General features: G+C 48.4%; 3 protein-coding genes and 2 long non-coding RNA genes across 5 annotated transcripts; 2 read left to right on the top strand and 3 right to left on the bottom strand.

Moving 5' to 3' along the window:
* Positions 1 to 10,486: 10,486 nt before the first annotated feature.
* Positions 10,487 to 63,681, bottom strand: LOC310844041. The gene is made up of 2 exons (XR_014563908.1): positions 63,527 to 63,681; positions 10,487 to 10,804 (listed from the first exon to the last, which is right to left on the bottom strand). It is a non-coding gene; the product is annotated as an uncharacterized lncRNA (long non-coding RNA).
* On the top strand, positions 13,909 to 15,545 carry TPBGL (trophoblast glycoprotein like). Its single transcript, XM_083737131.1, has one exon. It carries the CDS (start codon positions 14,383 to 14,385, stop codon positions 15,499 to 15,501), a length of 1,119 nt encoding a protein of 372 aa, XP_083593257.1. The 5' UTR covers positions 13,909 to 14,382; the 3' UTR covers positions 15,502 to 15,545.
* A 5,791-nt stretch (positions 63,682 to 69,472) lies between the features above and the next one.
* LOC310842822 (zinc finger and SCAN domain-containing protein 31-like) lies at positions 69,473 to 96,663 on the bottom strand (the record flags this gene model as incomplete). The annotated part of the gene is made up of 3 exons (XM_083734960.1): positions 96,573 to 96,663; positions 94,908 to 95,400; positions 69,473 to 69,598 (listed from the first exon to the last, which is right to left on the bottom strand). Exons 2-3 carry the CDS (start codon positions 95,307 to 95,309, stop codon positions 69,473 to 69,475), a joined length of 528 nt encoding a protein of 175 aa, XP_083591086.1. The 5' UTR covers positions 95,310 to 95,400; positions 96,573 to 96,663.
* LOC310843916 lies at positions 81,520 to 84,410 on the top strand. Its single transcript, XR_014563778.1, has 3 exons — positions 81,520 to 81,732; positions 82,485 to 83,749; positions 83,920 to 84,410. It is a non-coding gene; the product is annotated as an uncharacterized lncRNA (long non-coding RNA).
* On the bottom strand, positions 91,115 to 94,728 carry LOC310842783 (zinc finger protein 552-like; the record flags this gene model as incomplete). The annotated part of the gene is made up of 4 exons (XM_083734922.1): positions 94,630 to 94,728; positions 94,261 to 94,343; positions 91,446 to 91,654; positions 91,115 to 91,121 (listed from the first exon to the last, which is right to left on the bottom strand). Exons 1-4 carry the CDS (start codon positions 94,688 to 94,690, stop codon positions 91,115 to 91,117), a joined length of 360 nt encoding a protein of 119 aa, XP_083591048.1. The 5' UTR covers positions 94,691 to 94,728.
* Positions 96,664 to 105,987: the final 9,324 nt, after the last annotated feature.

The following is a 105,987-nucleotide window of genomic DNA, read 5'->3' as shown; positions in this document are numbered from 1 at the left end:
TAAAGATGACATCCCCAAAGACATGAAGAGAATCTTTTTACATGCAACAGCTGCCGCAAGGTTATTGATTGCAAAAATTTGGAAGTCAGAAGAAGTACCAACATTGAAAGATTGGAAATATAAATTTTTTGAAATGATTGAATTAGCAAAAATGATGGCAACAATTAGAATGCAATCTAATCAAAATCTCAAACAGGAATGGAAATGTGTAGAAGAATACATGACCAAAAGATGCTCCAACAAGAATGCATTGATATGTATAGACTGATTTCACAAAGAAGTTAAGCAGATATATAAGATTGAATGTTTAATTATTAAGATACAAAATTACAATCTCAATAATAAAGTTACAAAATAATAGCAAGGAATTCGCGCGCGGGTGTAGGGAAGACATAGGGCAAGAAATAAGAAATGGATAAATGTTGGTACATAACGAAATGTGAAAATGTGAATTTACAAATATAATGTATATGTATCAATATGTAAAGATCTCATATATGTATTGCAAAGAAAGAAAGAAAGAAAGAAAGAAAGAAAGAAAGAAAGAAAGAAAGAAAGATGAGGTCCAGTGTACTCAATCATAAGACTCACTCACTTTGCGAGAGTATGGGAACTGCGAAGGCATGCTCCTCCAGGGTGGACCTGTTCCTATTGTGGGATGTGATTCACATGTTAAGATATTTATAATATGATAGAAAATAGAGAAAGATGGAAAGGATTTGCTGAAACAATTAATAGCAGTGGAATACAAAAAGGGAGGTGAGAGGAGGCCGAGGAAACAAGGGAATGAAAGATAGAGTATGGAAAAGGTGTGATGTATGTTTTTAAACTGTTTTTGTTTTGTTTTGTTTAGGGTTAGGGTTGGGGTTTTGTTTAGTTTAGTTTAATGTTTTTAGTTTAATGTGTTAAGGTTGTGTTTTGTATTGTTTATATATTGTATTGTTTTTGTTCTCTTTTGTTTTTTTCTCTTTTGTCTTTTTTTTAAAAGGAATAAATATTATTTTTTTAAAAAAATATATTGTAGGATGTGATTCATGAGAGGCAGTCAAGTCCAACATTCCTTGAAATGCTGGAGAAGACATGCGAGGGAATGTTTGATCCAGCCAGTCGAAACTTCCTGTTCCTCCTGGCTGGAGCATCCTTCCTTTCACATGTGATAGAAGGTGGGCGTGACCTAACCTGTCCAGGTAACAAAAGGACGAGTCACGCAGTACACCTCCTCCTCTTCCATCTTCCTTTCATCGTGTGAACTGCTGGACTGCTAGCCTGCAGTAACTGGGATTATTCCCCATATGGGGTAGATCCACATGTACATATTTGTAACTAAGTCTGCCTTCAGAAATCCAACTGTGAACTGATGTGAGTAAACCTCTTTTACTGACTTTGAATAAGATTGTGGTGTCTTTATTCTTTTAAGAGGGACTCAAGGGAACTTACCAGGAATGTACAATTCAATCTGAGACAGATTGAATTGTATAATAGTTGAGAGGCCCACACGAGCCTGCAACGAGCTATCTACTGTGCCTGTAAAAAGGGGGAATGTAAACTCTGCTAAGCAAAGGAACTTGTTAGTGCAAGTTAGGAAGGATATTAATAAACAACATATCCTCTCTTGCCACCCTGAACATTTGCACACCTATCAGTGGAGGTAGTAGCTAGCTCACCCAGGCCAAAAACTAAGTTGGGCACACACAGCTCACATGCATTTGTGTACACACACACACACACACACACACACACACACAGGCTGGGAGCCCTCAATGGAGGATTCACTTGGGGCAAAAAAATACCAAACCCAGCTAGACGCCCCCCCCCCCCCCAGTTATGGCACTGCCTGGTTCCCACCAATCAGAACCCCCATTTCTTCCTCCTTCTGTGTCGGGGCCTGCCAACCCAGTCCCAGTCCCAACAGGGCCACATGGCTTATGGCAATGCAGGTAGAACCATAGAATTGCAACCGCCTGCACGGCTAGAACAGCAGCTGAGAAACCCCTGACGGTGGCTAACGGTGCTGCTGTGTCTTCCAAAAGCAGGGGCCGGCCCTACCTTGAGGCAGAGTGAGGCAGCTGCCTCTGATGGCAAATGCTGGGAGACGGGAAGTCGGCAGAGTCGATTGCACCACAGGGGCCGGTCTCCACCCTGCAAGCTAGCCTGCCTATAGGTGCCGTGATGGACCTGATCCCATTGCTAGGGCCCAGGGGAGATTTGGCGGCCAGTCTGGTTTTGCTTTTCACAAGGAAACCGGTGCATCTTCAAAACCATTAGAAACAGGGCACTCAGTCACCTCAGCTAAGACAGCCACACAAATACACCCCCGACGTATTTGCTTTGGAAAGGGGGTGGCTGTTGTCGTTGTCAAGGGTCGTGAAGGAGAAAAACATCTCGGGGATGTAAATCCGTCAGCTCTGCCTGCTGGGGCAGGGAGGTGCCCTTCCAAAAGAGGCATCAATCGGCTAAATATATCACACTTTTGGGGGTGATGGAGAGACCTTATTGTTGTTGGAGCTAAGAAAAGTCTCCCTGCGAGTGGGCGGTTTGGATGCATTTGAATGCGACAAGGGCTGACTCGACTCCATGCCGCCTGCATCTTGCCAAGAGCTCCTGAGCCACTCCTGAGATTCTATTAGAGGCCGGCTGAATAATTCATGGCCCAGGAATATTTGGAGGCAGAGGAGGGGGCAGCAGAAACGGCATCTATTTTCAGGGACAGGGGCCTGCTGCGTGCCCCTGGCTCATAGGAAAAGGAGTTCTCTCTTGAACCCTAACAGATTTACGATGAATCATGAGATATTGGGGGGTGCTAAGGGAGGGAGGGGTCAAAGTTCCTCCCTTTGTCATCCCACAGGGACGTTTTTGACAGGGAGCCCTGAAGGTTAGCAATTCCAGAGGTTGAAAAGAAAACTGGCAATGTGTCAAGACTTTCAGGAAGAATTCCACATTATTAAAAATAAAAACAAACACCTGATTGCCAAGTCCCCAAGTACTGTATTGCCACAGGAAAGGAAGGAAGGATGAAGAAATCAAAATTTAATGTCCAGATCAAGGTATGGCATAGGACTAGTCCATTCTGCCTTGGTCAGACCTTCCCTAGAGTCCTGTGTCCAGTTCTGGGTGCCACAATCTAAGAAGGATGTTAACAAACTAAAACATGTGCAGATGGAAGGAGCCTGGGAAAGAGGAGATTGAGAGGAGATACAACAGCCATCTTCAAATATCTCAAGGGCTGTCACATGAAAGATGGAGCAAGCTTGTTTTCTGCTGCTCCAGAGGGGAAGAACTGAACCAATAGATTCAAATAATAATAATGATGATGTTTATTTTTTATACCCCACCCATCTGGCTGGGTTTCTCCCACCACTCTGGGTGGCTTACAGCATATAAAAAATTGTAAAAGCATCAAACATTAAAAACTTCTCTAAACAGGGTTGCCTTCAGATGTCTTCTAAAAGCCAGATAGTTGATTATTTCCTTGACATCTGATGGGAGGGTGTTCCACAGGTGCCACCACTGAGAAGGCCCTCTGCCTGGTTCCCTGTAACTTCACTTCTCACAGTGAGGGAACCGCCGGAAGGCCCTTGGCACTGGGGGCGGAGACGCTCCTTCAGGTATACTGGGCCGAGGCCATTTAGAGCTTTCAAGGTCAGCACCAACACTTTGAATTGCACTTGGAAACGTACTGGGAGCCAATGCAAGACTTTCAGGACCAGTGTTATATGGCCTCAGCGGCGCCTCCAAGTCACTAGTCTAGCTGTTCCTTCCAAGAAAGGAGATTCTAACTAAATAGGAAAGAACTTTCTGACGGTAAGAGCTGTTTGACAGTGGAACAGTCTCCATCATGAGCTTGTGACTCTCCTTCATTGAAGGTTTTTAAAACAGAGGTTGGATGGCCATCTGTCAGAAATTTTCTAGCTGAGATTCCTGCATTGCAGGGGGTTGGACTAAGTGAACCTTTGATACAAAATCAATAATAATAAATATAGATTTTAATACATACCATACCAAAGAACAAATAAGAGCAGATTAGTTGTCGCTCGACCTACAGAAACCAGCAGGTGGGGGCTTTCCATGAAAGGAGGGAGAATTAGCACCGTGAAATGTATACAAATAGAAGCTACTCTCAAAGGCAGAGAAGCACGGTCTATTTGAAAAGTTGGCAACCTGAAAGCTGACAGTGCAAAAATGAATTCTGTTTCCCAAGGCAGTGGCTTTCTGGGTTATTTTTTTCCTGAGCTCTTCCACTCCTTTGCCCAAGGTGGTGTCAGGATTTCCTTTAGAGCCAAAACAGGTCAGTGGCTTGATCAGTTAACAGTTAGGTTTTTCATACCTGCAATTAAAGCTTTAGCAGTTGTGTTGAATTGCCAGAGGCAGCTTGCAAAATTAAAGTGTGCCAGAAAACCTCCTGGGAGCTCAATGTCGTGGACGGTTCTGGAACGAAGCCCATTCATAGCAGGAGTCAGCCAGGACACAAGGCAGCCTAGACGCACATGGGCTTCCTCGAGAGGCAGGTATCTCTTGAACTGTGCCAGCCCTAGGCCCCTGACTGTACAGCCAAGCCAGCCCTAGACTGGCCCACCTTGCAAGGCCGTTGCAAAGATTAATGCAATATCCTACTGAAAGCGTTTTGAATGCTTGAAGTGCAAAAACACCCCAAAAACCATTCTAATTATTGGTTGCATTAGTTAATCATTTGCAGCCAAGGTCCTGCCCCCCAAGGCAACCACAAGACCAAAATCTAGGGGTCTTAGTGGATCACAAGGTTAACATGAGTCCACAGTGCGATGCAGCAGCAAAAAAAGCTAATGCTATTCTAGGCTGCATCAACAGAAGTCTAGCGTCCAGGTCAAGGGAAGTCATAGTTCCACTCTATTCTGCCTTGGTCAGACCACACTTGGAATACTGTGTCCAGTTCTGGGCACCACAATTTAAGAAGGGCTGTCACACAGAAGATGGAGTAAGTTTGTTTTCTACTGCTCCAGAAGGTAGGCCTTGAACCAATGAAGAGATTATTATTATTATTATTATTATTATTATTATTATTATTATTATTATTAGAAATTATATACCACCCTATATCCAGGGGTCCCAGGGCAGTTCACAGAATAAAATCAAGGTATAAAACCACAAAATACATAATAAAAATAGCAACCCAACAGCCGCCCCTCAAAAAAACACACACTTTAAAAGGGCATAGGATGTCAATGAGATCAACCAAAGTCCTGGTTAAAAAGGAACATTTTTGCCTGGCACCTAAAGGCAAACTTCCCTGGGGAGAGCATCACCACCCTCCGGACCTCTCGAGGAGGAGGTACATGAAGGAGGGCCTCAGAAGATGATCTCAGGGTCCGGGTAGGTTCATATGGGAAGAGGCAGTCCTTGAGGTATTGTGGTCTTGAGCCATTTAAGGCTTTATAGGTCAAAACCTATAAAGGTTTCAAATGAATTCAAATGATAGGAAAGGAGATTCTGAATAAACATCGTAAGAGCCATTCAACAGCGGAGTGGACTGCACTTGTGAAGTGGGGAATGTTAGAGCAGTGTTTCCCAACCTTTTTTGGGCAAAGGCACACTTGTTTCATGAAAAAAATCTCGAGGCACACCACCATTAGAAAATGTTTAAAAAATTAACTCTGTGCCTATATTGACTATATATAAAGTAACTCTCTTTAATAGGCATCAAATAAACACAAAGAAAGTACCGGTATTTTATAATTACTTTATTATGAAATAGTAAGTACCGTATTTTTAGGACGCTCCGTCCCATAGGACGCACCTACTTTTTTTTGGGGGGGGGAAATAAAGGAAAAAATTTTTTCCTTTATTTCCCCCCCCAAAACCAGGTCGGGGAACAGTGGGATGGCGGTGCTGCGCCTCCCCGCTGTCCCCCGAGCTTGTGGGGCTGGCCCATGTCTGCCTGGCGTGAGGGGCGCTCTGCTTCAGGGCGCCCCGCGCATCGGGCGGCAGGCTACAGTCCGCAGCATGGGGAACCCTCTGTTTCAGGGCGCCCCACGCGCCCCCACGGGTGCGCAAGGCTTGCCAACACGAGCGCGGAGCACGGGGCGTCCTCCGAAGGGCGCCCCGTGCTCTGCGCCGCCCGCAAGCCTTGCGCTCCTGGGGGGAGATCCCCCGGGTGCGCAAGGCTGGCCAACACCAGCGCGGAGCACGGGGCGTCCTCCGAAGGAACGCCGCCATCCCGCTGTCCCCCGACTTGGTTAGAAGGCTGGCGGGGGGGAGAAGCCTGCTTTTCCCCGTCGCCAGCCCCGCAAACTCGGGCGACAGCGGGAGAGGCGTAGCGCGCCCTTCCCGCTGTCCCCCGACTTGGCTAGAAGGCTGGCGGGGGGAGAAGCCTGCTCCTCCCCGTCGCCAGCCCCGCAAACTCGGGAGACAGCGGGAGAGGCGTAGCGCGCCCACCCGCTGTCTCCCGACATGGTTTGGAGGCTGGCGGAGGGCTTCCTCCTCCCCCAGCCCCGCAAGCTCCCAGAGCTCTGGGTCCCGTTCTGGGGGAGGGGGAAGCTCGGGCTTCCCCCGCCCCAGCCCCGAGTCTCCAGCCGGGAGACGGTCGCGCTTTAGCCCCGTGCGTGCTCTCCCAGCTGGAGAGGTGAGCGCGCCTATGGAGGCTCCTGCCATAGGCGCGCGTCACCTCTCCAGCCGGGAGAGGGTCGCGGGGGGCTGCTTTAGCCCCGTGCGTGCTCTCCCAGCTGGAGAGGTGACGCGCGCCTATGGAGGCTCCTGCCATAGGCGCGCGTCACCTCTCCAGCCGGGAGAGGGTCGCGGGGGGCTGCTTTAGCCCCGTGCGTGCTCTCCCAGCTGGAGAGGTGACGCGCGCCTATGGAGGCTCCTGCCATAGGCGCGCGTCACCTCTCCAGCCGGGAGAGGGTCGCGGGGGGCTGCTTTAGCCCCGTGCGTGCTCTCCCAGCTGGAGAGGTGACGCGCGCCTATGGAGGCTCCTGCCATAGGCGCGCGTCACCTCTCCAGCCGGGAGAGGGTCGCGGGGGGCTGCTTTAGCCCCGTGCGTGCTCTCCCAGCTGGAGAGGTGACGCGCGTCTATGGAGGCTCCTACCATAGGCGCGCGTCACCTCTCCAGCCGGGAGAGGGTCGCGGGGGGCTGCTTTAGCCCCGTGCGTGCTCTCCCAGCTGGAGAGGTGACGCGCGCCTATAGAGGCTCCTGCCATAGGCGCGCCTCACCTCTCCAGCGGGGAGAGGGTCGCGGGGCGCTGCTTTAGCCCCGTGCGTGCTCTCCCCGCTGGAGAGGTGACGCGCGCCTATGGAGGCTCCTGCCATAGGCGCGCGTCACCTCTCCAGCGGGGAGAGGGTCGCGGGGGGCTGCTTTAGCCCCGTGCGTGCTCTCCCAGCTGGAGAGGTGACGCGCGCCTATGGAGGCTCCTGCCATAGGCGCGCCTCACCTCTCCAGCGGGGAGAGGGTCGCGGGGGGCTGCTTTAGCCCCGTGCGTGCTCTCCCAGCTGGAGAGGTGACGCGCGCCTATGGAGGCTCCTGCCATAGGCGCGCCTCACCTCTCCAGCGGGGAGAGGGTCGCGGGGGGGCTGCTTTAGCCCCGTGCGTGCTCTCCCAGCTGGAGAGGTGACGCGCGCCTATGGAGACTCCTGCCATAGGCGCGCGTCACCTCTCCAGCGGGGAGAGGGTCGCGGGGGGCTGCTTTAGCCCCGTGAGTGCTCTCCCAGCTGGAGAGGTGACGCGCGCCTATGGAGGCTCCTGCCATAGGCGCGCGTCACCTCTCCAGCGGGGAGAGGGTCGCGGGGGGCTGCTTTAGCCCCGTGCGTGCTCTCCCAGCTGGAGAGGTGACGCGCGCCTATGGAGGCTCCTGCCATAAGCGCGTGTCACCTCTCCAGCGGGGAGAGGGTCGCGGGGGGCTGCTTTAGCCCCGTGCGTGCTAAAGCAGCCCCCCGCGACCCTCTCCCCGCTGGAGAGGTGACGCGCGCCTATGGCAGGAGCCTCCATAGGCGCGCGTCACCTCTCCAGCTGGGAGAGCAGGCACGGGGCTAAAGCAGCCCGACTCGCCCGCCTCCCTCCCACGGCACACCCGGCAACTTCTCGCGGCACACTAGTGTGCCGCGGAACACCGGTTGGGAAACACTGTGTTAGAGGACATTCGGCACAGAAACATGTGTGTATACCTTTAAGAAGTTTCTGGGATTAATTGGCTGCAGGTGACCATTGCTATAAAGGAAAAAAGCTGAGTTTTGTTGCTTGCCTGCAGGAATAACAACCACCAGAGCTTGTGTTTATTTGTTTAGTAATAAAGTCTTCGTTTTTTCCGTTTGGGTTTTTTACACCTATGCCTCCTGGAGTCACTCTGTCCTCTGTCCGGCTGGAATCCCCCTCCAATAGTGAACTGTCCTTCCTTGGAAGTTTTCAAACAGAGTTTGTGTGATTCATGCATTGCAGGGGGTTGGACTAGATGACCCCGGGCTCCTTTTCCAACTCTATTATATGAAAACACTCCTTTGTGTCTCCTGAATATGTTTGACTTTACCTTTTTAGCCAACGCAGCTCTTCTCCTTCCCCGGCTGTTACTCTCCAGCTGAGAGACAGAGTCTGGCCCCAAGGCCAGCAACTGAACATCAAGGGGGGGCAGAATTAGAGGTTCCCTGCCCCTCTCCACAATGGCACCCCATTGTTCTATTATGCCCCATTTATGCCTGTGCATTTCCTCATCTGTCTGAGGGCTGCACCATTTGGATCCTGCACAGGGGCTTGGGGAAAGGGATCCTCCCAGCGACTTAAATCAAAGAAGAATCCTGCAAGAAGAGGAGAAGATAAATAAATCAGGATAATGTGGGCGGGGGACGAGCGCTCACACAGAAGGGACTGTTTCAATACAACACCAGCTTCCCCCGTTACTTACTCCCTTGCCCTGTGCCAGCCAAGCTTTTTCTAGAAAGGCCACTGATGAAATCTTTATAAAGGTGCAACATTTCAGGCAGCTAAATAAAGAAAAGGGTTTGGGGGGAGGGAAGGCAAGCCTTGCGAGAGGAATAAGAGACACGCCGCTGCTGCGTTCATTAGAGGTCAGGGCTGCTTCCAGCTGGAGGACGTGGGCAGCAGGGCCTGGGCCCCTCTCAGACCTTTCTTTGATATTCCAGCTTTCCTTTTTTTAAAAAAATCACCCAGCACAGATGGGTGGTGCAATCCTATGCATCGGGGGGGGGGGAGGAACCTCAGCTATAGGGGCAAAATGTGGCCCCCCAATATTCCCTTGCTGGCCCCTGCTACACTCTCCAGACCACACACCTCTCCAGCTTTGCTTTGCACCCTCCCTGAATGCTTTCGCAGGGCTGGGATGTGTCACAGAATCATAAGAGTTGGAGGGGACATCTAGCCAACCCCCCGGCAATGCACCCATGTCCTTGAATTCTGATGATGCCTCTTGCATGCCCAGAAGGAGGGCAGAAGTGTGTGTGTGTGTGTGTGTGTGTGTGTGTGTAGAAATGAGCTTCTTGTACAAAGATAACATTCACATCCAATGCAAAAATACGTATACAGTGGTACCTCTGGTTGCGAATGGGATCCGTTCCGGAGCCCCGTTCGCAACCTGAAGAGAACACAACCCGTGTCTGCACGTCTGCGCACACGGGGGTCATGATTTGCCACTTCTGCGCATGCGCGTGACGTCATTTTGCGCGTCTGCGCATGCGCATGCGGTGAAACCCGGAAGTAACCCTTTCCGGTACTTCCAGGTCACCGTAAGACGCAACCTGAAAAGACATAACCTGAACTGAACGTAACAAGAGGTATGACTGTAGTTTGTTGGAATCCACGCAGAATGGCCACAGCCAACCCAGTCAAATGGCTGGGGAACAAATAAAATTATTATTATTATTATTATTATTATTATTATTATTATTGTTATTATTATTGCCTCTGGCCCCATTGACAGGCGCACCCACCCACCGCAGAAGGAAATGGGCTACTGGGTTCAAAAGATCTCACCCTCCCGCAATCAGGGCATTCCCACAGCTGCACAGCAGAGCATTAGCTTGGCCTGCAGAGGTTCCCAGGGTCAGTTTTCGGCATTCACCATCAAAGGATCAGCAGGCAGAGGAGGAGGAGGAGGAGGAGGAAGTAGTCATAGGAGAGCCTTCTGGATCAGGCCAATGGCTCATCTAGCCAGAGGAGGCTTTAGGGCAGTGCAACTGGTTCTGCCACACTGGGAGCCGAGCCCAGGGGGTGCTGCAGGACATCTCAACTATCACAGAATCATAGTGTTGGAAGGGACCCCAAGGTCCAATCCTGCGACTATGTTGCAGTGTCTTAAGCACTACAAGAGGTGGGGAGGGTGCCGAATTTTAACCTCTCTGCTGGAATTTGAAAGTGTGGGAATGTTCAGGGATGCAGGAGAGGATATATTGTCTGACAACAGCCTTTCCAACTTGCAGCAGATGTGTTTGCTCAGGCTTGCTAAAACCTCTATAGTAACTGTTCTGGTATTTTCCCCTTATTCCCTCATAAAAGATAAGACACTACACAGTCTTCTATAAAAGTATAAAAAGGTTTACTCACACATCATTCTGTTCACAATAGGATCCCAGAAGGCAGACTTAGCTTAGAAAAGTAACATATACCCGGAAACTATCTCATAAGGAGACAGTCCCTTTGTCCTCTCTTGGCTGGAGCCAAGAGAGCATTTTTGGCTAAGCAGATGTTGCTTCTTTGATGCATGTAGTCAAAGAAGAGAGATGGCTGCCCTGCCCTGTGCTTTTGTCGTTACCTGCACAGGTGAGGCCATGCCCACCTCTAGTCACATGCAGAGGAAGTCTGTCCCAGCCCAGAAGGAAACAGGAAGTTTACCTGCTGGCTGGACAAACATTCCTCCTCATGTGTAAACCCTCTCCTCCCTGAATTTATTGAATCCTCATTTAAAGCCATCCCATTGGTGGCCATCACTGCTTCCTGTGGCAAGGAGTTCCATAGTTTAAGTATGCACTGCATGAAGGACTTTCACTTTTCTGCACTGAGTCTTTCAACATTCAGCTTTCATGGAGATCCACAAGTTTCTGTGCCCTTTTCTCCATGCCATGCATAATTTCATAAAACTTTTATCCTGTCACCTCTTCCTTGCCTTTTCTCCAACGAAAAAGCCCCAAACTTTGCAGCCTTCCCTTTCTGCAACACAGCTTCCTAGGCTCCTGTAATCAGGCGAATGGTCCATCAGGTCCGGCATCCCGTTCCCACAGCAGCCCCCCAGGCATCCATGGGAACCCCACAAGCAGGACCCGAGTGCAACAGTTAGCATGTTGTTATTTCAGATTTATCACCCCCCCCCTTCCTCGCTGCAGGGAGCCCAGGGGAGCTCGCGATAAGTGAATCAAAACAGCCCTATGACATCCTGTGAAGACAGCACTGTAAAAACTCCATAAAAGCTGCCTGCCGAAAGCCCCGATAAATAAGGGAGTCTTTGCATGTTTCCTGAACGCAAGGAAAAGAGGGGGAATGCCTGCCCCGCCTCCCCTTGGAAGGGAGTTCCATGCTGAAGCTTTGCAGCTCTGTTCAGATCCCCATCACAAAACCAAGGAGCAAAACAACCACACGAGCGGCAGATTGCACCAGCTGCTGCTTTGGACTGTGAAGGAGCCGCTGGAAGCTGCAGGAGGGGACAGGGCTGCTGCACTCCAGGTCTGCTTGCAGGCTTCCCAGGAAAGGCATCTGGTCGGCCCCTGCGAGAACAGGATGCTGGGCTGGATTATCTGCCACTGGCCAGAGCCAGCAGGCTCAGCATATGCTCTGAGATGAGTGAAATCGCTGGTCCGTCCAGTATTGTTCACCCTGATTGACAGCTGCAGTTCAAGGTCTCTGGTTAAGAAAGGTATTCGTAGAATTTTAGAATCACAGAATTGGAAGGGGACCCCCAAGGGTCATCTAGTCCAACCCCGTGCAAGGCAAGGGCTCTCAGCTAAAGCATTTCCTCAGCTGCTTGGGTGAAATGCTTTGAATGGCAAGGGAGAAACAGGCCCCGCTGAGAGCCAGCATGGTGTAGTGGTTAGAGCGTCAGACCAGGACCTGGGAGAGCAGGGTTCAAATCTCAACTCGACCATGAAGCTCACAGGGTGACCCTGGGTGCCAGTCACTGCCTTTCAGCCTAACCTACCTCACAGGGCTGTTGTGAGGATAAAATGAGGAGGAGGAGAACTGTATATGCCACTCAGGTGGGATGTAAGTGCAACCATTCTCCATTCTGGCATGCATGTGTGAATAACCCTGTGTCAACTTGAATGCAACTTGGATCCGGACAGTTGGACGTGGAGGTAAACCATCACCATTGTAGCCAGTGAAGGCCCGCATCCTGCATCCGTCACCAACTACAACTTCGCTACCCAAACAGGGTGCCTGGCAGATGACAAAGTTTGCATCATGCAACTGGAGTCTTTAAGGTCAGGTTGCCTGTCCTAGAAACCAGTCACAAGAGAGAGAACGACTCTGACGATGTGCAGCGCACTTCCTCTCTCTCCCCACATGGGCCACTCAAGCTGCTTGAATGCCCTAGCCAAGGGCAGGCAGGCAGGCAGGCAACCCTAATGGTAAAGGGAAAGGACTCCAGGACGGTTAAGTCCAGTCAAAGGGAACTATGGGGTTGCGGCGCTCATCTTGCTTTCAGGCCGAGAGAGCCGGTGTTTGTCCATAGACAGCTTTCCGGGTCATGTGGCCAGCAGGACTAAACCGCTTCTGGCGCAACGGGACAATGTGACGGAAACCAGAGCGCACGGAAACGCCGTTTACCTTCCCCGCCACAGTGGTACCTATTTATCTACTTGCACTGGCGTGCTTTCAAACTGCTAGGTTGGCAGGAGCTGAGACAGAGCAATGGGAGCTCACCCTGTCGCGGGGATTCGAACTGCCGATCGATGGGCAAGCGCAAGAGGCTCAGTGGTTTAGACCACAGTGCCACAAGCGTCCCTAACACCAGCTGTCTGATGCTGCTCCAGGCCTGCTGGTCTGCCCCTGCCACAGCCAGTGGCGTAGCGTGGGGGGTGCAGGGGGTGCGGCCACACTGGGTGCAACATCTGGGGGTTAGGGTTAGGGGGCGCAAATCCACAGGTTAGGGGGCACAAATCCACGGGTTAGGGGGTGCAAATTACTTGCCTTGCCCCGGGTGCTCACAACCCACGCTAGGCCACTGGCCACAGCCACCCTGTAACCCCTCCCATCCACCCATCACCCACCTTGTCGACTTCTTATATTTTGATACTGTTTGCTGGGGTTTAGTTGGTGCCGTGTTTTTTAGACGTTGCTTGTAAGCCCCCTTGAGAGGACGTGCATCCTGAAAGGCAAGATAAAATTGCAGCAGATAAACCTCATGGCAGGGAAACACTGGGGATGGGGGATGCATTGCTTTGTGCATAACAGAGCATAGTGGAGTTGGCTCGCGAGAGGGGGGGGTGTTACTGGTGTCCTCCTCGCCACCGCCACCACCACACACACACACACACATACACACACACACCGACCGCGTTTTTGGCACGCAAGGCACGCAAGGCGCAAAAAAGTCTCCATCCACTCGTATGGAAGGCAGGAGGAAGGGGCTGCAGGGGAGACACTTAGACGGCTGGGGAACGCTCCGCCCCAGAGCTCCCAGGGTCTGGAGTGGGGAGGCGCTCCCTGTCCCCTTCTAGGCGCAGAGCCTCTCTTAGACGCACACCCGGCCCGGGAAAAGCAGCCCCCGCGATGGCTTCTTAACTTGGACGGAGCCACCCTCAGACAGGGGGAGCGCTTTCCTGCTCCTGGAGGGGGCTTCCAGGTCAGGTATCGCAGCTTCACCTCAGGGCGAGGGCGGGGGGGACGCCCCTGCGGGCGAGGGACGCCCTCTTCCCCGCCTCCCTCCAGCTGTCCCGGGCCTGCGCTCAGCCTCTGCCAGCCAATCTCAGGCAGCCGCTGCCCGCCCCTCCCTCGCCCCAACCTCGAGGCAGAAACCACCTGGCCGGCGGAGGGGCGAGTCTCTCCCCTAATCCTGCCGTCCGGGCGCTGCGCCACTAACCTGCCAGCCAAAGACGACGAGGGGAGAGAGGAGAGAGGAGATCGCCAGCCGCCTTCCTCCGACGCCCGCGATCCTCCGCTCCCCACCCTACCCAGGACCCCTCTCTCCTCCCCGCCCCCTCGGAACCGGCGTGGGGGAAGCCTCCGGTCCTGCTCTCTCGCCGCAGACGCCGCGCACCGCCATGAGTCACCGTCGCCACCGCCGGGTCTCCTCGGGCTCCGGGCAGCCCCGGCTGCTTCTCGCGGCGACAGGAGCTTCGGTGACCGTCTAACTCCGCCGCTGCACCGCCGAGGAAGGAGGAGGAGGAGCTGCAAGGCGGGCAGGAAGCAGGCGGCGGCGACGGGGGCTCCGTCCACCCGTCCCCTGCGCCCCGCAGAGATGCCCAAGCGGGGATAGCATGGCCCGGCGCCCCGGACGGCTCCTTCTGCGCCGCCGCCTCGTCGGGCTGCTGGCCGGCGTCGCCGCCATGCTTCTGCTGCCGCTACTGCAGGCGGGCCGGAGCTGCCCATCGTGCTTCTGCTTCGCCACGCCGGACACCGTGCAGTGCCGCTACGTGCGCCTCCTCGAGCCCCCCGACGAGCTGCCCCGGGCCGTGCACAACCTCTCCATCGTCGGCGGCAACCTGACGGTGCTGCGCACAGCCGCCTTCGCCGGAGGCTGGGCCCGCGGCGAGCCCCTTCGGCCGCTGGGCAACTTGACGCTGCTGGTACTGACGCACAACCACATCGAGACGCTGGAGGAGGCGACCTTCGCCGGCCTGCCCGCCCTGGCCACGCTGGACCTGAGCCACAACCCGCTGCGCTCCGTGGCGCCGGGCGCCTTTGCCTCTTGCGCGCGGTTGCGCACGCTGCGCCTCAACCAGGCTCTGCTGGCGCCCGGGGCGCCGCCCTTCGCCGAGCTGTTGGACGGCGCGCTCTTGAACCTAAGCCTGGTGCGCCTGGAGCTGGCCGGCAACCGGCTGCGGCAGCTGCCGGCCCCCTGGGCCCTGCCGCCGGGCTTGGAGGAGCTGGACTTGCGCAACAACTCCCTGCGGGCGCTGCGCTCCGAGCGCCTAGACGGCTTAGCGGCGCTGGGCCGCGTGCGGCTGCTGCTGGACTCGAACCCGCTGCACTGCGATTGCGCCTCGCTGCGGCCCCTGCTGCTCTGGCTGCGCAACGCCACGTGGCGTGCGCCCGGGGTGCGCCGGCTGCGCTGCGCCTCGCCGCCGCAGCTGCGCGACCGGCTGCTGTGGCGCCTTCGGCTCCTGCAGCTGGAATGCCTCGACGGCGCGGACTGGGCGCTGCTGGAGCCCGGCGGCGCCGAGGAAGAGGAGATGGAGACGGCCTCGTACGTCTTCTTCGGCATCGTCCTGGCGCTCATCGGCGTCGTCTTCCTCATGGTGCTCTACCTCAACCGAAAGGGCATCAAGCGGTGGCTCAGCAATCTCCGAGAAGCCTGCCGGGACCAGATGGAGGGGTATCACTACCGCTATGAGCAGGACAGCGACCCGCGACGGGTCAGCCCCGGAGACCTCTGAGGCAAGCTGGCAGCAGGCCTGGGGAGCTTCATTCCACACACCCCCCCAAAAAAAAAAAAACTTGAGAAGGGCGGTGATGACACCTTCCTTTCTGGTCTTCCAAACTGGGGGGGATGGACGGACAAGTGGAAACCCACTACCCAGCTCTGCAAACTTGTCCAAAACTCTACCTGTTGGGGGGGGGGGTTGCAGGGACATCGCCCCAGGCAAGGTGCAGAGGACCCCCTCAGCCCCAAGGGTGGCTCACGACTGACTCTCCAGGCACCCTAAAGCCAGCCTCCAGGGGACTGTGTGGGCAATCTCTCCCCCACCTCCCACAAACCAAAGGGACACGTTTTCCAGTTTCACCCTACTTGGGGGCACTCAGCTTTTTACCCACTAAGGTACGCCCAGCCCTCCCAACATGGGGTGGGTGGGTGTGCTTTGTCTAATTATGATTTAAAATGCCTCCCAAACCGTCACCCAGTAAGAAGGAATCTCCCCATTTTGGACACAGCACTATGCAGCGATAGGCTCCTACCTAGGGGGAGCTGGGAGTGTTAGGAATTATTTGGCCCCAATTCTAATCTGCCCCCAAATAGGGGGAAAGCTGGGATCCTGAGCAGACTTCCCTGGAAGTGAGTCCTGTTGAACTAAAATCGGACTTGCTGCCAAGTAAACATGTAAAAAAAAAACAACTGGTGCATGAAAACCCCACATTATTCTGCCTGCAGCTAACCCATTGACCCATTCTCAGCTCTAGGCGCAGGAGAAGGCTGACACAGCCGACACCTTGGCATGGTCAGGATTGATTCCTTACAGACCTCCAAGCTTCAGGGAACAACAGGTTTATAGCAGAATCATCTCCCCTTCTGCTCCCAAACACACACACTCGCCACCATGACATTGTCCTAGCAGAGAAAGGCCTTGCTGCCTTGCTTTTGAGTAGTCCCACTGAAATCGACAAATTACTCCAGAGTCAGTAGTTCGCCAAAGAAAGGCTGTTGAGCGGCCATCTTCAAACAGCTTCTTTCTGGAGTAAGCCCATGGATTTCAGTGTCGCTATTGTACAAGTAAGTGGATTTAGGGTGGCAGTTTAATTGCCTTTAGAACTGCATTGCAGGGGGCGGGGGGTGTCCCCTGGAATCACCGGGCAGTGAGAAAAAAGTTTAAAGCTGACCTTCCTCCTTCGCCTCTCTCCATCCCCCTGTGTTTAAGGAACAATGGGGCTGGGATCTTGCATCCAGTGCTAGCCTTACTCAGAGTAGACCTAATGGAATCAATGGGCATGACTAACTCAGGCTCATTGATTCCAGAGGGTCTATGCTGCTAGCTTTGGGTGCAACCTGCAGCCACAGTCTTCATGGTTGGAGAAAGAAATGGGGGGAAACCCTGGACATATAAAACTTGGATTTTCTTTGGGGGAGCAAGAAAACTCCTTTCTCCTTTGCACAGCCTGTTTCCTCCAGCAAAGCCAGTTTTCCCTGGCAAAAGTGAGGGATACCAAATCCTGCCTGGCTCTAAACGAATCGAGGCCGTCCCTCTGGGGTGAGTTTGTCCCCTGACAGCAACTGAGTTCCATTGGCTGGAACCCTGCAACCCCAACACGGCCCCTGCTTTTACTGTCGTCAGTTGAAGCTGACTCAGTTCTATTCAACTCACCCCCCCAAAAAAAACCCCCCAAAATACTATTTCTGTTTCCCAGCCACCAAAGAGCTACTACCCAACCGTTAGGAAGCTCAGCACAGAAACATTTGCGGAGGAAGGACCTGACCTGACCTGAGAGAGAGAGAGAGAGAGAGAGAGAGAGAGAGAGGATGTAATTTTCTCTTTGCTTTCCTTCGAAGAAATTAATGGTTGGCTGTGCTCCCCCCTGCCCTACAGAAGAGAATGCAAATGTTCAACAGTAGCAAACCCTCCCCACTTAGACTGGCTGGCTGGTTGCATGACTCCGAAGCACGCGTAAAATACGACGACTTAATTTCAGTAATGACAGATGACTTAGATTAGGGCCGTTTTCGCTGATCTTTGTATCAGGTGGGGGAGGGGGGTTTGAAACGCTCGTTCTAGTTCATTCTTCCACAAGTTTGCTTTAGAACAGTGCCTGTTAGCGTGGCTTTTGGGCACGGCAGGGTGAGCTCCCAGCCCGGTGCGCTACAGTTCCTCTGGCTGGTGGCGCTACCTCTCATGCCGAAAGCCGTTGTTAGTCTCTGCCTAGAGCAAAGAAATTGAAATTTGCATCTCTTAACTGTATTGTACTTTTTTCTATAAAGCTTATTGCAATAATTTCAGAATACCCTCTCGGCTGCTGCAAAGTTATTCCTTTTAGCTTTTTCTCTCTGGCGTGGCTGTTAATGGGGGGGGGGGCTGCCCTACAAACCATGGTTTGCAAATCACAAATGAGACGGGAATAGCTTCTCCTTCCAGAGCATAAAAGCAAAAAACAACCAATTATCATCTCGTTCTTCATTCCCTTCCTGACACCAACAGTTATTTCAAGGTAAGCTGATGCAAAGCAGATCTCCCTCGTAAAAGAAGGAGCAAAGCTGTGGTTTGTAATGGGTTTGCAAACCAGTGTTATGTCGGAACATGATGTGCATCGCTCATGCATTATGCTGATGCAAATACAACTGAAATCCACGGTTAACCCCCAGAAAGGAGAATGGAGAAGGTTGGCTGGCTCTCTGTTTGCCTTCCATACTTGGGGGATGTTCATATTTTTAGCCTCCGTGTGATTCTGGAGGCTGGAACGAGGGGCACAGGAATTGCAGCCCAGCAAAACATCCTGTTCTGTTTGTTGTATGGGGTTGTCCCATGCCCTTGATAGATCTTATTTTGCAGAGCTGGGAAGAAATCCCCTGGATGTAGAATTGTAGAGTTGGAAGGGGTACCATGAGGGTCATCTAGTCCAACCCCCTGCAATGCAGGAATCATTTGCCCAGTGTGGAACTTGAACCCACGACCCTGAGATTAAGAGTCTCGTGCTCTACCAACTGAGCTATCCCCGGTATATTGCACCACAGACAGACTTGTTTCTTTTAATGAGTGTTCGTGGAAGAGTTCTCCCAATCGCAACTGGTGTTGCAAATGTTCAGGCTACCTAGCTGGCTGTCAAATAAGTGGCTTGATTCCCGTGCCAAAGAGATGCCTCCGTCTTTTGTTTTCTCTCCCCATTGTACGTCAGTTGGACGTCTCCCTCCAATGGAAAGAGTATGCAATGTGTCCATCTCCTGCTAAAAACCAAGACAGTGTTGTTAGCAAGCCAGCAGTGGCCCTGCTCCAGGGTTGGCTTGCTGGTGTGTCGGTGATGCCATGGGCACAGGCCAACAGGTACTGACTTCAGCTGGCTTTTCCTTGACCCTTTCTGGACCATGCTGAAAACCTGACTAGCCATTTCCCCCTTTGGGGCACACAAGCAAAGAGTAAATTAGTGTGTTTTGAGCGCTGCCAGATCACAAAAATTCGTTATTAACCAATGAACCCGCGTTTCCATGTTGGTGGGCATGTGCATGCTGATTGTCTAGCCTAATTCATCTAGATTTGTTTCTTGCTCTTTGGGGAAGGCTGCTTCTCTTTGCTTAGGATACACCAGTCTGGATTGATGATCCATTGTGGATGAAAATAATAATAATAATAATAATAATAATAATAATAATAATAATAATAATAATATCCCACCCATCTGGCTGGGCTTCCCCAGCCACTCTGGGCACCTTCCAACAGAATATTAAAATATAGTAATGCATCAAACATTAAAAGCTTCCCTAAACAGGGCTGCCTTCAGATGTCTTCTAACTTTCCCAAAAATGTGGCTTCCCCAGCCTTTCTAATGCTGGATTCCCTCCTTCTGCTAGGAGGGGACCTTCGGCCTGCACCTCCCATGTTTGCTGGGGTTCATGGGAGGAGCTGTTCTGCAAAATCAGCACGGCACAGGTGCGCTACACCTAAGTGCCCGTCTCCCAAAGTCCTTAAAAGGTTTCCGAGGCACCTATGTCCCTTGTCCCAGGACTCCCAGCCAGGTGCTCTCCAGATGTTTCAGCCTGGGGCTGATGAGAACTGTCACCTGAAACATCTGGAGGAAGCCCAGTTGGGAAATTCATTAATTATGTTAGCATGCATGCTTCTAGAGCTTGCGCATAAAAACGAGCATTGCCATGAAGATAAAGAGGTGAAAGTCGGTCACTCTAAAAGTGTAGTAAGCTGATCTGGGGTCTGCTGGGATCTGCAGGGAACTCTCATCTCTGTGGTGGGGGTGTATATATATATATATAGCTCAGGGTTCAAGCCCCTGTTTTGCCTGCAGAAGATCCCACTTTGATCTCCAGATTACAAGATTGCAGGTGATGGGAAATGCCTGTCACTGCACTGGGTCTGCAGAGCCTCTGCCAGCCAGAACTGACAGTTCTGGGTTAGTTTTACCAATAGTCTGACACCGTATGGGCTCCATACGTTCAACTGGGGATAAAGACACTTCTGTAGAGCACCGGTGGCCCTCGAGGCAACACTGTCTGGCCCTGTGGGGTCTTCCCAAGTCCCTCCCCCTGCTTTCTGTTACTTTTGCCAGATGGACTGTGTTCTAGAACTGTGGCAATGCCTCTTCCTTGCCTGAGCGGAGAGATGGAGGGGTGTGTGTGTGTGTGGACTCCTCTGGCTTTTGTGTGGCTGAAATGCAGCCTCCATTGTATGCACCCTCTCTGAACGTTTGTGGTGGGAAAAGATTTGGGATTTCAGCTGGAAGTTACGGGTTAGGCACTGATTGGAAATGAAGCAGTATCTTTGCCCCAAAGCCTTTGCAGGCAAAAGCAGGATTGAAAGTGGGGTCACCTGTGGTGTGATGGTACATCACACCAGCAAAATTAGGAAAAATGTACAAAACAGGAAATAAGACCTGCTAGAAGTGTAAAATCAAAGAAGGCAATTTCTACCATATGTGGTGGACTTGCGAAGAAATGAAGAAATTCTGGGATTTGATTTATAACGAGTTAAAAGAAATATTTAAACACACTTTCCCTAAAAGACCAGAGGCCTTTTTATTAGGAATAATTGGGGACGAATTTAAAAAAGAAGATAAGACACTATTCCAATATTCGACAGCAGCAGCCAGAATATTAATTGCACAAAATTGGAAAAGTTCAAATACCCCAACTGTCAGAGATTGGCAAACAAAATTATTTGAATATTTTGAACTAGCAAAAATGACGCAAAAAATTAGAAACCAAAAAAATACAAAGTTTATTAGTGATTGGAATAAATTTATGGTATATATTGAAGGAAACTATAGAAATTTAAAAACTACAGCAGGTCTGATATAAACCTTACGATGCGCAAACCATCAATAATTATTAGCTGCAGAAAAAAGAAAAAAGAAATTATCAAGAAGCCCGAAATCGGGAGGGAAGGAGGTCAATTGGTGTGTAGAGGAAAGATCTAAATATCTAAAGATATAAAGGTTCAAGCAATAAGACAAAGAACTGTAACGGAAATTGATGTTATTTTTGTGTTATGTGTGGATATTTTTTCTTTTTTTTCTTTTTTCTGAAACTGTTGTTTTGTTTTTTCTTTTGGTTTTTTTGGTGATTTAAGTGAAACTCAATAAAAAGAAATTAAAAAAAGAAAGAAAGTGGGGTCACCTGTGACCTCCCCATAGCATCATGAGTACGAATCGTGAATGCACCAGGAAAAGGACGTCCAGACGTCCTCAGGAGGCAGTGATGAGCACCAACCTTTCAAAGCGGATTGGAAAAATTCACAGAGGAAAGGGCTGTTAGTGGCCGCTGGTCAGAAGCTGCAATGCTTCTGAATGCTTTTTGCTGGAAACCACAGGAGGGGAGAGGTGTTCGAATCCTGCATCTGGTTGGCCACTGTGAGGACAGGATGCTGGACTAATATGAGCCATTGTTCTGATCCAGCAGCTTCTTCTTATGTTCTCAATCCACTCTGCAGAAGAAGGATAGTCAGGAAGCAACCATTGTTGCATTTAGGAGAGATCCAGCCTGTCTGTGGTCCTGACAGCCATATGAAAATCTCCCTCTCTTTTCTCTCCAGCTTCCCTCATTGTTAGTGAGGAGCTTCTGTTCAGAGAAATTCAAGGTTGTTTTGTTTTCCGGCATCAGTTAAAAATCGGTTTTGAAGCACTGGAAAGAAACTAGGTTGCAGTATATATTTTTGATGTTGGCTATGTTCGTGAATGTTTTAGATTGAAAGCAGATCATCCACTGCCATTGATTCCTTCAGGACAGATCCACCCCATACATTTAAAGCACAGGACTACCCCCCAAAGAATCCTGGGAACTATAGGAAGAGTTGGAAGGGACCCCTAAGGGTCATCTAGTCCTACCCCCTGCAATGCAGGAATCTTAACTAAAGCATCCATGACAGATGGCCATCCGATCTCTGCTTAGAAACCTCCAAGGAAGGAGAGTCCACCACCTCCCGAGGGAGACTGTTGAACAGCTCTTACTGTCAGAATGTTCTTCCTGATGTTTAGTTGAATTCTCCTTTCTTGGAACTTGAAGCCATGGGTTCGAGTCCTACCCTCCAGAGCAGGAGAAAACAAGCTTGTTCCCTCTTCCATGTGACAGCCCTTGAGATATTTGAAGATGGCTAGCTTATCTCCTCTGAGTCTCCTCTTAATCACGCTAGACATACCCAACTCCCTCAGCTGTAACTTTTTTAAAAAAAGGTGCTGGGAATTATAGCTCTGGAAGGTAGAAACTACATTTCCCGGGATTCTCTGGGTGAAATTACATGCTTTCAAAGTGTGTTGGGTGTGCTTTAAATGTTTGTTGTGGGTGGCCATTTGCCAGGAAAGCATTTTCCACATCCCTGAGGTGCAGAAGTCCTGATTTTAGGTGCGAGATAAATTGCACTGGGGAGTCAGGCCATTTAGATTGGTGATCCACTTGTGATATCAGCCAGCTATATATGCTCCTGAAACATTTGCAGGAATGAGAATAGATGAGATGTGAAGCAATGTTGTGGCCTTGACCGTTCAGGGTGCCCAGTGCCCATTCCCCTGCCATCATCCTTAGAACATGACTGGCCACCAACTTGGCTGGCTTAAAAAGAGGATTAGGCCTGTCCATAGCAGTTAAGGCTATCAACTCCTGCTGGCCATCAGGGCTATGCTCCATCATAGTCTACTTCTGAATACCAGATCCTGGGGACTGTTGTGGGGAGAGTGTTGTTGCCTTCCATCCTGTTTGTGGGTTTCCCAGGGGCATCTAAGTTGGCCTCTCCGAGAGAACAGGATGCTAGAACAGATGGACTTTTGGCCTGATCCAGGCTCTGTTGATGTTCTTATGCCCACCCGGCAGCAGTGTTAGAAATTAGCCAGATGTGTTTGATACTGGCACTAATTGCAACCACGTGGAGATTTCTGAGTGCCAGGTAAGCGGCCACAGTTTAACAACCTCTGCCTTAGTTCATGGCACTTAATTCAATACCACTTCCACTCTCTGTTTTTCTCCTCCTTGCATACTGTAAGAGCAAACAATCGTACCTTGGATCCCAAATGCCTTGCAAGTCAAACATTTTGGCTCCCGAACGCCGCAAACCCGGAAGTGACTGTTGCGGTTTGCAAACTGTTTTTGGAAGCCGAGTGTCCGACGGGGCTTCCCCGGCTTCTAATTGGCTGTAAGAGCTTCCAATCAGAAGCTGCACTTTGGTTCCTGGATGTTTTGGAGGTCGAATGGACTTCTGGAACAGATTCCGTTTGACTTCCAAGGTGTGACTGTATGAATGTAGTTGAGATCATAGAATCACTGAATCACAGAATTGTGGCATTGGAAGATACCCAGGTCCAAACTCCAGTGGACAGACATTGCATGGTTGCAGCTGTGACCCAGGTTTAAGGTGCCATTATAAATCTGAGTTTCCAACACTCCATGGCAACTCTTTTGCATACACCATAAAAAATTACAATGCATTGAATAGATAGCCATTTTTTGCCATTGAGCAAATCCTCACTTGATATCCCCAGACCTGGTGCCTGAGTCAGGTCATCTCGGTCAGCTGACCCCACGTGGGAGGCCCACCTGAAATCACTCCCTGTGGTGCCCAAATAAATCACCTCACTTCCAGGGGATGGCTGTGCGGACTCTGTGCAATTGCTGAGTAACAACGGCGCATTTGCTTTCATGCCGAAAGAGCAATCAGACAGTGTGTTGTTTATAACCTATTGACAGTTCCAGCTATTCAAAAGGATGTCGGGGAGAAGAAAAGGGGAAAACAGCCTTGCCACCCAGGCTGCTGACGGCCTTCATCTTGGGGGAAATAACGCAGGTTGATGATTTCAGGGGGGGGGGGCGGGGTGTGCTAACGCTCACAATGGCCTTCGTCTCTGTTTTCTTATAATGCCTCACTCTGTCGTTTTGGCCCAAACACTTTGTATCAGCTGTGCCTCCGGTCCTGGAGCTGCCTACACGCCACATGCACTTAAACCACATTCCCCATCCCAAACGAATCCTGGGAACTGTAGTTTAAGGGTGCTGGGAATTGTAGTGTTGCGGTGGGTAAACTGTGGTTCCTGGGATTTTTCAGAGGGGGGCATGTGCTTAGAATGTATGGCTTGTATGCTGGTCAAGCCAAAGGCAGAAGCAGTCCTGCTGAGGTGGAGCCTAGGGTCCATGTGTACAGTGCCCTCTTTTCTATACTGTGGGGTGGGCTTGCCTCTAGGGCAGGGGTGTGGGACTCCCAAGCCCAGGCCTCTCTATCTGGTCCTCTAGATTCTGCCCAAACCACAATCCCCTGTCAAGCCAGTGGTCCTGTTTCTGTCCCCAGTATACCAAACATGGCGCCTGTTCCAGACTGCGCATGCATGCGACCCAGAATGATGAGCCTTTGCCTTCTCCCAAATGCAGCCATGTCAATGGGCCTTCTCAGGATTTAAATGGGGGCATTGAAACATACACACCCCACCCTTTCCAACAGAAATTTATCACCTGGACAGAAACTGAGTCCCCTCTGTGTATGTCTGTATGGCTAACTGCTCCATGTCAGCCCAATCTCTGAGCAGCGAGAGATTCCAGGGTACAGTTTTCTTGGAACGAAGGTCAGCACAGACTGCAGTGTCTCTAGGATTTATGGTTTAATTTAGGCATATATATAACTTGAACATAAGACGGAGGGGCCCAGCAGATCTTGCTTCTCCATTTGCCACAACTGTGGATCCAGCACAGAGCAAGCAGGTCTCTGTGTCTCCAGCTTCCAGTCTGTTTTCCAGCTCAGCTCACACTCCCTGCTTTGGGTCTTGTTCTCCTATCCAACAGATAGGTGAGGGGGCTGGAAGAAAGGCCCAGCCATTCACCCACAGTGCCCCCTCACTTAGTTGTCACCCTTGCAACCCAGTTCATCTTTTTGGGGTGCTGGCCAGCTGAGGTCTTGCAAAGAAACTTGTCTCACCAGTTCAGCAATAGAATGCTCTCTTAGATGATGATGATGATGATGATGATGATGATGATGATGATGATGATGATGAATTTATGCCCATCTGACTGAGTTGCCCCAAACACTCTGGGGGGCTTCCAACAAATTAAAAACATTAAGCACAAACTTTCGTGTGCATGCACACTTCTTCAGAAGTATCTGAAGAAGTGTGCATGCACACGAAAGCTCATACCAATAACTTACTTAGTTGGCCTCTAAGGTGCAACTGGAAGGATTTTTATTATTATTATTTTGTTTTGTTTCGACTACGGCAGACCAACACAGCTGTAAACCTGTAACATTTAGCACAGTAAAACTTCAAACATTTAAACCTCCCTATTCTAACCCGCACTGCATAAGGACCCCCAAGAATTGGAAGAATCTCAGGCATCATCCAGGCTGACACACACACACACACACACACACACACACACACACCGGCAAACCCACAAAATGCTTATCTAATTACTTTTCATAGGCTTTCTGGGCAGGTCAGAGGAAATGAGAGAATAAAATACAGTATTCAGAAACAAAAAAGAGAGAAGTAAATAGCATCAAAAGAACGACACTACTTTTCCAGAGACAGGGAGAATTGGCAAGGGACAGTCAGCAGGCAAGAAATGGCATTTCCCTGGTCCCCGATTCTTTTCTTTCACACACACACACACACACACACACACACACACACACACACTTAGACAGGCCCTTGTTGTTTTACCACCCCCACCCCTAGTCAGGCTTTAAAAAGTCTAAGTGAGTCTGCCTAGGAAGGTGATCTGGGAAGAGGGGGATATTTTTTGGGGGGGGGATCTGTGGCTGTGAGAGGGGTTAAGCACCATGACCCCCCTCTGGGGGTTAGGGTTAGGGGGCGCAAATCCACGGGTTGGGGGGCGCAAATCCATGGGTTAGGGGGCACAAATTACTTGCCTTGCCCCGGGTGCTGACAACCCACGCTCCGCCACTGACTAGGACTTCCACTCCTGATGAGACAATCTCTCACTCTGCCATTAAAGCAGCTGTTCCGTAATGAAAAAATAAATCCCGCTAGATATCTCTGGGGTGGCTTTGGGAAGCAGCGAGCGGCCGGTTCTGCTGTGATGGGGGAAGCAGAGTGCTTTGAAAGGCAGCTCAAGGAAAGGCGGTGATGATGGGGGGAGAGGAGGCTCAGTCTAAGCACTGGTCAAGAGCGGCCCTTCAAGCGGGAGGCGAGGGGCCCTCCAGGCTGAAAGCAGCAGGCAGAAGGGATTTAGGTGCACACCTGAGATTTAGACTCCAGCCGCTAAAGTGGGTTGAAGTGCTTGATCACCTCTGTGCAACATATCCCCTTTAATTAACACTCCACGCGCGCACACACACACACACACCATTTTGCAATTAGGAAAGTGAGAGGGGAAATCTCTAGGAAGTGAATGACGTAGTTCATAGGTAGGCAAACTAAGGCCCGGGGGCCGGATCCTGCCCAATCATCTTCTAAATCCGGCCCACGGGCGGTCCGGGAATCAGCGTGTTTTTACATGAGTAGAATCTGTCCTTTTATTTAAAATGCATGTCTGGGTTATTTGTGGGGCATAGGAGTTTGTTCATTTCCCCCCAAAAAATATAGTCCGGCCCCCCACAAGGTCTAAGGAACAGTGGACCAGCCCCTTGCTGAAAAAATTTGCTGACCCCCTGGCTTAGTTAGTTGAAAGACATATGGCCAATGGTTAAGAGTGTTGGACAAGGACTCAGGAGACCAGGGTTCGAATCCCCACTCAGCCATGAAGCTCACTGGGTGACTTTGGGTGCCAGTCGCTGCCTCTCCACCTATCCTACCTCACAGGGTCGTTGTGGGGGTTAAATTACAGGGTGAAGTTACAGGGAACCAGGCAGAGGGCCTTCTCGGTAGTGGCGCCCACCCTGTGGAATGCCTTCCCATCAGATGTCAAATAAATAAACAACTATCCAGTGTTTGGAAGACAACTGAAGGCTTCCTGTTTAGGGAAGTTTTTAATGACTGATGTTTTAATGTATTTTTAATCTTTTGTTGGAAGCCACCCAGAGTGGCTGGGGAAGCCCAGCCAGATGGGTTATTATTATTATTAAATGAGGAGAGGGGAGAACTATGTATGCAACATTGAGCTGCTTGGAGAAAAAGGTATAGCCTGTCAGGAGCTCGTCCTACTCTCGAGTAGGACCCTGGCAAAGACACACGCCCAACTGGCATGTTCTCTCCCTACTGGTCGATCGTTTGGGAGCTTCAAAAGTTTTCTTCAGCCCGAACATCACAGTGGCCGATGCCAACAGACATCGGCACACTTAGGGTTCCACAGAGTCTTCGCGGTTTGTGTGACAGACCTCAGCAACTCAGCATTTTGGCTAATCTACTTTATTTACATATAAATGCACATGGAACACTGCAACATGGCTCCCTCTCTCTTTAGCATCAGACAGCAAAGAGAAAAAGAACAAAGGACAATAGTCCACAGAACACAGTAACACAAACATCCTGTCTCCGACACTTCCCACTCCATGGAGTCAAAACATACACCGTCATGTGATAGACAACAATCCCATAACTGCAATCACGGAGCTGGAATCTTAACAGAGCCTGCATGCAATGAATAAATTTAAATAATAAATATGTAAGAACATAAAAACACGAGTCAGCTGGATCAGGCCAATGACCCATCTGGTTCAGCATCCTGTTCTCACAGTGGGAGATAAAAATAATACTGGGGGCATCTGAGCAGGTGCAGAGTGCCTGCCACGCACTGAGTGATGACAAACAGTCCCCTGTACCTTTTGGGTGAAATTGCACAGCTTCTATGTACATGAAATCACACCAGCCCATCCTTCTTCTGAGCGACGACACCCCATTCCTTTGGCCCGGAAAGTGTCGCCACAAAGCCTTGACATGCCGCTTGTGAAATGTGCCACGAAATGGGAATAATTGGTGCGTATTGTTTGGAGCGTTCCTGGGTTAAAACTGCACGGTGGTGCTCACTGTTCCTGAGAGACACCCTTGGAGACCAGCGGAGGAGAAAATCAGCTCTCTTCCCAAATTGGAGGGTTGGCCTGGGTGGGTGGGGGCAGCTGGGGAGAGATGCACAAGTTGACTTTGAAAGTTGGCGTGAAACAAATGCCTGCTCCCTCCCTCCATCTCCAAAACAAACGTGGAAAAAGAGAGAATTCTGCGATGACAGCGTAGCTGACATCATCTCTCCAGCAGCTGCTGGGCAGGGCATTCTGTTCTCTGCCTCCCCGTTCATCACCTTAATAAGCCATGCCAGGATTTTCTCCCACTCTGACTATTTATTTGACTGTCCCCCACCTGGCAAATTCAGAGCTGACAATTTGGATGACTTAATCTAAGGTTACCAGATTTTTTTCAAAGAATCTGGGGATACTTTTCTTTTTTTAAAAAAAAAAAAGAGAATAATAAATTTAATAATATTAATTTATTATTTGTACCCTGCCCATGTGGCTGGGTCTCCCCAGAGAAAAAAGAGTTATTAAAAAAAAAAGTTATTTAATTTTTTAAAAGAAGTCATATCTTCTCTTCTGTGGTCTCCTCTGTCGCATGGTCTTCCTCTGGGCCCCATCCTGCTCTCTTGGACTGCTAGCCACCATGGAGTAGGCTCGGGTTGGGCCTGGGCTCCGCCACATGTCCTTGCCCTCCCAGTGCTCTCCTATCTCTCCTCCTCAGCGGTGGCGCAGCAAGGTCAGGGCTCCACTTTTTTTTCTCCTTCCTCTATCTCTCGCTTTCCTTCTCCTTCTCCTTCTCCTCCTTCTCCCTGCATCGGCTCCAGGGTTTTCCTTGCGCCACTTAACAGAGCCTGCGCAAGGCAGAGCCACTGGGCAGTTGGCCAGGTGGCTGGATGCTCTTGCTCCTGGCTCAGTTTGGCTTGGGGGGAGGTCAGCAGTTTCCCCAGTTGATGTGCTGGGCATCCCCAGTTCCCCCTTGGCAGTGGCGGTGGCAGCAGCAGTCTCCGTAGCCCAGAGCCAGCCTGGCAGCACAGTTGGCTCTGGCTGGCTTCAGGAGCTGCCCGCTGCCGTGGCGCCTGCCATTTTGCCTCGCCAGAAGTCCCCATATGATGTGTCTTGTGTCGTTGAACCAATCACACAATATTCATTCCCTACTAATAAATCTACACCACTTAAAATATAAATCCGGGGATGTTAATGAAATCCAGGGACATATTTTGTCCAGGGACAGATTTGTAAATCCAGGGACTGTCCTTGGGAAACGGAGACGTCTGGTAACCATAACGTAATCCTTTTCTGTCCCTTGAGACATCCTGCCTTACTCCCAGGGTGGTGAAAGAGGGATTTCACTATCATTTGTTTGCTGGTTCATTGCATATGTATCTCCCTTCTCCCTTCAAGGAGCTCAGCACATATAGTTTTCCTTCTCATTTTTATTCTCACAACAACCCTGTGAGGTAGCTTAGGCTGAGAGGTAGCGACTGGTCCAAGGTCACCCGCTGAGCTACATGGCTGAGTGGGGATTTGAACCCAGGTCCTTGTGCAGTACTCTAACCACTGCACAAAACTACCCTTCCATGCTTAGGGACAAAGTAGGGATTTAAATAGCTGCGAGTATGGGAACATGGGGTGGGTTAACCAAGGAGGCACCATGTTCCTTGTTTAAACATTTGGCATGCAGTCATTACAAACAAAACAAACTGCTATTGTTTAAAAGCATTCTCTGTGAATTCAGCATCACTTATCCTGTCCTAACTTCTGTAGTTCAGATGCCCTCTCATGCAGCATTCCCCATAATCTTGAGTTCCCCTGGTTTCCCCTATAATTAACCAGAAAGCGATTTACCAGCTACATAAATAGATGCTTGCAAATGTTGTTGTTGTTTAGTCGTTTAGTCATGTCCGAATCTTCGTGACCCCATGGACCAGAGCATGCCAGGCCCTCCTGTCCTCCACTGCCTCCCACAGTTTGGTCAAACTCACGCTAGTAGCTTCAAGAACACTGTCCCACCATCTCGTCCTCTGTCGTCCCCTTCTCCTTGTGCCCTCCATCTTTCCCAACATCAGGGTCTTTTCCAGGGAGTCTTCTCTTCTCATGAGGTGGCCAAAGTCTTGGAGCCTCAGCTTCAGGATCTGTCCTTCCAGTGAGCACTCAGGGCTGATTTCCTTCAGAATGGAGAGGTTGGATCTTCTTGCAGTCCATGGGACTCTCAAGAGTCTCCTCCAGCACCAGAATTCAAAAGCATCCATTCTTCGGCGATCAGCCTTCTTTATGGTCCTGCTCTCACTTCCAGACATCACTACTGGGAAAACCATAGCTTTAACTAGACGGACCTTTGTTGGCAAGGTGAATAGGCACATGCTATTTGAGACTTAAAACCAGCCCGCAAAACGAAAAGCTCTAGGGGTGATGGGAATTTAGGACAGGAAACCAAGCCTTATGAAGGAGCTGGGTATGTTTAGCCTGGGGAAGAAGAGACTGGCAGAAGATATGAGCGCCATCTTCAAATATCTCAAGGGCTGTCACATGGAAGAGGGAGCAAGCTTGTTTTCTCCTGCTCCGGAGGGTAGGACTCGAACTCATGGCTGCAAGTGGCAGGAAAGGCTATTCCAACTAAACACGTGAAAAGAATTTATGACAGCAAGAGCTGTTCGACCGTGGAACAGGGTCTCCCTTGCGAGGTGGTAGACTCTGCTTCCTTGGAGGTTTTTAAGCAGAGCTTGGAAGGCCATCTGCCACGGATGCTTTAGCTGAGATTCCTGCACTGTAGGGGTTGGACTAGATGACCCCAGGATCCCTTCCAACTCAACAATTCTATGATTCTACGATTCTGGCCACCTCTCAAGCCCTTTGGAACCTCTGGATTTGAAGCTTCAGCCGAGACATAAAGAGGCAGGCAGACATTATAAATATCCCTCTGGTGTGATTCTGTGAGTGTCTGGCCTATCAGAAACACACTTTACCAGCAGAATTGGGGTATTATAAGGACATGGCGTAAGAAGAGCCTCGCTGGCAGATCAGGACAGAAGCTGGGTTAGCTCAGTCACTGCAGCATGAGATTCTTAATCTCAGAGTCGCAGGGTTGTGTGTTTGAGCCCCATGTTGGGGGGAAGAGATTGCTGCATTGCAGGAGATTGGACCACGTGACCCCCCCTCCCCCATGGTCCCTTCCGACTCTGATTCTACAACTAATCCAGCATCATGTTCTCAGAGTGGCCAACCAAATGCCTCTGGTAAGTCCACAAGCAGGATTTGAACTCAAGGGCACTCTGCCCACCTGCGATTCCCAGCCACTGCTATTTAGAAACATTGCTACCTCAAACTGTGGAGGCAGAGGCACGGCCACAGTGGCTAATAGCCAATAGGAGCCCTCTCCTCCATGGATTTTTGCTTAATTCTCATTTAATGTCATCTGGGCTGTCTTGCATTTTGGGTTGGCAGGCAAGCCTGCCTAAACACCAGCCAACTTGGAAAGAATTGATGGTGTTCAAAGGTTTACTGGCCTACTAAGCATGCCAGTTCTCTTTCGATGACTCAGTGCAAGATCATAATGGCCAGAAATGGGGACGCACAGCCCAGAGCCCCAGCTCAGAAGGTCTCATTGACTTGAGGAACGGGAGCTTGGTGATTTGTCACCTTGGGAATCGATGCAATGCTAGAGGTGGTTTATCGAAAGAAGGCACAGCTTGCAGTTCTCTTTTTCCAGCCAAGTTCCTGCCAAGGAGCCCAGGCCCAAGAGACCTCACTGAGAATGTTTAGCTCAAAATCTGGACAGGACATTCTCAGATCAGGAAGAAAAAATGGTAGTTAACAGCCGAACATGGCTGCAGTATATGGTCATTTTGGGAGTCATTTTGGACTCACCGGTGTCCATGGAGATGCAGGTCAATTCTGTGTCCAGGGCAGCTGTCTAACAGCTCCATCTGGTACGCCGGCTGAGACCCTACCTGCCCACATGCCAGAGTGGTGCATGCTCTGGTTATTTCCTGCTTGGACAACTGCCATGCGCTCTACGTGGGGCTACCTTTGAAGGTAACCCAGAAACTGCAACTAATCCAGAATGTGGCAGCCAGACTGGTGACTGGGAGCGGCCGCCAAGACCACATAACACTGGTCCTGAAAGACCTACATTGGCCAGTACGTTTCCAGGCACAATTCAAAGTGTTGGTGCTGACCTTGAAAGCCCTAAACGGCCTCGGTCCAGTATACCTGAAGGAGTGTCTCCACCCCCATCATTCAGCCCGGACACTGAGGTCCAGCTCCGAGGGCCTTCTGGCGGTTCCCTCCCTGTGAGAAGCGAAGGTACATGGAATCAGTCAGAGGGCCTTCTTGGTAGTGGCACCAGCCCTGTGGAATGTCTTCCTACCAGATGTCAAAGAAATAAACAACTATCTGACTTTTAGAAGACACCTGAAGGCAGCCTTGTTTTGGGAAGCTTTTAATATTTGATGAATTATTGTAGTTTAATATTTTGTTGGAAGCCGCACAGAGTGGCTGGGGAAACCCAGCCAGATATGTGGGGTAATAATAACAATAACAATAACATTAATAATAATAATAATAATAATAATAATAATAATAATAATAATAATAATAATGTTGTTGTGTTGTTGTTATATACAGTGGTACCTCGGGTTACATACACTTCAGGTTACAGACACTTCAGGTTACAAACTCCATTAACCCAGAAATAGTACCTTGGGTTAAGAACTTTGCTTCAGGATGAGAACAGAAATCATGCTCTGGCGGCACAGCGGCAGCAGGAGGCCCCATTAGCTAAAGTGGTACCTCAGGTTAAGAACAGTTTCAGGTTAAGAACGGACCTCCAGAACGAATTAAATTCCTAACCCAAGGTACCACTGTAGTGCCTGCAATAGTCATGTGATGGCCAACGGCCTAGATGTCTTTAGGATAATAGAACTGTCAAGTTGGTCACCTAGTCCTACTGCCTGCAATGCAGGAATCTCAGCCAAAGCATCCATGACAGATGGCCATCCTTTCAAAGAGGATTGGACCAAATTCATGGAAGACGTGAGGGCTATCGATGGCTACTAACCATGATGGTTATTATCTGCTTCCGCAGTTGGAGGCAGTGATGCTTCTGAACACCAATTGCTAAAAACTGCAGGAGGCAAAAGGACTGTTGTGTTCAGATCCTGATTGCAAGCTTCCCATAAAGGCAACTGGTTGGTCACTGAGACAGCAGGGTACTGCTCTAGATCGCCATCCCTATGTTCTAATGTGGGCTGGTGTCATGTATGAGAAGCCCAATGGAAGTGGGATTTTGGGTTGAGAATCTGCGAGGACTGATCAGCGAGCAACAAGCCCTGCTTTGAACATGCGAGTGGCGTGTATGCCTCTGTGTTTGCGATTCACTACCCTCTTTGGTTTTTTTGTTTTTTGTTTTTTAGAAAGGGGTGGAAATGAATGCATAAACTCCTGGCTCTGGATACTGGGAAACGCTTGGTCCAAATGCCTTGCAAATGGGTTTATTTCCTATCCCAGCAGAACTGATGAGATTCCAGGAGCACACAGCTGCGTGGCCAAATGAAAAACTGAATTTGAGTGCGCGGCAGCTCTGTTTTGCTGTTAAAAAGCTAGAACAAAGTGGATTTGGGAAGTGATCGCTCACCAAGGAGACAGTGACAATTCATCATCACTCTCTCGCTCTGTGAGCGCATCGGCTTTTTCCTCTCCCTGGGCTGCCAACCAAGGCAGCCAGCTGCAGTTGGCTCAATACAGGAGAAGGACACGCCGCTGCCCGTTCTTTCTTCTCGGCCTCAGAAGAAGAAGAAGAAGAAGAAGAAGAAGAAGAAGAAGAAGAAGAAGAAGAAGAAGAAGAAGAAGAAGAAACTAAAATAGCAACAGCTCTCTGCATCGCTCAGTTGCCAGCACTTCCCCAGACTTCCTTGTTGGGTCCACCCACAGAGCAAGACAAGACAGTGGGTGGTACCCCAGGAGAATCGTCACACAGGAGTCTTTTGTTGCTGGCAATTAAAGAGGCAATTTAGGACTCTGCTAAATCTGAGCTGAGCTCTTTTCAAGGCATCAGAGTGACTATTTAATTGTTTATTGCATTTGTATGGCACCATTTTTCTCACAGGAGCTGAAGGTGGCTCTCCTCCTTCCTCACAACGCCCTTGTGAGGTAGGTTAGGCCAGGCAGAGAGGTGGTGACTGACTTCAAGGTCACCCAGGAAGCCTTCATGGCATTTCAGGTCCAAAGATAGCAACCCACGCTGTGTGCCTTTCTCAACCCTGCACAATATAGTAATTGTTTGCTTCCTTCACATTCTGATATTCTTCCATGCAGCCAAGGATCTGCCCTGGAATAGAGCCAGGACACCTGGGACCATTATTTCCACTTCCCTGATGCTTATTATGGGACCCTGAATAAAAGACATATGGCCGGTAGCAGGATTTGGGGGGGGGGGGTCACCTTGCAAAAGTTGGCATTGCCTGAGATGCAAAGTGATGGAGAGATCTGCTCCAGATTAGGGATAGGCACAGCTCTCCATTTTGGTTTTCTAAGTTTCTCATTTTTCCAGTTTTAAATTCAGTGCATATTGCTGCAGCAGTTTGCAAAAATCCTGATGAAAATGTTGGTGCAAATTTCTCTTAGCAAACAAGTTTTAGTAGGCGGTACTGACTGATATAAGGCATTTATATATGTTATTTTCACAAATATATGAATTTTAGGCACATTCCCCTCTAATTTCTGCATTGCTGCACATGTAAATTTAAAATATGATTTACTTACTCATAGTCATGAATAAGCAGCAACAGCAGTAAAATAAACACAGACAAGAGACTTACATTTATAAGCATTTGCCTGAGGCTGGAGTACAGTAGCTGGATATACATACTTCTGCTCCCATCATTGGTTGAAGAGAAAAGGGTTGAGAGAAAGGAATAGGAATTACCATATTTTTCTGGGTATAAGACTATATTTTTTCCTAAATTTCTGAAGTTTAAAATAAGAAGCCGTCTTATACACAGACAGTGCATAGTGCATTTTCTTAATTTTGAGTCCCCCAAAATAGGGGGCATCTTATACACAGAAAAATACGGTACTATATGCTCCTTCCCCCTCAGGAGAGATGGGGAAATGACATCACACAGAGCCCTTTCTACCAGCTCCATTTCTATGGTCTGGGCCTGCCGATCAGCCTGTGGCTCTGTGGTCTTAACCCCTTCACATGCTAACTTGCAGGAATGTGCATTATTAGATAGGGCTGCAAATCTCCCACAAACACATAAATCCTAAATACACCGCAGTCTCTGCTGACCTTCATTCCAAGGAGACAGAACCTGGGTAAGTGCGTTTCTGAAATAACTGCGCATAACACAGCTTTCCAAGAGACACAGTAGAGAGAGATGTTCCAATGTAGAGCAAGAATTCATTCTGTCACCCAGCTGTTCCTGACCATCTTGGGTGCTTCACCCAAAGAGAAAATGGTGGTAGATTAGGGGCAGTCGGTTCCCAATTTTTGGTGCCCTCTGGAGCCATGTTCTCAGCGCCTCTGGCAACAGCAATGTGTACAAACCTTCACAAAGAAAAAGTTTAGCACATGCTGGTCCAATCCTTCACCCAGCAGAAGACAGCAGTAAAGAACAGCCAAGAGCCAGGAGCTGAAGGCAGGGAAATCTAAATTAGAAAAAAAAGAGACAGGTCTTATTTTAAGCACCGCCGCTTAAATCTTCATCAGAACAGACAGATTCTCCATTACCCGCAGCCATCAGAGCAAGGCCGGCTGACCTTCGCAGACAAACGTTTCAGCCAAGAACGATTTAAGCGGCGCTGGATATAGATATGGCTGGAGGCTGTTCAATTAGCAGAGGTCAGGCTGGATGGCATCGCTGGGACCCGCCGACCTTCCACGTTTGCAAAGGAGGCCAGGAAGAAGCAGACCAAATGGGGCAGAGGTAAGGAGAAAGAAACAGCTTCTCAACTTGATGTTTCCCACCCAGGATAATTTCACATATTTGAAGAAGTGGCTTTTGAATAACAATTAAAATTGAGAGAGTCCCAAATTGCAAGGGTTTATAATGTCATTCTGCAAAGAGACTGTCACAGGAACTTTCCAGGGAACGGCGAGTTCAGCCTTTTCCTGATGCAATGCTGCAAAGCTGGAACAGTTTCAGAAAAGGGCAACCAAAATGATTGAAGGGAGATTGCAGCATTTGAGACTTTTTAGTTCGGAGGAAAGGCGAGTGAAGAGGCGACTTGACACAAGTTTATACAATTATGCACAGCACGGAGAATGTGGAGAGAGAAATATTCTTCTTCCTCTCATAACACTGGAACTCATGAACATCCAGCGGAGATTCAGGACAGAGAAATGACTTCTTCATGCAGTGCGTAGTTAAACCATGGAACTCCTTGCCACCGGAGGCAGTGATGGCCAGCAACCTAGATAGCTTTCAGAGACGACTGGACAAATTGATAGAGGAGAGGGCTATTGATGGCTACTAGCCAGGATGACTCTTCTCTGCCTCCACATTCAGCACAGCAGTTGCTGGGAGTCACGGGAGGGGAGAGCTGCTCTTGTGTTCGAATCCTGATTGCAGGTTTCCCACAAGCATCTGTTGATGAGCCACTGGCCTGATCCCAGCACGCTCTCCTTAGGTTCTTATGCATCCAATGAAACTGAGATAACTGATTGATAGGCGCTGCTGGCTGGAAGTTGCTTACTTCAGCACAGTCTGTCTCCATTACTTAACTACTACTGTCTTAAGTTCTAAAACCCAGGGATGCAGATCCCCCCCCCCCCGCAATTTCAGCCAGATGGCAAGCAGCTAATTTCACGATGATGGAGCAGGCTGTGTTTTCAAAGTCAGATGTGCCCATATGAATTGGACAGGAAATCTGGCACCATAATGTATGGAAATGTCCCCTAGATCGAGCATTAAGAGGGAAATGGCTAAGCAAACAGTTAAGCAGCCTGTCTTCTGAAGAGAAACTGTTCTGGCTATTAATCACGCTTTTCTCTGTTGGTCCTGGACCCAGAAAGGATGTTTGTTTTAGAGGCTCCACAATTATCCTGCAGATTTTGTTGGTTTAATTATTACGGATTGCGCTGTATGATGCAGAACCTTCGTGCATTGTGTTTAATGTTTTGTTGTTGTGTGGCTTTCTTTTCTGGCAATGGCTGTCGATAAAAGGGAACAAGCAGCCTCTTCAGATCTCTCAGGGGCAAAAGCTTTGCCAACAGAACGGTGCGTCTCCTTCCACAGGCTTTTCCAAATGTCCACGCAGATTCCTGGCGAAAAGTTGCGGTAAAAACAAATGCATGATGAAAGTTGTGTAATCCAATTGAGCAATCCTGTCTTGCATGTTTCATTTAACAGCTGTCGATATCCGAGCTGAGAAATTAAGGTGCATCTGCCGTGAACAGAGATTTTCAGGACTCATCGTCACAGCAAATCTCCGGAACAGAATGTTGACAAACCAACTTCATGGCCCACTAGGTTTTGCACCAACGTGGTGCAGAGTTGACTTCTCTCCAATGGGGGGTGCAAAAAAAAGGGTGTAGTGCAAATTCTCTTTTGAGATCCCGTGTCTACATTTCAGCTCCACTCTTCCTAATCTGACAGAGATTCTCTCTTCTATGGATGTATACATTCTTAAATAAGTGCAAGGATAATAAATGTATATATTGACATTATTATTATTAATTAAACTTGTTAGGAAATGACAACCGAAATGATAAAGGGGAGGCAGTGACTCCTCTGTAAGGAAAGATTGCAGCATTTGGGACTTTTATTTTATTTTAAATAATATTTATTCAAAGTTTCAAAAATACATAGGTATAAAAAAAGAACAGAAAAATACAACAACAACAAAAAAAAAACAAAAGAAAAAAGAAAAATACAAATCTCATATTGTATCTTTTCATTAACTTGTTTCTTGTTTCTCAACCCTCCTCTCACCTCCCTTTTCGTATTCTAACTTAATTCATTGTTTCAGCAAATTCTTCCCATATTTCTCAATTTTTGTTTAAATGATTTATCTTAACAGTCTATCTTATTTGTTAACTCAGCCTATCCTTCCCATCTTTTACTACAGCATTTGGGACTTTTAAATTTAGGGGGAAAAGGTAAGAGGCAATATGAAGGAAATTTATAAAATTATACTTGGCACAGACCAAGTGGGTAGAGACAAAGTTTTCTCCTCCTCTAAGTTCTTTCTAATGCTTAGTCACAATCTCCTTTCTTGACATTTGAATGCACTGGTTTGGATCCACTCCTCTGGAGCAGGAGAAAACAAGCTTGCTCCATCTTCCATGGGACAGCCCTTCAGATATTGGGAGATGGCTGTCATATCTCCTCTCAGCCTCCTCTTTTCCAGGCTAAACATACCCAGCTCCTTCAACCGTTCCTCATCAGGCTTGGTTTCCAGACCCCTGATCATCTTGGTCGCCCTCCTCTGCCCACCACCTTCCAGCTTATCAAGATCCTTCTTAAATTGTGGCACCCAGAACTTGACACAGGACTCCAGGTGTGGGCTGACCAAGACAAAAGAAAGCAGGACTAAGAAGAAGAAGAAGAGGAGGAGGAGGAGGAGTTTGGATTTGATATCCCGCTTTATCACTACCCTAAGGAGTCCCCAAGTGGCTCACATTCTCCTTTCCCTTCCTCCCCCACAACAAACACTCTGTGAGGTGAGTGGGGCTGAGAGACTTCAAAGAAGTGTGACTGGCCCACGGTCACCCAGCAGCTGCATGTGAAGGAGCGGGGAAGCGAACCCGGTTCACCAGATTACGAGACTACCACTCTTAACCACTACACTACACTGGCTCTCCATATCTGCATTCCTAGATTTAGAGGCTAGATTCTCTCCAAATTCGCAACAGCTTTGATTTTTGCTATTATTACAGTGACACCCACACCCATACCTGTGTTCTATCCTTGCAATGAAAGCTACTGAATTGCCCAAGTGTTGTGTTGTGAATGGTAGTTTCCACTCTTCACAGCCTGGATGGCTTGGCCATAAATGAAGCCACCAGCAAACCCCAGCCAGCCCTCCTTCTGCGTCTGTGCTTTGGGTTCATCTGAAAAGCGTGTGCCGAGGATCCTGTTAATCTACAAAAAGAACATCTGTCCATATTTTCATGGGGAGATTAAACATCCCCAGCCAATAGGTCATTTTATTATATTAATGGAGGGCTTTCCAAAAGCAGGCTGTTTGACCCCAGAGAGGTGGGGCAGGTGATGCCGAGGAGGCAATGGTGGGGCAGGGACACACACTAACACACACACACACACACACACACACCTGGATCTGCATAGCTGACTTGCAGGAGGAGCTACCTTCTGGCTCCCCTGATGGAGAGCTGGATTAAAATGCCAACAGAATCAAATTTCTCACTCAGCTATAGATCATAGGACAGTGAGCATCCATCCTGTTTCCATGCCATAGAACCATTGAACTGAAGCCTTATTTACCTAGGGATCCATCAGCCTCGCCATCCCCTGGACCTTGGAGGGAACAAAAGTACCAGGAAAGCAAAATCTTCTTTGGAGAAAAAGAGTTTATTGAAATCTGTGCACAGAGACAATCTGTGCACAGAGACAACCAGCAGGATAGCTCCTGAAAGCTGGCTGTGAAGAAATACATTTCAGCAAGCCTTCTTATACCTTTTGAGCATTTCCCCCCCTCCCATTCCTTCCTCAAATTTTCCCCAATCAGCTGGCAAATGTTCAACTTATTCCCTTATATGGCACATCTATATTGCTTGCTAAACACATTTATACTGCTTGCTAAACATTCCTCATACGTGTCTTTCTGCTAGCTAAGCACTTCCCCCTCCCCTCTTGCTTGTACGTGCCTTTTCTTATCTTTTGCATGCAAAGCAGGAAACGTGAGGCAGGAAAGGCCTTCTTGGCAAGGCTGGTTAGATTTGCAAACAGCTGCATTTCTTGCTAACTGGACTCTTGACCTGCCAGAGTTAGTAAACAGCCATTGTTTGCTAACTGCCACAACTGCAAAAACAGGATTAGCACAGGAATTTACTGCAGATTATATTTGAGAGCAACCCTTCTTAGGTACAAGGTACAAGGTACAGAGAATACTGAGAGAAATCCTTCCCATCTTCCTTCAGAACCATTGAAGGGACCACAAGGGCAATCTAACCCTACGGCTGCCATGCAGGAATCTTTTCCCCAACATGGGACTCGAACCCTTGACCCTAATAATAATAATAATAATAATAATAATAAATTTTATTTATACCCAGCCCTCCCCAGCCAAGACCGGGCTCAGGGCGGCTAACAACCAATAATAAAAAACAAGTTGATTGAAATACAACTTAAAAAACAAGATTAAAATACAACATCAAAACATTAAAATGCAGCCTCATCACAGGAGGAGAAAGGAAAAAAGAAAGAGGGGGGCGGGAATCAAGTTGATTCCAAGCCAAAGGCCAGGAAGAACAACTCTGTCTTACAGGCCCTGTGGAAAGAAATCAGATCCTGCAGGATCTGTCATGAGGCAGAGCGTTCCACCAGGCCGGAGCCAGTGTTGAAAAGGCCCTGGCTCTGGTTGAAGCCAATCTAACTTTCTTAGGGCCCGGGACCTCTAGAGTGTTGCTATTTATGGACCTTGAGGCTCTCCGTGGGGCAGACCCGGAGAGGCGGTCCCGTAGGTACATGGGTCCTAGGCCATATAGGGCTTTAAAGGTCAAAACCAGCACTTTAAATCTGACCCTGTACTCCACCGGGAGCCAGTGCAGCTGGAAAAGCACTGGGTGAATATCTGTCTCATGCTCTCCCGATTGAGCTATCTGCTTCCCACTTCAATTACTTTTCCAAACCGGGGGGGTGGGGGTGGAGCACTTTTTATAAAATAAATAAATAAAAGTGGCATGCTTTGACACACTTTAACTGCACAAATCTAAATCTGCGCCCGCACCCCTCCAGCTGCACTGAAACTGACTGGTAGGAAAAGCAGCAAAGCATTTTGGGCAAAAGATAATCGCCATTTTTATCACCCAGCTAACCTTACCTTCGTGGGAATTTCCAGAAAAGTCTGTCATTCTCCATTTAGGGTGGGGTGGGGGAATGTCTGTCAGATGACAGAAGGCAGAAGTTTAGCCCCTTCTCTCCCTGGCCGCTGGCCCAGCCCTAACCCTTGGGGAGGCAAGAATACAGCCTATATTTAAGAGGGGAGAACATTCCTGATGCCAGCGGTGGGCAGGAGGTACACAGGACTCTACTGGCAGATCTCTAGATGACTTGAATTAGATTGACAAAAATTTATGCCTCCCAATTTTTTTTAAGCGTGGTGGCACACAAAAAAACACACACCCCACCCTGAATTGCATTGCTAAAATGATTGCATTCCTACTGCAAATGTACAGCACGTTCCATACCGCTCCCCAGGAAAGAATCCTGGGAGCTGTAGTTTCCTGGCACCCTTAACACACTACATTTCCCAGGATTCTCTGGGGAAAAGCTGAGAGCAAAGCTGAGAGCAAGGGGTAACCAGGAGTGGAGGTTCTGGGGCGGCCGGCCTGTGAGCTCTGTTCAGTTTTGGCATGCAGAACAAAACCTCCTTCCTTGGAAGATTTTAAGCAGAGGTTGGGTGGCCATCTGTCATGGATGCTTTAGCTGAGATTCCCACATTGCAGAGGGTCAGACTAGATGACCCTTAGGGGTCCCTTCCAACTCTAAGATTCTATGAAATTCTGAATTCTTGCATTCTAAGTGTATGGGGGGTTTTTTTGGGAGGGGGTTGCATCAGGACTCCATTTGATAGATCTTGGGGTACTAGTAAAAAATCTAATTGAAAATGCCTTTTCTCAGCACGTGAAGCGTTAATTGCTGCTGCTGCTGGCATGGGTCCAGTCCAAAAGCTAAGGCACGGCAGGGCTGGCAAAGGGAGGCCGTGGGCACGTTTGACACTGATGCCCACCCCAAAATGGCTCGAGACTTACAGGTGGGTGCCAGCCCAGTACTGGCCTCAGTCCAGCATACCCGAAAGAGCGTCTCCACCCCTATCATTCAGCCCAGACACTGAGGTCCAGCTCCGAGGGCCTTCTAACGGTTCCCTCCCTAAGAGAAGCCAAGTTACAGGGAACCAGGCAGAGGGCCTTCTCGGTGGTGGCGCCTGCCCTGTGGAACGCCCTCCCATCAGATGTCTTTTTTTAAATAAATATTTATTAAAGGTTTTTGAATACCAATACATAAATAATAAACAACATTACTTATGTCATAACATAATTTCATCACTTCTTTGGACTCCCTCACGTCTCCCGCTCCCACTTACATTGTTAAAAAGTTTTTTCAAGCAAATTACCATCTTGTTTACAATCTTATATCTGCTCATTTAAATAGAATCTAGCAGTTCTCCAAAAGGTTTATATTTTCCTTAATCTCACTTATCGTCAGATTCAGATCTAATTTAGTGGTGGACAATTATTTATGATCTAGCATCCTTCTTAACATTCAACCAAATTACAGTATTTTTGTAATTAATCTTAAATTTCTTCCAGTCTTCTTCAACCCTCTCTTCTCCAGGTCTCGGATTCTGCCAGTCATCTCGGCCAGTTGCATATAGTCCATCAGCTGCATCTGCCACTCTTCCAGTGTGGGTAGATCTTGAGTTTTCCAGTTCTTAGCGATGAGTATCCTTGCTGCCGTTGTTGCATACATAAAAAATGTTCGGTCCTTCTTTAGCACCTTCTGGCCGACAATACCCAGAAGGAAGGCCTCTGGTTTCTTAGTGAAGGTATACTTAAATACTTTTTTCAACTCATTATATATCATTTCCCAGAAGGCCTTCACTTTAGGGCAAGTCCACCAGAGGTGAAAGAATGTTCCTTCATTTTCTTTACATTTCCAATATTTATTATCAGACGAATGGTATATTTTGGCAAGTTTAACTGGGGTCATGTACCATCTATGTATCATTTTCATTACATTTTCCTTCAGAGCATTACATGCAGTGAAGTTCAGCCCAGTGGTCCACAACCTTTCCCAGTCCTCAAACATAATGTTATGCCCAATGTCCTGTGCCCACTTTATCATAGCCGATTTAACCATTTCGTCTTGTGTGTTCCATTTCAACAGCAAGTTATACATTCTTGAAAGTACCTTAGTCTTAGGTTCTAACAGTTCTGTTTCCAACTTCGATTTCTCCACCTGGAACCCTAATTTTTTATCATTTTTAAAGACTTCTTTAATCTGAGCGTAATGTAACCAGTCTCGCACTTTATCCTTCATTTTCTCCAAACTCTGCAATTCGCCCTCCCATCAGATGTCAAAGAGAAAAACAACTACCAGACTTTGAGAAGACATCTGAAGGCAGCCCTGTTTAGAGAAGCTTTTAATGTTTAATAGATTATTGTATTTTAATATTCTCTTGGAAGCCACCCAGAGTGGCTGGGGAAACCCAGGCAGATGGGTGGGGTAGAAATAATAAATTATTATTATTTTTATTATTATTACTGAGGAACACTGAAGTCTACAAAACGACATTGTGAAAAGGACTGACGAGAATAGACCTGCATTCTGCAGCTGCAGTTTCCCCCCCCTAAATGAACCAGATGTCACATTAAGGAAATGGTTAACGAGAGCTGAGGCTTGTTAGATAACCCTGCTCTGCCGTCCCTGTCCCCCCCCCCCCCCCGCATCTCAGTCCAGCCAAAATGCTGTCATCATCACGGCCTCTATCCCATTAGTTGGCCGAATTGTTATTTAACAAGCTGATGAGCATCGGAGGGGATTGTCAGGTCTCAGAGAGGATGGATGGGGATGCTTGCCTCTTGGGCAGCTGGAATCAGTTGGCAGCCGTGGGCCCATCACTCTGTCAACTCCATCCCTCTGACAAGGGGGCTGTCCCCAAGGCAAAGGGCACCACCTCATGCAGAAGGCAGGTGATCTGGATGCAGGCCCTCCAAGCAGCATCCTTCTGGGTTGTTCCTAACAGCAGCTCATCTGCCCAAACGCATTCCCCTCCGTCACTGTGAACGGAACAGATGCAGGGATTAGTTCATTAACTAAAGCGGGGCTGCAAGCATTCGCAAGGCGCCCACGTGACAGGGAGGCGGAGGGCAGTAGGATCACACAGAACTCTAAAAACCTGCCTCTTGGCCACTGTGATACGCCAGAGTCTGGGAGGGAGATTATGGAAGCCAGATCCCAAATGTCGCTGAGCACCGGATCAGGCATTTGAAAACCGGGAGGCTCACTGCTGGTATACACCATACCAAGCTACACATACTAACATGCACTCATAGAATCATAGGTTTGGAAGGGACTCCAAAGGACATCTAGTCCAACCCCCTGAAATGCAAGGATCTCATCCAGGACAGACGGCCATCCAACCTCTACTTAAAAACCTCCAAGGAAGGAGCATTGACAACCTCCCAGGGGAGTTTGTTCCACTGCCAAACAACCCTTGCTGTCAGAAAGTACTTCCTGATGTTGAGTTGAAATCTCCTTTCTTGTGACTTGAAACCATTCTTTTGGGTCCCAACCTCCAGAGCAGGAGCATTCTTTTGGGTCCCAACCTCCAGAGCAAACAGCATGCTCCCTCTTCTATGCAACAGCCCTTCAAATCTCCTCTCAATCTCCTCTTTTCCAGGCTCTTTTCTGCACTGCCTAAGTGCAGAACCTTACATTTGTCCCTGTTGAAATTCATTTTGTTCATTTTGGCCCTGTTCTCCAATCTGTTAAGGTCATCTTGATTCTGTCCTCTGGAGCATTAGCTACCTCTCCCAATTTTGTGTCATCTGCAAATTTGATGAGCATCCCTCCCAGTTTCTTCATCCAAGTAATTTATAAAGATTTTGAACAATAATACACCCAGGTCAGAAGCCTGTGGCACCCCACTTGTCACTTTTTCCAGGGTGATAAGGAACCATTAGTGGCACTCTTTGGGTTCAGTCAGTTTACCAGCTACAAATCCACCTAGCAGTTACCTTGTCCAGCCCACATTTTACCTGCTTCTTCACAAGAATATCACGGGGGACTTTGTCAAATGTACAATACTCTGAGCTGTGGGAGATTCCAGGTTGCATTTTCTCAGAAGGAAGGTCAGCAAAGACTGTGTTGCCTTTAGGTTATATGGATTTATTTACACACACACACACACACACACACACACACACACACACACACATTTACACATATATACAGCCCTGAGTGCTCACTGGAAGGACAGATCCTGAAGCTGAGGCTCCAATACTTTGGCTACCTCATGAGAAGAGAAGACTCCCTGGAAAAGACCCTGATGTTGGGAAAGATTGAGGGCACAAGGAGAAGGGGACGACAGAGGACGAGATGGTGGGACAGTGTTCTCGAAACTACAAACAGGAGTTTGACCAAGGAAACACAGCCCAGAATAACTAAGGAGATAGTACAAGAATACTTGGCTAGTTTAGATGTATTCAAGTCTCCAGGGCCAGATGAACTGCATCCAAGAGTATTAAAAGAACTGGCAGATGTGCTCTCAGAACCACTGGCAGTCATCTTTGAGAATTCCTGGAGAACAGGCAAAGTCCCGGCAGACTGGAGGAGGGCAAATGTTGTCCCTATTTTCAAAAAGGGGAAAAGAGAGGACCCAAATAATTACCGCCAAGTCAGTCAGACATCAATACCAGGGAAGATTCTGGAGCAGATCATTAAGCAAACAGTCTGTGAGCACCTAGAAAGGAATGCTGTGATCACCAATAGTCAGCATGGATTTCTGAAAAATAAGTCATGTCAGACGAACCTGATCTCGTTTTTTGACAGAATTACAAGCCTGGTAGATGAAGGGAACGCAGTGGATGTAGCCTACCTTGATTTCAGCAAGGCATTTGACAAGGTGCCCCATGATATTCTTGTAAAGAAGCTGGTAAAATGCTGTCTTGACTATGCTACCACTCAGTGGATTTGTAACTGGCTGACTGACCAAACCCAAAGGGTGCTCATCAATGGTTCCTCTTCATCCTGGAGAAGAGTGACTAGTGGGGTGTCACAGGGTTCTGTCTTGGGCCCAGTCTTATTCAACATCTTTATCAACGACTTGGATGATGGACTCAAGGGCATCCTGATCAAATTTGCAGATGACACCAAACTGGGAGGGGTGGCTAACACCCCAGAGGACAGGATCACACTTCAAAACGACCTTGATAGATTAGAGAACTGGGCCAAAACAAACAAGATGAATTTTAACAGGGAGAAATGTAAAGTATTGCACTTGGGCAAAAAAAAATGAGAGGCACAAATACAAGATGGGTGACACCTGGCTTGAGAGCAGTACATGTGAAAAGGATCTAGGAGTCTTGGTTGACCACAAACTTGACATGAGCCAACAGTGTGACGCGGCAGCTAAAAAAGCCAATGCAATTCTGGGCTGCATCAATAGGAGTATAGCATCTAGATCAAGGGAAGTAATAGTGCCACTGTATTCTGCTCTGGTCAGACCTCACCTGGAGTACTGTGTCCAGTTCTGGGCACCACAGTTCAAGAAGGACACTGACAAACTGGAACGTGTCCAGAGGAGGGCAACCAAAATGGTCAAAGGCCTGGAAATGATGCCTTATGAGGAACGGCTAAGGGACCTGGGCATGTTTAGCCTGGAGAAGAGGAGGTTAAGGGGTGATATGATAGCCATGTTCAAATATATAAAAGGATGCCACATAGAGGAGGGAGAAAGGTTGTTTTCTGCTGCTCCAGAGAAGCGGACACGGAGCAATGGTTCCAAACTACAAGAAAGAAAATTCCACCTAAACATTAGGAAGAACTTCCTGACAGTAAGAGCTGTTCAAGAGTGGAATTTGCTGCCAAGGAGTGTGGTGGAGTCTCCTTCTTTGGAGGTCTTTAAGCAGAGGCTTGACAACCATATGTCAGGAGTGCTCTGATGGTGTTTCCTGCTTGGCAGGGGGTTGGACTCGATGGCCCTTGTGGTCTCTTCCAACTCTATGATTCTATGATTCTATGATTCAAACTGCAGGAGGCAGTGGAAGACAGGAGTGCCTGGCGTGCTCTGGTCCAGGGGGTCACGAAGAGTGGGGCACGACTAAACGGCTAAACAACAACAACAAGAAATATACAACTGAAGCATAAAGCGGAGAGGCTCCCAGGCCCCATCCATACTGACCCTCCCAAACCCACAGCAATCCATTGATGCCCATCGCTGTCTCCTGTAGCCTCCTGAGTTTCTGCAGAAAGTCGTGACCTCACCTGCCCCACACCTGAAGTTGCTTTGGGTGTTAAGGAGGCAGGGCTTGAGGGGAACGGTCTTGCAGACTATGTGAGTTCCTCTTCAGGGAAAGCAGGAATGTGGTGGCAGTTTTAAGTCATGGCTCTTGTTGTTTTATTGTGGTGACCGCAGAGCCTTAGAAGGCTTCACTCCAACGCTTGCTAGCGAATGCTGGTTTTTTTGCGACATCAAGTGGGCAGGGCTGAGAACTGCAAGAGGCTTCGGCAAAGAGGAAATACACACAGACACACCCTGCTGGGGCCACCTTTGCCTTCAGGATAATAATGACCATAGAACTGCAGAGCTCTAAATGTGGACGCTGCTGTGCAAAAGGAATTTACATGCATGGAATCTGTGCTACTCTTTCATTATTATTTTTTTAAAGTTAGCTGACTCTGAGTCTGCTTTTGGGGGGGGCTGAACTGATTTGTATTGATTTTTGATGTTTGATTTTTGATGATTTTTGATAAGTTATAGAATTAAGGTCAAGCAACGATGGAAGTCAGATTTTAACTCACATTTCGAGTTATGTTGAACCAATGGTAGGGGGTGTGTGAGGGTTGTGTCATGCTTTGTGTTACTAACATGTACATATCTATTTCTATTTATTTGTTTTTATTGGAAGAGTTTCATAGATAACAAAGGTACATATAGTCAAGTTTATTAAATTTGTGAGGTCCATAAAACATTATTAAAAGATAAACAATAAAATTATAAAAATAAGCTAAGCTAAATGTACATATCTGTAAACCTTTATTTCTGTTATTTTGTAGACATAAAAACTTCAACAAAAATTAATAATAATAAAAAATAAAGGGTCTAAGTCTATTGACTGCTGTTTTGCTCCAAATTGCTTGGCTGGAATTTCCTTCTTTTACTGACCGCATGGACCCGCAGGCGACTGGTGCCCCAACCTCTCAACCCAGAATTTTCCTTAACACAATTGATCCTAAAGATACCCCAGTCTCTGCCGACATTTGTTCCAAAGAAATCCAAGATGGATCTGGAACCCTAGGAGTCTCTCACTGCTCAGAGACAGGCAGAGTGTCTAACTACAAAAACACAGGCAGAGTGTCTAACTACAAAAACACACACACACCCATTTGTGCCTGTGGTCCTAAGACGTAACCAAGTGTGAAGGGTGCGTTTTATCAACAGCCCTCCTGCAACCTCCATTGACTCAAAGAAGCAACAAGGGAATCAGTTCCGGTGTCCCATGAGGTCTGTGGGGCCCTTAAAGAAAGAGGAGCCATTTCTGTGCCCTGAGCCCCCGAAAGGTCAGCAGACCTCCCTGCGAATCCTGAGGGGTTGAGCTCCTCTCCCATCTTCCCCAGGGCCACTTGGCAGAAAGCCAAACCACTGCAATCAACCAGTCTGAAAAGATACTATTTTTCTTTCTCGTTTGTTGCTTCACTTAAAACACTGGTATAAAGTACATAAAAATAATTACACAAATGTAGAGGGGAAATCTAAAAGATTCTATCCTACGTTTTCTGCATTATTAAACCTCTCTGTGTAGCGATTTGTCTTCCCCAAAATTAAGATGAAACAGGCATGAAGATGACACAGGCCCACTTTGCATACAGTCTTGAATAGTTGCTTTATGAACAACAATTGCAGTTTAACGTGAACAAGCGGCATTTGTTGGAACTTCCCTTTCTGGAGAAATGAGCCTGGCTCCCACCTTGGGGTCTTTTGGCCGGCAGGTCAAGACTTCCTTGTCCCAAGAGGCTTTGGGGAAGTGACAGCTTTGCATGAAAGCGCTGGTAGCATGCTGCCTCTATGGGAATGTTCTGTATGCTTCCAAGATACCAGATATATCTATGAATTACATTAATATGTGATGGTTTCTTAAATTATTACACTTTTTCCATGGGGTTAGCTGTTTCAGTCTTAAGTGTAAGCTGCCTTGGTCCTTCTCTCAGGGAGAAAGCCAGGATATCAACATGTAATATGTTTAGAATGATTGTTTGAGTTAAAAATTAAGGCCCTTGGCCTGCAATCCAAAGGGCCCCTGGGGCAAATCGGATCAACTCCTCCTATACTGGAGACAAGAGATGTCAAAAACCACCTCCCAACATCTGGCTCCTCCCATGCCTCGATCCTCTCTTCATCGGAGATCCAACATCAGCAGGGCCAACCAAAATGGAGAGCATTTGAAGGTCCACCACCCCCCTGACACCCCCCCCAAACTGGAGATACCCACTCACGCTCCAGAGTAATACAACCACTTTCATATCTCCCCCCCAATCTTTGGCCAGGGCATCGGAGGAGCCAGAAGTTGGGAGGTTGCTTCTGACACCAAATCTCTTGTCTCCAGCAGAGAAGGAGTTGATCTGATTTGTCCTAGGGGGCCTTAGGATTGCATGCTAATTTTTACTCAGACAATCATTTTAAACATTTTACGGGTTAAGAGTTCCAGCCTACTGAATTTTAAGGTGTATCTTTGTTCTAGTTGAGAAAATATCAACAAATATACTACAAATAATAATAATTCTGGTGCGCCTTGTTGTATAAAAGCAGGGATTTTTCCAGATTGTCTCTTAAAGGAATTGATGGTCGGTCTGGTGCAGAAGTTATTTAGCTTGCTCCTCTTCGGCTCTATAACATAAGAGGAATATTCCTAGGAAGCTGCCTTGGACAGAGCCAGTCCTGTGACCCATCGACCTCAGCAGCACCTGCACTGACTGGCAGCAGCTTTCCTGGCTTTTGGACGGAGGGCAGACATTCCCAGCCCCCCCCTCCCCGGAGATGGTGGTGAAAGGAAGATGCAGGCCAGGGGCAGGCGGAACAGGAGGGGCCTCCGAGTTCTGAAGGAGGAGCATCACCTCTTGGGAGGGGCCAGGTGGGGGGGTTGCCACGGTGACAAGGACCCGCCCTCCTTTGTGACCTCTCTTGCTTCTCCCTTAAAAGCCACCGACTTGCAGGAGGCCATTGTGGGTTAGGAGTGAGGCGAGTGGAGGAGAGAGGAGTTGGTGGCGGTTGGCGGAGATTGGAGAAGGAGTTCGGTTTATTGTTATTTTTCCAGTTTCTTATTTTGCTTCCCATTTCATTTCATACTTTTATTTGATTTATTATTTTAGTTTTGTATTTTAACACTTTTATCTTATTGTTCTTTATTTTAATATTTTTCATTTTATTTTGTGCACATTTTGTATATATTTATTTTGTACACAGAGGGGTAGTTAGGGTTAGGCTTAGGCTTAGGGCTGGGGTTGGGGTCAGAGTTAGGCTTGGATGGGCATTTTAGACAGCTAGTTTAGAGAGGAAGGTGGGATTTCCTCCTGGACGAAATGGGCAGGCTGTAAGTGTTGGGATACTGCCAGGGAGACGAAGGCATCAGGCAGGCCTCCACGTCGTCTCCGGACGATCTCCGGTCTCCCGTTGGAACAGCATCAGTCAATTAGCGACACGAGCCTCAGACACATTCCAAGACTTGTGCACACCCTTTTCAGCAGTCTCCACAACGGAAGATTCAGACAGGAGAGCAAATTTACAGCTTTATTCAACGTAGATCAAAGGAAAAACATGACTGCTTGCATTTGTGTCCAGGAAAACAGCCAGAACAAAAACTATATACAAAACGGAAGTTCCCGGAGAGAACAGTGCTGGGAGTAAACAGGCATGTGACACACACCAATCATGCCTGACCATTTAAGGTGGAAAGGAACTATATCCTAACAGTAAGTAGGATTCTTTCCCTTGGTCTTGGTCTCCTGGGGGGGGGTGAGTCCTGGGGTCCCCTGCACAGCCTTGGCTCTCTGGAAATTGACCCGGCCCGTCTTCTCCAGAGAGCTCAGCTCCTCCACACTCTTTCCCTGCCTTCCCCATTTCTCTCCCCTCTCATCATCCACTTTTATTAGGACATTCCTAGCCCACTTTCCTCCCAGGAGCTCAAAGTGGCCTTCATGGTTCTTCCTGCCACCAATTTTTATCTTCCCAGCAGCCCTGCAAAGTAGGCCTGGCTGGCCCAAGGTTCACCAGGGAGTTCCATGGCTGAGTGGGGATCCGAACCCTGCTCTCCCAGGTCCTCCTAGTCCAGCCCTCCAACCACTACACCTCTGCCTGGCTTCATCTTGCATCTCTCCAGCTGCCCAACGCCATCAGCCTTCTCCCCCTTCATGGGGGTCTCTCTGGTTCCGAGGAAGACTCCACCACCTTCCTATCTCAGCCCCCCGCACAGATACAAACACACACACCCCATTGGGGCTCCTGAGTCGCTCTCCCCCCCCCCTGCTCCTCTCTTCTAGGTTCAGGTGGTTCAGGGTTCAGCTGCTGGCGGAGGAACAGGGTGGCCCCGCTGCAAGTCCCGGAGGAGCCCGTGGTGATAGGTGAGCAAGTGTGGACACCTCAGGGTGCAGTTCTCTGCCCCCCCCCCCCAGAAAGAGCTGGCTTTCCTCCTCTGCTCTCTTCCAGGACATCTTGGGGGACTTGGAGCGCTTCAGGGATCAATCCCTGAGCCTGGCCCTGGCCCTCCTCCAGCTGAGGTGAAGGGTTTGTTGGGGATGGATGAGGTTGTGGGGGTGGGGGGCAGAACTCCAGGGGGAGCTCTGGGTGAGGAAGAACAGGCAGGAGGGAGAAGGGGGCAAGGGAGACTCAGAGGAGGCAGCATCTAACCCTCTCCCCCCTTCATCTCTGGAGCATCATGAGGCCAAAGTTCAGCTCCGATATGCGCTGTGCTATTCTGCACATAGTTTTTAAATTTTAAATCTAAGGAAGCCATGTTGGGCCTTATCAATCTTAAACAGGACAAAAATGAGAATGAAGTGTGCAAATGTTTGTTATTTGAGAGAGGCTCCAAAGAGTCTTCCTCTGAGTGGGACAGAGGGGAGTTTGCAGTTTCCTGCCCCCAGAGGGAAGAGCTGATTATTGTCCTTTGTTCCAGACCATGCTGAATCCACTCCCATAAGCAAGTTATTTGTGATCTTGATGGTCTTCTGTCTAGGACCATCAGGGTTGGCATAGCAACTGGGCAGGGCTCCTGTGTATGTGCTGGTATGCTCAAGGGATTATGGCTGCCCTCTTTCAAACCTTCCCCATTTTGTAGTCCTTCCTTCATGGAGTAAAATAAAAGTGGAACAGTGTAAATCTGATGTATGGTTGATTTTCTATGAATTTATAACAGAAGTGTAGCGTATGTAGTGTGTGAGTGTGTGAAGTTTGTACAAACTGAATGTTTGGGGGGGGGGGTTCCTGCGACATTATCACAATATCATGGGCTTCATCCGTTGTACATATTCTAAGTAATGTAAATGAATATAATGTCATAATTCAACATATTTTAACAAATTAACAAACCTGTGTATGGATAAAGTTTGTTTTACATTTGTTGTTTTAAAAGGCTCACTTTAAGAAGAAAACCTTACAGCTGCAGATTGCTGTCACCTGTAACTAAAATCCATGCTGCGCCTGTCTATATACATTGTAAGACTTGTTGTTCACTGCAGAAACCACTATAAATTCCATTATCTGGATACTTCATATATGGTATGTACTTTTACAGCATGATTGTTTATATAATTTTAATTTGTTAGATGATCTTGTGGTCGATCCACAACTCTGGTCACTGCTCCCTGAGAAAAGCTCAAGAACTCTGGGCAAAGACAATGGGTAGATCACTGGCAGGATTGTTCTTACTGGGAGTAGATCTCAGTCCCTTGAAAGTTCTGTCATTGTGGCTAGTTCAAGGTACTAGCACAACTTTAATTGCCACTCATCTTGTTGATGTTAACTCATTTTCCAGTATTTTGCTATTAACATCCTAACCGCTATTGCCGTGTAAAGAACCAAAGCTTTCCTATTTAACATTCTAATGATAAGCATACCAAATGAAAAATCATTAGAATGTTAAATAGGAAAGCTTTGGTTTTCTTTAAAATAAATACTATTTCTTTTATTTTATTTTCCCTTTGGGGACATGTCCACCACATGTGGAATAAGGTTCCCTCATTTTGTCTGCATCTCCAACACTTATTGCTGATATTTATTTATTTTGACTGATTTGGATGGAGTCAGGTACCATCTAAAAATCAAATAGCATGTGGTGAATTTTAAGTGTATTCCCATAATTTTCCTCATTTTTCATCTTCATTGGATATCCACAATCGTGTGTCCATTTCACCATCACCTCCTTCACCTCCTAGTCCTTAAGGTTCCAGTCCAGTAACAATCTGTGTGGTTTTGATAATATCTTTGTATTATTTAATATATATATATATTTTAAAAATCCGCTGTTGTTCTGTCAAGTCCATTTATTTTTTATCTGGAAAAAATTGTTCAATTGGTAATATTTCTTTTTTACTTTTGTTTTCCTTTTATATTTTTACTTTTTTGTAATTTTAGCATATAATAATGAAGGAGTGGAGACCAGAGGTCCACTTTGGAGAGCCAGGCTGGAGCCATTTTATAAGCTGAAAGCCATCTTAGAAAGCAAACTAAAAGCTAAAAAGACATTTCTCTCTCCCCTGCTTGCCCCTGCTTGCAAAGACAATATTTTTGCAACACAGCAAGTTTGCAAGAGGATGCGGTCAGGGGATTTTGATGGTAGCTGAGCTGTTCTGAGAAACTGTCTGTTTGCCCAGGATGTCTAGCCCACCACAAAGTTCTAAAAGCAGACTTAAGCCGAGCAACTGCTAAAACCACAAACACAGGTGGGGGTCAAGTGGTTTTTAGTAGGAATTGTGAGTAGCTATCTTTACATGCATGCGGTCAGAAGTGGTTTTCCTAGGAATTAGTAAGAAGATCAAATAGTTTATAAGCTCGCAGCACCACCTAGTGGAGAGTGCAGCTTGGAACCGAAAGGCCACCATCAATTTTTTAATTGGTTGAGCTTCAATGAATATGCATAAAGGGGAATGCATAAAGGGGCTGAATTTTTGCTTTGCCTAAGGGTATAAAAACTGTCTGCCCCTGGTGTTCGGGGGCATTCTCTCATTTCGGCTGAATGCACCCCTTTGCTTTGCTTGTCTGACAAATAAACCAAAGTCAATAAAACTTCGTTTAAAGATATTGCTGCCTGGATTTTTCCATTCTGGTCTGGATTCTGAAGTCTCTAACATTTCTGGTGCCTGCGTGACTCGGATAAGGGACCTTAAGTCCTCAAAAGACCAGAAGGCAGCTCCCTTGTTCTTTTCTAGGCAGGGCACAGGGGAAGGGGCAACCGGCCGCTTGCTCCTGGCGCCACCGAGGCTTTTCTTCGGAAGAGGGCGAAGCCAATTTGACCCTTCTGCTGGATCCTGTGAGAGGAGACAACGGATTGAAGGACCGAGGTTGACAGGACAGGACAGAGTCCAGCCGGCTGGGTGAGTAGATGAAAACAAGTCCTGTGGGGAATAGGAAGCCTCCTTTTTTAAGGAGAAGGGACATCCTGATCACATGTCCAGCGTGCTTGGTGGCAGTAAGGGAAGGATTGGCCCCTGATACCCACCCACGCTTAAGGATTTAAAAGAAGGAAGAAGGAAATGGGGCAGAGGGAATTGGTGTTTGTGTTTTGTATGCTGTATGTCAGATACTCCAGTGCATGAATTGTGAATGAGCGGTCAGGGTTTAGCATCCCTTTGGCCAAGCGAGTGCAGGGTTGTGCATTTCTTGACAGCGAGAGCTCGTTCAAGTCACAACCTGAAGTGTGTGGAGAGTGGAAGGAATTTTGAAACCCGGTTAGGAGCGGAGTATCTGAAAAAATGGGATCTGAAGCAAGCCAATGTAGTCCTTTTGAATACTTTTGAAACATAGGGACCCTAGCTGGGACAGGGCAACAAGGAGTATCTCTTTGAGGCTGAGTACCTACTTAGAGAAGAGTTTCGGACTCAGATTCAGCTTTGGGAGCGATGGAGGGGATCGCTCCAGAGATCCCTTAGGTTATTCAAGTTGGTATATTGCACTAGAGTGCATACAAAGCTTTCAGATCTCTGGACCTCAATGAAGGCAAGAGTTCAGTCAGGCAAAACTGGAGGGTTCTCTGCTGAGCTGTGGCTTTGGTAGTAAGGCAAGCCTCCTAGTTTTTCCATAGCCCAGCACTGAACTGGGAAGCACATGAGCCTTGCAGACCTCCAATGGTTTTGATCCCTATAGTAACTACAGCTTGACCAGGGAGGCCAACCTAAATCCCAGAACTTAGTTAGGGAAGAGCTGGGTACCTCTGTGACCAGCGGCAGTTTGGAACACATCAGGGAAACCACCAGCAGCCCCCTAGCTTCTCTGATGACCAGTGAGAGGTGGTCTATGGCTAGGAACTACGAAATGTTTTCAGACCTATAGCAGTTACAGTTGAGACAGGGAGAGCAATTTAATTGGTGTCCTTAACCAGGCACCAGCTGGATGGCTCAGTGCTCAGGTGTGTCTCAGAGAACACTGCAGCAGACCCCTAGTTTGAGGCTCAGGCAGAGGAGCCTCAAGAGAAGACCTGCATCTTTGTGGCCACCACAGTTGACAAGTTAGTTGCCACAGAAAAGGATGAAGGAAGAGATGAAGAAACAAGCCAGACACCTGAAGCTGACACAGGGTGTGAGCAGCCAGTGGCAGGTGTCTGTTGGGAGAAATACTAGAAGTTAAAATAATAATAATAAAAAACTGCACAAAACCAAAAGAGGAAGAAGAGCTTTCTCCATTTAACTTGGATGAGTTTGTGAACATGGATGAAGTTCTAGAGGTTCACGTGATAATAGAGAACCCCACCCCCACCCCCATATGATCCAAGTGCCGTGATGGCCCCCTTGGGAGGACAGGGACAGCCCCATATCCCCAAAGCTCCACCGCTGCCCCGATATGCGGCCCCAAGAGCCAAAGCAGGAAAGGGGGGGCTGCCAGACACCCCAGAAGTAGATAAGGCAGAGCCCAGCGACCAGACCCTGGAGGAAATATAACCCAAAGTTAAAGAATTGAGGGAAAGGATGAACAAATACAGAAGTTTGACCACTATGTATTGAGAAGCTGAAAAAGCTTATCGCAATGCTTGAGCCAAAGCATTGGGGGAGTACATAAAGCGGTCCAGGTCCACCGCAGAGGCAGGAGAAGCAGAAGTCCTGACCCCCCCCCCCCTTCGTGTAGTTCGGGACAACCCGCCCAAAAGGTGTTTGAACAAAGGGGAGATGTTGAGAAGAGGGAGAAGAAGCAGTGGAGGAAAGAAAAGGCAGCAGTGTTAGGCACGGCAATGGCTCACAGCCCAGGGATCCGAGGGGTCCGCCGTAGCCATTCAGAGACCCGCGGCCGAGGGGGAGGAAGATGCCTGCTCAGCAACAGTAAGGCCAGGAGAGTTACCCCTGTGAAAGGCTGCATGGGGCTAATTGGGAAGCCTGGTCAAAACGCATGTATTATTGGCTGGCAGAAAAGCAGCTATGGGAAAATACACAGGCTGAAACAGGCTTTGCCCAGCCCATTGAGAGGTCTACAGGCGCAGTGGAAGCTTGTGAAACAGACGTGGCTGATGCTCTAGAGAAGCCCTGGGTTGCGTGGCAGGGACTGAAGACGGCATGTCAGGCTGCAGTAGAAGCCAGACCAGAGGGACCTGGAAGCCCAGAAGGGGCTGTGGGACGCCCAGAAAGCCCAGAGGGGCCTAGAGGATGCCCAGAAAGAGTACCAAGCCCAGAGGGGGCTGAGTACCAAGCCCAGAGGGGGCTGAGTACCAAGCCCAGAGGGGGCTGAGTACCAAGCCCAGAGGGGGCTGAGGCTGCTTTGGGAAGTTGTTTCTACGTTTCAACGCATCTGTGTGATGGACTGTGTGTTGGAGAAAGGCTGAGAAGGCAGTTGCAAGTTGTTCCTCAGGCAGCAGAGCACCCAAAAAGTGGGGGTGCAGGCCAGGCAAGCCGTTCCAAGAGTTCTGAGAAGGCCAAAGTCTCCAAGAGTTACTTGTCCTCTGAGGTGAAGTCCAACAGCGAAAGGCATTGCCCTGCAATTGGCAGCTGGATGCAAGGCTAACATCTATACTGATTCTAAATATGCCTTCTTAACCCTGCATGCGCATGGCGCCCTATGGAAAGAGCGGGGCTTGATTGGAGCCCACGGGAAAGCTCTGAAATACGGTCCAGAAGTTGAGACGTTACTAGAAGCTGTATGGGCCCCCGAAGAGATTGCTGTGATGCACTGCAAAGGCCATGGTAGAGGTCGGGACATGGTCACTAGAGGCAACCGGAAAGCAGATAATGCAGCTTGTGAGGCAGCTCTGAAACCTCCACCAGTAGTCACCGCAGCCCTCATCCCAGAACTCACCCCGGATGATGTGGAACCGCATTAAACCCTCGATGAACATCAGTGGGCACGTCAAGAAGGAGCAACGCTCCAGGAAGGACCAGACAGCCGTGTTTTTGGTGCCCCAGCATCTGGCCAGCGTGATTGTGAAGAATTGCTACGAATCCACCCATTTGGGAGGCCCAACTGCTAAAGCACACCTTGGGAGAATACTCTACATCCCCAACCTATCTCAACTAACTGCTGCTATAACTAACTGCTGCTATATCCCAAAACTGTGTCCTGTGCGCCAACCAAGAGACTGAGACTATCACCCTTTAAACTTTTGTATGGCAGGCCGCCCCCTTTCGTTCGAGACACCCCCGCCAGTTTGGGGCGGATGGGAGATCACATCACCCAAGGACAAGTGCAATCCCTGTGTTTGTCGTGTGTGTTTGCTTCCTTTCCAGGTATTCCCTCGAGCGTACACCGTGCAGTCCCGCGGCAGTCTCGCTGAGCCGGTTCACCAGTCCCAACCAGGTGACAGCGTCTGGCGACCCCCTCATCCTCAACTGCAGTGAAAGTAGCCGAGGTGATCCCCTGGGTACATCACACGCGTCTGAAGAAGTCGGAGGGTGTCTGGACTTGCAAAAGAAATCCTGCTGACCCTCTGAAGCTGATCCTCACCTTGTGTCTGACGCTACCGGAACGCGTTAGGCCACGGGCAACGAGATCCTGCGACTAATCATCACAAGGACAGTCACAAAGACTTTCTCCTTTCTCTCTTATTTTCTTTATTAACTTGCTCTATGTCTTATTGCCCTGACCCTACCGAGCCATACCAACCCTATTGGCCTGCTGACCTCTGCTATGACTGGTTCGTCTTGCCGGTGGTAAGAGACGGCGTGCTCATTGGCTATTGGAAACAGGGGTTTGATGAGGTTGCCGTATTGAAACATCCCACTACCCCACTGTGGCTCCTCTTCCACACCACTATCCAGCACGCGTGGGTAGTGCTCCTACGGGAAGTTGCAGAGACGGTCGAATTCTATCGAGTTCTGGACTGCTCTTGCTGTTGGGGGGGAGTAACCAACGGTCATTCGGGGGGTAGAGCACTGTACCAACCTCATCTGATGGACCAGGTTCTAATCTTAATCCAGGCGTTAGATGGGACGGAACCTATCTTAATGCAAGTGTTGCAGGGGAGGGAGCCTGAACCAGGTGTGCATTGAAATTGCTGAACAAGTGCCAGTAAATTTTGCAGCCCCACCTGTGGTTATCGTGGTGGCTCGAGTCTCCCAAGATCCCAGAATACTACCTGAACTACTGGGCCTGGTAACTCCACACCTAATACCCTTGAATGTGGCAGGGTATTCTTGTGGCTAGGGACGCAGGTGGCGCTGTGGGTTAAAGCCTCAGCGCCTAGGACTTGCCGATCGAAAGGTCGGCGGTTCGAATCCCTGCGGCGGGGTGCGCTCCCGCTGCTCGGTCCCAGCGCCTGCCAACCTAGCAGTTCGAAAGCACCTCCGGGTGCAAGTAGATAAATAGGGACCGCTTTCTAGCGGGAAGGTAAACGGTGTTTCCGTGTGCGGCTCTGGCTCGCCAGAGCAGCGATGTCACGCTGGCCACGTGACCCGGAAGTGTCTCCGGACAGCGCTGGCCCCTGGCCTCTTGAGTGAGATGGGCGCACAACCCCAGAGTCTGTCAAGACTGGCCCGTACGGGCAGGGGTACCTTTACCTTTACCTTTTATTCTTGTGGCTGCATAAGAGTTGCCACCCAGTAGACAGATAGGGCACCTAGTTCCGGAAGAATTGGATGGGAGGGGTGCCCGCGGGCAGCGTCCCCAACGTAGAGACTTGCTCTCCAGCAAATTTAGAGGCACCACTAGGACTTTTGGTATTGGGACCAGAACCCCTTGATATAGTCACCCCGTGTGTCAGGCCGTTGCAGGGGTGGATATATTCTTGTGGGTGCAACATCATTTACGTGGAAGAAGGGGCCCCTTTTGGATATAGTACTCTCCCAGGAAACCACAGGGGTCTCCACCCACCGGGAATAGCTGGGAAATTGATCCAAGTGGTAGGAGCTTCTGAAATAAGGTGGAGAGTCACCCCTGAGGCCCAGCGAATAATTGAATATGAATATCAGTGGGCCCTTCAGCGGTAAAAAAATATTAGAAATGGCCCTGAGTATTGGTGGGAGGAACTATGGAAATATTGGGGTTGGTGGGTAAGAGTGGTATGTACTGCCCTACTACTTTGGATGCTCCTGTATTTTTGCTGGCATGAACAATATCGTATCTGGTTGGAGAACCTACCTGTGTATTGGCCAAAGCAGGAAAGAGTCCCCTGGTCTCCCATGCCACCTTTTCCCGTCTAATGACTGAGTGGGGCACCCACAACCCCTACAATAGGTGGTTACAAATGGCTGAGATGATAGCCCATTCTGCCAATAAGTCAGAATGTCTGGTATGCACCTTGACCCCAACAGATGCCACGAGTGGACTACCACTTCTCCCACTACCACTTAACCGTTCCACCATTCACAAACGAGCACTAATCAATGTCCCAGCACGTACCCATATCCTGGCTCTCTATGATGTGGCACCTATAGATCCATCAAAACGAAAATGGAGACCGTAACCGGTCGGCATTTTCGTGATGGAAAGGGGGGAATGAAGGAGTGGAGACCAGAGGTCCACTTTGGAGAGCCAGGCTGGAGCCATTTTATAAGCTGAAAGCCATCTTAGAAAGCAAACTAAAAGCTAAAAAGACATTTCTCTCTCCCCTGCTTGCCCCTGCTTGCAAAGACAATATTTTTGCAACACAGCGAGTTTGCAAGAGGATGCGGTCAGGGGATTTTGATGGTAGCTGAGCTGTTCTGAGAAACTGTCTGTTTGCCCAGGATGTCTAGCCCACCACAAAGTTCTAAAAGCAGACTTAAGCCGAGCAACTGCTAAAACCACAAACACAGGTGGGGGTCAAGTGGTTTTTAGTAGGAATTGTGAGTAGCTATCTTTACATGCATGCGGTCAGAAGTGGTTTTCCTAGGAATTAGTAAGAAGATCAAATAGTTTATAAGCTCGCAGCACCACCTAGTGGAGAGTGCAGCTTGGAACCAAAAGGCCACCATCAATTTTTTAATTGGTTGAGCTTCAATGAATATGCATAAAGGGGAATGTTTAAGGGGCTGAATTTTTGCGTTGCCTAAGGGTATAAAAACTGTCTGCCCCTGGTGTTCGGGGGCATTCTCTCATTTCGGCTGAATGCACCCCTTTGCTTTGCTTGTCTGACAAATAAACCAAAGTCAATAAAACTTCTTTTAAAGATATTGCTGCCTGGATTTTTTCATTCTGGCCTGGATTCTGAAGTCTCTAACAATAACAGTAGTAATTATATGGAAATGGGATAATAATATTGTAATGAATAAAATGCTTAACTCGCCAAGATTTTTATTGTTTGCAGCTTCCCAAGAAAACTGAAGGAGATTCTCCCCTTTTTGGCTTTTATCTCTTCCCTTTATAACTGTCTCTTTAAGTCCCAACAGTCCTGCCCCGCCCTCCCATTTACAGGATATCCTTTCTACAGATGTCAACGCAGACCCAATGATGGAAAACCCTCCGCCCAATTCCTCGTGACCACAAGGCTATTTATTACCTGCAGCAACACCAACAAAAGCCACCAGAGTGGCCACAGCTATCTCTTTCCAAAGATATAGACTGACAGGGAGGGGGCTGACAGTCTTTTCTGTGATGTGGGTATGATGTATCTGGGGGGGGGTCCTTGGGCTACACCTCTTCTATGATGTATGTATGATGTTTCTGGGGGTGGTCTTGGACTCCAGGGTGGGCAATTAAAAATGTCTATAGAGGGGCTTTCATGCATTGCTCCGGGTCCTCCTCCTCTCTCCTGCGTGTGGGGGAGCACCCTGTTGCTAGTATGTCACATGCCCGTTTACTTTCCTAGGCTTGGGAAGTGTAAGAACAGAAGTCAGTCTTATCTCTTCCACTCTGCTGTGCTTTTGCACTGTTCTTTGTCTCCCTGTCTGTTGCTGAAGAAGGGAGAGGGTGCCATTATGATCCGTTTGGTGTCGTTGGCAGTCGTTTGGTGTCGTCTGCAGATGTGATGAGCATCCCCTCAGTTCCTTCATCCATGTCATTTATAAAGACGCTGAACAACAACGGGCCCAGGACAGAACCCTGCAGCACCCCTCTGGTCACTTTTCCCAGGATGAGGAGGAACCATGAAGGAGTCCTTTTTGGGTTCGGTCAGTCAAATCCACCTAACAGTTACCTCATTCAGTCTCATTTTACCACCTTCCTCTCATAAATATCACAGAGGACTCTGTCCAAAGCCTTACTGAAATCGAGATGCACTATTTCCACAACAGTCCACTGATCAACGAAGTTTGTAACTCCATCCAAGAAAAGAAAAAAAGAAAAGGAGAGATTTCTCTGGCTTGTCTTGTTTTTGACCCCTGGGCTCTCACTTGTGGGGTGCCTCAGGGTTCCGTCCTCTCCCCCATGCTTTTCAACATTTACATGCAGCCGCTGGGAGAGATCATCAGGAGGTTTGGGCTGGGTGTTCATCAGTATGCGGATGATACCCAGCTCTACCTCTCTTTCAAATCAGAACCAGTGAAGGCGGTGAAGGTCCTCTGTGAGTGCCTGGAGGCGGTTGGAGGATGGATGGCGGCTAACAGATTGAGGTTGAATCCTGACAAGACAGAAGTACTGTTTTTGGGGGACAGGAGGCGGGCAGGTGTGGAGGATTCCTTGGTCCTGAATGGGGTAACTGTGTCCCTGAAGGACCAGGTGCGCAGCCTGGGAGTCATTTTGGACTCATAGCTGTCCATGGAGGCACAGGTCAAATCTGGGTCCAGGGCAGCTGTTTACCAGCTCCATCTGGTACGTAGGCTGAGACCCTATCTGCCTGCGGACTGTCTCGCCAGAGTGGTGCATGCTCTGGTTATCTCCCGCTTGGACTACTGCAATGCACTCTACATGGGGCTACCTTTGAAGGTGACTCGGAAACTACAACTAATCCAGAATGCGGCAGCTAGACTGGTGACTGGGGGTGGCCGCCGAGACCATATACCACCGGTCTTGAAAGACCTACATTGGCTCCCAGTACGTTTCCGGGCACAATTCAAAGTGTTGGTGCTGACCTTTAAAGCCCTAAACAGCCTCGGTCCAGTATACCTGAAGGAGCGTCTCCACCCCCATCATTCTGCCCGGACACTGAGGTCCAGCACCGAGGACCTTCTGGTGGTTCCCTCATTGCGAGAAGCAAAGCTACAGGGAACCAGGCAGAGGGCCTTCTCGGTAGTGGCGCCCGCCCTGTGGAACGCCCTTCCAGCAGATGTCAAAGCAATAAACAACTACCTGACATTCAGAAGACATCTTAAGGCAGCCCTGTTCAGGGAAGTTTTTAACATGTGATTTTACTGTATTATTGGTTTTTATGGAAGCCGCCAAGAGTGGCTGGGGAGGCCCAGCCAGATGGGCGGGGTATAAATAATAAATTATTCTTATTCTTATTGAGAAAGCCATGCTTTCATCCTGTATGTTTATATTGTAAAAACTTCAGATGAAGGGCAAATAAATTTTTAAAAGCATAAATGAGGATATTGACAAGCTTGAACTTGTGCAAAGGAAGGAGATCTATGTCTTTAATTTGGAAACCACATGACCCAGTGGTGCTGACTTGGATAAAATATTGGTGGGGGGCCAGGTAAGTCCTGCCTTGCACAATCCATCATATGATGCATGTGTGGGAATGTTCAGGGATGCAGGAAAGGATATGTTGTCAGAGTATATCCTTATCCAACTTGTGTTAACAACTTCCACAATATCAGCAGAGTAACATTCCCTTTTATTTTAAATTTGCAGCGTCTGCCTTTGCTCAGGCTCGCTAAAGCCTCTATAATAACTGTTCTGGTATTTTCCCCTTATTCTCTCATAAAATAGAAGAGACGACACAGTCTTTTACAAAAATATAAAAAGAGTTTACTCACATTCTGTTCACAATCAGATCCCAGAAGGCAGACTTAGCTTAATGAAGTAACATACACTTGGAGTATATCCCTTAAGAAGACAGTCCCTTTTTCCTCTCTTGGCTGGAAGCCAAGAGGGCATCTCTGGCTTAGTAGATGTTGTGTCTTCGATGCATGTGGTGAAAGAGAGAGAGAGATGGCTGTCCTGCCCTGTGCTTTTGTCATTACCTGCACAGGTGAGGCCACACCCACCTCTAGTTACATGCAGAGGAAGTCTGTCTCGGCCCAGAAGGAAACAGGAAGTTTACCTGCTGGCTGGACAAACATCCCTCCCCATGTGTAAACATGTTCACTCTAGGAATGTTGTACTTGACTGCTCTTGTGTTTCACAGCATGCATGCCATTAGAATGGCAATGCCTATAATAGTAGCAACTTTTTAAAAAAGTAATACTTTGAGCCCATACTTCAATTTCCCAGCAGCTCCCCTTGCCCCAGAGACACTTCTAGCATTCCATCTCCTCTACCTGTGGCATTGTTCAGCAGTGGGGAAAGTGACCTCTTCACAACGGATGTCCATTTGGGATGGCCCTTTCCAGGTTTTTTCCTGCCCCTTGTGTTTGTCTTTCATTTGTTCTCCTATGTGTGTTGTCAGTAGAAGCCACAATTCTGTGGGTACTCTAGGTGGTGCAGAAAGCACCTAGAAGCTGACTAGAGGTTGAAGTGCCGATCAAACTTCAGTTTTGCGCTCTATTAATTCCAGTTAGCAGTACTGGGGGTGGTTCACATTCTGGGGCAGTGCTTTTGTCCAGCAGAGGGTGTCACAGGGCCAGCCTACTTTCCCTTTAAAGCAAACTTGGGTCTCCAGCTGTTTTTGGACTACAACGCCCATCATCCTAGCTACCAGGACCAGTGGGAAGGGATGATGGGAACTGTAGTCCAGGAGCTGCTTGGGACCCAAGTGTGGGAAAGCCTGCTTCAAAGCAGCTTTTCCATTTTGCCCACAAAGATGGGACCTGTCCACGTTTGTATCTTCTTGTATTTTGTTTTCCTCATGACCTTTCTGCGTTTGTTTTTTTATTTTTTAAGAGGGCAAATTGAAAGAGAAATTGTATGGCACATTGCAGAAGAATAAAAGGTTGTGTTTGAAAAAAACACACCAAAAACTGGGGGGTGGCATCCTTAAATATTTTATTGGGGGTGGGGCAAAGACCACTAGGCCTTTAAGAGTTGGCGCCTATTCCCTACACCCACAGGTCTCAGGATGGTTACAAAATTAAAAAAAACAAACGATAAAAAACACCACATATTAAAAGGGCATTAGATGTGAATTAGCCAAAAGCCTGGTTAAAAAGGTGCGGATTTTCCTGGCTCCTAAAGCAGTATAATGGTTTTTCCGACCATTGTATGAATTCTTTGATGGGAAGTGAGATTGTGGCTGCGACCGAAGCTCTTTCCACATTCCACACACTGATAGGGTTTCTCCCCTGTATGAATTCTTTGATGGGAAGTGAGATTGTGGCTGTGACTGAAGCTCTTTCCACATTTCATGCACTGATAAGGTTTCTCCCCTGTATGAATCCTTTGATGGGAGGTGAGAGAGGAGCTATCAGTGAAGCTCTTTCCACATTCCACACACTGATAGGGTTTCTCCCCTGTATGAATTCTTTGATGGAAAGTGAGAGAGGACCTACATGTGAAGCTCTTTCCACATTCCACGCACTGATAGGGTTTCTCCCCTGTATGAATTCTGTGATGGGCAGTGAGAGAGGAACTATGTTTGAAGCTCTTTCCACATTCCTCACACTGATAGGGTTTCTCCCCTGTATGAATTTTTTGATGGGAAGTGAGATGGGAGCTTTTTCTGAAGCTCTTTCCACATTCCACGCACTGATAGGGTTTCTCCCCTGTATGAATTATTTGATGGGAAGTGAGACTGGAGCTATCAGTGAAGCTCTTTCCACATTCCACGCACTGATAGGGTTTCTCCCGTGTATGAATTCTTTGATGGGAAGTGAGATTGGAGCTATCAGTGAAGCTCTTTCCACATTCCACACACTGATAGGGTTTCTCCCCTGTATGAATTCTTTGATGGGAAGTAAGGGAGGAACTCTTCCTGAAGCTCTTTCCACATTCCACGCACTGATAGGCTTTCTCACCTGTATGAATTCTGTGATGGGAAGTGAGAGAGGAGTTACATGTGAAGCTCTTTCCACATTCCTCACACTGATAGGGTTTCTCCCCTGTATGAATTCTTTGATGGGAAGTGAGAGAGGAGCTACATTTGAAGCTCTTTCCACATTCCACACACTGATAGGGTTTTCCCCCTGTATGAATTCTTTGATGGGAAGTAAGGCAGGAGCTCTTCCTGAAGCTCTTTCCACATTCCACGCACTGATAGGGTTTCTCCCCTGTATGAATTCTTTGATGGGAAGTTAGATTGGAGCTCTGACTGAAGCTCTTTCCACATTCCACACACTGATAGGGTTTCTCCCCTGTATGAATTCTTTGATGGAAAGTAAGATGGGAGCTACATGTGAAGCTCTTTCCACATTCCACGCACTTATAGGGTTTCTCCCCTGTATGAATTCTTTGATGGGAAGTGAGACCGGAGCTCTTCCTGAAGCTTTTTCCACATTCCATGCACTGATAGAGTTTTTTTCCAATGAGATTTTGTTGATGGGAAGTGGAATGGTAGCTCTGACTGCAGCTTTCTCCACACTCCAAATTTTTATGTGGCTTCTCCTCCCTGGGGATTTTATCGTGGACACCTTTGCTCTCAATTTCCAATTCATCAGAATCTGCAATGGAGACAAAAAGGGATTAGAGCCTCAGGAACAAATGGAGAAGAAATGAAACGAGTTGGGTGTGTGTTCATTACCAACATATTTATTATTAGATTCTGAAGAGTTGTTGAATGTTGTTTTCTCTGATATATAGTAGTGGTCAAAATTGTGGAAGGTTGAAGCTGACACTGAAGATGGCCTGGGAAGTTCTTCACACCAGCCCATTCGTGGTAGAAAAAGCAATATTTTGAAGAAGATTGTTCAAAGAAAAAACTGTAAGTTTCTGTTTATTGTGGGGGGGTTAGGTTCCCAGGTGTTATAGGGGGCAATGTTGAACTCTGTGAAAATATATGAGGTTGGCCCATAGACGTATTTTTTGAATTTCCAGGCAGATATGACGATCCCACAGGGAGCCTTACCAAGAGAGGCCAATATCCCACGATTCTCCTCCATGACGTCCTTATGCAGAGCTCTCTGGTCAGGATCCAGCAATGCCCACTCCTCGTCCGTGAAACGAACAGTGACATCTTCAAAGCACACTGGACCCTAAAAGAAAAAGGGAAATGTCCTCCTCTGAGACAGCAGAAATATGATCTGCTACACAATGCTCTGTTGTTTCCTTCATAATAATAATAAAAATAATATATTATTTATACCCCGCCCATCTGGCTGCGTTTCCCCAGCCACTTTGGGCGGCTTCCAAAAAACACTAAAAGACAATAATCTCTTAAACATTAAAAGTGTCCCTAAACAGGGCTGCCTTTAGATGTCTTCTAAAAGTTTGGTAGTTATTTTTCTCTTTGACATCTGGTGGGAGGACGTTCCACAGGGCAGGTGCCACTACCGAGAAGGCCCTCTGCCTGGTTCCCTGTAACTTGGCTTCTCGCAGCGAGGGAACCGCCAGAAGGCCCTCAGCACTAGATCTCAGTGTCTGGGAAGAACGATGGAGGTGGAGGCGCTCCTTCACGTATACTGGACCGAGGCCGTTTAGGGCTTTCAAGGTCAGCGGAAACACTTTGAATTGTGCTCAGAAACGTTCTGGGAGCCAGCGTAGGTCTTTCAAGACCGGTGTTATATGGTCTCGGCGGCCGCTCCCAGTCACCAGTCTTGCTGCCGCATTTTTGATTAGTTGTAGTTTCCGGGTCACTTTCAAAGGTAGCCCCACATAGAGCGCATTGCAGTAGTCCAAGCGAGAGATAACCAGAGCACGCACCACTCTGGAGAGACAGTCTGCGGGCAGGGAGGGTCTCAGCCTGCATACCAGATGGAGCTGATAAACAGCTGCCATGGACACACAATTGACCTGTGCCTCCATGGACAGCTGCGAGTCCAGAATGACTCCCAGGCTGCGCACCTGGTCCTTCAGGGGCACACTTACCCGATTCAGGACCAGGGAGTCCCCCACACCACGCCTCCTGTCTCCCCAAAATAGTACTTCTGTCTTGTCAGGATTCAACCTCAATCTGTTAGCCGCCATCCATCCTCCAACCGCCTCTAGACACACAGAAATTTCACCGCCTTCACTGGTTCCGATTTGAAAGAGAGGTACAGCTGGCTATCATCTTTATACTGATGAACACCCAGCCCAAACCCCCTGATGATCTCTCCCAGCAGCTGCATGTAGATGTTGAAAAGCATGGGGGAGAGGACGGAACCCTGAGGCACCCACAAGTGAGAGCCCAGGGGTCTGAACACTCATCCCCCACCACCACTTTTTGGACACGGCCCAGGAGGAAGGAGCGGAACCACTGTATGACAGTGCCCCCAGCTCCCAGCCCCTCACCACGGTCCAGATGGATGTTATGGTCAATGGTGTAAAGGCCGCTGAGAGATCCAGCAAAACTAGGAAACAGCTCTCACCTTTGTCCCTGGTCCACCGGAGATCATCGAACCAGTGCGACCAAGGCAGTTTCAGTCCCAATATGAGGCCTGAATCCCGACTGGAAGGGTTGCAAATGGTGCACTTCTTCCAGGCGTGCCTGGAGTTGTTCAGCAACCACTCGCTCCATCACCTTGCCCAAGAATGGAAGATTTGAGACTGGGCGATAGTTAGCCATATTGGCACCATCTAAAGATGGTTCTTTAATAAGCGGTTTGATAACCGCCTTTTTCAGCGGTTCTGGGAAGCCTCCCTCACAGAGAGAAGCATTCACAACCCTACGAAGCCCATCTCCCAGCCCTTCCCGGCTAGCTTTTATAAGCCAGGATGGGCAAGAATCAAGGAGACAGGTGGTTGGTTTCACTTGTCCATGCAGCCTGTCCACATCCTCGGAGGTAACAGATTGGAACTGATCCCACACAACTTGACTAGACAGGGCTCTAGCACTCTCCCGCCCCGGCCCTGCTCCCACGGTGGAGTCTACCTCTTCCTAAATCTGAGTGACTTTATCTGCAAAAAAACTTTGCAAAATCATTGCAGGAGATCATGTGGCCCATACTGGGCCCCGATGTAGCAGGTGGTTCCACTAAATTGCGAACCCCCTGAAAAAGTCTCCTGCTGCTGTTTTCTGCAGATGCAATAGAGGCGGTGAAGAAAGTCTTCTTTGCCGTCACTACCGCCACTTGGTAGGCTCGACATTGAGCTCTAACCCATGTCCGGTCAGCTTCAGAATGAGTTATCCGCCACCGGCACTCTAGCCATCTCAGCGATTGTTTCGTTGCCCTCAGTTATCAATCTAGAAATAAAGTAAGCCTCTTTTGGATGGCCATCTGTCTTGGATGATCTAGCAGATTCCTGCATTGCAGGGGGTCTCTTGACTCTGGGAGACAAGCAGAGAGGGTGGCTTCTGGCAGAAGGAACAAGGAGCCACCGGTGGCTCCTCCTTCTCCTGACTCACCTCAGCCTCTCGACTTTCCTCTCCAACTTGCCTCCTTCCTCTTCTGCCTCTGATTCTGCACTGCATTCTTCTACAGAGTCTCCCAGCTCACTAAGCCCTGTTTCCCCTTCAGCTTCTGACACCTCCTCTTCCCAGGCTTCTCCCTCTTCCCCCTCTGAACACCCATCCTTCATCTACCTCCACTCCTTCGGCTCTGAGCCATCTTCCCTTCCTGGTTCCCCGGCTTCTTCCTCCCACCATTCCTCTGTGCCCAACCAGTCCAAGATACTGCTCCATCCCTCGGCCTCTGTCCCCACAAGGCAGCTTCCCCTGACCTGATCTGGTTCCACAGCCGCTGCTTCCCTTCTGCCCCCATGAAAAGGCGGATCAGGAGGTCTTTCCGACATCCTTCTGCCATCTGCAAGAGAAAAAAGGTAAGCAGGACGCCTGGAGTGCCTGTTTCTCACAGGTGAAACAGGGCATCTCTAACTGCAGATGGGCCTTTGAGAAAGCCTTTCCTGCTGAGAGCATTTGGAGGTTTGTGCCCATTTCATGTTTGTTTGTGCAGAAATACATCTCTCCTCCTCTGGACCCTTCTTCCCAACTGTCTCCCCCCAAAACAAGATGAAAAGAACCCTCAGATGAGTTGGAAAACTACAGAACGAGACCATATGGAGAAGAGCCTCCTTCCTCCTTACCCAGTGACCTCTCTCTGGTGTCCAATGGAGGCCTCTCTGCCTCACAGGAATCCAGGTCCATTTCTGCAAAGAGATCCTTTCCCTGAAAAAGAAACAAGGATTCAAAACAGAGAATGGGGAGAAATACTAGAAAGAGAATGACAAAGACTTGAAGGGTGTGAGATCTCATTCCATGGATGCTTTCCCAGAAAAAAGATGGGCCATCAGCAGACCATTATGGGATGTTTTCTGTCCTGTTTGGAGCCCCTTGGGAGTATCCAGAGGAAAGTCTCTCTCACCTGCTTTCTCTCCTCTGCCTGACTCAGGAGGACACCTTCGGCCAGGGCCACCGCCTGGGAACTGGTCTCCGCTCCGCATTCCCTCACCCAGCTCTCCATCTCCAGGGGAAGGACAGCCAGGAACTGCTCCAAGATCACCAGGTCCAACATCTCAGCTTTCGTGTGCCTTTCTGGCTTCAGCCACTGCTGGTCAAGGTGGTAGAGTCGGCTGCAAACCTCTCGGGGTCCTTTGGCCTCCTGGCAGCAGAACTGCCTCAACTGCTGGCTCTGCACCTCTGAGCAGAGGGTGTCCTCCTCACCCAGGATCTTCTGCACCGGGTTTTCCCAGAATCCCCCACTGATCCCAGTTTGGTTGGCATGGCGTCTTCCTGCTTCAGGGCCAGCTGAGTCTCGCTCATCCATCTGTGCTCTCAGGAAGCCTCTGAGAGATCAGAAGAAATCCTTTGGTCTTCTGACAAGTTCTGTCTGTCTTAAGGAGAGGCTCTAGCAAATCCTACAAAGCAAATACATTGTTCTGTTACAGAATTTGTAGGACAGGGGGGGAAATGGTTCCCTGAGCAAGCATGGATGAGTCTTGCTGGGAACCAGGGCTGGACTGCACCAGATCCCAGACCATGAGCTATCTTTTTGAAAAGAAAGAGCAGGAAGAGGACAAGAACTAAGTCTCTAGCCTTCTAGCAATGCAAAATGTGGAGGCAACGGAAGGGATTTCTGTCAGATTAATCAACCTGGTTTCTCCATCCTTCCAGTCAATGCATGAAGTCAGAACCGAATGACAAGGGAGTCATTTGTATCTTGTGAGAAATGGATGCTTTTCTCTGGTGGGGGTCCTGACCTGGGGGTCCTCAGGAGTTGCTCCCCAGCCCCAGCCCCACCCCACCCCCACCCCCTGCTTCTGTCTCCTTTTCTGCAATCTCTGCCGCTGTCCAGACAGATTTGTGGGGTGAGATCTCTTTTTCTCTCTTCTGAGGGCCAGGAATGTATCTGGCCAACCCCCAGAGGGCCAAGTGGGCGGGGCCAAAGACATCTCCCTTGATTTTGTTGTTGTTCTATTAGATAGCTTAACACAAACTGGTTTGCAATGCAGCAGCCAGACTATGACCTGGGATCCCTCTCTTTATTCCTGGCCTCTCTTTCCTACTTTTCCTTCCTTCCTGCCCGTTGTTTTTTTTTTTGGGGGGGGGGGCTAGTCCACCTCCTCCTCCAGCTTTGGAAAACCATTTGCACATGTTTCCTCTGTTGTGCTATGAGGCTGAGCGATGTCACACAGAGTTAAAGAGCCAGGGACTTCTTTGTTTTAAAAAGGGAGATTTTGTGGGAGTCAGGGATCCTCTGATCTGCAGGAAGGAGAGCGTGGCAGACCTGGCCCCTCCCTGGCAGGACCCTCTCCTCCTCCCTGACTTGGGGTCCCCTCCTGCAGGAGCAGATCCGGCCCCCCAGGCACCCTCTCCTGCTGCAGCCCTGGGACCCCCGTCTCCCCACTGCACCCTTTGGGGGGAGAGAGAGGAGACTCGCCCATAGCTGGCAACCTTTCCTTTTTTTGCGGGGAATTCCCTTATTGCAGCGCCGTTTCCCGCTGCTTCCTGCTGCTATCCCGGATTGGTAGATACGTGAGGCTGCTGATCCCTTATTTTCACATCTTAAAGTTGACAGCTATGGACTCACCAGATCCCAGGAGGGGGCAGCGATTCGGCCCTTGCAGGAGAGACACCAAAGTAACACCCCCCCCCTTCCTTGCAGGAAAGGACTGGGGAGGGAGGGGCCTTGGCTCTGGAGGACCAGCCCCCTCTTGCTTCCTGGCCTCTCTAGGAAGGCAGCTCACTTCCCTTTAACCCTTGCCAAGCCGGGTCCCTCCAGCTCAGCCCTCTCTCGCTTGGCAGAACCTCAGATTCTTATTATTTTTTATGGATTTAGGGGGGCAGTTGCCACCCTGGCTAGGCCCATGCCCAGATATCCTTTGGGGGGGGTGAGGCTCTTGGCTGGACTCTGAGCATCTCCCTCCCTTGGCCAGAAACCAGAGGAAGAGCCTGCAGGGAAAAGGGCTTTGCAGGAGGCAAGGAAGCTCCTCCTAGAATTCCGGAGTGGAGAGATAGGAGGGGATCCCAGGGTCATCTAGTCCAACCCCCAGCAATGCAGGAATCTCAGCTAAAGCATCCATGGCAGATGGCCGTCCGGTTTCTGCTTATCAGGTGAGTTTCTCACTCATCAGGTGAGTGTTCTCCTTTCAAAAGAGGCAGGTGGAATCTCCACGGTTGCTAATAGTATAACGTTGTAAGTGCAGGGAAATATGGGGAACCCTAGATTATCTGCTTGGCATGCAGAATGTCCCAGGGTCAGCCCCTGACATCTCCTGCCAGGGCTGGACAAAATCGCTGCCTGAAACTCTGGGGAGCTGCTGCCAGTCAGTGTAGACCAGGGGTCCTCAAACTATGTTCCGCGGGCCGAATCCAGCCCTCCAGGCTCGTGAATCTGGCCTGCACGACCATTTCAGAACCCACCAAGTGTTCGAGGCTGAAAGCATCTCGCCACCCGCTCAGTCAGTCCCTGCGCCGTGCTGAGGTATAACACCGGTCTTGAAAGACCTACATTGGCTCCCACTACGTTTCCGAGCACAATTCAAAGTGTTGGTGCTGACCTTGAAAGCCCTAAACGGCCTTGGCCCAGCATACCCAAAAGAGCGTCTCCACCCCCATTGTTCTGCCCGGACACTGAGGTCCAGCTCCAAGGGCCTTTAGGCGGTTCCCTCATTGCGAGAAGCAAAGCTACAGGGAACCAGGCAGAGGGCCTTCTCGGTAGTGGCCCCCGCCCTGTGGAACGCCCTCCCTTCAGATGTCAAAGTGATAAACAACTACCTGACATTCAGAAGACATCTTGAGGCAGCCCTGTTAAGGGAAGTTTTTAATGTGTGACATTTTTGTGTATTTTTGGTTGCTGTGGAAGCCGCTTAGAGTGGCTGGGGAAACCCAGCCAGATGGGCGGGGTACAAATAAATTATTATTATTATTATTATTATTATTATTATTATTATTATTTGCTTTTGTTGTTGTTGCTGTTTAGTCGTTTAGTCGTGTCCGTCTCTTCGTGACCCCATGGACCAGAGCACGCCAGGCACTCCTGTCTTCCACTGCCTCCCGTAGTTTGGTCAGACTCATGCTGGTAGCTTCGAGAACACTGTCCAACCATCTCGTCCTCTGTCGTCCCCTTCTTCTTGTGCCCTCCATCTTTCCCAACATTAGGGTCTTTTCGAAGGAGTCTTCCCTTCTCATGAGGTGGCCAAAGTACTGGAGCCTCAGCTTCAGGATCTGTCCTTCCAGTGAGCACTCAGGGCTGATTTCCTTCAGAATGGATGCGTTTGATCTTCTTGCAGTCCATGGGACTCTCAAGAGTCTCCTCCAGCACCATAATTCAAAAGCATCAATTCTTCGGCGATCAGCCTTCTTTATGGTCCAGCTCTCACTTCATACACCACTACTGGGTAAACCATGGCTTTAACTATACAGACCTTTGTTGGCAAGGTGATGTCTCTGCTTTCTAGGACGCTGTCTAGGTTTGCCATCGCCTTTCTCCCATGGAGCAGGTGTCTTTTAATTTCGTGACTCCTGTCACGAAAATTATTATTATTACTATTAGGTAAACACCACCAGTGTGGTGGCGGTTATACCAATGAAAGGCCAGGGGTTTTGCCCGGGGACGGGGAAGGGTTGTCTTTTGGCTTGAAGCGTGAAATTGAGTTCGGAGTTAACCACGCAGCTAACAAATTATTTTAGGAAGGCAAGTCCAATACCAACTGCCCAAATTGCTAAATTGGAATTCACGGCACCTAGCACTTTAACTCAATTGATTTAAATTAACTTACTCTGGGTCACACCAATTAAATTCACAACCTGACTGTAGGAAACCTTAGCCTTAAACTAACTCCCTTTGCATAAGAACCAATTAAAGTAAGGAATTGACCGCAGAAAAACCTAACCCTCAGCAACTAAAAATATATTAAATCCCTCCTGATCACGACTAAATTCCTAGCACTTTTGTAACTCCACAGAGAAAGAGCCCTTATAACAACCCCCCGAGCATTGACCATCTTGTTAGCCTGGGGCAGGGGGCAGCAACCTTTCTCAGCCATGAGGCGGTCCACCGTCCCTCAGACCATGTGGGGGGCCAGACTATATTTTTTTGGGGGGGGGATGAACAAATTCCTATACCCCACAAATAACCCAGAGATGCATTTTAAATAAAAGGACACATTCTACCAATCTGAAAACACACTGATTCCTGAATCGTCTGTGGGCCGGATTGAGAAGCCGATTGAGCTGCATCCGGCCCCCAGGCCTTAGCTTGTCTACCCCTGGCCTGGGGAGCCACATTCTGGTTGAAGGAGGCCAGGACTGGCCCCCAAGGCCTGGGATGTCCCTCCTCCCCTGCAGTAGGGCTTGGAATCCAGGAGAAAACTCTTGGAATAGCCTTGCCAGGTGCTCAGGGAGGGACTCACCTGTCCCCATGTCCTTCTCTTTGCAGATGTGCTGCGGTTGCACATCCCTCCCCCAGGGGTGAGTATTGGAGAGAACCAGAGCAGGGACTCAGACCTGCCCTCCTTGCCCCCCACTCTGCACTCTCGGAGGTGGAGAAGCCCTCCCTTCGTGAGGAACTGACAGCCTGACTTTTGCCTTTCATCTGCTGGAGGGAGATCAGCTGTAGCTGCCGGAGCTGATCCTGGTTGCCAGATAGCTCAGCTCAGGGGGCTCTGAACCCTGAACTGCTCCAAGCAGGAGACGGCCAAAGCCATCCTGATGAGTGATGGGGAAGTGGGGGAGGGAGCGGCTTTGGGGGAGGGGTTGTCCGTCTGCCGGAGAGGAGGACCCTACTGGCCCAGGTTCACATATCCTGTTTGAAAGGGGAATCATCTTAGGGACTTCCTGTGAACATCTGGGTCAGGAATGCTGTTCCTTGAATGTACAAACACACAAGACGTAACCGGCTGTGCATTCACATAAACAATGCTCTTCTATATATTATTATTGTCGCAGGAAACCCCCCCCCCATCATTCAGTTTGTACAAACTTCACACACTCACACTCACACACTACATACGCTACGCTTCTGTTATAAATTCATAGAAAATCAACCATACATCAGATTTCCACTGTTCTACTTTTATTTTACTCCATGAAGGAAGGACTACAAAATGGGGAAGGTTTGAAAGAGGGCAGCCATAATCCCTTGAGCATACCAGCACATACACAGGAGCCCTGCCCAGTTGCTATGCCAACCCTGATGGTCCTAGACAGAAGACCATCAAGATCACAAAGAACTTGCATATGGGAGTGGATTCAGCATGGTCTGGAACAAAGGACAATAATCAGCTCTTCCCTCTGGGGGCAGGAAACTGCAAACTCCCCTCTGTCCCACTCAGAGGAAGACTCTTTGGAGCCTCTCTCAAATAACAAGCATTTGCACACTTCATTCTCATTTTTGTCCTGTTTGAGATTGATAAGGCCCAACATGGCTTCCTTAGATTTAAAATTTAAAAACTATGTGCACTTAAGAACATAGTCTGTGGATGCTGAAGCCAATGTAAACACAAACCCTTTAAATCTAAATCTTGGAGTACATCTCTTATTCATTTCAGAGAGCCAGTGTGGTGTAGTGGTTAAGAGCAGTAGTCTCGTAATCTGGGGAACTGGGTTCGCGTCTCCGCTCCTCCACATGCAGCTGCTGGGTGACCTTGGGCCAGTCACACTTCTCTGAAGTCTCTCAGCCCCACTCACCTCACAGAGTGTTTGTTGTGGGGTAGAAAGGGAAAGGAGATTGTTAGCCGCTTTGAGACTCCTGAAGGGGAGTGAAAGGCGGGATATCAAATCCAAACACTTCTTCTTCTCTTCTTCTTCATTTATAGAGAAGCTAAGATCTCTTATGCGTGGGCTCTCAGGCTGGGTTATTATTATATCTACTGTCTTCTGAGCCCCATTAAGTTTACGGTTTCATGTTCTAGCTTTAGGTTATAGTTTAACAACACAAATTTGATGTGCTCAGCTCTCCCTAAGGGTTCACACCTTGATTTTGTTGAAGGATCCCTGAGGTGGCCGCTGTGTCCTGGGTTCCAGGTGGTGGGCCTTAGCCACCCATTAAAAGTTACAATGGTCTCACAATTTGGACTTGGAAAGACCATTTTGCCCCTTTAATTTATTTTATTTTATATATTTTTCCCAATTGGAGATGACAAACTGGAGGGGCGTATTAGAATCCTCTCTGGGGCAAAAAGGCTTCACGGAAGCTTTGTTGTCAGGAGGAGTCCAGCTAGGGTGTTTTGAAGAGCGAGCTCCCATTTCCCTCTAATACCGAGCGGGGGTTGCTCGATAACCAGTTACACAAGGAGATATATAAACAGAGATACAAGAGATGGACAAGGGGGGGGGGGGGGAGAAAAGAATATCCTATCAGTATTATTCAGTCTAACACTCAAGTGCCCCTCTCGGCCCTTTCTGGGCAAAACTCTGACGGATCGGACCGGAGAAGGCTAGCAGAAATCCAAAGGCAATCCCTGCCTATAACTTAAACCACAGACAACTAGCCTGGAAACCATGGGTCTCTTAACCCGGAAAAACCATGGATCCGGAATTCACTCAGCGCTGCTCACAAAACTAATCCTAGTGCGGGCCCCGTCTTCTTCCTGAACCTCCCGCTCTACCGTCCACAACAGCCTCCTGCCTGATCTTAGAACTATGTCCGGAACTCCCTACTGGACGCTTGCACAGTGCAGTGCCAGACTGGGGTCCGAGAAGACAAAGGTTTGAAAGGAAGCAAATCACACACACACACAGAGAGAGAGATTTTCCACGACCCTTCCGGCCACGCTCCGAAAGAAGGCATCAAGGAAAGAAAAAAGAAATTTTCCACGATCCCTTTGGCTACACTCCGAAGAAGAGAAGGACTTCCAGGACGCTTCCGGCCGCACTCCGAGAGAAGGCGTCAAGGAGAGGAAAAAGAAAAGTTCAGCTGCCGTGGAGACATTCTTCTTCCGCCCCCCTCCCACCGTACTAACTTCAGACCATACTCACATCCTTGAATGTCCCTCGTGGATCCCAGGATCCTTTTATTTGGCCGGCTTGACCTTGTCTTTGCTCCCCTGGTTGAGCTTTCTGGTGATGATTGATTACCGCCCGCAAAGAGGAGGCCAGGAGAGGAAAAAGGATCCCTGGGCTAAGGTTGCCCAGTGGCGCCCGATCCCCTCTATCTCCCCCCTCACCTTCACAGGAGGACCAAGAGTCCCTGAGCATGGTCGCCAAATTGTTAACGGAAAAATCCGAGGGCTCCCTTGGACAAAAACAAAGACACCAACCAGGATAACTTGGAGCAAAACAGCAGCCTGTAGCCTTGGCCTTTATTGAGCTGTTGCAACAGGGTGCTCCCCTCACTTGCAGGAGAGAGGAAGGACCCAGAAAAATGGTGTGCAAGGCCTTATAAAGACTTTTGAAGTTGCCACCCTGTAGATCAAGCCCACCCCCAGAAACATCATACATACATCACAGAAGGGGTGTAACCCAAGACCACCCCTCAGATATATCACACCTACATCACAGAAAGGAGGGGTTGAGGGAGGGGTTGTGGTGGTAACCTGAGTGTCCTGCCACCTGGCTGGTTCTTCCTCCCCCCCCCCCCATGAGTACTTTCCAGGTGACAGAGGGGAGTTTGCAGTTTCCTGCCCCCAGAGGGAAGAGCTGATTATTGTCCTTTGTTCCAGACCATGCTGAATCCACTCCCATAAGCAAGTTATTTGTGATCTTGATGGTCTTCTGTCTAGGACCATCAGGGTTGGCATAGCAACTGGGCAGGGCTCCTGTGTATGTGCTGGTATGCTCAAGGGATTATGGCTGCCCTCTTTCAAACCTTCCCCATTTTGTAGTCCTTCCTTCATGGAGTAAAATAAAAGTGGAACAGTGTAAATCTGATGTATGGTTGATTTTCTATGAATTTATAACAGAAGCGTAGCGTATGTAGTGTGTGAGTGTGTGAAGTTTGTACAAACTGAATGTTTGGGGGGGGGGGTTCCTGCGACATTATCACAATATCATGGGCTTCATCCGTTGTACATATTCTAAGTAATGTAAATGAATATAATGTCATAATTCAACATATTTTAACAAATTAACAAACCTGTGTATGGATAAAGTTTGTTTTACATTTGTTGTTTTAAAAGGCTCACTTTAAGAAGAAAACCTTACAGCTGCAGATTGCTGTCACCTGTAACTAAAATCCATCCTGCGCCTGTCTATATACATTGTAAGACTTGTTGTTCACTGCAGAAACCACTATAAATTCCATTATCTGGATACTTCATATATGGTATGTACTTTTACAGCATGATTGTTTATATAATTTTAATTTGTTAGATGATCTTGTGGTCGATCCACAACTCTGGTCACTGCTCCCTGAGAAAAGCTCAAGAACTCTGGGCAAAGACAATGGGTAGATCACTGGCAGGATTTTTATTACTGAACTCTGGGCAAAGACAATGGGTAGATCACTGGCAGGATTGTTCTTACTGGGAGTAGATCTCAGTACCTTGAAAGTTCTGTCATTGTGGCTAGTTCAAGGTACTAGCACAACTTTAATTGCCACTCATCTTGTTGATGTTAACTCATTTTCCAGTATTTTGCTATTAACATCCTAACCGCTATTGCCGTGTAAAGAACCAAAGCTTTCCTATTTAACATTCTAATGATAAGCATACCAAATGAAAAATCATTAGAATGTTAAATAGGAAAGCTTTGGTTTTCTTTAAAATAAATACTATTTCTTTTATTTTATTTTCCCTTTGGGGACATGTCCACCACATGTGGAATAAGGTTCCCTCATTTTGTCTGCATCTCCAACACTTATTGCTGATATTTATTTATTTTGACTGATTTGGATGGAGTCAGGTACCATCTAAAAATCAAATAGCATGTGGTGAATTTTAAGTGTATTCCCATAATTTTCCTCATTTTTCATCTTCATTGGATATCCACAATCGTGTGTCCATTTCACCATCACCTCCTTCACCTCCTAGTCCTTAAGGTTCCAGTCCAGTAACAATCTGTGTGGTTTTGATAATATCTTTGTATTATTTAATATATATATATATTTTAAAAATCCGCTGTTGTTCTGTCAAGTCCATTTATTTTTTATCTGGAAAAAATTGTTCAATTGGTAATATTTCTTTTTTACTTTTGTTTTCCTTTTATATTTTTACTTTTTTGTAATTTTAGCATATAATAATGAAGGAGTGGAGACCAGAGGTCCACTTTGGAGAGCCAGGCTGGAGCCATTTTATAAGCTGAAAGCCATCTTAGAAAGCAAACTAAAAGCTAAAAAGACATTTCTCTCTCCCCTGCTTGCCCCTGCTTGCAAAGACAATATTTTTGCAACACAGCGAGTTTGCAAGAGGATGCGGTCAGGGGATTTTGATGGTAGCTGAGCTGTTCTGAGAAACTGTCTGTTTGCCCAGGATGTCTAGCCCACCACAAAGTTCTAAAAGCAGACTTAAGCCGAGCAACTGCTAAAACCACAAACACAGGTGGGGGTCAAGTGGTTTTTAGTAGGAATTGTGAGTAGCTATCTTTACATGCATGCGGTCAGAAGTGGTTTTCCTAGGAATTAGTAAGAAGATCAAATAGTTTATAAGCTCGCAGCACCACCTAGTGGAGAGTGCAGCTTGGAACCAAAAGGCCACCATCAATTTTTTAATTGGTTGAGCTTCAATGAATATGCATAAAGGGGAATGTTTAAGGGGCTGAATTTTTGCTTTGCCTAAGGGTATAAAAACTGTCTGCCCCTGGTGTTCGGGGGCATTCTCTCATTTCGGCTGAATGCACCCCTTTGCTTTGCTTGTCTGACAAATAAACCAAAGTCAATAAAACTTCGTTTAAAGATATTGCTGCCTGGATTTTTCCATTCTGGTCTGGATTCTGAAGTCTCTAACATTTCTGGTGCCTGCGTGACTCGGATAAGGGACCTTAAGTCCTCAAAAGACCAGAAGGCAGCTCCCTTGTTCTTTTCTAGGCAGGGCACAGGGGAAGGGGCAACCGGCCGCTTGCTCCTGGTGCCACCGAGGCTTTTCTTCGGAAGAGGGCGAAGCCAATTTGACCCTTCTGCTGGATCCTGTGAGAGGAGACAACGGATTGAAGGACCGAGGTTGACAGGACAGGACAGAGTCCAGCCGGCTGGGTGAGTAGATGAAAACAAGTCCTGTGGGGAATAGGAAGCCTCCTTTTTTAAGGAGAAGGGACATCCTGATCACATGTCCAGCGTGCTTGGTGGCAGTAAGGGAAGGATTGGCCCCTGATACCCACCCACGCTTAAGGATTTAAAAGAAGGAAGAAGGAAATGGGGCAGAGGGAATTGGTGTTTGTGTTTTGTATGCTGTATGTCAGATACTCCAGTGCATGAATTGTGAATGAGCGGTCAGGGTTTAGCATCCCTTTGGCCAAGCGAGTGCAGGGTTGTGCATTTCTTGACAGCGAGAGCTCGTTCAAGTCACAACCTGAAGTGTGTGGAGAGTGGAAGGAATTTTGAAACCCGGTTAGGAGCGGAGTATCTGAAAAAATGGGATCTGAAGCAAGCCAATGTAGTCCTTTTGAATACTTTTGAAACATAGGGACCCTGGCTGGGACAGGGCAACAAAGAGTATCTCTTTGAGGCTGAGTACCTACTTAGAGAAGAGTTTCGGACTCAGATTCAGCTTTGGGAGCGATGGAGGGGATCGCTCCAGAGATCCCTTAGGTTATTCAAGTTGGTATATTGCACTAGAGTGCATACAAAGCTTTCAGATCTCTGGACCTCAATGAAAGCAAGAGTTCAGTCAGGCAAAACTGGAGGGTTCTCTGCTGAGCTGTGGCTTTGGTAGTAAGGCAAGCCTCCTAGTTTTTCCATAGCCCAGCACTGAACTGGGAAGCACATGAGCCTTGCAGACCTCCAATGGTTTTGATCCCTATAGTAACTACAACTTGACCAGGGAGGCCAACCTAAATCCCAGAACTTAGTTAGGGAAGAGCTGGGTACCTCTGTGACCAGCGGCAGTTTGGAACACATCAGGGAAACCACCAGCAGCCCCCTAGCTTCTCTGATGACCAGTGAGAGGTGGTCTATGGCTAGGAACTACGAAATGTTTTCAGACCTATAGCAGTTACAGTTGAGACAGGGAGGGCAATTTAATTGGTGTCCTTAACCAGGCACCAGCTGGATGGCTCAGTGCTCAGGTGTGTCTCAGAGAACACTGCAGCAGACCCCTAGTTTGAGGCTCAGGCAGAGGAGCCTCAAGAGAAGACCTGCATCTTTGTGGCCACCACAGTTGACAAGTTAGTTGCCACAGAAAAGGATGAAGGAAGAGATGAAGAAACAAGCCAGACACCTGAAGCTGACACAGGGTGTGAGCAGCCAGTGGCAGGTGTCTGTTGGGAGAAATACTAGAAGTTAAAATAATAATAAAAAAAAACTGCACAAAACCAAAAGAGGAAGAAGAGCTTTCTCCATTTAACTTGGATGAGTTTGTGAACATGGATGAAGTTCTAGAGGTTCACGTGATAATAGAGAACCCCCCCCCACCCCCATATGATCCAAGTGCCGTGATGGCCCCCTTGGGAGGACAGGGACAGCCCCATATCCCCAAAGCTCCACCGCTGCCCCGATATGCGGCCCCAACAGCCAAAGCAGGAAAGGGGGGGCTGCCAGACACCCCAGAAGTAGATAAGGCAGAGCCCAGCGACCAGACCCTGGAGGAAATATAACCCAAAGTTAAAGAATTGAGGGAAAGGATGAACAAATACAGAAGTTTGACCACTATGTATTGAGAAGCTGAAAAAGCTTATCGCAATGCTTGAGCCAAAGCATTGGGGGAGTACATAAAGCGGTCCAGGTCCACCGCAGAGGCAGGAGAAGCAGAAGTCCTGACCCCCCCCCCTTCGTGTAGTTCGGGACAACCCGCCCAAAAGGTGTTTGAACAAAGGGGAGATGTTGAGAAGAGGGAGAAGAAGCAGTGGAGGAAAGAAAAGGCAGCAGTGTTAGGCACGGCAATGGCTCACAGCCCAGGGATCCGAGGGGTCCGCCGTAGCCATTCAGAGACCCGCGGCCGAGGGGGAGGAAGATGCCTGCTCAGCAACAGTAAGGCCAGGAGAGTTACCCCTGTGAAAGGCTGCATGGGGCCAATTGGGAAGCCTGGTCAAAACGCATGTATTATTGGCTGGCAGAAAAGCAGCTATGGGAAAATACACAGGCTGAAACAGGCTTTGCCCAGCCCATTGAGAGGTCTACAGGCGCAGTGGAAGCTTGTGAAACAGATGTGGCTGATGCTCTAGAGAAGCCCTGGGTTGCGTGGCAGGGACTGAAGACGGCATGTCAGGCTGCAGTAGAAGCCAGACCAGAGGGACCTGGAAGCCCAGAAGGGGCTGTGGGACGCCCAGAAAGCCCAGAGGGGCCTAGAGGATGCCCAGAAAGAGTACCAAGCCCAGAGGGGGCTGAGTACCAAGCCCAGAGGGGGCTGAGGCTGCTTTGGGAAGTTGTTTCTACGTTTCAACGCATCTGTGTGATGGACTGTGTGTTGGAGAAAGGCTGAGAAGGCAGTTGCAAGTTGTTCCTCAGGCAGCAGAGCACCCAAAAAGTGGGGGTGCAGGCCAGGCAAGCCGTTCCAAGAGTTCTGAGAAGGCCAAAATCTCCAAGAGTTACTTGTCCTCTGAGGTGAAGTCCAACAGCGAAAGGCATTGCCCTGCAATTGGCAGCTGGATGCAAGGCTAACATCTATACTGATTCTAAATATGCCTTCTTAACCCTGCATGCGTATGGCGCCCTATGGAAAGAGCGGGGCTTGATTGGAGCCCACGGGAAAGCTCTGAAATACGGTCCAGAAGTTGAGACGTTACTAGAAGCTGTATGGGTCCCCGAAGAGATTGCTGTGATGCACTGCAAAGGCCATGGTAGAGGTCGGGACATGGTCACTAGAGGCAACCGGAAAGCAGATAATGCAGCTTGTGAGGCAGCTCTGAAACCTCCACCAGTAGTCACCGCAGCCCTCATCCCAGAACTCACCCCGGATGATGTGGAACCGCATTAAACCCTCGATGAACATCAGTGGGCACGTCAAGAAGGAGCAACGCTCCAGGAAGGACCAGACAGCCGTGTTTTTGGTGCCCCAGCATCTGGCCAGCGTGATTGTGAAGAATTGCTACGAATCCACCCATTTGGGAGGCCCAACTGCTAAAGCACACCTTGGGAGAATACTCTACATCCCCAACCTATCTCAACTAACTGCTGCTATAACTAACTGCTGCTATATCCCAAAACTGTGTCCTGTGCGCCAACCAAGAGACTGAGACTATCACCCTTTAAACTTTTGTATGGCAGGCCGCCCCCTTTCGTTCGAGACACCCCCGCCAGTTTGGGGCGGATGGGAGATCACATCACCCAAGGACAAGTGCAATCCCTGTGTTTGTCGTGTGTGTTTGCTTCCTTTCCAGGTATTCCCTCGAGCGTACACCGTGCAGTCCCGCGGCAGTCTCGCTGAGCCGGTTCACCAGTCCCAACCAGGTGACAGCGTCTGGCGACCCCCTCATCCTCAACTGCAGTGAAAGTAGCCGAGGTGATCCCCTGGGTACATCACACGCGTCTGAAGAAGTCGGAGGGTGTCTGGACTTGCAAAAGAAATCCTGCTGACCCTCTGAAGCTGATCCTCACCTTGTGTCTGACGCTACCGGAACGCGTTAGGCCACGGGCAACGAGATCCTGCGACTAATCATCACAAGGACAGTCACAAAGACTTTCTCCTTTCTCTCTTATTTTCTTTATTAACTTGCTCTATGTCTTATTGCCCTGACCCTACCGAGCCATACCAACCCTATTGGCCTGCTGACCTCTGCTATGACTGGTTCGTCTTGCCGGTGGTAAGAGACGGCGTGCTCATTGGCTATTGGAAACAGGGGTTTGATGAGGTTGCCGTATTGAAACATCCCACTACCCCACTGTGGCTCCTCTTCCACACCACTATCCAGCACGCGTGGGTAGTGCTCCTACGGGAAGTTGCAGAGACGGTCGAATTCTATCGAGTTCTGGACTGCTCTTGCTGTTGGGGGGGAGTAACCAACGGTCATTCGGGGGGTAGAGCACTGTACCAACCTCATCTGATGGACCAGGTTCTAATCTTAATCCAGGCGTTAGATGGGACGGAACCTATCTTAATGCAAGTGTTGCAGGGGAGGGAGCCTGAACCAGGTGTGCATTGAAATTGCTGAACAAGTGCCAGTAAATTTTGCAGCCCCACCTGTGGTTATCGTGGTGGCTCGAGTCTCCCAAGATCCCAGAATACTACCTGAACTACTGGGCCTGGTAACTCCACACCTAATACCCTTGAATGTGGCAGGGTATTCTTGTGGCTGCATAAGAGTTGCCTCCCAGTAGACAGATAGGGCACCTAGTTCCGGAAGAATTGGATGGGAGGGGTGCCCGCGGGCAGCGTCCCCAACGTAGAGACTTGCTCTCCAGCAAATTTAGAGGCACCACTAGGACTTTTGGTATTGGGACCAGAACCCCTTGATATAGTCACCCCGTGTGTCAGGCCGTTGCAGGGGTGGATATATTCTTGTGGGTGCAACATCATTTACGTGGAAGAAGGGGCCCCTTTTGGATATAGTACTCTCCCAGGAAACCACAGGGGTCTCCACCCACCGGGAATAGTTGGGAAATTGATCCAAGTGGTAGGAGCTTCTGAAATAAGGTGGAGAGTCACCCCTGAGGCCCAGCGAATAATTGAATATGAATATCAGTGGGCCCTTCAGCGGTAAAAAAATATTAGAAATGGCCCTGAGTATTGGTGGGAGGAACTATGGAAATATTGGGGTTGGTGGGTAAGAGTGGTATGTACTGCCCTACTACTTTGGATGCTCCTGTATTTTTGCTGGCATGAACAATATCGTATCTGGTTGGAGAACCTACCTGTGTATTGGCCAAAGCAGGAAAGAGTCCCCTGGTATCCCATGCCACCTTTTCCCGTCTAATGACTGAGTGGGGCGCCCACAACCCCTACAGTAGGTGGTTACAAATGGCTGAGATGATAGCCCATTCTGCCAATAAGTCAGAATGTCTGGTATGCACCTTGACCCCAACAGATGCCACGAGTGGACTACCACTTCTCCCACTACCACTTAACCGTTCCACCATTCACAAACGAGCACTAATCAATGTCCCAGCACGTACCCATATCCTGGCTCTCTATGATGTGGCACCTATAGATCCATCAAAACGAAAATGGAGACCATAACCGGTCGGCATTTTCGTGATGGAAAGGGGGGAATGAAGGAGTGGAGACCAGAGGTCCACTTTGGAGAGCCAGGCTGGAGCCATTTTATAAGCTGAAAGCCATCTTAGAAAGCAAACTAAAAGCTAAAAAGACATTTCTCTCTCCCCTGCTTGCCCCTGCTTGCAAAGACAATATTTTTGCAACACAGCGAGTTTGCAAGAGGATGCGGTCAGGGGATTTTGATGGTAGCTGAGCTGTTCTGAGAAACTGTCTGTTTGCCCAGGATGTCTAGCCCACCACAAAGTTCTAAAAGCAGACTTAAGCCGAGCAACTGCTAAAACCACAAACACAGGTGGGGGTCAAGTGGTTTTTAGTAGGAATTGTGAGTAGCTATCTTTACATGCATGCGGTCAGAAGTGGTTTTCCTAGGAATTAGTAAGAAGATCAAATAGTTTATAAGCTCGCAGCACCACCTAGTGGAGAGTGCAGCTTGGAACCAAAAGGCCACCATCAATTTTTTAATTGGTTGAGCTTCAATGAATATGCATAAAGGGGAATGTTTAAGTGGCTGAATTTTTGCTTTGCCTAAGGGTATAAAAACTGTCTGCCCCTGGTGTTCGGGGGCATTCTCTCATTTCGGCTGAATGCACCCCTTTGCTTTGCTTGTCTGACAAATAAACCAAAGTCAATAAAACTTCGTTTAAAGATATTGCTGCCTGGATTTTTCCATTCTGGCCTGGATTCTGAAGTCTCTAACAATAACAGTAGTAATTATATGGAAATGGGATAATAATATTGAAATGAATAAAATGCTTAACTCGCCAAGATTTTTATTGTTTGCAGCTTCCCAAGAAAACTGAAGGAGATTCTCCCCTTTTTGGCTTTTACCTCTTCCCTTTATAACTGTCTCTTTAAGTCCTGCCCCGCCCTCCCATTTACAGGATATCCTTTCTACAGATGTCAACGCAGACCCAACGATGGAAAACCCTCCGCCCAATTCCTCGTGACCACAAGGCTATTTATTACCTGCAGCAACACCAACAAAAGCCACCAGAGTGGCCACAGCTATCTCTTTCCAAAGATATAGACTGACAGGGAGGGGGCTGACAGTCTTTTCTGTGATGTGGGTATGATGTATCTGGGGGGTCCTTGGGCTACACCTCTTCTATGATGTATGTATGATGTTTCTGGGGGTGGTCTTGGACTCCAGGGTGGGCAATTAAAAATGTCTATAGAGGGGCTTTCATGCATTGCTCCGGGTCCTCCTCCTCTCTCCTGCGTGTGGGGGAGCACCCTGTTGCTAGTATGTCACATGCCCGTTTACTTTCCTAGGCTTGGGAAGTGTAAGAACAGAAGTCAGTCTTATCTCTTCCACTCTGCTGTGCTTTTGCACTGTTCTTTGTCTCCCTGTCTGTTGCTGAAGAAGGGAGAGGGTGCCATTATGATCCGTTTGGTGTCGTTTGCAGTCGTTTGGTGTCGTCTGCAGATGTGATGAGCATCCCCTCAGTTCCTTCATCCATGTCATTTATAAAGACGCTGAACAACAACGGGCCCAGGACAGAACCCTGCAGCACCCCTCTGGTCACTTTTCCCAGGATGAGGAGGAACCATGAAGGAGTCCTTTTTGGGTTCGGTCAGTCAAATCCACCTAACAGTTACCTCATTCAGTCTCATTTTACCACCTTCCTCTCATAAATATCACAGAGGACTCTGTCCAAAGCCTTACTGAAATCGAGATGCACTATTTCCACAACAGTCCACTGATCAACGAAGTTTGTAACTCCATCCAAGAAAAGAAAAAAAGAAAAGGAGAGATTTCTCTGGCTTGTCTTGTTTTTGACCCCTGGGCTCTCACTTGTGGGGTGCCTCAGGGTTCCGTCCTCTCCCCCATGCTTTTCAACATTTACATGCAGCCGCTGGGAGAGATCATCAGGAGGTTTGGGCTGGGTGTTCATCAGTATGCGGATGATACCCAGCTCTACCTCTCTTTCAAATCAGAACCAGTGAAGGCGGTGAAGGTCCTCTGTGAGTGCCTGGAGGCGGTTGGAGGATGGATGGCGGCTAACAGATTGAGGTTGAATCCTGACAAGACAGAAGTACTGTTTTTGGGGGACAGGAGGCGGGCAGGTGTGGAGGATTCCTTGGTCCTGAATGGGGTAACTGTGTCCCTGAAGGACCAGGTGCGCAGCCTGGGAGTCATTTTGGACTCATAGCTGTCCATGGAGGCACAGGTCAAATCTGGGTCCAGGGCAGCTGTTTACCAGCTCCATCTGGTACGTAGGCTGAGACCCTATCTGCCTGCGGACTGTCTTGCCAGAGTGGTGCATGCTCTGGTTATCTCCCGCTTGGACTACTGCAATGCACTCTACATGGGGCTACCTTTGAAGGTGACTCGGAAACTACAACTAATCCAGAATGCGGCAGCTAGACTGGTGACTGGGGGTGGCCGCCGAGACCATATACCACCGGTCTTGAAAGACCTACATTGGCTCCCAGTACGTTTCCGGGCACAATTCAAAGTGTTGGTGCTGACCTTTAAAGCCCTAAACGGCCTCGGTCCAGTATACCTGAAGGAGCCCCCATCATTCTGCCCGGACACTGAGGTCCAGCACCGAGGACCTTCTGGTGGTTCCCTCATTGCGAGAAGCAAAGCTACAGGGAACCAGGCAGAGGGCCTTCTCGGTAGTGGCGCCCGCCCTGTGGAACGCCCTTCCAGCAGATGTCAAAGCAATAAACAACTACCTGACATTCAGAAGACATCTTAAGGCAGCCCTGTTCAGGGAAGTTTTTAACATGTGATTTTACTGTATTATTGGTTTTTATGGAAGCCGCCAAGAGTGGCTGGGGAGGCCCAGCCAGATGGGCGGGGTATAAATAATAAATTATTCTTATTCTTATTGAGAAAGCCATGCTTTCATCCTGTATGTTTATATTGTAAAAACTTCAGATGAAGGGCAAATAAATTTTTAAAAGCATAAATGAGGATATTGACAAGCTTGAACTTGTGCAAAGGAAGGAGATCTATGTCTTTAATTTGGAAACCACATGACCCAGTGGTGCTGACTTGGATAAAATATTGGTGGGGGGCCAGGTAAGTCCTGCCTTGCACAATCCATCATATGATGCATGTGTGGGAATGTTCAGGGATGCAGGAAAGGATATGTTGTCAGAGTATATCCTTATCCAACTTGTGTTAACAACTTCCACAATATCAGCAGAGTAACATTCCCTTTTATTTTAAATTTGCAGCGTCTGCCTTTGCTCAGGCTCGCTAAAGCCTCTATAATAACTGTTCTGGTATTTTCCCCTTATTCTCTCATAAAATAGAAGAGACGACACAGTCTTTTACAAAAATATAAAAAGAGTTTACTCACATTCTGTTCACAATCAGATCCCAGAAGGCAGACTTAGCTTAATGAAGTAACATACACTTGGAGTCTATCCCTTAAGAAGACAGTCCCTTTTTCCTCTCTTGGCTGGAAGGCAAGAGGGCATCTCTGGCTTAGTAGATGTTGTGTCTTCGATGCATGTGGTGAAAGAGAGAGAGAGATGGCTGCCCTGCCCTGTGCTTTTGTCATTACCTGCACAGGTGAGGCCACACCCACCTCTAGTTACATGCAGAGGAAGTCTGTCTCGGCCCAGAAGGAAACAGGAAGTTTACCTGCTGGCTGGACAAACATCCCTCCCCATGTGTAAACATGTTCACTCTAGGAATGTTGTACTTGACTGCTCTTGTGTTTCACAGCATGCATGCCATTAGAATGGCAATGCCTATAATAGTAGCAACTTTTTTAAAAAGTAATACTTTGAGCCCATACTTCAATTTCCCAGCAGCTCCCCTTGCCCCAGAGACACTTCTAGCATTCCATCTCCTCTACCTGTGGCATTGTTCAGCAGTGGGGAAAGTGACCTCTTCACAACGGATGTCCATTTGGGATGGCCCTTTCCAGGTTTTTTCCTGCCCCTTGTGTTTGTCTTTCATTTGTTCTCCTATGTGTGTTGTCAGTAGAAGCCACAATTCTGTGGGTACTCTAGGTGGTGCAGAAAGCACCTAGAAGCTGACTAGAGGTTGAAGTGCCGATCAAACTTCAGTTTTGCGCTCTATTAATTCCAGTTAGCAGTACTGGGGGTGGTTCACATTCTGGGGCAGTGCTTTTGTCCAGCAGAGGGTGTCACAGGGCCAGCCTACTTTCCCTTTAAAGCAAACTTGGGTCTCCAGCTGTTTTTGGACTACAACGCCCATCATCCTAGCTACCAGGACCAGAGGGAAGGGATGATGGGAACTGTAGTCCAGGAGCTGCTTGGGACCCAAGTGTGGGAAAGCCTGCTTCAAAGCAGCTTTTCCATTTTGCCCACAAAGATGGGACCTGTCCACGTTTGTATCTTCTTGTATTTTGTTTTCCTCATGACCTTTCTGCGTTTGTTTTTTTATTTTTTAAGAGGGCAAATTGAAAGAGAAATTGTATGGCACGTTGCAGAAGAATAAAAGGTTGTGTTTGAAAAAAACACACCAAAAACTGGGGGGTGGCATCCTTAAATATTTTATTGGGGGTGGGGCAAAGACCACTAGGCCTTTAAGAGTTGGCGCCTATTCCCTACACCCACAGGTCTCAGGATGGTTACAAAATTAAAAAAAACAAACGATAAAAAACACCACATATTAAAAGGGCATTAGATGTGAATTAGCCAAAAGCCTGGTTAAAAAGGTGCGGATTTTCCTGGCTCCTAAAGCAGTATAATGGTTTTTCCGACCATTGTATGAATTCTTTGATGGGAAGTGAGATTGTGGCTGCGACCGAAGCTCTTTCCACATTCCACACACTGATAGGGTTTCTCCCCTGTATGAATTCTTTGATGGGAAGTGAGATTGTGGCTGTGACTGAAGCTCTTTCCACATTTCATGCACTGATAAGGTTTCTCCCCTGTATGAATCCTTTGATGGGAGGTGAGAGAGGAGCTATCAGTGAAGCTCTTTCCACATTCCACACACTGATAGGGTTTCTCCCCTGTATGAATTCTTTGATGGAAAGTGAGAGAGGAACTATGTTTGAAGCTCTTTCCACATTCCTCACACTGATAGGGTTTCTCCCCTGTATGAATTTTTTGATGGGAAGTGAGATGGGAGCTTTTTCTGAAGCTCTTTCCACATTCCACGCACTGATAGGGTTTCTCCCCTGTATGAATTCTTTGATGGGAAGTGAGACTGGAGCTATCAGTGAAGCTCTTTCCACATTCCACGCACTGATAGGGTTTCTCCCGTGTATGAATTCTTTGATGGGAAGTGAGATTGGAGCTATCAGTGAAGCTCTTTCCACATTCCACACACTGATAGGGTTTCTCCCCTGTATGAATTCTTTGATGGGAAGTAAGGGAGGAACTCTTCCTGAAGCTCTTTCCACATTCCACGCACTGATAGGCTTTCTCACCTGTATGAATTCTGTGATGGGAAGTGAGAGAGGAGTTACATGTGAAGCTCTTTCCACATTCGTCACACTGATAGGGTTTCTCCCCTGTATGAATTCTTTGATTGGAAGTGAGAGAGGAGCTACATTTGAAGCTCTTTCCACATTCCACACACTGATAGGGTTTTTCCCCTGTATGAATTCTTTGATGGGAAGTAAGGCAGGAGCTCTTCCTGAAGCTCTTTCCACATTCCACGCACTGATAGGGTTTCTCCCCTGTATGAATTCTTTGATGGGAAGTTAGATTGGAGCTCTGACTGAAGCTCCTTCCACATTCCACACACTGATAGGGTTTCTCCCCTGTATGAATTCTTTTATGGAAAGTAAGATGGGAGCTACATGTGAAGCTCTTTCCACATTCCACGCACTTATAGGGTTTCTCCCCTGTATGAATTCTTTGATGGGAAGTGAGACCGGAGCTCTTCCTGAAGCTTTTTCCACATTCCATGCACTGATAGAGGTTTTTTCCAATGAGATTTTGTTGATGGGAAGTGGAATGGTAGCTCTGACTGCAGCTTTCTCCACACTCCAAATTTTTATGTGGCTTCTCCTCCCTGGGGATTTTATCGTGGACACCTTTGCTCTCAATTTCCAATTCATCAGAATCTGCAATGGAGACAAAAAGGGATTAGAGCCTCAGGAACAAATGGAGAAGAAATGAAACGAGTTGGGTGTGTGTTCATTACCAACATATTTATTATTAGATTCTGAAGAGTTGTTGAATGTTGTTTTCTCTGATATATAGTAGTGGTCAAAATTGTGGAAGGTTGAAGCTGACACTGAAGATGGCCTGGGAAGTTCTTCACACCAGCCCAATCGTGGTAGAAAAAGCAATATTTTGAAGAAGATTGTTCAAAGAAAAAACTGTAAGTTTCTGTTTATTGTGGGGGGGGGTTAGGTTCCCAGGTGTTATAGGGGGCAATGTTGAACTCTGTGAAAATATATGAGGTTGGCCCATAGACGTATTTTTTGAATTTCCAGGCAGATATGACGATCCCACAGGGAGCCTTACCAAGAGAGGCCAATATCCCACGATTCTCCTCCATGACGTCCTTATGCAGAGCTCTCTGGTCAGGATCCAGCAATGCCCACTCCTCGTCCGTGAAACGAACAGTGACATCTTCAAAGCACACTGGACCCTAAAAGAAAAAGGGAAATGTCCTCCTCTGAGACAGCAGAAATATGATCTGCTACACAATGCTCTGTTGTTTCCTTCATAATAATAATAATAATAATAATAAAAATAATATATTATTTATACCCCGCCCATCTGGCTGCGTTTCCCCAGCCACTTTGGGCGGCTTCCAAAAAACACTAAAAGACAATAATCTCTTAAACATTAAAAGTGTCCCTAAACAGGGCTGCCTTTAGATGTCTTCTAAAAGTTTGGTAGTTATTTTTCTCTTTGACATCTGGTGGGAGGACGTTCCACAGGGCAGGTGCCACTACCGAGAAGGCCCTCTGCCTGGTTCCCTGTAACTTGGCTTCTCGCAGCGAGGGAACCGCCAGAAGGCCCTCAGCACTAGATCTCAGTGTCTGGGAAGAACGATGGAGGTGGAGGCGCTCCTTCACGTATACTGGACCGAGGCCGTTTAGGGCTTTCAAGGTCAGCAGAAACACTTTGAATTGTGCTCAGAAACGTTCTGGGAGCCAGCGTAGGTCTTTCAAGACCGGTGTTATATGGTCTCGGCGGCCGCTCCCAGTCACCAGTCTTGCTGCCGCATTTTTGATTAGTTGTAGTTTCCGGGTCACTTTCAAAGGTAGCCCCACATAGAGCGCATTGCAGTAGTCCAAGCGAGAGATAACCAGAGCACGCACCACTCTGGAGAGACAGTCTGCGGGCAGGGAGGGTCTCAGCCTGCATACCAGATGGAGCTGATAAACAGCTGCCATGGACACACAATTGACCTGTGCCTCCATGGACAGCTGCGAGTCCAGAATGACTCCCAGGCTGCGCACCTGGTCCTTCAGGGGCACACTTACCCGATTCAGGACCAGGGAGTCCCCCACACCACGCCTCCTGTCTTCCCAAAATAGTACTTCTGTCTTGTCAGGATTCAACCTCAATCTGTTAGCCGCCATCCATCCTCCAACCGCCTCTAGACACACCGAAATTTCACCGCCTTCACTGGTTCCGATTTGAAAGAGAGGTACAGCTGGCTATCATCTTTATACTGATGAACACCCAGCCCAAACCCCCTGATGATCTCTCCCAGCAGCTGCATGTAGATGTTGAAAAGCATGGGGGAGAGGACGGAACCCTAAGGCACCCACAAGTGAGAGCCCAGGGGTCTGAACACTCATCCCCCACCACCACTTTTTGGACACGGCCCAGGAGGAAGGAGCGGAACCACTGTATGACAGTGCCCCCAGCTCCCACCCCTCACCACGGTCCAGATGGATGTTATGGTCAATGGTGTAAAGGCCGCTGAGAGATCCAGCAAAACTAGGAAACAGCTCTCACCTTTGTCCCTGGTCCACCGGAGATCATCGAACCAGTGCGACCAAGGCAGTTTCAGTCCCAATATGAGGCCTGAATCCCGACTGGAAGGGTTGCAAATGGTGCACTTCTTCCAGGCGTGCCTGGAGTTGTTCAGCAACCACTCGCTCCATCACCTTGCCCAAGAATGGAAGATTTGAGACTGGGCGATAGTTAGCCATATTGGCACCATCTAAAGATGGTTCTTTAATAAGCGGTTTGATAACCGCCTTTTTCAGCGGTTCTGGGAAGCCTCCCTCACAGAGAGAAGCATTCACAACCCTACGAAGCCCATCTCCCAGCCCTTCCCGGCTAGCTTTTATAAGCCAGGATGGGCAAGAATCAAGGAGACAGGTGGTTGGTTTCACTTGTCCAAGCAGCCGGTCCACATCCTCGGAGGTAACAGATTGGAACTGATCCCACACAACTTGACTAGACAGGACACTAGCACTCTCCCGCCCCGGCCCGGCTCCCACGGTGGAGTCTACCTCTTCCTAAATCTGAGTGACTTTATCTGCAAAAAACTTTGCAAAATCATTGCAGGAGATCATGTGGCCCATACTGGGCCCCGATGTAGCAGGTGGTTCCACTAAATTGCGAACCCCCTGAAAAAGTCTCCTGCTGCTGTTTTCTGCAGATGCAATAGAGGCGGCGAAGGAAGTCTTCTTTGCCGTCACTGCCGCCACTTGGTAGGCTCAACATTGAGCTCTAACCCGTGTCCGGTCAGCTTCAGAATGAGTTATCCGTCACCGGCACTCTAGCTGTCTCAGCGATTGTTTCATTGCCCTCAGTTATCAATCTAGAAATAAAGTAAGCCTCTTTTGGATGGCCATCTGTCTTGGATGATCTAGCAGATTCCTGCATTGCAGGGGGTCTCTTGACTCTGGGAGACAAGCAGAGAGGGTGGCTTCTGGCAGAAGGAAGAGGGAGCCACCGGTGGCTCCTCCTTCTCCTGGCTCACCTCAGCCTCTCGACTTTCCTCTCCAACTTGCCTCCTTCCTCTTCTGCCTCTGATTCTGCACTGCATTCTGCCACAGAGTCTCCCAGCTCACTAAGCCCTGTTTCCCCTTCAGCTTCTGACACCTCCTCTTCCCAGGCTTCTCCCTCTTCCCGCTCATGCTTCCTCCACTTCCACTCCTTCGGCTCTGAGCCATCTTCCCTTCCTGGTTCCCCGGCTTCTTCCTCCCACCATTCCTCTGTGCCCAACCAGTCCAAGATACTGCTCCATCCCTCGGCCTCTGTCCCCACAAGGCAGCTTCCCCTGACCTGATCTGGTTCCACAGCCGCTGCTTGCCTTCTGCCCCCATGAAAAGACGGATCAGGAGGTCTTGCTGGCATCCTTCTGTCACCTGCAAAAAAAAAAAAAAAGGTAAGCAGGACGCCAGGAGTGCCTGCTTCTCTCACAGGTGAAACAGGGCATCTCTAACTGGAGATGGGCCTTTGAGAAAGCCTTTCCTGCTGAGAGCATTTGGAGGTTTGTGCCCATTTCATGTTTGTTTGTGCAGAAATACATCTCTCCTCCTCTGGACCCTTCTTCCCAACTGTCTCCCCCCAAAACAAGATGAAAAGAACCCTCAGATGAGTTGGAAAACTACAGAACGAGACCATATGGAGAAGAGCCTCCTTCCTCCTTACCCAGTGACCTCTCTCTGGTGTCCAACGGAGGCCTCTCTGCCTCACAGGAATCCAGGTCCATTTCTGCAAAGAGATCCTTTCCCTGAAAAAGAAACAAGGATTCAAAACAGACAAAGGGGAGAAATGTAGGAAAGAGAATAACAAAGACTTGAAGGGTGTGAGATCTCATTCCATGGATGCTTTCCCAGAAAAAGGATGGGCCATCATCAGACCATTATGGGATGTTCTCTGTCCTGTTTGGAGCCCCTTGGGAGTATCCAGAGGAAAGTCTCTCTCACCTGCTTTCTCTCCTCTGCCTGACTCAGGAGGAAACCTTCGGCCAGGGCCACCGCCTGGGAACTGGTCTCCGCTCCGCATTCCCTCACCCAGCTCTCCATCTCCGGGGGAAGGACAGCCAGGAACTGCTCCAAGATCACCAGGTCCAGCATCTCAGCTTTCGTGTGCCTTTCTGGCTTCAGCCACTGGTGGCAAAAGTGGTAGAGTCGGCTGCAAACCTCTCGGGGTCCTTTGGCCTCTTGGCAGCAGAACTGCCTCAACTGCTGGCTCTGCACCTCTGAGCGGAGGGTGTCCTCCTCACCCAGAATCTTCTGCACCGGGTTTTCCCAGAACCCCCCACTGCTCCCAGTTTGGCTGCCATGGTCTCTTCCTGCTTTGGGGCCAGCTGTGTCTCGCACATCCATCTGTGCTCTCAGGAAGCCTCTGAGAGATCGGAAGGAACCCTTTGGTCTTCTGCCAAGTTCTGTCCGTCTAAATGAGGGGCTCTAGGAAACCCTACAAAGCAAATACATTGTTCTGTTACAGAATTTGTAGGACGAGGGGGAAATGGTTCCCTGAGCAAGCATGGATGAGTCTTGCTGGGAACCAGGGCTGGACTGCACCGCATCCCAGACCGTGAGCTATCTTTTTGAAAAGAAAGAGGAGGAGGAAGAGGAGAAGAAATACGTCTCTAGCCTTCTAGCAATGCAAAATGTGGAGACAACTGAAGGGATTTCTGTCAAATTAATCAACCTGGTTTCTCCATCCTTCCAGTCAATGCATGAAGTCAGAACCGAATGACAAGGGAGTCATTTGTATCTTGTGAAAAATGGATGCTTTTCTCTGGTGGGGGTCCTGACCTGGGGGTCCTCAGGAGTTGCTCCCCAGCCCCAGCCCCACCCCACCCCCACCCCCTGCTTCTGTCTCCTTTTCTGCAATCTCTGCCGCTGTCCAGACAGATTTGTGGGGTGAGATCTCTTTTTCTCTCTTCTGAGGGCCAGGAATGTATCTGGCCAACCCCCAGAGGGCCAAGTGGGCGGGGCCAAAGACATCTCCCTTGATTTTGTTGTTGTTCTGTTAGATAGCTTAACACAAACTGGTTTGCAATGCAGCAGCCAGACTATGACCTGGGATCCCTCTCTTTATTCCTGGCCTCTCTTTGCTACTTTTCCTTCCTTCCTGCCCGTTGTTTTTTTTTTGGGGGGGGGGCTAGTCCACCTCCTCCTCCAGCTTTGGAAAACCATTTGCACATGTTTCTTCTGTTGTGCTATGAGGCTGAGCGATGTCACACAGAGTTAAAGAGCCAGGGACTTCTTTGTTTTAAAAAGGGAGATTTTGTGGGAGTCAGGGATCCTCTGATCTGCAGGAAGGAGAGCGTGGCAGACCTGGCCCCTCCCTGGCAGGACCCTCTCCTCCTCCCTGACTTGGGGTCCCCTCCTGCAGGAGCAGATCCGGCCCCCCAGGCCCCCTCTCCTGCTGCAGCCCTGGGACCCCCGTCTCCCCACTGCACCCTTTGGGGGGAGAGAGAGGAGACTCGCCCATAGCTGGCAACCTTCCCTTTTTTTGCGGGAAATTCCCTTATTGCAGCGCCGTTTCCCGCTGCTTCCTGCTGCTATCCCGGATTGGTAGATACGTGAGGCTGCTGATCCCTTATTTTCACATCTTAAAGTTGACAGCTATGGACTCACCAGATCCCAGGAGGGGGCAGCGATTCGGCCCTTGCAGGAGAGACACCAAAGTAACACCCCCCCCCCCTTCCTTGCAGGAAAGGACTGGGGAGGGAGGGGCCTTGGCTCTGGAGGACCAGCCCCCTCTTGCTTCCTGGCCTCTCTAGGAAGGCAGCTCACTTCCCTTTAACCCTTGCCAAGCCGGGTCCCTCCAGCTCAGCCCTCTCTCGCTTGGCAGAACCTCAGATTCTTATTATTTTTTATGGATTTAGGGGGGCAGTTGCCACCCTGGCTACGCCCATGCCCAGATATCCTTTGGGGGGGGGTGAGGCTCTTGGCTGGACTCTGAGCAAAATGAGTAATAATGAGTAATAAATTAAATGAGTAAATGAGTAAAAATTTCTTATGCATGCTTTTCATACTAATATACAAAAGTATGCCATTTCCCTTTCCAGAAATGCTCAATTGCTAATTCAATGGACTGAAAATGGATGGCTGTTGTTATTATGTTTAGGGAAGCTTTTAATATTTGATGGACAATTGTATTTTAATATTTTGTTGGAAGCCGCCCAGAGTGGCTGGGGAACCCAGCCAGATGGGTGGGGTATAAATTATTATTATTATTATTATTATTATTATTATTATTATTATTATTCATCAGGTGAGTGTTCTCCTTTCAAAAGAGGCAGGTGGAATCTCCACGGTTGCTAATAGTATAACGTTGTAAGTGCAGGGAAATATGGGGAACCCTAGATTATCTGCTTGGCATGCAGAATGTCCCAGGGTCAGCCCCTGACATCTCCTGCCAGGGCTGGACAAAATCCCTGCCTGAAACTCTGGGGAGCTGCTGCCAGTCAGTGTAGACCAGGGGTCCTCAAACTATGTTCCGCGGGCCGAATCCAGCCCTCCAGGCTCGTGAATCTGGCCTGCACGACCATTTCAGAACCCACCAAGTGTTCGAGGCTGAAAGCATCTCGCCACCCGCTCAGTCAGTCCCTGCGCTGTGCTGAGGTATAACACCGGTCTTGAAAGACCTACATTGGTCTGGAGAGTGACATTTTTGTGTATTTTTGGTTGCTGTGGAAGCCGCTTAGAGTGGCTGGGGAAACCCAGCCAGATGGGCGGGGTACAAATAAATTATTATTATTATTATTATTATTATTATTATTATTATTATTATTTGCTTTTGTTGTTGTTGCTGTTTAGTCGTTTAGTCGTGTCCGTCTCTTCGTGACCCCATGGACCAGAGCACGCCAGGCACTCCTGTCTTCCACTGCCTCCCGTAGTTTGGTCAGACTCATGCTGGTAGCTTCGAGAACACTGTCCAACCATCTCGTCCTCTGTCGTCCCCTTCTTCTTGTGCCCTCCATCTTTCCCAACATTAGGGTCTTTTCGAAGGAGTCTTCCCTTCTCATGAGGTGGCCAAAGTACTGGAGCCTCAGCTTCAGGATCTGTCCTTCCAGTGAGCACTCAGGGCTGATTTCCTTCAGAATGGATGCGTTTGATCTTCTTGCAGTCCATGGGACTCTCAAAAGTCTCCTCCAGCACCATAATTCAAAAGCATCAATTCTTCGGCGATCAGCCTTCTTTATGGTCCAGCTCTCACTTCATACACCACTACTGGGTAAACCATGGCTTTAACTATACAGACCTTTGTTGGCAAGGTGATGTCTCTGCTTTCTAGGACGCTGTCTAGGTTTGCCATCGCCTTTCTCCCATGGAGCAGGTGTCTTTTAATTTCGTGACTCCTGTCAAGAAAATTATTATTATTACTATTAGGTAAACACCACCAGTGTGGTGGCGGTTATACCAATGAAAGGCCAGGGGTTTTGCCCGGGGACGGGGAAGGGTTGTCTTTTGGCTTGAAGCGTGAAATTGAGTTCGGAGTTAACCACGCAGCTAACAAATTATTTTAGGAAGGCAAGTCCAATACCAACTGCCCAAATTGCTAAATTGGAATTCACGGCACCTAGCACTTTAACTCAATTGATTTAAATTAACTTACTCTGGGTCACACCAATTAAATTCACAACCTGACTGTAGGAAACCTTAGCCTTAAACTAACTCCCTTTGCATAAGAACCAATTAAAGTAAGGAATTGACCGCAGAAAAACCTAACCCTCAGCAACTAAAAATATATTAAATCCCTCCTGATCACGACTAAATTCCTAGCACTTTTGTAACTCCACAGAGAAAGAGCCCTTATAACAACCCCCCGAGCATTGACCATCTTGTTAACCTGGGACAGGGGGCAGCAACCTTTCTCAGCCATGAGGCGGTCCACCGTCCCTCAGACCATGTGGGGGGCCAGACTATATTTTTTTTGGGGGGGGGGGATGAACAAATTCCTATACCCCACAAATAACCCAGAGATGCATTTTAAATAAAAGGACACATTCTACCAATCTGAAAACACACTGATTCCTGAATCGTCTGTGGGCCGGATTGAGAAGCCGATTGAGCTGCATCCGGCCCCCAGGCCTTAGCTTGTCTACCCCTGGCCTGGGGAGCCACATTCTGGTTGAAGGAGGCCAGGACTGGCCCCCAAGGCCTGGGATGTCCCTCCTCCCCTGCAGTAGGGCTTGGAATCCAGGAGAAAACTCTTGGAATAGCCTTGCCAGGTGCTCAGGGAGGGACTCACCTGTCCCCATGTCCTTCTCTTTGCAGATGTGCTGCGGTTGCACACCCCTCCCCCAGGGGTGAGTATTGGAGAGAACCAGAGCAGGGACTCAGACCTGCCCTCCTTGCCCCCCACTCTGCACTCTCGGATGTGGAGAGACCCTCCCTTTGTGAGGAACTGACAGCCTGACTTTTGCCTTTCATCTGCTGGAGGGAGATCAGCTGTAGCTGCCGGAGCTGATCCTGGTTGCCAGATAGCTCAGCTCAGGGGGCTCTGAACCCTGAACTGCTCCAAGCAGGAGATGGCCAAAGCCATCCTGATGAGTGATGGGGAAGTGGGGGAGGGAGCGGCTTTGGGGAAGGGGTTGTCCGTCTGCCGGAGAGGAGGACCCTACTGGCCCAGGTTCACATATCCTGTTTGAAAGGGGAATCATCTTAGGGACTTCCTGTGAACATCTGGGTCAGGAATGCTGTTCCTTGAATGTACAAACACACAAGACGTAACCGGCTGTGCATTCACATAAACAATACTCTTCTATATATTATTATTGTCGCAGGAAACCCCCCCCCCATCATTCAGTTTGTACAAACTTCACACACTCACACTCACACACTACATACGCTACGCTTCTGTTATAAATTCATAGAAAATCAACCATACATCAGATTTCCACTGTTCTACTTTTATTTTACTCCATGAAGGAAGGACTACAAAATGGGGAAGGTTTGAAAGAGGGCAGCCATAATCCCTTGAGCATACCAGCACATACACAGGAGCCCTGCCCAGTTGCTATGCCAACCCTGATGGTCCTAGACAGAAGACCATCAAGATCACAAAGAACTTGCATATGGGAGTGGATTCAGCATGGTCTGGAACAAAGGACAATAATCAGCTCTTCCCTCTGGGGGCAGGAAACTGCAAACTCCCCTCTGTCCCACTCAGAGGAAGACTCTTTGGAGCCTCTCTCAAATAACAAGCATTTGCACACTTCATTCTCATTTTTGTCCTGTTTGAGATTGATAAGGCCCAACATGGCTTCCTTAGATTTAAAATTTAAAAACTATGTGCACTTAAGAACATAGTCTGTGGATGCTGAAGCCAATGTAAACACAAACCCTTTAAATCTAAATCTTGGAGTACATCTCTTATTCATTTCAGAGAGCCAGTGTGGTGTAGTGGTTAAGAGCAGTAGTCTCGTAATCTGGGGAACTGGGTTCGCGTCTCCGCTCCTCCACATGCAGCTGCTGGGTGACCTTGGGCCAGTCACACTTCTCTGAAGTCTCTCAGCCCCACTCACCTCACAGAGTGTTTGTTGTGGGGTAGAAAGGGAAAGGAGATTGTTAGCCGCTTTGAGACTCCTGAAGGGGAGTGAAAGGCGGGATATCAAATCCAAACACTTCTTCTTCTCTTCTTCTTCATTTATAGAGAAGCTAAGATCTCTTATGCGTGGGCTCTCAGGCTGGGTTATTATTATATCTACTGTCTTCTGAGCCCCATTAAGTTTACGGTTTCATGTTCTAGCTTTAGGTTATAGTTTAACAACACAAATTTGATGTGCTCAGCTCTCCCTAAGGGTTCACACCTTGATTTTGTTGAAGGATCCCTGAGGTGGCCGCTGTGTCCTGGGTTCCAGGTGGTGGGCCTTAGCCACCCATTAAAAGTTACAATGGTCTCACAATTTGGACTTGGAAAGACCATTTTGCCCCTTTAATTTATTTTATTTTATATATTTTTCCCAATTGGAGATGACAAACTGGAGGGGCGTATTAGAATCCTCTCTGGGGCAAAAAGGCTTCACGGAAGCTTTGTTGTCAGGAGGAGTCCAGCTAGGGTGTTTTGAAGAGCGAGCTCCCATTTCCCTCTAATACCGAGCGGGGGTTGCTCGATAACCAGTTACACAAGGAGATATATAAACAGAGATACAAGAGATGGACAAGGGGGGGGGGGAGAAAAGAATATCCTATCAGTATTATTCAGTCTAACACTCAAGTGCCCCTCTCGGCCCTTTCTGGGCAAAACTCTGACGGATCGGACCGGAGAAGGCTAGCAGAAATCCAAAGGCAATCCCTGCCTATAACTTAAACCACAGACAACTAGCCTGGAAACCATGGGTCTCTTAACCCGGAAAAACCATGGATCCGGAATTCACTCAGCGCTGCTCACAAAACTAATCCTAGTGCGGGCCCCGTCTTCTTCCTGAACCTCCCGCTCTACCGTCCACAACAGCCTCCTGCCTGATCTTAGAACTATGTCCGGAACTCCCTACTGGACGCTTGCACAGTGCAGTGCCAGACTGGGGTCCGAGAAGACAAAGGTTTGAAAGGAAGCAAATCACACACACACACAGAGAGAGAGATTTTCCACGACCCTTCCGGCCACGCTCCGAAAGAAGGCATCAAGGAAAGAAAAAAGAAATTTTCCACGATCCCTTTGGCTACACTCCGAAGAAGAGAAGGACTTCCAGGACGCTTCCGGCCGCACTCCGAGAGAAGGCGTCAAGGAGAGGAAACTTCAAACCATACTCACATCCTTGAATGTCCCTCGTGGATCCCAGGATCCTTTTATTTGGCCGGCTTGACCTTGTCTTTGCTCCCCTGGTTGAGCTTTCTGGTGATGATTGATTACCGCCCGCAAAGAGGAGGCCAGGAGAGGAAAAAGGATCCCTGGGCTAAGGTTGCCCAGTGGCGCCCGATCCCCTCTATCTCCCCCCTCACCTTCACAGGAGGACCAAGAGTCCCTGAGCATGGTCGCCAAATTGTTAACGGAAAAATCCGAGGGCTCCCTTGGACAAAAACAAAGACACCAACCAGGATAACTTGGAGCAAAACAGCAGCCTATAGCCTTGGCCTTTATTGAGCTGTTGCAACAGGGTGCTCCCCTCACTTGCAGGAGAGAGGAAGGACCCAGAAAAATGGTGTGCAAGGCCTTATAAAGACTTTTGAAGTTGCCACCCTGTAGATCAAGCCCACCCCCAGAAACATCATACATACATCACAGAAGGGGTGTAACCCAAGACCACCCCTCAGATACATCACACCTACATCACAGAAAGGAGGGGTTGAGGGAGGGGTTGTGGTGGTAACCTGAGTGTCCTGCCACCTGGCTGGTTCTTCCTTCCCCCACCCCCATGAGTACTTTCCAGGTGACAGAGGGGAGTTTGCAGTTTCCTGCCCCCAGAGGGAAGAGCTGATTATTGTCCTTTGTTCCAGACCATGCTGAATCCACTCCCATAAGCAATTTCTTTGTGATCTTGATGGTCTTCTGTCTAGGACCATCAGGGTTGGCATAGCAACTGGGCAGGGCTCCTGTGTATGTGCTGGTATGCTCAAGGGATTATGGCTGCCCTCTTTCAAACCTTCCCCATTTTGTAGACCTTCCTTCATGGAGTAAAATAAAAGTAGAACAGTGTAAATCTGATGTATGGTTGATTTTCTATGAATTTATAACAGAAGCGTAGCGTATGTAGTGTGTGAGTGTGTGAAGTTTGTACAAACTGAATGTTTGGGGGGGGGGTTCCTGCGACATTATCACAATATCATGGGCTTCATCCGTTGTACATATTCTAAGTAATGTAAATGAATATAATGTCATAATTCAACATATTTTAACAAATTAACAAACCTGTGTATGGATAAAGTTTGTTTTACATTTGTTGTTTTAAAAGGCTCACTTTAAGAAGAAAACGTTACAGCTGCAGATTGCTGTCACCTGTAACTAAAATCCATCCTGCGCCTGTCTATATACATTGTAAGACTTGTTGTTCACTGCAGAAACCACTATAAGTTCCATTATCTGAATACTTCATTTATGGTATGTACTTTTACAGCATGATTGTTTATATAATTTTAATTTGTTAGATGATCTTGTGGTCGATCCACAACTCTGGTCACTGCTCCCTGAGAAAAGCTCAAGAACTCTGGGCAAAGACAATGGGTAGATCACTGGCAGGATTTTTATTACTGGGAGTAGATCTCAGTCCCTTGAAAGTTCTGTCATTGTGGCTAGTTCAAGGTACTAGCACAACTTTAATTGCCACTCATCTTGTTGATGTTAACTCATTTTCCAGTATTTTGCTATTAACATCCTAACCGCTATTGCCGTGTAAAGAACCAAAGCTTTCCTATTTAACATTCTAATGATAAGCATACCAAATGAAAAATCATTAGAATGTTAAATAGGAAAGCTTTGGTTTTCTTTAAAATAAATAGCATTTCTTTTATTTTATTTTCCCTTTGGGGACATATCCACCACATGTGGAATAAGGTTCCCTCATTTTGTCTGCATCTCCAACACTTGTTGCTGATATTTATTTATTTTGACTGATTTGGATGGGGTCAGGTACCATCTAAAAATCAAATAGCATGTGGTGAATTTTAAGTCTTTTCCCATAATTTCCCTCATTTTGCATCTTCATTGGATATCCACAATCGTGTGTCCATTTCACCATCACCTCCTTCACCTCCTAGTCCTTAAGGTTCCAGTCCAGTAATAATCTGTGTGGTTTTGATAATATCTTTGTATTATTTAATATATATATATATATTTTAAAAATCCGCTGTTGTTCTGTCAAGTCCATTTATTTTTTATCTGGAAAAAATTGTTTAACTGGTAATCTTTCTTTATTACTTTTGATTTCCTTTTATATTTTTACTTTTTTGTAATTTTAGCATATAATAACAGTCGTAATTATATGGAAATGGGATAATAATATTGAAATGAATAAAATGCTTAACTCGCCAAGATTTTTATTGTTTGCAGCTTCCCAAGAAAACTGAAGGAGATTCTCCCCTTTTTGGCTTTTACCTCTTCCCTTTATAACTGTCTCTTTAAGTCCTGCCCCACCCTCCCATTTACAGGATATCCTTTCTACAGATGTCAACGCAGACCCAACGATGGAAAACCCTCCGCCCAATTCCTCGTGACCACAAGGCTATTTATTACCTGCAGCAACACCAACAAAAGCCACCAGAGTGGCCACAGCTATCTCTTTCCAAAGATATAGACTGACAGGGAGGGGGCTGACAGTCTTTTCTGTGATGTGGGTATGATGTATCTGGGGGGGGGGTCCTTGGGCTACACCTCTTCTATGATGTATGTATGATGTTTCTGGGGGTGGTCTTGGACTCCAGGGTGGGCAATTAAAAATGTCTATAGAGGGGCTTTCATGCATTGCTCCGGGTCCTCCTCCTCTCTCCTGCGTGTGGGGGAGCACCCTGTTGCTAGTATGTCACATGCCCGTTTACTTTCCTAGGCTTGGGAAGTGTAAGAACAGAAGTCAGTCTTATCTCTTCCACTCTGCTGTGCTTTTGCACTGTTCTTTGTCTCCCTGTCTGTTGCTGAAGAAGGGAGAGGGTGCCATTATGATCCGTTTGGTGTCGTTTGCAGTCGTTTAGTGTCGTCTGCAGATGTGATGAGCATCCCCTCAGTTCCTTCATCCATGTCATTTATAAAGACGCTGAACAACAACGGGCCCAGGACAGAACCCTGCAGCACCCCTCTGGTCACTTTTCCCAGGATGAGGAGGAACCATGAAGGAGTCCTCTTTGGGTTCGGTCAGTCAAATCCACCTAACAGTTACCTCATTCAGTCTCATTTTACCACCTTCCTCTCATAAATATCACAGAGGACTCTGTCCAAAGCCTTACTGAAATCGAGGTGCACTATTTCCACAACAGTCCACTGATCAACGAAGTTTGTAACTCCATCCAAGAAAAGAAAAAAAGAAAAGGAGAGATTTCTCTGGCTTGTCTTGTTTTTGACCCCTGGGCTCTCACTTGTGGGGTGCCTCAGGGTTCCGTCCTCTCCCCCATGCTTTTCAACATTTACATGCAGCCGCTGGGAGAGATCATCAGGAGGTTTGGGCTGGGTGTTCATCAGTATGCGGATGATACCCAGCTCTACCTCTCTTTCAAATCAGAACCAGTGAAGGCGGTGAAGGTCCTCTGTGAGTGCCTAGAGGCAGTTGGAGGATGGATGGCGGCTAACAGATTGAGGTTGAATCCTGACAAGACAGAAGTACTGTTTTTGGGGGACAGGAGGCGGGCAGGTGTGGAGGATTCCTTGGTCCTGAATGGGGTAACTGTGTCCCTGAAGGACCAGGTGCGCAGCCTGGGAGTCATTTTGGACTCATAGCTGTCCATGGAGGCACAGGTCAAATCTGGGTCCAGGGCAGCTGTTTACCAGCTCCATCTGGTACGTAGGCTGAGACCCTATCTGCCTACGGACTGTCTCACCAGAGTGGTGCATGCTCTGGTTATCTCCTGCTTGGACTACTGCAATGCACTCTACATGGGGCTACCTTTGAAGGTGACTCGGAAACTACAACTAATCCAGAATGCGGCAGCTAGACTGGTGACTGGGGGTGGCCGCCGAGACCATATACCACCGGTCTTGAAAGACCTACATTGGCTCGCAGTACGTTTCCGGGCACAATTCAAAGTGTTGGTGCTGACCTTTAAAGCCCTAAACTGCCTCGGTCCAGTATACCTGAAGGAGCGTCTCCACCCCCATCATTCTGCCCGGACGCTGAGGTCCAGCACCGAGGACCTTCTGGTGGTTCCCTCATTGCGAGAAGCAAAGCTACAGGGAACCAGGCAGAGGGCCTTCTCGGTAGTGGCGCCCGCCCTGTGGAACGCCCTTCCAGCAGATGTCAAAGCAATAAACAACTACCTGACATTCAGAAGACATCTTAAGGCAGCCCTGTTCAGGGAAGTTTTTAACATGTGATTTTACTGTATTATTGGTTTTTATGGAAGCCGCCAAGAGTGGCTGGGGAGGCCCAGCCAGATGGGCGGGGTATAAATAATAAATTATTCT

This window comes from Podarcis gaigeae (assembly GCF_964106915.1).
Source record: "Podarcis gaigeae genome assembly, chromosome: 4".
NCBI classification, from domain to species: Eukaryota; Metazoa; Chordata; class Lepidosauria; order Squamata; family Lacertidae; genus Podarcis; species Podarcis gaigeae.
This window is presented reverse-complemented; position numbering and strand designations above follow the sequence as displayed.

Excerpts from the sequence above, each read along its gene's own strand:
- TPBGL (XM_083737131.1), top strand. The coding sequence starts at position 14,383 with ATGGCCCGGCGCCCCGGACGGCTCCTTCTGCGCCGCCGCCTCGTCGGG.